The sequence below is a fragment of the Hyperolius riggenbachi genome, chromosome 5 (assembly GCF_040937935.1).
Source record: "Hyperolius riggenbachi isolate aHypRig1 chromosome 5, aHypRig1.pri, whole genome shotgun sequence".
Classification (NCBI taxonomy): Eukaryota; Metazoa; Chordata; class Amphibia; order Anura; family Hyperoliidae; genus Hyperolius; species Hyperolius riggenbachi.
In genome coordinates, this window is record NC_090650.1 from 58,794,696 (window position 1) to 58,938,874 (window position 144,179).

Genomic DNA, 144,179 nt, shown 5'->3' on the forward strand with positions numbered 1-144,179 from the left:
TATGCGGAAGTGATGTCATTGGTCATTTCCTGCATGGGAAGTGTCCCATGCAGGTACTGTGCGTCCTCTCTCTCTCTTCGGTTTCCAGTGATCTGAGGTCTGTGAGTAATGGAGAGCCCACTGACACCAATGAAATGCCCTAACGGGCACTAAGATGAACATAGGGGGTAAAGGGGGTGCTGGGGACACACTCTCACTACCTACATTGGGGGGGGGGGGGGGGGCATCTTACACTGGCCACCTCTGGCTTCCTATACTGGAGGGACACCTCTGTCCTAATATTGTGGCACAACTGGCTACATAATACTGTGGGGCACATCTGGTTAGTATTATTAGTATTAATAGTGTTGGTTGGGGGGCAATTTCAGTGTTTGCCATGGACGCTATAATGGCCAAATACACCCCTGGGCAAACCTATTGACAATATTCTGCATGATTGATTTAGTTTCCAACTGTTTTTGGCAGTGTTTCAGAGTTATATGTACTTTCAACTACTCAAGTGCTCATTTCTTACTGGAAGGCAAACTGTTCTTAACAAAGGCTAATGCCCAACTAAACCCAAAACTGAACAAAGCAAGTTCTGAAAGCAATCATACTGCGTAAGTTGTCAGTATTACTTTTGGCATTTACGGTAACTTTTTAAGTTCAAAATCCTTTGTGCAGCTATGCTTGCCTGCAGCGGTGCACTCATTATATGCTTAATGAGCTCTTCACCCTGTTGCTTCCTGTGAACTACAAAGTACTGCCTGCTCATGTGGACACATGGATTCTACTGTAATGCGGAAAAGCTGGGAAGTATAGTCTGGCATCTGTTCTTCTTTCTACTTTGGTTTTCACATGGACACACCTGAGTGAAACAGACACTTAGCAGCCCAGAAAGGAAAAGAGGAACGAAGCAGGTTGTTGGCACATAGCACTCATTGCCGAAACTAGGCGCCGCTATAGTGCGCGGGCGCGTAAGGATAATTCGGGGGTACGGCCGGCCCGAGATTTCATCTCCCTCCAAGTTTCGACAACTTGGAGGGGGATAGTTTTTAACTCCGCCGGGGATTTGAGTGGCAGCGGGGTGAGCAATCATTTGGCTTACCCTGGGCTCAGCTCACCAGTGGCATAGTAATATGTACGCAATAGGAAGGCTATAGGGTACCTCCAAGAACATTTGGCCCATAAAAAAAAGGAAAGGTAATTTGTTGACAGCTTTGCCTCCATACACTTACTCACCTTACCATCTTCATGGTTTCAGAATTTGCCTTGTTCAGTTCTGGGTTTAATTAGACTTTAAAGGACAAATGAAGCAAGAAGAATATGTAGGCTGCCATATGTATTTCCTTTTAAAGTGGACCTGATCTGTGTCTAATCACTAGTTTAGTGATTTAGTCTAGCTTTCCCTGTGTCACATGACTGCCTAAGGCAGATAAACCCATTTGAAAGGACAGGCTGTAAACAATATGTCTGCTTCCATGAATCAGGAAGTAGAAACTGTGCAGACTGGTATCAGCTGCAACAAAGAAGTATTTTTTTGTTACAGGTTATTATGCTGTTGTGTATCTTTTAGAGCAGAGAGGTACTTTTAGCCACAGCCCCTGAACAAGCATGCAGCAATCAGCAGTTTCTGACATTATTGTCAGATCTGACAACATTAGCTGCATGATTTTTTTCTGGTGTGATTCAGTAGTGTCTGAATAGACCAGCAGGGCTGAAAGGAAACTGGTATTGTTTAAAAGAAAAATATGGCAGCCTCCATATACCTCTAAAAAACAATTCTAAAAACAACCACAGGCAAGCCGGTAACAAGGCATCTGACACGAAATTCCATCTAGGTACATTTCTGTAATATACCACCCCTAGCCAAGGTCGGATTTCAGGAAAGGCCACAAGGCCCAGGCCTCGGTTGGATGCTGGCCAAGGGGTGGCTTGGCATGGAAAAGGGTTGCCGATTGCTGAATATGGAAGAAAAGCCTACAAATGGAAAAGGGAGGTTGCAAATGTGGTGCAACATATGGAAGAGGACACCTCTGCCTCAGGGAGCTGTACAGTAAAGCGAGGGTAAGCTGTACATGGATGTTACCCACAGAATAAGGGGCTACACATGGAATGGTAGAGTGGGGCTACCAGGCCCGGACTTGCATCACAGGAGCCTATAGGCACAGATGTCCTGGCACCCTACACTTCACCCTCCAGAAACCCACAAACCCCCACTGAACCGCAATGCAAGTGTGTTGGTTGACCCAGCTGTGACTTCTCCCTTACCAGTCATAGGTAGCTACAGGTGTCCCTTAGCATTAAGTAGCCAGCTAGTGGTGCCCCGAATGAAGGGAGATCTTGTCAGTGGAATGCCGAGAGCCAAGTGACCAAATTCTAATTTAAGCTCTGCTCAGGACTCTGCATAGGGAATGAGCGAGGTGCTAGGGGAGGGGAGTAAGCCACCCCTCCATCAGGCGCCTCTAGGCACATGCCTCCAGTGCCTTATGGTAAATCCGACCCTTGCGGCTACACATGGATAGCGAGCAACAAGAACGGCCTTGCCCTTAAAATATGGTGGCGGAAGCAGAAGCGCAACAAATGAATTACCGGCAACCAAACACCTTACAGCGAAGTCTCCGGCAACCCCTCCCAACAGCTTTATAAAGCGCAAAATCTGCTCCCATCACTTTCTTGATAAGCGCAGAAGGTCCTGACTCGCTGCTGTATATATTATGCCGCTCCCTTCCTCTTGAATACATCAGTGTCTAGACTTCCTCCAGGAGCAGGCTGAGTTTATCTGAATCTTTCATGTTTGTCCTCGTCATTAAAACAAGTCAGTATCTCCAGCAGCTCATGCATATTTGTCAGCGCCTGACGATCATCAGGCTCAACCTGCCCGTGACAGGCACTGGGTACCAACACATATTCCACATTCTCCACAGCAATTATCATTTTCATCACATAGGTTAAAAAGATTGAGAGTATTCTGCCATGTGTGAACCAGATCTAAATCACATCACAGAAACCTTACATCTCCCTCGGAATGGATTTCTGTCATAAACATTTTTACCGCGTCTAATGTCTGTCAAGCCCGTGAACAAATAATTATTTTTTTTTCTCCCCCTTCTCTTCCACAAAGAGAATACAAAGTCAAATAATCTTCAAACTTTAGTAATTCAGGCTGAAATATATTTCACAATACAATGCCTTTCAATGTTGTTTGATAAGAACCTTGGCGCTGAAGCTAGAACAAAGATTATGATCTTTTACCCTTTTTTTTTTTGTTTATCTGTTAATGTGCTGAATTCTAATGAGGATGAGTTATTTCTGAATATTAAATTCAATTGTTTATGTATTTCATCAGCTAGAAAAGAGAGTTGTTGCCTGGGTGTGCTTTCTTCAAGATGGGTGGTTGTGTCTTACCGTAAAAGAGGTCTGTGCGAGAGGTCATGCTCCCAGAATCCTCTGCCGTGTTCCAAAACTATGTAATGCTTTGTGGGTAGAGCTGTTTTTATGTTTGCAATTTATTTGATTTAAAGGGAACCCGAAGGGAGAGGGAAAAATTGCAATGATGTATACTCAGAGTATTTTAATAGGCACGCTACACAACTACTGGATAGGACCTTTTTCTGGTTCATGCACAACAGATACAATGCATTTCCTATTCTACCAAACCCCATCCCCAGGCCACCGCCAGCATGGACAAAAGGTAGGCTAGGTTCATGGATTCATAAGATTGATATTAAATTCTGACCCTACCATCCGTGGTTCCTCAGCAGAAATTAATAATTTAACATCATTACCGCCTATCTCAACTTTTACTATTGTTGCCTGTAGTGGCACATTTAATTTAATGTGTGTAAGAATCTTATATCTCCTTATAGTTGAGGCGAGAAGAAGTAAGGTGAAATATTTCGTAAGATTAGCTATTTGAATGAACCCCATTGTTTCACAGAACAAATCTGTCAGTTTACAGGTGCCCATAAATCAGATGATGTATGGGCAGATCGACCACAAGACAGATCTCTCTCTGATCAAGTTGATCGGAGAGCGATCTGTTGCCTGCTCATTCTAAAAAACACACGATTGGTTCGCACGATGGCTAGGGGCCATCTCTCACTGGCCGGGGCCACAAGGCCAATATGCAATACCTGGAGGGGAGTACAGGTGGGCCTGGACCTCTCACACCCAGGCTCTGGACCTCTCACATCCAGAAAACCCACCAACACTGCCTCCATACTGAATGCTAAATTCAACACACACAAGCAATAGAACACAGCAGTACATGCATCCAGCTACATTTAAGTGGTCAGCAGGTGCTCGTCAGCCAATCAGGATGCATTGTCATACACCCTTTACCTGCCATACCACATCTAGCAGCCATTAGCTGGATTAGCTGGATGCATGTACTGCTGTGTTCTATTGCTTGTGTGTGTTGAATTTAGCATTCAGTATGGAGGCAGTGTTGGTGGGTTTTCTGGATGTGAGAGGTCAAGAGCCTGGGTGTGAGAGGTCCAGGCCCACCTGCACTCCCCTCCAGGTATTGCATATTGGCCTTGGGGCCCTGGCCAGTGAGAGAGGTCCGGGGCCCCTAGCCATCGTGCGAACCAATCGTGTGTTTTTGAACGTTTTCTTTCAGCTCTAGGACATGGCGGACAGGTGAGCGGTTAGGGAGGGACCCCTGTGGGAGGGATGCCTGCACGGGGCGGTCCTGCTAGCGACGCAATCTTGCGATGGCGTCCAACTGAAGCCTCCCACCTGAATGCTAATGGCTGGTAGATGTCGTATGGCAGGTAAAGGGTGTATTACAGTGCATCCTGATTGGCTGACGAGCACCTGCTGACCACTTAAATGTAGCTGGATGCATGTACTGCTGTGTTCTATTGCTTGTGTGTGTTGAAGCCTGCTCATTCTCATCAGGCTGATTTCTTATCAATTTCAAGCTGAAATCGTTCCAGAATCAGCCTTGTGACACCGCATCCAATGCCTTGCTGGCCTGACAGTGCTCTGCTAATGTTAAATGTGCCCCCCGGTGCCCTATACTTTACCTGTCCGTGTCCACCGCTGGCTCCGGGCTGCCCTGCAAACCACATACACACGCCCCACTTGCATACATATATAATCGGCGCCGGGAGACCTGGGCGCAGGATACAGCCGGTATGGCTTATCTTGCTACTGCACAAGTTCCCGGCAACGTTAAGTACTATTCCCCCTCTGGGTTCATGGATTGTGGAGAATAATGCAATTCGGCTTCCAGCTATAGATTTAGGCCGAATTACAGTGTTTTAAAAGTAACTTCAGCTCCGTCTTCTGATGGCGGCGAAGTTACTCCCTGTGCGCTGCTATAGCCGTAATTCCTATTACGGCCTATGGTGGCGCCAGCTCCGCCTAAATCGTCTGCGCTGAAAATAACTGCTCCGCCCCACATGGCTGCTGGCATATACTTAGGGGCATGTGTGACATTGTAGACACGTTCAAGTCTCTCTGGCAACCACGTGTGGCGCATGTATACGGATTGCGGGGGAGCGCGGAGCTCGCAGCAGATGCGGACAGCTAAAGTATAGTGCACCGGGGGGGAGGGTGTGTGTTTGTCATTTGTCAGAATATCGCTCGCCATTACTGGCGCGCACCCAATCGACCACGGTGGTCCGCCATCTTGCAGCATGTCCAACATGCTTGGCCCAAAAAATTGGTTTCATCGTTGATCGGGCATGCGCTTGGCGGCACAGATTTTCATCCTATTCTATAACCAGATCGTCGAACAGCCGCCAAGTTGCTAGATGAATGGGTTCCTCAACAGTTTCTACTTGTAGAGGACAGAGGTAAGCCAAGCATGATTTGGGGGAGTGAGATATTTTATAAAGACCTGAAATAATACATTTAATGGGATGCAAGTGAGTCTAATTTTCTGATGACTGTGAATGTTTACTGATTATTGTGTGACTGGTAAATTCCTGCCGTCCTACAAATTAATATTGTGATTAAGGTATATCAGCTTCTCGGTGATGTGCATTAGGTAAAATGAGATATGGTCTATAATTGAATGAAGGCAGAACGGTACCAGCACTGAAGGTGACTACAAATCACTTGCACAGGCAAGCAAAGAGAAGCTGATATTAAAGGACAACTAAAGCAAGATATATATGGAGGCTGACATATGTATTTCTTTTTAAACAATACCAGTTGCCTGGCAGTCCTGCTGATCGTTCTGGTATAGGTAGTGTCTGAATCCAGAGCCGGGACAAGGTCCTCCAGCACCCAAGGCTGAGAAACCAAAGTGCGCCCCTCCATCCCTCCCACCCCAGCAATAACACAATGATTGCTATTAGACTAAGAGGCGCCCCAGGGCCCCTAACACCTTAATCTCTTAGTTATCTGGCTTGCAGTCACTGCCATGTATTCCCTTTTCTTATTTCTCTCTGCTTCAAACACAATAGGGGAATGATAGCTGAACGAGTTGTGCGCCCCTTCCTACACTGCGCCCTGAGGCTAGAGCCTCTCTTGCCTCTGCTTCAGCACGGCCCTGTCTGAATCACAGACCTGAAACAAGCATGCAGCTAATCTTGTCAGCTTTGTGTCAGAAACATCTGATATGCATGCTTGTTCAGGGTCTATGATTACAAGTATTAGATGCAGAGGATCAGCAGGACAGCCAGGCAACATGCATTGTTTAAAAGGAAATACCTAGGTCAGTCTCCATATCACTCTAACTTTGGCTTTCCTTTAAACTGGAAATAGAACCTTAGGGAACTATTGGAGGTCGATTATCAGTCTAAAGGTGCCCATACATAATACAATCTTGATGGAATAATCTTATCACTTCTATGTAATATGAGGGATTATCTAACATATCCAGTCAAAGTATAGTCACTCAGTTTATTTTTCTACTACATAGATATGGACTCCTGAAACATAAAGCTTCTCCTCAGGGTGCATTTATCAGAGGTCATCTCCCTCAACAATTCAATGCAAAGAAAAAGATCCTCACTCAAGGGATATGCTAAACCTGCTCACTGCCTCCCTTTGCTGCATATGGAGCAGAAGGAGAAGTTGGGCGAGGTCAGGTGATGTCACTGTGCTGGGGAAGCAACTCACACTTTTCTGGTAGCATCATACTTTTTATACAGATCCTTGTCTCATGTGAATGACGTTTACAAAGATTATTTCTTCAGAATGACTGCATTAAATATAGGATTGAGTATAGTGCGAGTCATGGCATAACTCCCAATTCATCTTTACTAACAACAAAGTACTTGGTTAGGTGAATTAGGGCTTAGTGAACCTTCAGACTAAAAATCTACTTAGCAGCACTGAAAATGCTTGGTGTTTCTTTAACAGCTTCACAGCATCAGAACGTTGTTTTTCTTACCCAAGCCTCATTTTTAGCTGCACAGAAGCTAAGCTCCGCCCCATCAAAGAAATCTGCTTGGTCATTTTTTCCCTGATGCTGTGCAAAGCATGATAGGATTTCTTCTGATGTTGTTCTCGTTCTGCTGTTTTGGCGCATTTTTTATTTTTTTTATTTTGAATTTGAGATTTAAAGCCTAGCGCGTGGAGCTGGCAGGGGTGATCAGGACACAGGACAGTTGGAACTGTGTCTCATGCTCCGTCACCTCCTTTCAACTAAAAAGATGGCTGCCCCCATGAAATCACAAACATTTTCCTGTTCTTTTAAAACAGGGTGGGTAAGAGATTATATTACCGATCGATTTTAATTAACATAACTAATGTAACTTAAAGAAAACCTGAACTGAAAATTAAAAGTCAAAATAAACATAAACAAGTCATACTTACCTCCCATGTAGTCTACTCCTCAATCTCTTTCTCCTCTCCTGTTGTCCTTGTCCTTGTCCACTGTGATCAAGGGAATTCTCCATCCTCCATTTTGAAAATGGCCATTACCCCATAACAGCTTTCTGGTCAGCACACTGTTAAACTGTAACATCGCCCACTTGAGCAATAGGGAAACATGAACATTACCGGGCACATCAGTTGTCCACTCAGCTATAACTGACAGCAACTGATATATAACTGACAGCAACTGATATATTTCAGTTCTGACAAAATGTTGTCAGAACTGGAAGGGATCATTGTCAGAAGAAAATGGTGAGCTTCTGAGAGGAACTGATGGCAAGGTAACTATTTAATGTTAATTTGAAGTTACCTCATGTGTTTATTTTAAATAATTGTACTCAGTACAGGTTCCCTTTAATGACGGTATGTTTGTTTAGGCTGAAGTTCCTCTTTAACCAGTTCATTACTAAGGGTTTTTTCCCCTTATGGACCAGAGCAATTTTCACATTTCAACGCTCCTCCCATTTATTTACCAATAACTTTATCTTTATGAAATAATCTTATCTTGTTTTTCACCACCAATTAGGCTTTCTTTGGGTGGTATGTTATGCGCAGAATTATTTTATTGTAAATGCATTTTAAAGGGGAATAATAAGAAAAAAAATATTTTAAACATTCATTATTTCTCAGGTATTCAGCCAGTTATAGTTTTAAAACAAAACGTGCTACTCTGGATAAAACACACACATTATATTTGCCCATTATTCCTGATTATTACAATGTTTAACATATGTCCATAGTACAATGTATGGCGACAATATTTTAATTGGAAATAAAGGTGTATTTTTTTCCATTCTGCGTCCGTCGCTAATTACAATCCCTTTTTTGCGAAAATAATGGTAATATACCCTCATTGTAAGGCTTGGTGGTGTATTCTCCACAGTCAGCATGCAACGCATGAGCTGACGTGGAGGAGGTACACACACTAGCACAAGGAAACAGGCTATCCCTAGTCAGGGCCGGCCCTAGACTTTTTGCCGCCTGAGGCAAACTTCGGAAAAATCGCTGCCCCCCCAAGCCGTGGGTGGGGGGCCGTCGAGCTGGAGGGGGCAGCGGGCAGGAAGGGGGTATTTGGCACAGTGGTGGGGAGGGGGTTCAGACCCCCTCCCTCGCCTGGGTCCCCCTATCTGCGCTCCCCCTCCAGCTTTTAGTCGCTACTGGTAAGAGGCAGCTGGCAGGGATGACTCACCTCTTCCGCGTTCCAGCATGCGTTTTACTGTCATCACTTCCTGCAATGCCGTCCACTTACAATACAGTGGGCGGCATTGCAGGAAGTGACGACAATAGAACGCACGCTGGAACGCGGAAGAGGTAAGTCGTCCCCGCCCGCTGCCTCTTACCAGTAGTGGCTAAAAGCTGGAGGGGGAGCGCAGATAGGGAGACCGAGGCGAGGGAGGGGAGGTCAAACCCGCCTCCCCACCACTGTGCCCAATACCCCCTTCCTGCCCGCTGCCCCTTCCAGCTCGGTGGCCCCCACCCGGACCGGTTGCCGCCCCCCAGAAGTGCCGCCTGAGGCAATTGTTTCACCCCGCCTCATGGGTGGACCGGCCCTGTCCCTAGTATATTGGAGGGGAGGACTGACTCCAACAGGAGATTGTGGCGCACAGAGCCGGTGCAGATCTGACAGCCACAAACAATGCTTTCGCTATAACGTCTCAGCGCAAAGTAGCGCTGAGCGCACAAACCAGAACTGAGGAGATCAGGACAGGTAAACAGAATGAACGCTTGCTAAACTAGCCACTACTTAGTGACAGCAAGCGTCCACAATAACACAGACTGGAATGAGGCAGCCAATGCGTTGCGGCGATGGCGTGCCTCACAAAGACAGGACAGGATAGTCAGGAAAAAGCAGGATCAAGATAGATGAACGTAACACAGACAAATATACAATAAGTATGTTTTCCTAGCGTATTACAATTACAGCTATCAATGAAACTATTTGTAACGTCTGACTAACATATGTATATATCGGCAATGAACCGATATATGACATAAGCAGGAACGCTGACTAGGACTGGAGTAATACAGGGAACAGGACTCAGAAGGATTCGCTATCTCTTCGCAGAGATGAACGCAATCCACAAACGGTAACAGAACAGGATTCAGAAGGATTCGTTATCTCTTTGCAGAGATGAACGCAATCCACAAACAGAACCAGGAGCAGGGTAACTACCTCAGCACGGGTGGTCACGGTACGCGCAACCTACCAAAACGTGCTGGAAAGCTGACTAACTGCACACAGGATATAAACAGTTCGTGTACGTATACATCAGCGACACTGATGTATCAACGCAACACAAATACAAGGAAAATAATAAACGTGCTGGTATGCATATATATTGGCAATGAACCAATATATGATGCAAAGACCAGCAAAGTATCTTTAGAACAAGAAACACGATCGAGGGCTGAAGCGACAGCAAGACGGGCTTAAACTGAAGCTATGAAAACCCAAGGAAACCCTGCAGGAAGCAGATCTTTATACTGAGGTCATCCAATGGGAGCAGACATGCAGATTCCCACACAGGTGAATGATAATCAGTCACAAGCTGACAGCAGGGAAAGGCAGACAAAGCTATGCAGCTTGCATGGAAATAGATCAGAACTGCCTGAGCTGCAGCACTACTGCTTCCAGCAATACCTGCTGCAGCAGCGATCATTACAGTACCCCCGCCCTTAAAAGCGGATTCCAGACGCTTTCCAAAACTGAAATTCCCAACAAAACAGTCTGACTGATAATTCATGATGACCGGGACAGCCCGGCAAGACCGAATTCCAGAATCAGTCCCCACAAGACTGGACCCATCAGAACCAGAACCTATAGAACCATGTCCATCAGTACTACAAGCCCCAGTGTGACACCCATCAGAACCATGATTTCCAGAAGAAAGCCCTCCGAAACTCCCTGAGCGATACCCACCGCCTTCCAGGAACCGTTCAGAAACGCCAAAGCCTTTGCAATGCCCACCGGTACTGTCTTTACCAACACAAAACCCACTGTTGAACCAGTCCAAGGCACCAGGACAAGTTTTCTCAGAGACCTCCCAGAACACCTTGAAGCTCCAAAGAGATCCCCATAGGTCAGAATGCCCCTTAGGCTCACATGGAGAACTATCAAGAACCCCTATGGAACCTAGGGCAATTCCCGAGTCAGGGCCACAAGGACAAACATCAATATCAGGGCTTTCAGGGACCAGAACCATCTCTGGGCATGCAGGCAGACTGGCAACATCAGAACATGTTCCCACTAAGGAAGCATCAGAGCACGCTAACACCTTAGACACACTTGGGCATTCTGGCACACAAAGAACATCTGGGCACACTGGCACAAGAGAAACCTCTGGGCACGTCAAGGAACTGTGAGCCTCAGGGTCAGCCAAGACGGGACCAAAACCAGGACCGGCCAAAAAAAAATCATCATGACTAGACTTCACAACTACTGGATTTTTACACGAGAATGCAGGATCAGACTTAGATGTCGCTGATTCCAGCAAAGTCAGTAACAAATCAGATTCAGGGGCACTAACAAGACAGGACAAATCTTCTGATGTATGCACTGAACCAGATAGGGACTCCACAACTATCTCTGGACTGGACAGAGACTCATTTAATACACTGGATTGGAGCTCATGAGGCGCTGCAGAGCAAGTCAGTATTGCAGCAGCCCCCACTGGACTAGGCAAAACTGAGGAATTCCCTGGACAGGAAGGGGACTCTGGAACCTCTGCCACAGCGGCCAGAGAACCAGAATCTTTCAGGATACAAGGCAGGGTTTCAGGAATGCTTATTAAATCAGACTGAAATTCTGAGACTTCTGTTATTTTGACCAGAGAATCAGAATTATCCATGTTACAGGGCAAGACTTCTGAAACATGCAGAGGACAGGGCTGGAGTTCCTCGGCTGTTACAACACTGGAGAGGGACTCAACAACATTGGTTAAATCAGACTGTGTACAGGGCAAGGTATCTGACACACTTGCTGACGAGGACAATATTTCAATGGCTTCTGCTTTTCTGGGCAGAAATTCATCAAGTTTTATTAGAGCAGACTGTAATTCCAAAACAGCTGCTAGACAAGTGAATATTACTGCAACACCAACTGAGGTAAGCAGTGCCTCAGACTCCTCTGCTAGAGGGTTTAAAGTATCCAAAGTACTGGGTGAAGCATAAGACTCTGCGACCACAGCTTCACTGGACAGGATCACTGAACAGTCCATATTGCAGGGCAAAACCATGGAAGCACCTGCTGGACAGCATAATGATTCTGTGACCTGAGTTTCATTGGAGAGATCTACTGCACAATTCATGGTACAGGGCAAATTTATTGGAAAATTTTCTGAACAAGGTAATAATTTTGCGATTTCAGGTTCACATAGCAGATGCTCTGAGCTATTCACGAAACTAGAGCGAGGTGTAGAAACAGGAAGATCAAGACACAATGTTTGCGCATCTGAATCACCATTCATTTGTAAAATTGGAAAATTCAGATGCTGGGGTTCTGAGGTTTCTAGACAGGATTGCTGGGACTCGGAAACTGATGTAGTGCATCTATTGGCATCTGCTGGATCAGACAGGAGTTGAACTTTATTAACACAGGTAATTTCTGCAGAAATGTTTGCAGAAGCAGGCAAGATTTTTCTGGTGTTTGTTTCACTGAACAAAGAGTCATGAGTACTGGCTAGGCTGGACTCGGAAGTCAGCAGGACCTCTGGATTCTCTGCTGAGAAATTTGCGCAGGGCAAGGTTAAGAATGTATCAGTGGCTTCTGTTTTACTGGTAAGTAACACTGAGTTATCCATGGTACAGGGTGGAATTGCAGGAACTTCAATTTCACACAAAAAGAGCTCCGAATCACCTGCTGAATCAGCCAAAGGTGCTGAAGCAGGCGGGTCAGAACGCCAAATTTGCGAATTCGGAGTCACATAAAAATCATCCAAAATCAGTTCCCACACATCAATCAATGGAGCCACAAAGTCATACCCACACACACCAGTTTTTATTAGGTTATAGGCAGACTTAATGCATGCATTCAATACTAATTCACTTTTTGCACTGTAAAATTGACAAAATGAACTTGAATCATTCTTCCATTCATTGACCAGAGCTTCCATCTCTCCTTTCTCAAATGGAGGATTCCAAGCATACTTAACAGGCAGATCATGGTTTGCAGATATGATTGTAGCAGGGACATATATTGGGTTAATTAGCAGGTGATTGGCAAATTCCTTATTCCTAAGAATCTCCAATACCTGTAGCAAGTGCTGAACTGTAGTGTATGCAAACTTTCCTTGCTTCACAAATAAGTTGATTTGTTCAATACTCTGTAATATCTCCTCATAATCATACTCAGATAATTCTTTTAAACAAAAATCTTTATTTTCCCTAGCCAGGGAGGAAAGTTCATTAGTAGTTTCATAAGTCCATTTAACTCCCCTGAAAGACAATTGCATTTCATTATCTGTTAATGGCAGAATCTCATTATAGGTCTCAGTCGCTAAGGATAATGACTCTGCAGATCGGACACGTTTCTTAAAACGTTTGCGTTTTGCCTTAGACCCTGCTATTTTTGGTGATTTATTCAAGGCTGCAGGAAAATTATCAGTAACACTTTCTGCTTGCTGAACATTTTTGCAAGCAATTGAAGGAGAAGCTGATTGGCCTGCTGCCAGGAGTTCATTAAGAGGAAAAGGCAATGGATCTATGCGCAACCAGTTATGGATCACAAACGCTAGAAATTCCAGCGGTCTCTCTTTCAAATCGGAATGATTGAGAACATCAAATGCCCACTGGAATAATTCCCCTTTAAACAAAATATAACTTAGTTGGAGTGCCCAGGTTGAAACAGGAGTCGCTTGGAGATCGGGATTGGCCAGGAACCTGGCACATTCAGAGAAAAATTCATTTTGTGTTTCAGAGTTAAGTTCTTCAAATTTCTTAAAGGAACAGGAACCATAATTAACAGTGTCATACTTTCTGGGAATCCCCCCCACAATGGGGATTGGTAATGGGGTTTTCATAATGTAAGGCTTGGTGGTGTATTCTCCACAGTCAGCATGCAACGCATGAGCTGACGTGGAGGAGGTACACACACTAGCACAAGGAAACAGGCTATCCCTAGTATATTGGAGGGGAGGACTGACTCCAACAGAAGATTGTGGCGCACAGAGCCGGTGCAGATCTGACAGCCACAAACAATGCTTTCGCTATAACGTCTCAGCGCAAAGTAGCGCTGAGCGCACAAACCAGAACTGAGGAGATCAGGACAGGTAAACAGAATGAACGCTTGCTAAACTAGCCACTACTTAGTGACAGCAAGCGTCCACAATAACACAGACTGGAATGAGGCAGCCAATGCGTTGCGGCGATGGCGTGCCTCACAAAGACAGGACAGGATAGTCAGGAAAAAGCAGGATCAAGATAGATGAACGTAACACAGACAAATATACAAGAAGTATGTTTTCCTAGCGTATTACAATTACAGCTATCAATGAAACTATTTGTAACGTCTGACTAACATATGTATATATCGGCAATGAACCGATATATGACATAAGCAGGAACGCTGACTAGGACTGGAGTAATACAGGGAACAGGACTCAGAAGGATTCGCTATCTCTTCGCACAGATGAACGCAATCCACAAACGGTAACAGAACAGGATTCAGAAGGATTCGTTATCTCTTCGCAGAGATGAACGCAATCCACAAACGGTAACAGAACAGGATTCAGAAGGATTCGTTATCTCTTCGCAGAGATGAACGCAATCCACAAACAGAACCAGGAGCAGGGTAACTACCTCAGCACGGGTGGTCACGGTACGCGCAACCTACCAAAACGTGCTGGAAAGCTGACTAACTGCACACAGGATATAAACAGTTCGTGTACGTATACATCAGCGACACTGATGTATCAACGTAACACAAATACAAGGAAAATAATAAACGTGCTGGTATGCATATATATTGGCAATGAACCAATATATGATGCAAAGACCAGCAAAGTATCTTTAGAACAAGAAACACGATCGAGGGCTGAAGCGACAGCAAGATGGGCTTAAACTGAAGCTATGAAAACCCAAGGAAACCCTGCAGGAAGCAGATCTTTATACTGAGGTCATCCAATGGGAGCAGACATGCAGATTCCCACACAGGTGAATGATAATCAGTCACAAGCTGACAGCAGGGAAAGGCAGACAAAGCTATGCAGCTTGCATGGAAATAGATCAGAACTGCCTGAGCTGCAGCACTACTGCTTCCAGCAATACCTGCTGCAGCAGCGATCATTACACTCATGACATACATATTAAAAAAGTGTATTTATGTATTTATTTTTTAAATTCCACTTTTTTAATTTTTAATAAAAAAAAAGTGTCTTATTTTGTTAACTATGGGAAAGGAGATAAGGGGTTAATTTTAACAGCGCTGTACAGAGTATATTGTTTTGTCACCAACTGTCCCTACCCAATTCCCTACCATAGTCCTATGTGTATGTATGGATTGTGTAGTGTATGTGTTGCAGTCTAGCCAATTAACCTATCCGTATGTTTTTGGTATGTGGGAGGAAACCAGAGTGCCCGGAGGAAACCAGAGTGCCCGAAGGAAACCCATGCAGACACGGGGAGAACATACAAACTCCTTGCAGGTGTTGACCTGGCTGGGATTCAAACCGGGGACCCAGCGCTGCAGAGAGCGCTAACCACTACGCCACCGTGCAGCCCACTTATAGATCTGAAGCAGATTCAACCATCAGATAGATTTCTGTCAGATGCTTGTCAAGTCGAATCTGTCTGATGTGTGCCACACACTAGGAACAGATTTCCAATAGATTTCAGAATGAAATCTATTGGTAATCTATTGGAAATCGATCCAAATGCATTATTGGACCATTAGATCCAATGCAACTCTATGGGCAATCGGATTAATCATCCTATCAGATAGATCAAATCCATCAAAATCGGCCGCAAATCGATCAATAGATTTGATGGAATCAATTTCTGATCGATCAATTTCATGGAATCGATCGATCGCTGAAATCAACCAGTGTATGGGCTCTTTTACTGCCAGCATACTGCAGTGGGGTTACAATGATGATGTCATCAGGATAGCCAAAACTATATTAACCACTTGAGGACCGCCCCCAGCCGATGGGCGGCGGCAAAGTCCGGGCCCAAACGACCGCAATACGCCCATCGGCGGGGGCGGCTGCGGGAGTGGCTATGCGGCGATCGCGTCATTCGTGACGCGATCAGCCGCCGGGGACTCGCTCCGCCCACCGCTCGTAGTAACCCGCCGGCCGTTCGGAAGCGCCGGAGGGTTACTAGCACCCGGATCGCCGCTGCACATATGTATAATAGGCTTTGTAATGTATACAAAGCCTATTATACTGGCTGCCTCCTGCCCTGGTGGTCCCAGTGTCCGAGGGACCACCAGGGCAGGCTGCAGCCACCCTAGTCTGCACCCAAGCACACTGATTTCCCCCCCCCTGCCCCCTGATCGCCCACAGCACCCCTCAGACCCCCCCCTGCCCACCCCCCAGACCACTGTTTGCACCCAGTCACCCCCCTAATCACCCATCAATCACTCCCTGTCACTATCTATCAACGCTATTTTTTTTTTTATCCCCCCCCCTGCCCAGGTCATTTTGCGACATTTGGTTTCAAGACTACTCCTCACGGTTTAGGGCCCCTAAAATGCCAGGGCAGTATAGGAACCCCACAAATGACCCCATTTTAGAAAGAAGACACCCCAAGGTATTCCGTTAGGAGTATGGTGAGTTCATAGAAGATTTTATTTTTTGTCACAAGTTAGCGGAAAATGACACTTTGTGAAAAAAAACAATTAAAATCAATTTCTGCTAACTTGTGACAAAAAAAAAAAAAATCTTCTATGAACTCACCATCCTCCTAACGGAATACCTTGGGGTGTCTTCTTTCTAAAATGGGGTCATTTGTGGGGTTCCTATACTGTCCTGGCATTTTAGGGGCCCTAAACCGTGAGGAGTAGTCTTGAAACGAAATTTCTCAAAATGACCTGTGAAATCCTAAAGGTACTCATTGAACTTTGGGCCCCTTAGCTCAGTTAGGGTGCAAAAACGTGCCACACATGTGGTATCGCCGTACTCAGGAGAAGTAGTATAATGTGTTTTGGGGTGTATTTTTCCACATACCCATGCTGAGTGGGAGAAATATCTCTATAAATAGACAATTGTGTGTAAAAAAAATAAAACAATTGTCATTTATGGAGATATTTCTCCCACCCAGCATGGGTATATGTAAAAATACACCCCAAAACACATTATAATACTTCTCCTGAGTACGGCAATACCACATGTGTGGCACTTTTTTGCAGCCTAACTGCGCTAAGGGGCCAAAAGTCCAATGAGCATCTTTAGGCTTTACAGGGGTGCTTACAATTAGGCACCCCCCAAAATGCCAGGACAGTGAACACACCCCACAAATGACCCCATTTTGGAAAGTAGACACTTCAAGGTATTCAGAGAGGAGCATAGTGAGTCCGTGGCAGATTTCATTTTTTTTTTTGTCGCAAGTTAGAAGAAATGGAAACCTTTTTTTTTGTCAGAAAGTGTCATTTTCCGCTAACTTGTGACAAAAAATAAAATCTTCTATGAACTCACCATGCCTCTCACTGAATACTTTGGGATGTCTTCTTTCCAAAATGGGGTCATTTGGGGGGTTTTTGTACTATCCTGGAATTTTAGCCCCTCATGAAACCTGACAGGTGCGCAGAAAAGTCAGAGATGCTTGAAAATGGGAAAATTCACTTTTGGCACCATAGTTTGTAAACGCTATAACTTTTACCCAATCCAATAAATATACACTGAATGGTTTTTTTTAATCAAAGACATGTAGCAGAATAACTTTCGCGCTCAAATGTATAGGAAATTTTACTTTATTTGAAAAATGTCAGCACAGCAAGTTAAAAAAGTCATTTTTTTGCCAAAATTCATGTCTTTTTTGATGAATATAATAAAAACTAAAACTCGCAGCAGCAATCAAATAGCAGAAAAAGAAAGCTGTATTAGTGACAAGAAAAGGAGGTAAAATTCCTTTAGGTGGTAGGTTGTATGACCGAGCAATAAACCGTGAAAGCTGCAGTGGTCTGAATGGAGAAAAAGGCTCTGGTCCTTAAAGGGACTCCGAGCTCAGAAAAAAAAGGAAAGTTGTACTCACCAGGGGCTTTTTCCAGCCCAGTGCTGGTCGGGAGGTCCCACGCCGGCGTCCTGGCTCCTCTCCTTCTCCCCGCTCCGGAATGGCTGGCAGGCCGCAGCCCGGGCGACACTCTCCCGAGTGTCGGGCTGCTTCTTCCGCATATGACGCGGATTACGTCACACGCCGGCCGCCTCGCGTCATCACGGCGGCCGGCGTGAAAGTACTGGGCATGCGCGCTTTGTTTGCGCATGCGCAGTACTTTCACGCCGGCCGCCGTGATGACGCGAGGCGGCCGGCGTGTGACGTAATCCGCGTCATATGCGGAAGAAGCAGCCCGACACTCGGGAGAGTGTCGCCCGGGCTGCGGCCTGCCAGCCATTCCGGAGCGGGGAGAAGGAGAGGAGCCAGGACGCCGGCGTGGGACCTCCCGACCAGCACTGGGCTGGAAAAAGCCCCTGGTGAGTACAACTTTCCTTTTTTTTCTGAGCTCGGAGTCCCTTTAAGGGGCGAAAAGACTGTGGTCCTTAAGTGGTTAAGGAGGATTTTTTAGGAGTTACACTTTAAATTCCAAAGAAAAATATTATACAAGTACTAGTTCCCCAGTTTTGTATTTTAATCAGAAGATAATGCTAACAGGGGTCTAGCCAGAATTATAGCAGCCCCCCTTAGGCACAGCAGTCAATCCTCCGTCTATGTCACGTGCCTAGCGCTCTCTTGCCAGCCCGCATTTTATCCTTATCGCTAGCGCTTTTTAATATATAATTCATTCATACAGCCTTTTGATTGAACATTGACCAGATGAGTGAAAAATGTAATTAAAAAGTTTGATCGGGCTGCTATAATTTATTTTAGATGGATTTCGAGTTTCCATTTTAACATTAAAAAGGATAGAAAATGGCAAGAGAAATCTCATTACAAGTGTTTTTGTATATTTTAATCAATATTCGTTAGTGCTCGCACTACATTCCCTGGCCCCAAGTTAATTATAGCTAAGTGAGCCTTCTTTGTGTAGTCTGGATCTATGGGCTCCTGCTTAAATTATCCAGCTGAAGATTAGATTTTCCACAGGACAAATATTCATGAGAATTTCATGGATAGCTCGCTGGAAGTCACCTGTATTCAGAAAGGCAGTTTTAAAACTCCTCAGGCTTAAAGGAAACTCTGCTTTAAAAGATGCAACAGTATAATAACCTTTAAAGAAAAACATTTCTTTGTTACAGCTGATACAAATCCTGCAATAAATGTGCAGTGTATCTACTTCCTTCTTTCATGGAAGCAGACTTATTGTTAATGTTCAGCATTTACAAATTAGCTGCTCTGCCGTGGCAGAGGAGATTCCTGAGCCGACACAGCTGAGAGATAAAATTACAGTGGTGATTAGGCACAGATGAGTGGAAATTAGACATGCTAAACTCTCTAAATACATACAGGGTGCATTTCCCTATGCTTTCCTTTTCTCCTGTGCAACAGTTCAAGTCCATTTTAAAGTAACAAACATACCACTGTTACTTCTATACCATTGGTGATTACTCATGGTCCTTTTTTTTATTTATGTATTTTTTTTATTATAATCTTCTAAACATTAAAAGAAGCCTTTCTTGAATTTCATATGTGTTTTGGAAGTAGAGATAATAAACTGCATTTTTTTTTCTGACGTGATACAAGTTTGGTTGTTATTTTAATGCAGATTGAAATCACAATCAAATGCACTTGATGGTGATTTGGATTGGTTACGTTTTATTCTGCAATATAAACTGCAACTATATTTGCATCAAGTTAGATAAAAATAGCATCTCACTGGTCATCACAAGTTCAGCACCACGGACAACACCTGTCGTACAATCTAATCTGGCAGCTGTCCTGTGCCCTCGCCGCAGCTCCGCTCCCAGCCGGTGGCCCGGGGGCTCCTTCCGGTGCAGATGTCGACCTTGCCAGGTTGGTATCTACTACACCTGCACAAGAACCGCTCGCAGTTGCGCTGACGTCACCTGGAGTGTACTGCGCAGGCACAGTAGGCTGGAGGAAGCCCACGGGTAAGTAGATTTTTTTTATATATATAGTACCTTGGACATTCCCTTTAAAGAGAACCTGAGATTAAATAAACAAAGAAATTCATACATACCTGGTGCTTCCTCCAGCCCCCTTGGGCCTGATCGCTCTCTCCACATCCTGGATCTTCCGTAAGGACTCCAGGTAACTTCGGGAATCAGGGCTTACCGGGCATGTCGCCGGGACTGTCCTGCACCTGTGCATTGCTGCACAGGCACTCTCCTGGCCGTGGTAGCGAGACAGAGGTGTGCGCACAGACGCAATGCACATGCGCCGATTGGCCCCAAGTGGCTTAAGTTAATGGGAGCCCTTATGGAAGATCCAGGAGTTGAAGGGTGGCGCAGAGGGAGCGATCAGGCTCAAGGGGGCTGGAGGAAGCCCCAGGTATGTACAAGATTTTTTTTTTGTTTCATCTCAGGTACACTTTAAAGGAATCCTGGGATAAACAAAGTGTATAGATTTACACTTACCTGGGCCATCCTTTCAGCCTCCTGTAGTTGTAGTATCTGCTTGGTCGCCATCCTCCTGCAGCCCAGTCACGTTCCTCTGAAAATTTGTGGTCCCAGAAATATGCGCCTCTGAACTCGCTCCTGTGGCCTGGAGCATTCTGCACAAGCGCAGTCTTGGCAAACTGCGCATGCACAGCGCAATTCAGGGCACGCACAGCTGGTACTGCACATTGTGCAGTGGAGTGTAACTGGGCCAGTCAGGCTACACTGTGGGAGAACGAGGGTGCTCAGGTGAACTAAATGGCGATTAAGCAGACGAACCACAGGGGGCTGAAGGAAGCCCCAGGTAAGTATAAATATATACACTAAGTGCATCTCATGTACACAATAATAAAGTACATATTTATGTAAAGCAAACCTATGAGATTTCTTATTTAAGTGCCTCGTTGCGCCAACCGTTTTGGCGCCAGTGCGGTGTACCTGATTTGGGTACAAATTAGTAAAAAAAATAAAAAATAGCCGTGCCTGAATTACATGTCCCCCCCTCCCCAAGCTGCTGCAACTCGAATGGGGATAGTAATCACTGTGGGCCCAGAGTTTGTGCAGGAGCAGGGTGAGCCGTTTTATGGCTTCAGCCTGTGCCAAAATGGCCTGCGCTGATAATGAGATGCTCTATACCATAGTTACACTCGCGATCCTTAAGTACCACGGGTTGTGCTAATTGCGCATTGTGCGGTATACTGCTGGCGGTAGTAATGGTAATATTTCTGTGCCCTGTCTGCACACAGCAATATTACCAATGCTTGGTCCAGCATGGTGGCGTAGTGGATAGACTTGCAGCGCTAGGCCCCTGGTTTAATTTCCAGCCAGGGCATTACAGTGGGAAGCGAAAGTTTGGGCAACCTTGTTAATCATCATGATTTTCCTGTATAAATCGTTGGTTGTTATGATAAAAAAATGTCAGTTAAATATATCATAAAGGAGACACACACAGTGATATTTGAGAAGTGAAATTAAGTTTATTGTATTTACGGAAAGTGTGCAATAATGGTTTAAATAAAATTAGGCAGGTGCATAAATGTGGGTACTGTCTGTTTCCACAGTTAGGAACATATTGAGGAAATGGAAGACCACAGGCTCAGTTCAAGTTAAGGCTCGAAGTGGCAGACCGAGAAAAATCTCGGATAGACAGAAGCTACGAATAGTGAGAACAGTCAGAGTCAACCTACAGACCAGCACAAAAGACCTACAACATCATCTTACTGCAGATGGAGTCACTGTGCATCGTTTAACCATTCGGCCCACTTTACACAAGGTGATGCTGTATGCGAGAGTAACGCAGAGGAAGCCTTTTCTTCGCCCAGAGTTCAAACAGAGCCGCTTGAGGTATGCTAAAGCACATTTGGACAAGCCAGCTTCATTTTGGAATAAGGTGCTGAGGACTGATGAAACTAAAATTTAGTTATTTGGGCATAACAAGGGGCGTTATGCATGGAGGAAAAAGAACACAGTATATCAAGAAAAACACCTGCTATTTGCAGAAAAATATGGTGGTGGTTCCATCATGCTGTGGGGCTGTGTGGCTGTGTGGCCAGTGCAGGGACTGGGAATGTCAAAGTTGAGGGATGCATGGATTCCACTCAGTATCAGCAGATTCTGGAGACCAATGTCCAGGAATCAGTAACAAAGCTGAAGCTGTGCCAGGGCTGGATCTTTTAACAAGACTACGACTCTAAACACTGCTCAAAATCCACTAAGGTATTCATGCAGAGGAACAAGTACAACATTCTGGAATGGCCATCTCAGTCCCCAGACCTGAATATAATTGAAAATCTGTTGTGTGAGTTAAAGAGAGCTGTCCATGCTCGGAAGCCATCAAGCTGAATGAACTATAGATGTTTTGTAAAGAGGAATGGTCCAAAATACCTTCAACCAGAATCCAGACTTTCAATGGAACCTATAGGAAGAGTTTAGAGGCTTTAATTTCTGCAATAGGGGAATCTACTAAATATTGATTTCATTTCTTTTTTGTGGTGCCCAAATTTATGCACCTGCCTAATTTTGTTTAAACAAATTATTGCACACTTTCTGTAAATCCAATAAACTTCATTTTACTTCTCAACTATCACTGTGTGTGTCTCCTATATGATATATTTAACTGACATTTTTTATTGTAACAACTAACGATTTATACAGGAAAATCATGATGATTAACAAAGTTGCCCAAACTTTCGCATGCCACTGTATCTGCACGGAGTTTGTATGTTCTCCCCGTGTCTGCGTGGGTTTCCTTCAGGCCCTCTGGTTACCTCCCACATCCCAAAAACATACAGATCATTTAATTGGCTGCCCCCCCAAATGGCCCTAGACTACTAAACATACACTACATCAGTGCTGTCCAACTTCACGGGCATGGAGGGCCGTTTTTTTTTCAGAGCACATGGTGGAGGGCCGGCAATCCGACACAATCTAACCCACCCCCCTCCTCGGGGAAAAAAAAAATTGGCAGCAGATTCTCAACAAAATGCACTCAGATTGGCTGCAGATTTACTAACAAAATACATTGATTGGCTGCAGATTTACCCACAAAATACATTGATTGGCTGCACATTTACCCACAGAATACATTGATTGGCTGCAGATTTACCCACAAAATACATTCAGATTGGCTGCAGATTTACCCACAAAATACATTCAGATTGGCTGCAGATTTACCCACAAAATACATTCAGATTGGCTGTAGATTTACCCACAAAATACATTCAGATTGGCTGCAGATTTACCCACAAAATACATTCAGATTTGCTGCAGATTTACCCACAAAATACATTTAGATTGGCTGCAGATTTACCCACAAAATACATTCAAATTGACTGCAGATGTACCCACAAAATACATTCAGATTTGCTGCAGATGTACCCACAAAATACACTCAGATTGGCTGCTGATGTACCCACAAAATACACTCAGATTGGCTGCTGATGTACCCACAAAATACACTCAGATTGTCTGCAGATTTACCCACAAAATGCACTCAGATGTGCCCACAAAATGCACTGATTGGCCGCAGTTGTGCCCACAAAATGCACTCAGATTGGCCGCAGAGCTAAAATATTTACACACCCCTGCCCCCCTCGTTGCCCCCCGTGCTGCCGCCTGTTTTTAAAAACCTTTCCCCCATGCTGCGGCATATAAATATGTACAACCTCCCCCCCCCCCCTTTGTCCCCTGTGCTACTGCCTCTAATTCACCTCCGATCGGCAGCGGCGGGCAGGAGCTCGGAGACGGTCAGACCGGCGCATAGCAGCCACGCAGTGAATTTGAATGGAGGACATGACATCATCGGCCACGCCCAGCACTTAAAGTCCTCCGTGCGGCTGCCATGCGCTGGTGTGGCTGGTTCCTATCTTCTGCCGCCGCCGATCTGAGGGGTGTTAGAGGCGGCAGCACGGGGGACAAAGAGGGGGGGGGGGGGGAGGCTGTAAATATTTATAGGCTGCAGCATGGGGGAAAGGGTTTAAAAAAAAAAAAAAGTTGCGCTGCTACAGCATGGAGCAGGTGGCAGGGGCCGTAGCAGGAGGCCTGGAGGGCTGGATGCGGCCCGCGGGGGCCGCCAGTTGGACAGCACTGCACTACATGATACAGACATAGACATATGACTATGATAGGGACTAGATTGTGAGCTCATCTGAGGGACAGTTAGTGACAAGACATAATGCTCTGTACAGCGCTGCAGAAGATGTCACCGCTATATAAATACTAAATAATAATCGTACATCAACATCTTTGCTTGTTGTGTTAAAATTCTCACCTGCAGTTGGAGACGCAGAATAAAGATGGAATCTGATTGGCTGCTTCTGCTGCACAAGAAGTTCTTTCCCTAGACCAGTTTATGCTGGTGATATAGTTTGTATTTTGTGATAACATTGTGCTGTCCTGGCTAATTTGTAAGTTTTATAGTTTTTGCTAAAACACAAGGAGAAGAAAGGACGCGCTATCTCCGGAGAGCAACTGCAGCATCTAAAATAGCACTCGATAAATAAGTAAAATAAATGAACAGATGGACTTAACGGGTGTAATATAAAACATGTGTACTTTTAGGTCTCTGTTAAATTTAGTGATTAAATGCAGGACTTGATTCTGCTTATTTAATGTAATAAGATTAGGAAAAAAGGTGTACATTTTATTGAGATTGCATGAAGCTTATATTTTAAAAGTTTTAAGGTACTTTTAAGTAACTGGGGCTCGAAGTAACTTAAAAGGAGGCTCTGACCTATAATGCACTGTACTTGTAGCATTGATTTTGCTTCTCTTCTGAAATACAAGCTGGCATAGACAGCCCTTCTGCAATTCACATCATATGCGCTGCGCAGCAGTACGATGCGCTTGCGTACTGCTGCATGCATTCTGCCCGCAAGTGCAGAATTGACCCATTCACCGTAATGAATGGGATCAGCAGTGCAGCAGGTAGCGGCACAGATGCCATGTGATTGTATGCATTGTGCTCCGATCACATGGCCATCTGTGCTACAGAGAGGTGAACGAGGCCTGAGATGCTATTTCCACTCCGAGTTGGGGGCCACATGTAATTTGTGCACTGGCGATTGCCGGTGGCCGAATTACCTAGTTCTTGGGCTCTGCCAATCGCCAGTGCCCAAATTAGTCACTGAGTGCCGCTATAGCCATACTTCTCCTTATGCTGGGTACACATGATACGTTTTTCCACTCGATTTTCCACCCAATCGATTTTTCCGCTCGATTCTCTAATCCTCCGCTGGTTTTTCTTATCTTTTTCCATTCACTTCTATGAGAAATCGAGTGCAGAATCGATCGGAAGGAATATTGGACATGTCGGAAATTATTTATCGAATCCATCTATCAAGATAAAAAAACCTTATGGTGTGTAGCCAGCATTACAGCCTATGGCAGTGTCCAGATGATCAGTGCAGCACTGCGCTGAAATTAGCTGATCCCCCAGTAGCAGCCCTACTCCTGCACTCAGTGTTTCTGGACGTCATAAGGATTTTAACAAAGGTTTGATAAAGGGTTGATAAAGAGTCAGTTCAAGAGCCTTTTTCCATTGCTAACTGCGATCGCAATTGCTGCAATGTGATTGTGATTTGCACCTAGTCAATAAACGTTGAGCGGAACGCACTTTTGTACTGTCTGGGATGTTTCCTGGAGAGCGAATGTGTTTCCCATATAGCCTATGGTGGAAACACATGTGCTGCGGGCTCCAACTGGACTACAAAGGGACCATCAGAGAGGACAATACACCAGTGATGCTCATCACAACCTAGTGATCATGGAAAAGCATTGATTCACGAGCATTTTTTTTCAATATCCCCCGCCGTGATCCGATTCCGGATCACGGATTTGGCCATGGTTACTAGTACAAAAAAAAATATCCATGATTAAAACACCCGAATTTAAAGGTCAATAGCAAAGCCCCCTTACATGCTATATATAGGGCTGCTCAAATCCAGAACCGAGAGATACCTGGATAGTTGCTATCTGGATATCTCCAAGTAAACCTGTGCGGGCTAGGCGGGGGGAGGGGTCAATCTTACCTGTCTGACTTCTTCTTTGTCCGTCCCTCAGCGCCTCCCACTGTGCGCTCCACGCGCGTCAGGTGATTACAAACACTTCCTCCTTCAACCCGGAAGGAGGAAGTGTTTGTAATCACGTGACAGCCGCTTGGACCGCATCGTGGGAGGCGCTGAGGGGCGGACAAAGAAGAAGTCAGACAGGTAAGATTGAACTATCCGGATGTCTCCAGGTTCCGGATTTGAGCAGCCCTGGCTATAAACACCAAATTTGCAGGATATGTTAAGTAGAACAGTGGGAACAAGGGGAACATTTAAAAAAAAAAAAAAGACCTTATACTTTGAGAAAAATCGATTTTAAAGGTTCAAAGGAAATTTCAAAGGAAAAAGGTATACATGTAAATACATTAACGGTCATTACCGCATTTAAATGTATACTGTTTTCCTTTGAACCTTTAAAATCGATTATCTCAAAAACTAGAAGGTCTTTCTGGAATTCTTTCCCTTGTTCTCGCTGTTCTACTTAACATATCCTGCAAATTTGGAGTTTATAGCATGTAAGGGGGGCTTTGCTATTGACTTCTAAAGTTGGCGGGTTTTGGCGTAATTTAATCACCAATACTTTTTCATTGTAAACTTTAAATTCAATTGTCTCAAAAACGATAAGGTCTTTTAAGGTTTTTTTTAAGCTGTAGCCACTGATCACCTTTATAACCCATGACATTTTGGTGATTGTAGCATGTATGGGGGCTTTGCTGTAAACGTTAAAGGAAAATCTGGATCACACCGTGATCTCAGATTTTATAGGCAATCACAGCAAAAATCTGAGTTGAATCAGTAAGTCCATTTCAAATCCGGATCAAAATCACGACTTATCCGATTTTGATTCAGCCACGGCGCCTACACTACACTGTCTGCTGCTGATGGCCTTTAGTCCAGCTCAAGTTGGAACATAGCCATACTGTTTATATTGGGGCTGTACCTGAAAAATGGTGTCAAATAAGGGAGGTACATTGCATTATTGATCAGGACCTTTATATTAAACGGATCATATTTGTCATTAAAGTACACCACATAAAGGTAGCTGAGCTCAGTCACAGTAATTTAAATGAAACTCCAGATACAAATGTTATTGCTTATTTCAAGTGTGGGTCTTTTCATTGCCTAATGGCTGTGCAGCATGCCACACGACCCACTTAGGCCTCTTTTCCACGGACAGTTGAACTGTGTGCTCAGCAAGCAGTTGCCAGGCAGCAGCGAGCAGTTACCAGGAAGCGGCAAGCAGTTCTGAGAGTTTGAGAGGCATTTCACTGCATATGGACTGCCCGTGGAAAAGAGGCCTTACTGACTAAAATAAGGACAAGAGGCTTGAATCATTACGCCGCACTGCTAAACTTTTAGCAGCACAAGTTAAAATGTCAGTGTGCACTCAACGTGCGGTAGTGCTGCCTAGCGTGCACTGGTAATTTACACGCCCTTCTTTTAAATAACGGCTGCTCCATTAATCCCGCCCTCAGCCCCGTCAGGTCCTGTAGCTTTTTAGGACGTAATGCACTTTGATTGGCCCAATAGGCTGCCTGTCAAGGCAGCTTTGAGGAGTAGAACGCTTGTATTTTGAACAATGCTTATTATATTTCTGCTGAAAACTATGAAAATTTTGTTTGCCATGTAGGGTGAGAATTGAGGACTGATTGAGTTCCAATCATCTTCTTCCTTTTTTAGTTTTCTCAAGAATTGTTGGCAAAAATTAGCTAGTATTAAGACTTTTTCTCTTTTAACTTTTTATTTGCCTCTGATTTATTGTTATAAATAATGCTACTATATGTGGGTAAACCAAGGCTACAAGACATTCTGTGTTACTATTGAAGATAGAAAATTACTCATCCAATCGTGACCCATTCTTGACTTATACCGGTTAAGCTGATGTGAATAAGTGGCAATCTCTTGGTGATCTGAAAAGACAGACCTTGTAAAGTCTCCTTTCAGGTTAGCAAAAACTCGGTATACAGAGGCGCCAGAGTAGAGTAAAACGTTTTAAAAACTGCTTAAAAGCAGAGGGGGATGTTAGGGTGGACTTACCTCCCTCTTACAAAAAAAGAAAACTCACTCGAGTCTCCATAAAACAGAATTGACCAATAATTTATTCAACTCCACAAATGCGACGCGTTTCGCGGGTGTGACCCCGCTTCCTCAGGCAAAAATGGGAGCACAACTCAGTGGGTCAAGCAATAGGTTTGAGCGCCTCAAGGGGGCTTAAAGGGAATGTCCATGCTAGATAAAATGATCTAAGACAGTTAAAATATAAAAGTTGGCTAGTTGAGCTAAGCCAACTTTTATGTTTTAGTTATACCTTTATATAATATTATATTTCTCTGCTGTCATTATTTTACACCAGTCTCTGTGTAAACAACACTTGTTCGATTCCACTTTAACAAAGAGGTGTTTATTTTAAGTGTCCATACCACTCCCGATAGCTTGCTAATGTCACTCGAACAATACAAAGTGAACTTGAAATGTATTGCTCCATACCGCAAAACTGACAACTCTAACATCGCTAAAATCTTCTCCCCATCACGTCCTGGGCGGCAATTATTTCAAACATTGTGACAAATAAAGCAGTGGCATTGACAACACTTGGCCCCGTGAATACAGTGACAACTTAATGGAATTTGATGCATCATTAAGTACACACAAACTCGCTTCTCATTGTCTTTGAACGGGGTCAGCATTGTCCATCTAACGCCTGCGTGCTCGGCGATAATTACAGGGCTCGGCGTTAAGAAAGTCGAGCGCTCCACGCTCTACGCAGCTGTGATAAAAGCCTTATCACAAACTTGTTGCCCACACGGGTTCCGACAATGAAATATTTGTTCTCCTCCTATGTAAATGTGCGCGTTTATGAACTGCAATGAATCCCTTGGCTGCCAACTGGCATTTATAATTCATAAATTATTCCTCTATTTAATGCCTTTGTAATTCATTGTGATGGTTGTGAAATGTGAGGGATGTCGGGTTGCATAATGACAACTGGCTGTTATTCAGTGGCAGCAGCTGGTGCTGTGTTGGAATAATTGGTGGTTGGTATAGAGTTGTCTTCAGCTAAGATGGATAATGACGTTTTATGGGTCTTTGGCCTTCAACTGACCAAACTTCTCCACTGCTTTTTATGTGTGTTTTGCATCTGTAAAAAAAATGACAACCGTTATTTAGAATAACAGCTAAAGTTAGAGGGCAAACCTTAAAACTGGATTCCGGGCAGCGATCCAAGCACATAAACAATTAATTGTCCTTACATAAATAGTTTAAAGAAACTCATGTCACAAATGGTCATTGGAAAAGGTATGAATCTCCGCGCATAAACTGTGACATTTTCTCTGGCAGGCAGAACTGCTGAACTTCTGTACTGAAAAGTTAAAGAAGAACTCTGTGCAATTTACTTAGGTTCCTTATGGTTACATCTATAGCATAGTAAAATACAGGTCCTTCTAAAAAAATTAGCATATTGCATAAAGTTCATTATTTTCTGTAATGTACTGATAAAATATTAGACTTTCATATATTTTAGATTCATTACACACAACTGAAGTAGTTCAAGCCTTTTATTGTTTTAATATTGATGATTTTGGCATACAGCTCATGAAAACCCAAAATTCCTATCTCAAAAAATTAGCATATTTTATCCGACAACTAAAAGAAAAGTGTTTTTAAAACAAAAAAAGTCAACCTTCAAATAATTATGTTCAGTTATGCACTCAATACCTGGTCGGGAATCCTTTTGCAGAAATGACTGCTTCAATGCGGCGTGGCATGGAGGCAATCAGCCTGTGGCACTGCTCAGGTGTTATGGAGGCCCAGGATGCTTCGATAGCAGCCTTAAGCTTATCCAGAGTGTTGGGTCTTGCGTCTCTCCACTTTCTCTTCACAATATCCCACAGATTGTCTATGGGGTTCAGGTCAGCAGAGTTGGCAGGCCAATTAGGCACAGTAATACCATGGTCAGTAAACCATTTACCAGTGGTTTTGGCACTGTGAGCAGGTGCCAGGTCATGCTGAAAAATAAAATCTTCATCTCCATAAAGCTTTTCAGCAGATGGAAGCATGAAGTGCTCCAAAATCTCCTGATAGCTAGCTGCATTGACCCTGCCCTTGATAAAACACAGTGGACCAACACCAGCATCTGACATGGCACCCCAGACCATCACTGATTGTGGGTACTTGACACTGGACTTCAGGCATTTTGGCATTTCCCTCTCCCCAGTGTTCTTCCAGACTCAGGCACCATGATTTCCGAATGACATGCAAAGTTGCTTTCATCCGGAAAAAGTACTTTGGACCACTGAGCAACAGTCCAGTGCTGCTTCTCTGTAGCCCAAGTCAGGCGCTTCTGCCGCTGTTTCTGGTTCAAAAGTGGCTTGACCTGGGGAATGCGGCACATGTAGCCCATTTCCTGCACATGCCTGTACACGGTGGCTCTGGATGTTTCTACTCCAGACTCAGTCCACTGCTTCCGCAGGTCCCCCAAGGTCTGGAATCGGTCCTTCACCACAATCTTCTCGTGCAGCGTTTTCTGCCACACTTTTTCCTTCCCACAGCCTTCCCACTGAGGTGCCTTGATACAGCACTCTGGGAACAGACTATTCGTTCAGAATTTTCTTTCTGTGTCTTACCCTCTTGCTTGAGGGTGTCAATGATGGCCTTCTGGACAGCAGTCAGGTCGGCAGTCTTACCCATGATTGCGGTTTTGAGTAATGAACCAGGCTGGGTGTTTTTAAAAGCCTCAGGAATCTTTTGCAGGTGTTTAGATTTAATTAGTTGATTCAGATGATTAGGTTAATAGCTTGTTTAGAGAACCTTTTCATGATGTGCTAATTTTCTGAGATAGGAATTTTGGGTTTTCATGAGCTGTATGCCAAAATCATCAATATTAAAACAATAAAAGGCTTGAACTACTTCAGTTGTGTGTAATGAATCTAAAATATATGAAAGTCTAATGTTTATCAGTACATTACAGAAAATAATGAACTTTATGCAATATGCTAACTTTTTGAGAAGGACCTGTAGATCTATTTAAAAAACTGCAATCATCACCAGATTGCCTCACATCCACTTTCCCATTGAATCCTGGTGCTGCATGCTTTATAGCCAGAAGAACTGACAGGATGACTGATGCTGAGTTTGCAGAGAGTGTTCCTGCAGGCAGAGGTTGTGAGATGTAGAAATATAAAGCATAAATGTGAAAATGGTGCAGGTTAATTTGGGCATGCCGTAAACCCCCCAAAAATTGGTTAAGGGCACATATTATAGTGGTAGGAGAATATTGGAAAATTCACAGATATTCTACTGCTTAATTGATATAGTGAAATCTTGGTAATGTTTGCCAAAATTTCACTATGACCTAACCTCTCCCTACTCTCACACAGAACCCTCCTCTAATCTTCAACTAATAGCCCCTCTGGACAACTAATAGCCCCCTTCACACTCACACAACTAAATAACCCCCCTGGACAACTAATAACCCCCACAACACTAAATGACCCCCTCGGAAAACTAATAACACCCCCCCACACACACACACAACTAATACCCCTCTGGACAACTAATAACCTACCCCCCCCTTCCCCCCACTGGGCCTCCCACTATGCAAATTGTGGCTACTAATAGCCGATGTTTCATGCCCGCTATTGGTAGCCACAGCTCACTTAGCGGGTGGCACCAGCACCCGCTATTCAGTGGGAGCCTTTTTTGTTGTGCTTCAGAAATAAAAAGGATTAAAATCTGATGCAGTTCAAATCATTTGGGCATACCTTTAAGATGCCTATGTACAGTACAATTTCCCAAACGATTGACTGTCCGATTAGATAGTTGTGATCAATTGGAAACGATTATGAGGGCCCTCCAAGGGAGGAGAAAATGATAAGCAATCTGATCAGATCAAAATAATCGCTTATGATCATACATCATAGTTTGGCACTATTAAAGTGAACCTCCAGACTAAAAATCTAATCAGCGGCACTGAAAAGGCTTGGTGTTTCTTTAACAGTTTCACAGCATCAGAACTTTGTTTTTCTTTCCCAAGCCTCATTTTTAGCTGCAAAGAAGAAATCTGCCCTGGTATTTTCCCCTGATGCTGTGCAAAGCATGATGGGATTTTTGAGGATGTTGTACTCCTGCTGCTGCTGTTTTGGTGGAATTTTTTTTTTTTTTTTAATTTGAGATTTGAAGCCTAGCGTGCAGTTGGAACTGTGTCTCATGCTCCCTGTCACCTCCTTTCAACCAAAAAGATGGCTGCCCCCATGAAATCACAAACATTTGCCTGTTCTTTTAAAACAGGGTGGGTAAGAGATTATATTACCTATATATTTAATTAACAATTAATGTAACTTAATGATTGTATGTTTGTTTAGGCTTAAAGGGAATCGGAGACGAAGACACGTGAAAAATGAAAAAAGATTTTATACATACCTGGGGCTTCCTCTAGCCCCATCAGCATGGATCGCTCCCACGTCGCTGTCCTCCGCTGCCTCTATCGGTACCAAGTCCCGTCACTACCGCCAGACGCGGGCAGTTGGACGCATCCACATGTGCTCCCTCCATCTCGCCGGCGCCTGCTTTACGCATCCGATTTATGCCATTTTCATGTTCGATCGAGTATGCAAAAGCTGTGGGGGAGTTGCTGGATGGGTGGGGTTAACTACATGGGCGTTTGTAGTTTAGGAATTTCTTTTGTTGTATTCTTTGTATTGTTCTACGGGTGAGTAGTTTTTGGGGGCAGACTATGGCTGTGTCTAAACAATGTGGTACATTCACGTGGTATGTGTTACGCGGCAGGTACCGCGCTGTTGTTGCACGCTATTTTGTGCGCACGTTGTGGCTATTTTGTGCGCGCTAACACGAAGTTTACTGCTACTACTTGGGGTAAACTTCACCTGCGCCACAAATAGGGCGCCGTGATTGCAAAAACGGGGTGTAAGAGGCCGCGAGACGCATACCACGGTTTAGTGAATCGAGCCCAATGACACCAAAATTGTCCCACATCCACTATAGGAAACTGTGGAAAGCAATCATTGCCAGGTGTCCTGGGCTTTTGTTGTTGTGTGACTTGCTAACTACCAATCGTACAGTGGATTTCCACATCCCCAGGTCATTATACCCAATTTTTGTTGCTGAAAACAGGATGCGAACAAGATGCATTGCCTTGAATTCCTTCATTCCTCTGTCCCGCGTTACAGGCTGACATGAAAGTGCAATGGACGCTGTCAGAGGTGAAAGGACATTGTCGAAAAGAAAAAGTCATTATCAAACATCACATGACAACTGTCACCGAACTTCAATGCTGCATGATACTTGGGGGTCACCCACTGCCATTCCTTGCACTAGGGGTCACCCACATACGCATTTTTTGGTCCAGACCACAGTGTCCGAGGTCCCAAAATGGTCCCAAAATGACTGATTGAAACATTCCACATCCTTTGGCATAAATAGGTACACAAACAACACTTCAATAATGGTCTGCCTGCAGGTTTCCAACCTCTTGTGGCCAATACATTGCAAGTAATGTCATGTGGAGACTGAAAATGGTCCTGCGGTCTGTTTTCCGCATTTGTGGGTGCACACTTGTATGCACGCATACGTGTTCGTGTTCTCCCCAATGCATCATTTTGGCCGCGATAAACCACTGTGCTTACCGCATGAAAAAGAAGGCACGATGTGTTTCCGCATGCAAAATTTTTCACTCGCTACAAATGCCAAACGCAACGTCGGCACTTTGGTACTGCATACTGCTTTGCAAATCAGGCCCATTATCTGTACTAGTGTCAGTGTAGGACAGCTGCAAGGCACTGCTTTACATTTTCTCTCACAACACAAACACGCACTCCACAAGCCAGCTCAGCTCTGCACGGCAAAATCCCCACAGCTCCCATCCCCCTCAGCACTTCCACGCCCCTCTGCCCATGTCAATGTCAATCAAGTCATGATCTCAATGTGGGAACACCACCTCTATCGTACAGTGTTCGATCGAAATTGATAAAAACGAGAATCGATACCCTACAGATCGATTCAAATATCCCGCACGGTACGATCGAGTGATCGACCCGCATCAGTTTGGAATCGATCGAAAAGAACACTGCACGGTAACAGATTTTGTACCGATTCGATTACTTAATCGGATCGATCAGTCGATCTGCTGGTGTATGGTTAGCTTTACTCTTTTTCACTCTTCCAATATACATTTTTTTTTATTTGTTGCTGACTGTCTCAATAGGAGAGATTTTCCCATTTTCCTTCTGCACTGGAAGTGATGGAAATTCTCACAGATGAGAATCAAACTCCAAAAGACTGCCCCATATGCAATTCACTTTATTTCTTAAAGAAACTGTAACAAAAAAAAAAATGTTCCCCTGGGGGGTACTCCCCTCAGGTGGGGGAAACCTCCGGATCTGATCGAGGCTTCCCCCCATCCTCCTGTGCCCACAGCGGTCTCGCTGTGCCCCTCCGAACAGCGGGGATGTAAATATTTACCTTCCCGGCTCCAGCGCAGACGCAGTCCCGGCTCTCCGCTCGGAGATAGGCGGAGATAGTCCATCGCTGTCGGTCCGCTCTATTGCGCAGGCGCAAGTCTCCTGCTCCTGCGTAGTAGAGCGGACCCGATAGAGATCGGCTATTTCTGCCCATTTCTGAGCGGAAAGCTGCAACAGCGCCCCCGCTGGAGCCAGAAAAGGTAAATATTGTACAGCCTGACAAATTGTCGGCTGTGTATTCTGTGGGCTGCAGCGAGACTGCTGTGAGACACAGGAGGACAGCCTGTGGATCCTTTCGAGGCTTTTCCCTCCCGAGGCGACTACCCCCAATGGAACTTTTTTTTTTTTGTTACACAGTCTAAGTTTTTTCCTGGAAAAACGTTTTAATCTTCTGTATGAAATAATTTTTCAGCAATATGCAATTGAAAAAGTACTAAAAAATGGTGATTGAAAAAGTACTGTCAAAATTTTAAATATTTTTTTGCTTGTTAGTGGCTTAAAAATCATTGTATTGATGATAAGCTGAGAAACTATCACCTAGAAGAAAATTTAAGAGAAAAAATGACTTGCGTATGGCCTACAGGCTCCTTCCTCCACTATTCAAAACTACAATCTTGTTTTATTTTCCGAAATTGGACTTCTCTTCCCCACCATTGTGTATCTACACCCCTCTGGACCTCACTTCACAACCAGGGGCGTATATGCACATATGTTTGCATTTAGAAGTGGCGGCTCGTGCACTTGCGATCCCCTGTGGCAGAGTACCGATTGGTGTAATTCACAAAATGAAAGTAAAAACAAACACAATATTTCCCTTTTGGCCACTGATGGGGGAAACTTTTGTGTTTGATAAGAAAGTTAGAAACAAAAAATAAATGCAAGCTATTTTGTTACACGTAAAATCACTTTTTATCCTCTTCCATGCTTTAACAGTTCAGTCATTGTTCAAGTGTTTGCTAGTGTATCATTATATTTCTTTATTCTTAACTCTTAAAAAAAAAAATCAGTTCCCAAGTGCTGAAGTTGGGCCAGAACAAGAAGCCTGCAAATTGATTAGCAGTAATAATGGATTTGCTATGCCAGGCACGGCCTAGCTCCGCTGTGCTGATAGAGTCAGTGGAGTGGAGCAGACAGTGCTTACCAGAGCCGCAGCGAATGCAGACCGAGTTCCGTGCTCCTCTGTGATTGGATTCTCTTTCTAATAATCATCATTACATATCCCAATAGTTTCACTCATTACAAATGTTGTAGGAGAGTGTAAAATTATGATGCGTCATTATAAAACATTTATAGTTATTCGGCAATGCTGTACTGTTAATTGCATCTCTGTTTATTGCTTCCAGCTCTGCTGACAAGATGTTTTTGGTTTTTGGTGACCCCAGTGGCTCTTTCCTTTACTAGGAGTTTAGCCATACTCACCAGAGGTCTAAATAGGAATAACAATTGTAATTTATAAATAATGCATCCTGATGGCAGCATTTGTAACCCCATGCTTGTCAGTGATTAACACCTGGTACTAGGGTTTGGCAAATCTTCCCTTTAAATACTGACACACTTAAGTTATACAGCTTCTGGAGCTAATTACATATAATCAGTGCCTAAACTGCACCTAACTACCCACAAGACCTGTATAATTCACATGTGTCTGCATTTAAAGGGATGAGTAGCCAATGATTTATGGGCCATGTCAGTGCTCAGATGTGCCTCCATTGGATGGGTGCCTCTCCACTGCATGTGCTAAGTCCTAGTAAGTGCCTAGCCGATGCATGGGAACAGCTGACATGTGAATGTACCACTTGCAGCAGCTTGTGTAAAAGAACCCTTAAAGTGGTATGGAACTCAAAATTGCCTTTTTGCTTTAAATCATTAAAAGACAACTGTAGTGAGAGGTACATGGAGGCTGCCATATTTATTTCCTTTTAAGTAATACAAGTTTCCTGGCAGGCAGAGCCAGGACAAGGTCCGCCAGCACCTAAGGCTGAGACACCAAAGTGCGCCCCTCCATCCCTCCCAACCCAGCCGTCACACTGATTGCTATTAGACTAAGAGGTGCCCAAGGACCCCCAACCACCCAACACCTTAATCTCTAGTTATCTGGCTGGTAACTGGAATTATATATAAGGAAATAAATATTGCAGCCTCCATATTCTTCTCACTAAAGTTGTCCTTTAGGGCTTGTTTCCACTGTAGCGGTGCGGAATCGCCTGGATTCCACCGCAGAAGAAATCACATGCGGCTGCGTTTCCGCATGCGGATTTAGCCGCGATTTCGCATGCGATTTCGCATGGCAGGAGCCAGGCGATTTTAACCATGTCACTGCCTGAGTAAAGCTCCATAGCAAAGCATGCGAAATCGCACGCGAAATCGCGGGGAAATCCGCATGACAAAGCCGCATGCGATTTCCCTATTAAATACATTAGCGGCGATTCGCATGCATTCCACTCGCAGGCGAATTCGTTGACTCTTTTGTGCGTTTTTTTACCGCTGAAAAAAACGCACCTCAACAACGCTACAGTGGAAACAGGCCCATCCACTTACATTACATGTGCGAATCCGTATGCGTTGGACGCATGCGGATTCGCGATAGTGGGAACGAGCCCTCAAACAGAGCATACAACTAAAAAAAAAAAAAAAAAAAAAAACACAAATAAAAAATGAAGAGACTAGTAAAATGTCCCAGGAAGGCAGAGTTACACATCGCTGAAGTTAATGGATAACATTGCGGGTGGCTGGACAAATTAAATTAACAGATTGTCTTGTAATACAAAATAAAATATCCTGATTTAAAAATAAACTGATGAGATAAACAATTGTATCTATACTCCTATTCCGAAAATGAGTTTTTTTTTTTTAAATTAACTCTTTCACAGGAGCCAAGGAAAACGGAGAGAAATCCACCTTGTGTGTGTCTTTCACAGAGAACAGCCTGTCTAATGCTTCATACACACTTGAGATAAAAGTCTTTGGAAAAGGAAAGATCACAGACCAATTATACCCCCTTCCATGTAGTATGAGAGCCATACTCTACACAGTCTATTCTAAGGAGCTGCTCTCCCCATCAGATAAAATCTTTGCAGGATGCTGCACACAAAGATGCCCGTACACACTCAAAAGATCATTATCTGCAAAAGATCTCTTCCTGCAATAGATCCATTTCTGCAAAATGCATTCATAGTCTATGATATCTGCAGATCACCATACACACCTTGTTTAACAGACAATTATCTGCAGATCACCATACACACCTTGTTTAACAGACAATTATCTGCAGATCATCTGCAGATCAGATCCACCAGGATGGATTTTCAGATCTGCAGATGATTGCCAGATATGCAGATGAAGTCTGTTAAACAAGGTGTGTATGATGATCTGCAGATCTCATAGACTATGAATGCATTTTGCAGGAACGGATATTTTGCAGGAACAGATCTTTTGCAGATAATGATCTTGTGAATGTGTACGGGCATCTTTGTGTGCAGCATCTTGCAAAGATTTTATCTGATGGGGAGTGCAGCTCCATAGAATAGACTGTGTAGAGTATGGCTCTCATACTACATGGAATGGGGTAAAATTGGTGTGTGATCTTGCCTTTTCCTTTAACAGTGTGTATGAAGCATAATTCTCCCATTCTCCCTTATCACAAGTAATTAGCAAGTGTAATTAGAGCTGTCAGCTGTCTCTGCAGAGTTCTGTGCTAAAATGTAAACACAGGAAGTTAACCCTTTCTGTGCTCCCTGGAAACCAGTAAGTAACCACTTTGCAAGATCGGTTACTTCCTGGTTATCCTTTAGACCAGAGAGGAAGTTTAGGTTTAGGTCCATTTTAAATCTGATAGTTTTACTTTCTGTTTAATGTCTGAAAAAGTAGGGTTTGTCTGGGCTGAATGACAAAGTCTTTCACACAGACTGAGGCAGTTCTAAGCCAAAAACTATGAATTACTGACCGATTTTTTATTTGTTCCCTGTACTCTGGGTTACGTTATAGTCCGACAAGGTCGCAACCAGAGACAAATGGTTACTTGCATATCTGAATAAATGTTTACCCTTTCTGGCAGAAAAAAAAAAAAAAGAGCACAGGCTAGTTATTTGTATGCTGGGAACTGTACATACACATGTGTATCTCACATGTCAACTCAGGTACCAGTTTGTGCATGGTTTACTCTCAAATACTCCTGAAAATAATGTGATCATTTTGGAATACCAAACTCAATCTTATAAATTAGCTTCCGAGTGAAGTAGAAGTTGGAGTTGGAGTTTTAACCCTTCTAGTATCTTGAATACCAGTGATATTTTGCCCCAACCACCCAGTTGATAATGTCTGGCTCTGGATTTTGAATAGTTTATTGATTGAAAAAGTAATTGGTGAACAGTGGCTTGAGTGGACAATGTAGTACCATGGATCACTACTACCTGATCAGTTTTCGATTGGGAAATGATTGCTTTGCTGAATAGCACCATGCCGGTGCTATTCACAAAGCAATCAATCATTTCCCAATCGAAAACTAGACTAGAGGGAAACAGTCCATGAAGTCACAGGGGGGCTTCAGAGCTATGGGGGGCTTCAACTACTAAACTGAAGAAAAATGGCTGGGTCTCTACCTGGATTTTATGCAAAAATGCTTAGATTTTATTATACCATAGCAAAAATACACACGACGTTTCGGCCTTCGGCTTCAACTACTAACCATCCCTTCCTTCGATACTGGGGTCTAGACTTAGATTAGGTGGTTTGTGTGCCTTGTATACTTGTATGGGTGTCAAGATCATGATGGCCACACTTGTTTTAAGACCCCTGTAAGATAAGGCCCTAGGTTGTGAAGGGCACCAATTGAAGGCAAATGAAGAGGTGTGACAATTGGTGGGGGATGAACAAAGTTTTGCTGGGGGACCCCATAATTTATAGTTATGCCACTGTCTGTGTACAGTTATTTTTAGTAAGACTATCTGCAGTAGGAACGGAATTTGGATCTTTAGCCACCTTTAATGCTTATTGATTGCCATCTTCAATTGGCTGTACTTTGTCAAGAGACACTTGTATTATTCGCATCAAAGTGTTCCAATCCGCCAATATCAGAATGTATTTCTAATCAGCCTTGGAACAGAAATGTAGTAAAGTGATTCATTGGAGCCCTATAAAAAAACCCCAAGCTAAATGTGTTCATCACCTCAATTAGCACGTAGTAATATGTATGAGCCAAAATGATTTCATGCATCAATGTCTTCTGTGCAATTTAATCAGTTTTTGTAATTTACTTAATTTTATGCATCAAACTGATTGCATCAAAAGAAGACACAGTTTCCTACCAAACTCTGTGTGATGTGCAGAAACCGCCGTCAACAACGACAGCATCAAAAACAATTTTAAAAGTTTGCGTTAGACAAGCTAGACAACTTTAATTGGTATTTTCATCATGTGCAAGAATATCCATATATGGCCAGGAGTGAACAGTGATCATTCAGAATCTTTGGTAAGGCAGAAGACCTGACCTTATTGAATTAAAGATAAGCATACACTGGCCGGTAATAGCCTGATAGGCCAAACGATTGACTGCTCCCCAACCACCGTGTTTACCCGAAAATAAGAGTGTCATATTAATTTCTGCACCAAAAGCTTTGCTAGGGCTTATTTTAAGGGGATGTCTTATATTTCTATGAACACACAAGTTCCTGTGCAGTGTGTCGTCCTGCCTTCCCCACTGCCTCTGTGTCACCCTACTACATTTAGCGTCCTGCGTCTCCCTCTGTGCTTGTGTCCTCCTCTATTCATTCCTCCTGTGTCTCATATCCTCCGCTGTGTCTTGCCATGTCCCCCATGTCCTCCTGGGGTCCCCCTGCATCCTCCTCTTACCACCAGCTCCATGCCGTGCTGTCTCGTGTCCTCAGATATCCCCCTGCATCCTCTTCTTCCCCCCAGCTCCATGCCGCTGTGTTCCCAAATTTCGGGGAAGAAGTACGGCGACTTGAGTTTCTGGGCTCCAGTAATTATACAAGTTGCAATAATTTTTCCCCTTACTGCCGCAGCTGCTAAAGCTTTCTTTTGGGGTAGGGCTTATATTTCAAGCATGCTCGAAATTCTTGCTAGGGCTTACCTTCGGGGGATGTCAATTTCAGGAAAAGAGGGAAGATATCACCCTAGAAGTAGTAACTGATGAACGACCTTGCCACACTTGCTGCTCTTGAGCATAATTCAGAAGAAATCTGATAGCAATTTGGTTTAACTGCTTCTTTGCCATTTGATGTACCGTGTATATGCACGGATAAGCCCTTATGCGCACATGCTGACCCCCCCACCCACCCACACTATTGACCGAAAAAATAGGCCAAAAACTATGACCCATCTAATGGTCAACCTCCAAATGTGCTGCCGATCCCTCATGCAGAGTGCAGATTTGTATGTGGGTCTGACTGAAGCAGAGTGCACATACAAGCATGATTCTGCGTGACAGCAGTGAGTCTGGAACTCTAGTGGCCACTAGGGATGATCAATGATATGCAAATACCTCCAAATTTATGCACATTTCTATGCAAATATAGTCAGTTTGAAAATTAACCAATCAATGTAAACCCAGGTTTAGATTGATTGGTCAATTTTCAAGCTGCATATATTTGCAAAAAAATGTGCATCATTTGTATCATTGATCAACCCTAGAGGCTAGTTTGAAACTACTAGAGGAAGCAAGCCAGATCGAGGACAGGCAGCTATACATGCTAAAGCATGCCTTGTTGGTGCACTCTGCATACAGGGGACTCACCCACATCACCAGCATATATTCCACATGGATAGGCAAACCTGCCCACTTTACGCCCAACATTTGGGTGTCAAAAAGCTGGCCTATCAGCAGTGATACGGTACATCTCAATACAGTTAGAGGCACTGGATCAGCAGGCTGCCAGGCAACTGGTATTGCTTAAAAGAAAATAAATATGGCAGCCTTCATATCCCTGTCGCTTCAGTTGTCCTTTAAGAACAACTGTTTTTTCTTTTCGAATGGAAGGGGAAGAGACTGTAACCGTGGAGTTGGTAAGGGAGGATAGGGGAGATTGGCTTCTCAATGAGCTCCACTGCAAGTAAACTGTAAAAGGGCTGCTCAGGTTGCATTCCTGCCATTTCGTTCTTGTGGTTTGGCCCTCCCTAAGAAACCTAGCATTATGAAGATGTAGTAGAGTGGATGACCCACCATGCATCACTTCACGCCACCTCCTCATTTTTCTCTAATGTATATAAAAGGTATGTAGGCAGTGTGTAGGAAGCAGGGGCATAGCAATCGCCATTGCATCTGCTATGGTGCCCGGGAGAATAGGGTGCCAAGGCGGTACCGAATGTATTTACCATTACTTTTCTTGTGTTCCTCCACCCTCTGACTTTGTTTTGCTATGGGGCCCCATGATCTCTAGCTACGCGACTGGTAGAAAGCATTGAGCAGGCTTTCTTTTCTTCCTCCTATTCCGTGTGCATGAAATACAGGTGTGAGGAAAAATGAGTGCGGGTACCAGAAATGCCATTGTGAATGTGGGCACCTAATGAAAAAGAAAAAATATTTACAGTGGTAATGACAATACTAAAACATTGGTAAATGTTACCGATATTTTACTACAACTAAACCTACCCTACTCTCACATAGAACCCTCCCCCCTCTGATGCTTAATCTTAAAACTCCCCTTGATGCCTAACCCTTCATCCCCCCCTTCCTACTGCCTAACACTAAAACCTCTTTTCCTGATGCCTAACCCTAAAACCCCCCTTTCTTACACCTAACCCTAAAACCCTTCTTCCTGCTACCTAACCCTAAAGCCCTCCCTTCTTGATGCATAAGCCTAAAACCACCCTTTCCTGATGCCTAACCCTAAAACCCCCCTATCTGCTACCTAACCTTAAAAGTGGATCAGAGATGAAAAACAAACTATGACAATTAACTTAAAAAACGTATCTAAAGTTTAGCTTCAGATAGCTTCAACATTTTCATATTTATTTATTCCTGTGATACAATGACAGCGGCCATGTTTTGTTTGTCACATTACACACAGGCAAGCTGCAACTGCATCTCCAGCCCTCAGCTCACTCCCCTCTCCTGCTCCCTCCTCCCCTCTGCCTCTGAAATCTCCTCCTCCTCCTGCCCAGTCTGAGCTTATGGGAGCCCTTGCTACATGGAGTGCCAAGGCTGGTTTAGTTTAGAAGGGCATTAGAGTATTAAAACAAACAAAAAAAGTATTTGGCTTGAGGAATGCCCTATAACAGTTTTGGCAAACCTATGGCATGCGTGCTCCAAAGGCGGCACGCGGAGCCGTCTCTGTGGGCACGTGTGCGGTGTCCGCCATCACTAATCCCACAACCCCCGCCGCCGAGAACTCAGTGATGGGTTGTTCGTGAAGAGCCGGCTCTAAGAGCCGATTCTCTTCAGGGAACAAGAGGAGCCGATGCCGGAAGAGCCGAAGCTGTGCTGCCACCCCCTCCCCGCTCTGCTCACAACCTCTCAGACGTCAGCACGTCCTGTCAGCGCGGGACTTTCAGCTGGCTGGTAATAATGGAGCTGTGCGCCACCGCCAGGAGAGGGGACTTTTCTCAGGTGAGTAAATTCTTTTTTTTGCATGTGAAATGTTCTCCATTGCATTATTTACTGCTGACATGTGCCCACATTTCGTTATTTACTACTCACATGTTGTCCACATTGCGTTATTTACTGCTGACATGTGTCCATATTGCATTATGTTCTGCTGACATGTGTCCATATTGCATTATGTTCTGCTGACATGTGTCCATATTGCATTATGTTCTGCTGACATGTGTCCATATTGCATTATGTTCTGCTGACATGTGTCCATATTGCATTATGTTCTGCTGACATGTGTCCATATTGCATTATGTTCTGCTGACATGTGTCCATATTGCATTATGTTCTGCTGACATGTGTCCATATTGCATTATGTTCTGCTGACATGTGTCCATATTGCATTATTTTCTGCTGACGTGTCCACATAGCATATTTATTGCTGAAATGTGCCCACGTTGCGTTATTTACTACTGACATGTTGTCCACATGGCGTTATTTACTGCTGACATGTTGTTCACATTGTGTTATTTACTGCTGAAATACTGCCCACATTGCATTTATTTTCTGGTGTCTGGGGTAACTGTTGCTGCATTTATTATTTAATGGTCATGGTTGTCTATATTTGCTGCTTTGGGGTTACGGTATACTAATAAATAGCATCACACAGTTTCTGCACACCCATGATGCGAATCCTCGTTTCACCAAATCATGGCGGAAACACTGCTTTCTTATGCCTCGCTGTTACATCATTACGTTAGCTCCACCCATACAATGTCATGGCCATGCCCATTTTTCGGCGCAACCCCCCACCACCATTGGCACTCAGTGATAAATAAGTCGATTTTGGGTCACAGTTTGGGCACTCGGCCTCTGAAAGGTTCGCCATCACTGCCCTATAAACTATATGTAAGGAACACAATTATTCAATGAGTAAAAAAGTTTCTCGTATCCACTTTAAACCCCTAACTGCCCTCCCCCCACAACCCTACCCCTGCCACAAAGAATGTAAATACAAAAACGATACATTTCAAAAACAATACATTTCAAAATGATACATTTCAAACCAATAATTTCGGTTGGACGGGCCAGCCCCCACTATTTAATCGGGCGCCCAAATTTCTGCTTTTGGTGCCCAATAGCTGATATTTGCCCAAATTGTCTATTAGCCGAAGGTGCCCAAATTTCCTGCTTCCCCCAATCCCCCATACACTCGGTAGAAGGTGAAGACAAGATATATGCACTGATGTCCAACTCTTAATTTCCTCTTAGGGGAAAAGAGTAGGAACAGAGGAATAGAATGGTTCCCCACAGGCCAAGCTTGCAAAGGGGGATTGCAGACATACAGAAAGAGAGGTACTATCCTCTAGCAAAGTCTGCAAGCTTGAATCAAGTTAGGAGGGGGAGAACGTACTTCACTCTCCCCACCAAAACTGTTCTTAAGCCTTGTAGACATCCTGCCTGGATGGTTCTCCACCAAGCTGGCAGGTCAAGGCAGTCTCTATCGAAAATCTAGCATGTGTACAGCAGTCTTCAACCCCCCACAGTGCCTTGGACATCCACTGCAGTGCTGGGCCGAAATTACGCATGAGCGTAATTACGCATCGTAATTGAATGTAAATTTACGCGTAAGCGCTACGCGTAACTTACGGTCTTACGCGTAATTATTTACGCGTAAGCAGTTAAGTGGTATTGTAATTACGCTGTCTACCGTAATTGCTAGGTATGCGTAATTTTACTAAGACTTATGCGTAATTTTACGCGTAATTACTAACGTCAAAACTCCCCTTTTCTAAGAGTAGCCAATCAGTCAACATCCTAAGCAACCAATAGTATCTTCTCCCGCCCTTCAGTACAAGCGTACGTTTTGACGCATACGAATGATGTGTACGCAATAGCTGTCAAATTGACGACTCTTGCGTACACATTGTCCGTATGCGTCAAAAAGTACACATTAATGGGTATTACGGCACTACGCGTAACATCGTAGTGTAAGCGCCTACATTACGGTATCCTTACGCGTAACTGCGTAAGTTAACACGTAATTACAGTGATGAACCGTAGATAATTTCCTACGCCGTAACCGTAATTGCGTAATGCGTAATAGCGTAAAATTACACGTAATGATCCGTAAGCGTATATTTTTCCATTACGACCAGCACTGATCCACTGGCCTGAGGGATCGACTTTGCTGAGCACTGACCAAGATCATTGTTCTTCCCACTCATCCTACCCACTCTGTGCTGCTTTGTCAAGCGCAGCTCTGTCAACCTTCTGCCCTTGTGCGTAGTAACAGAACAAATCTGTTCATCCTCGGCACTGCATTGTCACTAGAGGGATGGAGTACCGATCCCTGTGATGGTCCTTGGACATGTGTATGAGGCTTTAGACTATGATAGGGACATGGTTAGGATGAGATTGTGAGCTCCTTTGATGACAGTCAGTCACATAACTACATACCTCCCAACTTTTTGAGATAAGAAAGAGATAAACTTAAAAGAGAACCTGTACTGAGTAAAAATATTTAAAACAAACACATGAGGTAACTTCAAATGAACATTACATAGTTACCTTGCCATCAGTTCCTCTCAGAAGCTCACCATTTTCTTCTGACAATGATCCCTTCCAGTTCTGACAATATTTTGTCAGATCTGAAATATATCAGTTGCTGTCAGCAAAATATCAGTTGCTGTCAGTTATAGCTGAGAGGAAAACTGATGTACCCGGTAATGTCCATGTTTTCCTATGGCTCAAGTGGGCGATGTTACAGTTTAACTGTGTGCTGACTAGAAAGCTGTTATGGGTACTGGCCATTTTCAAAATGGAGGACGGAAAATTCCCTTGATCACAGTGGACAAACAGGACGTGGGACAGGAGAAAGACACTAAGGGGTAGACTACATGTAAGGTAAGTATGACTTGTGTATGCTTATTTTGACTTTTAATTTTCAGTTCAGGTTTTCTTTAAGGTGGCCATACACTTATAGATTTGCAGCAGATTCGACCATCAGATTTCTGTCAGATGCATGTCAAGTCGAATCTGACAGGAATCTGATGTGTGCCACACACTAGGAACAGATTTTCAATAGATTTCAGAATCTAAATGCATTATTGGACCATTAGATCCAATGCAAATCTATGGGTCATCGATCTGCTGCCATAGAGTTTCCATCCTGTTAGATAGATCAAATCGATCGAAATCTACCGCAAATCTATCGATAGATTTGATAGAATAGATTTCTGACCGATCAATTTCATAGAATTGATTGATGATTCAATCGCTGAAATCGACCAGTGAATGGGCCCCTTTAAGCCACGCCTCTTCCACACCCCTAATCATGCCCCCCGCACACCCCTTATCACCCATACTATAAAGAAAAATATGTTTGATAATTCAAACCACACTGGTCCTTTCTATCCTGGTTTATTTTTTTTGGTTTATTTTTCTTCATCGTAACATTTGAAAATAAGAAATATGGCAATTCAAAAATGTGTTTAGGTCAATTAAACACATTTTCAGTAGAAAAGTACACATATTTACATAGATCTGTACATGAGTCCTTAAAGAGAGGGACAAACAAGGGAGAAAGAGGGACAGAGAGATTTGGTTCCCAAAGAGAGCTGTCCCTCGAAAAGAGAAACAGTTGGGAGCTATAAGCTATATACCCTGTAAAGTGCTGTGGAAGAGGTCAGTATTACATAAATACACAGTAATAATATTACCACCAGTATCATCATAATAATCAACATTGTGTCTATTGAAACAAAAGATCACAGTGCTGTGCAATAAATAACATGGGTACAGATATACAAACTGTGGCACGGAAGAAGAAGAAGAAGAGGACCCTTATTGCCAAGGTAAGGTTACCGTCCAAATCTTTTTTACCCTGCAAATCATGTGTCATAAGTTTTTATGATGCTTTCAGGTTATACTTTAACTGGAAAACTAAAAATGTTAGTTACTATGACAACCTGTGCAAGTGAAGCCTTGCACTCTGAATTGCAGAACAGTTAGCAATGACATTTTTAATTCAGAACGAAGGCAATGCATGCCATCGTCGTTCTGCTCTTACGCAACATAAAAGTAAACGTTCAGAATGTCATGAATGGCAAGTGAATAGCAATCTCTGTGGTATTTTTCAAGGTTATTTGGCACGCTAGTCTCTGCATTCGCCACTGGGTTTATTTCAAAAGCTAGAGACGTATTATTCGAAGTGATTCAGAACACAGAATCCTACTGAAAAACAAAATAAAATACAGGTAGTCCACGACTTACGAACGCCCGACTTATGGCTGACCCGCCGATCCGAACTGCATGGATTCTCTGTTTCCATGGGAACAAGTCAAAAAATGTTTTTTCAAATTGGACTTGTAGTTTTTGAGAAAATCGATTTAAAAAAAAAAATGACTTTTAAACTTGTATAAACAGGTACAAAGGGCAGAGGTGACACAGAGGGGGACACTGGAGGTACAGAGGAGGTACAACGGACAGAGATGGCACAATGTTCCTACTTAAGAACAGATTCAGGTTAAGAACGAACCAACAGTCCCTATCTCGTTCGTTAACCGGGGACTACCTGTTTATAAAAAAGGAAACATGGCAGAACAGCTAGCACTAGTTGTTTCTCCTAACCGAGTGTCTGCTGAGGGTTGACGGTATGTGTTTGTAATGCTACCACCAAAAAAATCCTACAATATGAAAGTGATTTTGCATCTGTTGGAATTGTAAAGAGCTGTTGCCCCACAGATGAGCTTATCTAATTATCAGAAGCACTGAACAATGCATGTGATGAAGGACAGACTGGCACAGGGACTGGAAATGAAATGTTTTCTTTCCTTACAAAACTTGCAGAACTCATCAGCTGCCAATCAAGTTGAAGGTTAGGAAAACAAGGTAACTAATTATAGCAGGAGAAAAAAAATATATATACAGAAGAAAAAAAAAAAAGAAAGAAATGGGTAAATTCTCGTCCTTTATGGTAACAGTGCCATAGGCATTTCCCCTGAAGACTTGATCAGAAGCAGCTCTCTCCAGTGAAGGCCACAGGGGTGACATATACACAACGGGCTAGTAGGGATTTTAGCAGAATTGAAATTTCGACATTTTCAAACGGAAATCGAAGTTCTGAGGAAATACCGCATTACGGTTCGCAACTCAGTAATTTTTACCCAATCACAGAACTCAGGAGCATTGGATCAAACAGAGAATGCAGAGTTAACTGGATAGTATTTGGCCAATCAGAGAACTCAAAAAATAACCCCCCCCCCCCCCAAAAAAAAACCTCGAAAATCTGAAAATGGAAATCCGTGGAATCAGCATTGGCAGAAATTGGATTTTCCTCGGAATCGGAAATCAGCATTTGTGACCATCCCTACGAGTCAGTGCCTTATCTGCAGATCCATGATCCTCGGTGCAAGTTTTACACCGCACCCCCAGCATTATGTGTGTAATAATCACATGATAAGGGGGTTGATACACAACCAGGCCTGGATTTACCTTACAGGAGCCTATAGGCACAGATGTTCTTTCACCTTAGACTTCGCCCTCCATGAACCTACAAACCCCCACGAACTGCACTGCAAGTGTGCTGGCTAACCTAGCCGTCACCGCTCTCCTACTCAGGACTCTACATTTGGAAGGACAGAGGCACTTGGGGACTTATGATAAATCTGGCCCTGTGCACAACATTGCAGTAATACTGATATGCACAGACAGCCGTATGGCAGTATTACCATCATTTCCGCGAGTTACACTATCAGTGCGATTCTCAGTACTAAGAAGTGTGACCACTGCTACTGTAACGTGCATTACTAACAACCGTTACAGTTAGTAATGCCTGTTACCAGGGCAATGGTCGCGCTATTTGAGTACCTCGGGTCGCACTAATAGTGTAACTCGTGATACTTGCTGCTGGAAATAAGGGTAATTCTGCTGTGCGCTGTCTGTGCTTACTATTGCATTTATACTACTAACATTTATTACTGCAATGTATAAATGTTAGTAGTACTGCTCAGGCGCAGAACGCTCCAGGCAACGACAGCGTGGCGGGAGCCTCGAAGTCCGCAAACAGCCAGGCCGCAGATGCGCAGTTGGCCCCGGTCCAGAGGACTTTCCGGGGCCTATTGCGGATGAACTGGGAGTTGGAAGGGGATGGCGTGGGATCGATCAGGCTGGAGGGGGCTGGATGAAGCCCCAGGTATATATATTTAGTCTTTAAAAAAGTCCCTTTAATCTTTAAAAGTCCCTTTAAAGTGGATCCGAAATAAAACTTTTACTCATTGCATAATTGTGTTCCTTACATATAGTTTAGGGTATTCCTCAAGCCAAATACTACTTTTGTTTTGTTTTAAATACTCCAATTCCCTATAAACTAAACAAGCCTCGCCCACAGCTTTTCACAGTGCCTTGGCAATGTAGCAAGGGCTTATGGGAGCTCAGTCTGGGCAGGAGGAGGAGGAGGTTACTAGCCAGAGATTTCAGAGGCAGAGAGGAGGGGACTGAATTTACACACAGGCAAGCTGATAGCATCTCCATCCTTCAGCCTGTGACAATGTAACAAACAGAACATGGCTGCCCTCAGTTTATCACAGGAATAAATAATCATAAATTATCATATTCTGTTGAAGCGGTTTGCAGCTAGATTTTGTTGTGTAAACTTTAGATAAGATATATAGACAAGTTACTTGTTATAGTTAGCTGATTTCCTGCTAATCAATTCAATCAAATCAATGGGATCTATCCGAAAAATGGATAAAGTGCATTGATCTGATTGAATCTGAACAATCGATCAGCCGCAGGATTGTATTGTTAATGGCCACCTATTGAATTTCAACCTGCTGGTGATCTTGCAGATGAGAAGAAAATCATTTCTACAACCCCCAAATCGGAAAATTCACAAATAAAACTAGTAGGGAAATATTTCAGTTGGAAAAACTTCTTGAATCATTATTTTTTGCATATGATAAGACAAATCCCAGCTCCGCACATCAGGCCTGTAGAGAAAACGATTGCGCTGGGAGGCTTCGGCCTGTCAGAACATGAACCGATTGAATTCTTCCAGGGGTGTCAGAAGTTGGTGCATGTTATCAGTGTGTTCTCAGAGACAGATTCTTTCCTTCCCGCTCTGCACATAGATAATAGTGGCATGTGTGTCACATGCCAAGGAGAAAGAACTCCTCAGACAGTCTAATGCAATCCTCAGTGGATTTATACAATGCAGCAAACATCCTGCTTCAGGCAATGACTTGAACAACAGGAAACGTATTTTAGGCAACAGAATGACATCCTTTTAAGAGGTAGCTGCTGATGATTCTAAAGCGTGTGATGAGTAATGTTTCTGTGACTCAACATTTAACGGCTTCATCCGATATATTCTGAACACATTGGTGGGAAGTATTGTAACCACTAATGTACAATAACGTCAAATTTAATTGTATATTTCCTCAATAGGGAATAATTTATTGCATCATCTGTAATATCCTTGTGATATTAATCATTTTTGTCATTGGCATGAGTAAAAATAACATTACAAGATTAGATCTGCTGCTGTGGTTTGTATTGCTCTATGTTTAGGAGTTAGAGCTGCTGCAAACCGCCCCCCCCCCCCAGGTTCCCCCTAACTTTATTGTGCTCCCAAGGCCCCCTGCATAGTTTTTGATAGTGGGGTGACTAACCTGTCGAGCTAACACTCTCCTCCATGATCCATCAGTCCACGAACTCCTGCCTTCATCCTCTCAGGAGGTGCTTCTTCTCCATGACCCAGCTGATGGCAGGTCATTACATAACATACCGCAGGGGGTCACAGAGACTGATCCCTGCACTCCTTGAAATGAAGGGAATGGATTTTTCCTCAGCAATAGGGGAGTTTTAGGCCTGTGAGGGCAAAGTTCTCTCACTTATGCTTTTTGTAATGTGCTAAGCATTTATTAGACAGTTGTATTATTCACCATGACGTTTATGTCATGTATTATGTCTGTATTATGTAGCCATGTTTTTTTCTTAGGACAGGAGACAATGGGCATCGTCGTTTAAGCACTGGCCATTCAAATAAATGGACAGTGCCTGTACAATCGTTTGCCGTTGTTTACATTTAGTGCATATGCAATCCCAATTTTCTTCATTGTTTGAGGAGATCCTGAGAGCTACATGCAGTTTTCAGGAATACTAATACTGCCCCCCTTCTGGGGTTCAAAAATGGCGTAAGCCGGGAAGGGACGTCAGAAGCCACTGACAACGCTCAAATGCATTTTTGCGCCCTTGCATTTGAGCGAGATACTGCTGGACTCCCATCTGCACCAGGCCTTACTTTGTACAGTGCCATAAAAGATGATGGTGCTTTATAAAGTAATATTGCTAATAATAATAATAATAATAATAATAATAATAACCATAATAATATATCATAAGCAAAAAAAATAAATAAAAAAAGGAAGAAAAACAACGAAAAAAAAACCCACAACTCTTTTTTGAGCTTTACTCAGCTGGTCAAGAGAAAAAATGCTTATCTATTCTTTCAAAGAGGGATTATTCTTGACAACCGTTCTATATCTATTTATATCTAAATTCATCTGGATTTGGGGGACGAGAATTTCAGCGTGTCATGTTGGTAGTAGAACAAATACGCTTTGATTAAAATTAGGGAAACTATTTCAGAAACAAAGACATTTTGGACTGAATTGTAATCTGTGCTGTGGACTCTTCCAAGCAATCACTGCACAGAAGCGATCACAAAGGGACAAAGAAAGAAAATAATATACAACATCAATAGTATATTTGAGTCACTGATAAAATAAGACCATTTTATATGCTCACTTTAGTTTCCTCGGTTTCATTTTTAGGCAAATTTTACCCTAAAGCTGCCCCTTCGAGACTTTAGGGACTTTTGCAGCTGAATATAATATATGACGCTTAGAAATAAATTTTTAAGAGGAAGACAAATGACACCTTCGATCTCTCTCTCACTATAGGCTTCCTTTAATGTATGTAGATCGTTTCCCAGTTTTTTTACCTTTGTTTTCTCCCCTCTATATAAAGGTGAATATTTGAGATAAAAGTCAAAACAAGTCAGACAAAGTTGGATTGAACGGAGCTCCTATATTGTTGATCACAGCAGCATATACTGACCTAAATAGACATCAAGTGTTATCAAGTATTTTATGACACAGGTGATGAAGAATAATGAGGATTATTTTAGACAAGAGGTAGCAACCAGAGGTGAGTCTAGGTATTTGCAAGATCCATAAGTCAATAAGATAGATACTTCTAGTATGTATAAGTAGAGGGAAGCCTATGGATCCTACAAAGGCTCCCCATGTCCTCCTACCGACCACAGATCCAGTGCTGAGACTCTCAGAAGATCGCAGCTGTGCTCCTGTACAAGAACAAGCATGAACACACTGGCGCAGGTGGTAATGAGCTGCCACTTGGACTTGGTTGAAAAAGCAGAGCCCGTTCAGCTCCGTGCTACTGCAAGGCCAAAGTCGTCTGCACCTGTGCAGTGAGCCAAGCTCTGTGGGCTTCCAGGGGCCAGGGGGTACCTCTGAATTATCCAAAGGCTTGCCTCTATCTAGGCAAGTATCCATTTGCGGTATTTTTTCCCTTCAGGTACACTAAACCTTGTACGCATGCTAGAGGCGGTCAGTCGGGCCACCTCTGCTAAGAATCTAGTGTGGCGAGAGCTCTGGAGTGCCAGGTCATTTTGGCAGAGCACAGGCCAAACCCATTGTTCTCCTCCTTACCGCTCTAACTACATTGTGCACTGCACTATCATCCCCTGGCCCTCTCCATAGCAGCAGTACACGTTTCTCACCTGCAGGCTAGCAATGTGTCTTTACAGAACACAGCCCTGAATCTGATCCCTGCAGGTGCTAGTAATTGTAAGTGTGTGTACCTTTACATCAAAACTAGTCTCAAGGAAATAAAATGCAGGTCAGGCCACAGGAGGAAAGATAGATGGAAAGCAATACTGTTCAAGTTCAAGATACACTGTAATGTAAATGTAATGATGCCTGAATACTAGGCCAATACCAGGAGTCCTCAGGGGGTTCAGTCACCAGAAATCTATTTTGTAAAATGACTGCCATGTTGCAATCGGTGCAATCTTAAACTTGTTTTTTTTTTCTTTTTTGCTGACTTCAGCCAGTTTAATATCACAGCTGCAGTTCATTTTTGAATATCGCAGTGCATCAGTCTGTTAATTTAGCTGGCCTGGAGGGTAAACCAGGGCAGGTTCTAAATTTTAAAAGTGCCTTGTTTATTAGCGCAGCACATACTAACTTATAGTGATATAGTAGGTGTATTGTAGGTCTGCAAGACATCTTGACAACAGACAAGCAATATTTCAGGCCTGCTCTGCCTCTCGTTGCTTCGCTCTTCGGACAGCATCATAACCTGTAGAGAGAGGATCTGTGTTTCCGAAATGAAATACTTCCATGAGTGTTAACTTTTTGTTTTATTGCCTGCCGGTGGACACTTTGGTATTGCTGAAGGTTGGAGACTTCAAAGCTGGCTTGTGGGCAGATGTTTTTTTTCTTCCTCGCTTTTCTTTCTCGTTTTCGGAAGACATAAAATAAAAAATGTTCCCAATAACGCTTAAAGTGTGTAAAGTCGGCTTGTTCTTGTCCCGCGCCGCATGTCAGACCCTGTTACACGCAGCGGGATATGGCGATGTATGAAGTAAGGTCTCCAGGTGGTTGATTAGGTTCATGATTTGCTGTCCAAAATTCCTCTGGTGCTGATTGACCTTTGCCGGCCTGAAACGCTCTTGTCAAAACCAATTCAATTAAAGATCATTTTCTGCGGTAGAGATAAGAACACTGGATCTAAAGAATAATTAATCTTCAAACGGAGACGACTGTTCCTAATTAAAACGGAGATACTTATCTAAGGTAGTAAACTGGGTGGATTATACAACAGATTAGATTGTGTTTAGATGCCTAAACATGGACCCTGCAAGAAAGGGGAGAGGTTATGTGACCTTCATTTGATCACTGATGAGGTCTATTATAGATATTATTATTGTTGTTATTATTATTCTGTATTGAGCACATAGTCACTTCCATTAAAGTGACTGATGGGTTTTAATGTTTGATTGACCAATAGATTAAATTATTTTAGCATCAAAAAACAAACAGATAAGCTAATTGGCTTGCCCTTAATTGGCCTTAAGGGGCCCATACACTTACACGATTTCCCGTCGATATACAGCAGATTCGATCACTGATCAAATCTGCTGAGAAATCGTTGCGCAAACGCTGACCGAACGATTGTTTTCCATCCGAAATCGATTGTTCCCATCGATCTGTCTGCGCGGAAGATTTCACTCGATCGCCGGAGAGTCGGGAGTGAGTCAATAGCGGCGTTCGAATGTCCGACGACCGACGCTAACGGCAACACATTACCTGATCCGCCGGGGCGTGTCCCCACTGTCCCTTCTCCGCGCTGGGCTCCGGCTGGCTTCACTTACTTCCTGTCCCGACAGGAAATTTAAACAGTAGAGCGCCCTCTACTGTTTAAACTGCCCCTGACAGGAAGTGAAGTGAAGCTGGAGCCCAGAGCGGAGAAGAGACAGCGGAGACCGGGGGACTTGCCCCAGCCGGATCAGGTAATGTATGCGGGGGGGGGGGGGGGGGTTGCGGCGGCAGTGGCAGCTCCACAGATTGTGAATCGGTTTCATAGTGAAATCGATTCAAGATCTGTTTGCAGTGTAGGCAGCCAATAGATCCCCCTTTGATCAGATTCGATCACAGAGGGATCTATCTGCTGTTAGATCTGGTGGCAATCGACCAGTATATGGCAGCCTTTAGATTGTGGTGGATGTATGACTGTGGTTGTGAGCCCCTCTGAGGGACAAGACTATATATTCCGTCAAGTAATAATAATAATAATAATAATAATAATAATAATAATAATAATTTTGCAGGTTGGATTGATGCAAACCAATCAATATTTTCCAGATAAGGAAAAATTGGTAGATCGAACAGGGCGGTGGGGTAGGGATCACCATAGCAGCTGCTATGGGGCCCACAGCTAAGGGTGGGGGGCGGAAGAGAGGGAGGATACCATGTGAGTGTCCAGTGACAATGAAGGGTCTGCAGAGGGACTCTTGAATAGAGATGGTCAATGAGATGCAAATGAGTTCTACTTGCATTCAAATTTTATGTAAATTATATGCAGCTTGAAATTGGACCAATCATTATACCTTCCTGTCAGTTGTGATTGGTCTATGTTCAAGCTACATACAATTTACATGAAATTTGAATGCAAGTAAAACCTATTAGCATCTCATTGACCATCTCTACTCATGGAGACCTGCAGCAGGGCCGTGAGGTGCAGTACAGGTATCCAGATGTCAACGCCTTCTCTCTCTCCTATGCAGATTAGCATGAGCGGAGTGCAGGAGAGAAGTGATCTCCAGGCTCCACCGGTGATCTATCATCTCCCGACACCTCTCATCCAGTCCATTTTATTTTTTTTTGGAGGGGGGCCCCAACCAAAATTTTTCTAAGGGGCCCCATGATTTCTAGCTACGTCCCTGGAACAGGATGTACAATTTCCATACATTTTACAAGAATCGAGTGCATTTCAGTTGCATTGATAGTTTCTGAACATGCACATCCTCAGCTTGGGGGAGGGGAGAAGAGAGTTGGATCCTCCTCCTCCATTGTGGCTCAATTTCTGAACAGTTTGATTGACAGCATAGATCTATCTGATATCAATTCCAGTGTGCAGAGCGCTGATCAATAATCTATCCATCGACAAACTGTATTGTCATCACACGGTCTGAAACTTGTGCCTGTGCAGTTCCTATTCATGCGCTGTTGTTTAGATGAGCTTCATGATTTTCACATTTGACTGGAGGATTCCGTGAAATATGAAGATGACCGGGGACGAGGGGGGCGTTTATGTATGCCAACAGTGAGCTGGATGCAGGGTGAGCTGATGATGGCTAACCCTGCTGCCGCTCAAATCTCCAGCGGTGTAAAATACTATTCCCCCTCCGAGTCGTCGTAACTTGGATGGAGATGTAATTTGGGGACCAGTGATCGCTGGAACTCTGAATTGCACCCCGTGCAGTGCCCAGGCAGAAGTGAGGGAGGCTCCAGCCTCAGGGCGCAGTGTAGCAGGGGGCGCGCAACTCACTCAGCTATCATTCCCCTATTGTGTTTGAAGCAGAGCGAAATAAGAACAGGCGATACATGGCAGTGACTGCAAACCAGATAACTAGCGATTAAGGTGTTGGAGGGGTTGGAGGCCCTAGGGCGCCTCTTAGTCTAATAGCAATCAGTGTGTGATGGCTGGGGTGGGGGATCCCCCACCCCAGCCATCACACACTGATTGCTATTGCTACAAGGTTTTTAAGCACTTTGGTGCTTAAAAACCTTGTCCTTGTTCTGGCCCTGCGCAGTATAATATTACTTCTATAGGGCAGCTAGTTTTGGAGCTTAGCGCTGAGGGCTGTGTGCTGAAACCATCTGCTTCAATGGGGGGACCCGGAGGTTAATGAGCAGCAGCAGTACACTTCTACAGTTAATCTAGCTCACCATGGGCTTTGGTCATTTTTTGGCCACAGTTCAGAAGTACTTTAAAGTGATATTGTCAGCCACAAAATAAAATTCCATTTACCCACTGCTCTGTGTTTATTATTAAGACTACATGCAATGTGCATTGCAAGCATTCCAATATAATCATAAATGTGTCCGCTGTAATCAATCTTATCTCAGTCAGCCTGGCTTTTTTTCTGGTACATTGCCGAGGAGTGGAAGCTTGTTATCTCCCCTCCCACATCTTGCTCCTCATTGACTGGCTAAGGGCAGTTCAGTGAGACACGAGGCTGAGAAGAACTACACCACACCCCTATGCAGAAGCTGCTGAAATACAATCTATGCTCACCGCTCACATGTATTTATAAAGCAAGCGAGATATGACAGTGCAGTTTCTACGAGAAAGAAAAGAGTAAGGGAGGAAATGGCTTTAGTCAGACAGCAAAGATGGGAAATTCCTGGAACAGTTCTCTTTATTTACTATAAAATAGTCACTAAAATCAAAATGTGGGCACTACAATACATATGTTAACCACTTAAGGACCACAGCCTTTTCGCCCCTTAAGGACCAGAGCCTTTTTCTCCATTCAGACCACTGCAGCTTTCACGGTTTATTGCTCGCTCATACAACCTACCACCTAAATGAATTTTGGCTCCTTTTCTTGTCACTAATAAAGCTTTCTTTTGGTGCTATTTGATTGCTCCTGCGATTTTTACTTTTTATTATATTCATCAAAAAAGACATGAATTTTGGCAAAAAAAATGATTTTTTTAACTTTCTGTGCTGACATTTTTCAAATAAAGTAAAATTTCTGTATACATGCAGCACGAAAAATGTGGACAAACATGTTTTTGATAAAAAAAAACCCATTCAGTGTATATTTATTGGATTGGGTAAAAGTTATAGCGTTTACAAACTATGGTGCCAAAAGTGAATTTTCCCATTTTCTAGCATCTCTGACTTTTCCGCCCACCTGTCATGTTTCATGAGGTGCTAAAATTCCAGGATAGTATAAATACCCCCCAAATTACCCCATTTTGGAAAGAAGACATCCCAAAGTATTCACTGAGAGGCATGGTGAGTTCATAGAAGATTGTATTTTTTGTCACGGCAATATCTCTGTAAATGGACAATTGTGTGTAAAAAAAGCAAAAGATTGTCATTTACAGAGATATTTCTCCCACCCAGCATGGGTATGTGTACAAATACACCCCAAAACACATTATACTACTTCTCCTGAGTACGGCGATACCACATGTGTGGCACTTTTTTGCACCCTAACTGCTCTAAGAGGCCCAAAGTCCAATGAGTACCTTTAGGATTTCACAGGTCATTTTGAGAAATTTCATTTCAAGACTACTCCTCATGGTTTAGGGCCCCTAAAATGCCAGGACAGTATAGGAACCCCACAAATGACCCCATTTTAGAAAGAAGACACCCCAAGGTATTCCGTTAGTAGTACGGTGAGTTCATAGAAGATTTTATTTTTTGTCACAAGTTAGCGGAAAATGACACTTTGTGAAAAAATCTAATAAAAAGCAATTTCCGCTAACTTGTGACAAAAAATAAAATCTTCTATGAACTCACCGTACTCCTAACGGAATACCTTGGGGTGTCTAATTTCTATAATGGGGTCATTTGTGGGGTTCCTATACTGTCCTGGCATTTTAGGGGCCCTAAACCGTGAGGAGTAGTCTTGAAATGAAATTTCTCAAAATGACCTGTGAAATCCTAAAGGTACTCATTGGACGTTGGGCCCCTTAGCGCAGTTAGGGTGCAAAAAAGTGCCACACATGTGGTATCGCCGTACTCAGGAGAAGTAGTATAATGTGTTTTGGGGTGTATTTTTACACATACCCATGCTGGGTGGGAGAAATATCTCTGTAAATGACAATCTTTTGATTTTTTTTTACACACAATTGTCCATTTACAGAGATATTTCTCCCACCCAGCATGGGTATGTGTAAAAATACACCCCAAAACACATTATACTACTTCTCCTGAGTACGGCAATACCACATGTGTGGCACTTTTGTGCACCCTAACTGCGCTAAGGGGCCCAAAGTCCAATGAGCATCTTAAGGCTTTACAGGGATGCTTACAATTTAGCACCCCCCACTTGCCAGGACAGTTAAACCCCACAAATGACCCAATTTTGGAAAGAATACACGCTAAGGTATTCCATGAGGGCCATGGTGAGTTCATAGAAAATTTTATTTTTTGTCACAAGTTAGCGGAAAATGACATTTTGTGGGAAAAACAATTTCTGCTAACTTGTGACAAAAAATAAAATATTCTATGAACTCACCATGCACCTAACGGAATACTTTGGGGTGTCCTCTTTCCAAAATGGCATCATTTGTGGGGTCTATCCTGGCATTTTAGGGTCTCTGCAATCATTACATGTATGGCCAGTATTAGGAGTTTCTGCTATACGCCTTATATTGGGCATAAGGGTAATGCACTCTGGGCTGAAAGGAAAAATGAACGTCAAACAATCAATCAATCAATGCGGATGAAAAAATATCTGCCAAAAAAATTTGAAAAAAATAAAGAGGGGAAGGCGTCTGCCAGGACATAGGAGCTGCCGCCCCAAAAATCCAAACCCACCAGCTCGTATGCCCTGGCAAACCTGATTTATCCATTCACACCGATCGATGTGGATGAACAAATCATTGCCAGAGTTCTTTTTTGATACAAAGTGTTTGCCAAAGCATATGAAACCCCAACACCACTCCTCGGCCCATATGGCTCGGCAAACGTATCTTTTTGACTGCAGAGGAGAAATCTCGTCCTGCAGCGCTGCATGCACCGACTTGTGTGTAAGCTGACAGACGCGCAATGTTCTGTCAGGATGCACCATCAGTGCTGCAGCTGATTGGTCGGTCTGGATAGAAAAAAGAGAGAAGAAAAAAGACAAAACAATACAAAAAGGAGGGGAAGGCGTCTGCCAGGACATAGGAGATGCCACCCCAAAAATCCAAACCCACCAGCTCGTATGCCCTAGCAAACCTGATTTATCCATTCACACCGATCGATGTGAATGAACAAATCATTGCCAGAGTTCTTTTTTGATACAAAGTGTTTGCCAAAGCATATGAAACCCCATTATTAGGCGCACAGATAGGGTAATCTGTCGAAGAAACCGCGAATGCCGTACAGTCTGTTGCCTCCCGGGTGCTCGGGTTCGGCATGTAGCGGAAAGAATTGACAGATTACTGGGTGGGGCTGGGGAAGACCCGGCTGTCATGGTACACATTGGCACCAATGACAAAGTTAGTGGGAGATGGAAGGTCCTCAAAAATGATTTTCAGGTACTTGGAGATAAACTTAAAGCAAGGACCTCCAAGGTGGTGTTTTCTGAAATACTGCCAGTGCCACGTGCTACATCTGAGAGACAGAGGGAGCTTAGGGAGTTAAATAAGTGGCTGAGAAATTGGTGTAGGAAGGAAGGGTTTGGGTTCCTGGAGAACTGGGCAGACTTTGCAGTCGGCTACAGGTTCTACAGCAGGGATGGGCTGCACCTTAATGGGGAGGGTGCAGCTGCATTGGGGGAGAAGATGGCTAAACGGTTGGAGGAGATTTTAAACTAGGATCTGGGGGGAGGCGGGAGGATAAAGTCTCAATACATAGACAAGATGAGGTAAAAAGACAGTGGGAACCTATCATTATGGAGGGTGGAGAGGGGGGTGGGGACAGTGTAAAGATTAAGGAGGTTGGTAAAAATTCAAGTAGCCAATTTCATGTAAACAAAATTGGTAAATGTGGTGATAAAAATATAAAGTGCATGGTAACCAATGCTCGGAGCCTTGCAAATAAAATAGACGAACTAGAGTTCATTCTGAATGACAAAGGCTATGACATTGTGGGAATAACCGAGACATGGATGGATGAAAGCCATGACTGGATAGCTAATTTAAAAGGATACAATGTGTTTAGGAGGGATAGAACAGGGAAAAAAGGTGGAGGGGTTTGTCTCTTTGTTAAGAATTCTCTTACAGCTGTCCTCAACAATGAGATGAAGGAAGATTGCGAAGATGTGGAGTCCGTTTGGGTAAATATTCATGGTGGAAATAAAAGTTGCCAATTGCTTATTGGGGTATGCTACAGGCCACCTCTTATTAATGAAGCTGCAGAACTGCGATTACTACAGCAGATTGAAAAAGCTGCAGGTAAAAATGAGGTCATAATTATGGGCGACTTCAACTTTCCAGACATTGACTGGAGTATTGAGGCTACCCATTCTGGTAAAAGCAGCAGATTTCTGGCAGCACTACAGGACAATTACTTGACTCAAATGGTAACTGAACCAACTAGGGGGAATGCGTTACTGGATCTGATCATTTAGAATAGACCAGATAATGTATCAAATGTGCAGGTTCAAGAACATTTGGGAAATAGTGATCACAACATGATAACGTTTGAGCTGGTGACTGATAGGCCACGGGGCAGCGGGACCACTAAAACTGTGAACTTTAGAAAAGCAAAGTTCACTCAAATTAGGCAGGCACTAAGTTTGGTGAACTGGGATAATGTACTACAAGGGGAAGACACTGAAGGGAAATGGCAAGCTTTTAAACTTATACTCAATCAATACTGTAGTATGTATATCCCATATGGAAACAAAATGTCTAGGAATAAAAAAAGGCCTCTATGGATGAATAGAAAGGTTAAAGATAAAATGAAGAGGAAAAAGAATGCCTATAAGGTCTTAAAACAGGAGGGGACAGAGGCTGCACTAAGCAATTATAAGGAGTGCAATAAAAATTGTAAAAAAGAAATTAGGCAGGCAAAGATTGAAGCTGAAAAACAAATCGCTAAGGATATCAAATCTAACCCAAAAAAGTTTTACAAGTACATTAACTCTAAAAAAAGAAAGGTTGACTGTATAGGACTCCTAAAGGATGAGGATGGGAACTCAATGGTGGATGACCAAGGTAAGGCAGAGTTATTAAATGCTTTCTTTGCTTCTGTCTTCACAAAAGAAACAGCACTGTTGCAAACTACAGAGGCGGAAGAGTCTCAATCTTCTAACTGTAATATTAAATACTTAACGCAGGAAGAAGTGAAGGCAAGACTAAATAAATTAAAAATAGACAAGGCACCTGGCCCGGATGGCATGCATCCTCGGGTCCTAAGGGAATTAAGTTCAGTTATAGATAAACCCCTTTATCTTATCTTTTGTGACTCTCTTGCAACTGGCAGAGTCCCAGTGGATTGGCGTACAGCCCACGTTTTCCCATTATTTAAGAAGGGCAAAAAATCTGATCCAGGAAATTATAGACCTGTAAGTTTAACATCAGTTGTATGCAAACTATTTGAGGGGTTACTAAGAGATACTATACATGACTTCATAGTAGAAAATAATCTTATTTCTCAGCATCAACATGGGTTTACTAAAGACAGGTCCTGTTTGACTAACATGCTCAGCTTTTATGAGGTAGTGAATGCTAATATGGATATTGGGAATGCTGTAGATGTGATATACTTGGACTTTGCAAAGGCCTTCGACACTGTTCCCCACAAAAGTCTGGTGCAAAAGTTGAGGATGCAAGGACTGGGGAAGAGTCTGTGTTCATGGATAGGGAACTGGCTAATGGACAGAAAACAAAGAGTTGTGGTCAATGGATCGTACTCAAAATGGGAGACTGTTAGCAGTGGGGTCCCACAGGGGTCTGTTCTGGGTCCAGTGCTCTTCAATTTATTTATTAATGACCTAGTAGATGCAGTAGTGAGCAATGTTGCTATTTTTGCAGATGATACAAAATTGTGCAGAATCATTAACTCTCAGGAAGATAGTGTCATATTGCAACAGGATCTGGATAGGATGGCTATATGGGCACATACATGGCAGATGAAATTCAATGTTGACAAATGTAAGGTCATGCATTTTGGACGTACTAATGGTCTAGCACCATACAAAATAAATGGGATACAGTTGGGGACATCAAACTTGGAGAAGGACTTAGGAGTACTCATTGACAACAAGTTAAATAATCGTACTCAATGCCAAGCAGCTGCAGCTAAAGCTAACAAAATTTTGGGATGCATTAAAAGGGAAATAAAAACTCGAGATGCTAGCATAATATTGCCCCTGTTTAACTCTCTAGTAAGGCCACATCTGGAATATGGAATTCAGTTCTGGGCACCACATTACAAAAAAGATATTGCAGTTTTAGAGCAGGTGCAGAGACGAGCAACAAAATTGATGCGTGGGATGGAAGGTCTCACTTATCGAGAAAGGTTAGATAAACTGGGTTTATTTAGTCTAAAGAAAAGACGCCTTAGAGGGGATCTAATTAACATGTATAAATACATCAGAGGGCAATATAATACCTTGGCGGATGAGCTTTTTGTCCCTAGGCCTTCTCAAAGGACTAGAGGACATGATCTGCGCATGGAGGAAAAACGTTTTAGCCATTTATTTAGGAAAGGGTTCTTTACAGTAAGAGTGATTAAGATGTGGAATGCATTGCCACAGGAAGTCGTTATGGCAAACTCTATACCTGCATTTAAAGGGGGCTTAGATGCTTTCCTTGCATTGAAAGACATCCATGGCTACAATTACTAGGTAATGCCTAATGATGTTGATCCAGGGATTTTATCTGATTGCCATCTGGAGTCGGGAAGGAATTTTTCCCTTTAGGGGCTAATTGGACCATGCCTTGTAAGGGTTTTTTCGCCTTCCTCTGGATCAACAGGGATATGTGAGGGAGCAGGCTGGTGTTGTACTTTATACTGGTTGAACCCGATGGACGTATGTCTTTTTTCAACCAAAATAACTATGTAACTATGTAACTATGTAACACCACTCCTCGGCCCATATGCCTCGGCAAACGTATCTTTTTGACTGCGGAGGAGAAATCTCGTCCTGCAGCACTGCATGCACCGACTTGTGTGTAAGCTGACAGACGCGCAATGTTCTGTCAGGATGCACCATCAGTGCTGCAGCTGGTTAGTCGTTCGCTCCGTCCACCTGGATGGTTATTAGATGGAAAAAGAGAAAAAAAAATACAAAAAAAACCAAAAAACAAGCAAGCAGCAAAGCAATTACTTCATTAACATTAATAAACTTTGAACTTTTTTAATAAAAAACTTAACATTGCAAACCAAACATTAACTTCTTTGCTTACCTTTTTTTTTTTTTTTTAACTTACCTCCCGAGGACAAACCTCTCCTCCCCCATGGAACAATGTGCGAAGTGCAAATCGCACAGAGTTGTGGCGAAGTACATTACGCAATTTGTCCCAAGTGAAAGGAGAGGTTTCTGGCAGCCCTGTGTATTAGGGTCTCTGGAAACCCGATGTTTGGTTTCACACTGCATATTGACATATCCGGTAGGTCGAGCCCGCCGCACCGTATCGTCCAAAACAGACCTTCAGGCAATACCACAAGAGTAGCATTCGGCCTAGTAATGAACTGCGTCGCCATAGACCAACATGACTTCCGGGCCGATCGATATTGCCACAGAAGCCACGCAGTAACGTAGGCATGCACTAGCGTTAAGTTAAGCACTTCCGGCGTAGGGGGGGACCGCAAAGTGTGACTTTTGCTAGGCATTTTGCCCTAACGCATCGCAGCAGTGTGAAATAGCACTGAGAGACCCTTGTGTGCCTACCGCTGTGTGTGGAGTTCCCTACTCTCTAATAGTGTACCTGCTCGTGGTACCTCTCAAAACACTCCCCTAGGCATAGGCCAGGCTGGTCAGGACAGGTGGGACAATAAACAGTGGTGTCACGCCTTATTCCAGCCCTGCTGCAGACACGACAGCGTTTTCTTCGGATTCGTTGACCTGGGGTACTCGGAATTGGATAGGCGTAATGCCTTCCATGCAGCCGGCTAGTTGCATCTTGGGGTTGGGCCACGGCACCTCCTGGATACAGGAGTTCCATCACGATCTGTTTATTAAATTGAATAAACGATCCAGTTCTCCCAGCCTTACTGTAGAGAACAAAGCTGTTGTAAATTGCCAATTGAATGAGGTAAAAAGACACTTTTTTATACCAGCGTCTTGTTTTTCGGGCAACTAAATAGGGCGCTAACCTCTGGTCATTGAAATCCACCCCTCCCATGTTAGTATTATACTCATGGACGACAAGGGGTTTTTCAATGACCTGAGTTCGCCGTTGAATTTCAACTGTCGTGTCTGCGTGAATGGTGGACAGGAAGTAAACCTCCCTTTTGTCCTTCCATTTCACCGCGAGCAGGTCGTCAGCACACAAGGCGGCCCTCTGCCCCCGTTCAAGTCTGGTGGTAATGAGCCGTTGGGGAAAGCCCCGGCGACTAGGCCGCACGGTGCCACAGCATCGGATTTTTTCGATTTTTAAGTGCTGAAAGAGGTCCACACTTGTGTAATAATTGTCCACAAAAAGATGGTACCCTTTCTGGAACAAGGGTGACACCAAGTCCCACACAACCTTTCCACTGCTCCCCAGGTAGTCAGGGCATCCGACCGGCTCCAATTTTGAGTCTTTTCCCTCATAGACCCTAAAATAAGATGTATAGCCTGTGGCCCTTTCACAGAGCTTATAAAGTTTCACCCCATACCGGGCGCGCTTGCTTGGGATGTACTGTTTGATGCGAAGGCGCCCGGTAAAGCGTATGAGGGACTCGTCTACGCATATGTCCTGGTCAGGGGTATAAGCATCTGCAAATCTGGATGACAGGTGGTCTATTAGGGGTCGAATTTTGTGGAGCCGGTCAAAAGCAGAGTGGTCACTTCGATGACAGGTTTCGTTGTTATTGAAGTGCAGGAAGCGCAGGATGTTCTCAAATCATGTCCTGGACATGGCAGCAGAGTACAGGGGAACATGATATGCTGGGTCCGTAGACCAATAAGACCGCAACACATTCTGCTTTACTAGTCCCGTGTGAAGGAGAAGGCCCAAAAAAAATTTCATTTCGGAAACTTGGACTGGTTTCCACCGAAAAGGCTGGGCAAGGAACTTTTCCGGATTGGCGGTTATATATTGTGTGGCCTTACGGTTGGTCTCTGCCACAATTAAGTCTAAGAGATCCTGGGTGAAGAACAGATAGAAAAAGTCTAGGGCCGATCCTAGATTATCTGTCTCCACCTGGACTCCAGACTGGGCGGTGAAAGGGGGAAGTACGGGTGCGGCGGAATCAGGGGATTGCCAATTTGGGTTTGCCAGCACCTCTGGTAAACTAGGGGTAGTACGGGCCCGTCTTCTTGGTGGCTGCGACTGGGATCTTACTGCACGTGCCACCAAACCAGTTTCAACTTCCATGCTGGTGCTCGCCACTTCACCAGGGTCTACGGAAGTACTGGTGCTAGGTCCAGGAGATGTTGTGCTGCTGGTGCCTGCCCCACCATGAAATCTCAGACCAGCACGAACACCACTCTGCTGCCCTTGAGGCCGATCCTGCGCCACCTGCGGTCCAACAACATGGGGTGTGGTACGCCTGGCTTTAGCCGGGACCTCAACCTCGTCATCACTATCGGTCAGTGAGCCACTGCTCAATTCAGGTTCAAACTCTGACCCGGAAGATTCGTCGAATGAGGCGTCCCAATCATCCTCATCCGACTGGGCCATGTACCTGAGAACCTCATCATCGGAATACCCCTTTCTTGCCATGGTGGTCTGCTAAATTTAGGGGGTATTCCTCTGAGACTACCCAGAAAAAAAGAGCACCTACCTAGCAAAAGGGAGTATTTGAGAGGTAGAAAGCTGTGGTCACTGAGTTTTGATAAAAAAATAAATCAAAACTGAGGTTTACAGTGCCACAGCTATTGTACAGTGTTTTTTGCAGTGATCAGAAAAAAAATTCTGTCACTGCGGTGGGGCGGGCTGAACGCAAGTGCAGGCGAACGATCAGGCCTGATCGGGCAAACACTGCGTTTTTTTGTGTGGATCCTAGTGACCCTAATAGATCTGACTGCGATCAGTAATGATCACTTACAGATACTATATAGTACCAATGTTGATTAGCGACAGTGATGACGCTAATTAGTGACTGTGGTGCAGTGGGCTGAGCACTAACTGACACAAAGGGGCCTAGCTAACTGGCCTAACTGCTAACACTAGTGATACTAAAAAAGTGACAGTTTTCACTGATCACTGTTTTTAGATCACTAGGATAGTGACAGGGGGGTGGTGGCGAGTGGGGAATCAGAGGCAATCAGAAACAATCACAGGACAATCAAAGGCAATCACAGGGCAATCGCAGGCCAATCACAGGGCACTCAATTCACGGGACAATCGAAGCCAATCACGGGACAATCAAAGCCAATCACAGGGCAATCAAACCAATCACGGCACAATCAAAGCCAATCACAGGCCAATCAAAGCCAATCACAGGGCAATCAAACCAATCACTGCACAATCAAAGCCGATCACAGGCCAATCACAGCCAATCACAGGCCAATCAAACCAATCACGGCACAATCAAAGCCGATCACGGGACAATCAAAGCCAATCACAGGCCAATCACAGGGCAATCACGGGACAATCAAAGCCAATCACGGGACAATCAAATACAATTGCAGCACAATCAAACTGAATGTCAGCACAATGAAATACAATTACAGCACAATCAACTACAATGCACTAGGAAGGTGATTGGGGGGGGGGGGTTCTGAGGGCGATCTAAGGGTTATGGGGGGTTGATTAGGTGCCCGCACGGGGCAGATTGGGTCCTGATCTGATGGGTGGCAGACACAGGGGGTGACCGATGGGAGATCAGTGAGTGATTACAGGGGAGAATAGATGTAAACAATGCACTGGGAAGGTTATCAGGAGGGGGGGTCTGAGGGCAATCTGAGGGTCTGGGTGGGTGATCAGGTGCCCCCAAGGGACAGTTTAGGGTCTGCGCTGATAGGTGGTGGTGACAAGGGGTGATAAACAGGTGATAGATGGGTGATAGACAGGTGATCAGTGGGTAAGGCAGCTATATAGCTGTATACAGCATACAGGGGGGTGGTCTGGGAGGGGGGTCTGGGGGATCTGAGGGTAGGGGGGGGGGTGATCAGGGGACCCTAGGGGGCAGTTAGGGACCTAACCTAGGGGATAGCGTCCCTAGATAGTGACAGGGAGTGATTGATGGGTTCTTAGGTGGGTGGTGGGGTGGTCAGGGGGGGTTCTGAGGGCTGGGGTGGGCGATCGGGTGGTCTGTGTGGGGCAAAGTGTGTGCTTTTCTACTTATCGGTAGGCTGCCTGTCCTCTCTGATGGTCGCACGACGAGTGACCATCAGCGGAGGAGGCAGCCAGTATAATACACTTTGTTACAATAACAAAGTGTATTATACTCTCCTGATTGGCCGGATCGCCGCATTTGAAACCCGCCGGCGCTGCTAATTGGCTGGCGGGTTTCCGTGCAGGGTGGGCGGAGCCTATTGCCGGCGGCGATCGCGTTATTGATGACGCGATCGCCGCACAGCCACCGCTGATGCCGCCCCCGCCGATGGGCATATTGCGGTCGTTTGGGCCCGGACTTTGCCGCCGCCCATCGGCTGGGGGCGGTCCTCAAGTGGTTAAGAAGTAATTATCTACTTAGGCGTTTGGGATAGTATTGCTGTCCCTGCTGGTTTAAAGTGAACCCGGGGTGAAAGTGGTATGGAGGCTGCCATATTTATTTCCTCTTAAAGGGAACCTTAAAGCGGAATATAACCCTGCATTTCAACTTTGCTCTAAAACATTATTTACAGTATATTATATGCAACCAGCATGTTTTTTTTTACTAGACCAGCATTGGAAGGGTTACACAGAGCTTTCAAGTTCCTGGACAGAACTGCAGACGCATCCGAAGCTGACATAGATACATTTTGTTTACATAAATGTATCTTAGTGTGGCATGTGACTCATCTCTCTGACTGAGAAGGAGCTGGAGGACAGCCAAAGAGTGTGTAACATTTATCACTTGTTACATTCTATTTAGTTAAATGTATCTAAATGAACTTCTGCATATCTCTCCACGGAACTTTAAACCTCTGTGTTTAACCCTTCCAATACTGGTCTAGTAAAAAAAAAATGCTGGTTGCATATAATATGCTGTAAATAATGTTTTAGAGCAAAGTTGAAATGCAGGGTTATATTCCGCTTTAAGGCTGAGAAAAGAAATGACTTTTACTCACCCGAGGCTTCCCTCAGCCTCCTGCAGCTGAACGGTGCCCTCGCCGTGTCCCTCCGATACACCTGGAATCGCCGGCGGCCACTTCCGGTTTGGCCATCACCCGCCAACAGACTGGAAACACGGCTGATTATCCGCGTCCCCAACCGCAATAGCGCCCTCTATAATGCTATTGCGGGCGGGGGACGCGGTTAATCAGCCGCGTTCCCAGCCTGTCGGCCGGCGACGGCCAAACCGGAAGTGGCCGCCGGCGATTCCAGGTGTATCGGAGGGACACAGCGAGGGCACCGTTCAGCTGCAGGAGGCTGAGGGGAGCCTCGGGTGAGTAAACGTCATTTTTTTTTCTCAGACTTAAGTATCCCTTTAAGCAATACCAGTTGCCTGTCTATCCTGCTGATCCTCAGCCTCAAATACTTTCAGTCATAAAACTTGAACAAAAATGCTACAGATCAGGTGTTTCTGACAACATTTCAAAACTGACAATATTAGCTGCATGCTTGTTTCTGGTGTAATTCAGACACAAATACAGCCAAATAGATCAGCAGGGCTTCCAGGCAACTGGTATTGTTTTAGGCTGGTTTCACAGTGGGACGTTACAGGCGCACGTTAGAGCAGCCTGTAACGCAGCCCACCGCACAGTAATGAAAAATCAATGGAGCTGTTCACAGTGCGGACGTTGCGTTACATTGTAACGCTGCGTCACAAGACAACGTACTGCATGCAGTACTTTGGACGCGGCTGAGCCGCGTTAGACTGCTTGCACATGCTCAGTAATGTTGGGGAGGAGCGGAGAGCGGCCAGGCACATGGCTAATTAATATGCACTGCACGTTATGACGTGCAGTGTTTACTTCCTGGAGCAGCCGCTCTGTGCGGCGATTGGCCGGCGGGACCACGTGATGCCGCATGCGCACAAGAGTGCGCATCATGGCATCACTGATGCCAGAGTGAGCTGCACAACGCGGCTCACTCTGACGTCCAGATCCAGCACCACCAGGCGTTGAGTTAGGGGGACGTTATGCGACCTTAACGCCCCCTCTAACGCAACGTCCTGGTGTGAAATTAGCCTAAAAGGAAATAAAATATGGCAGCCTCCATATCACTCTCACCACGGGTTCACTTTAAAAGTAATTTGACATTAGTTAATCTAGGAACATCAAGAAATAGCTCTTCAAATCCGGGCCTACTCATATCTAGGAAAACCCTTGTGTTTGAAGTAGAGCTTTATGTGCTTATGTGACTGGAGTTAACCAACGTCGCATACAGTAGAATGTTGCACTGGTAATAGTTAAAGCAGCAATTTTCTTACACTAGACCTGATCTCGGGATAATAACTGACCGGTTTCAGTGTAAGAATTGTGTGCTGTGGAGATGCCTCTTTTCTGTTACATAATGAAGGTGTTCTTTCTCTTTCCTCCCTTAAATCCATCACCAGACATCAAAAGATGTACTTTTCTGTCCACTTTATCTGAGTAATTGCATTTTTTCATCCTTAGATAAATCTAATGGACGTTTTTGCATAATTTGTGATGCAGAGAGGTGATGGAAATCGTATAACCTTAATAATGACAGCATTGGTTTTAGACGCTCTTCTGTCTATTACACCTCACGAATTCACAAAGGATGTGGAAATGAGAGAAAATGAGTGGAGTATTACATATCCTTTTAACATTTTGGTATAGATATTTTTCTTATGTGCTTTTGATGTGTTGGCTTAGAAACAGTTGCAATGGGGGAATCATCCGAGTTTTTTCTTTTTAAACAGTACCTGCTCTCAAAACAAGCCTCTTGTTCACAGAGGCGTAACTTGAAATCACTGGGCCCCCCTGAAAAAATGTGGATGGGGTCCCCTGCCCCCCTGTGAAACTTTGGATGAGGCCCCCACCCTTGCTTTCAGCACAGGTAACCTGAGGACCAAGGTTATTCAATTGGCTAGTGCACACTTTAATGTTTTTTCCCCATGCAGATAAAACCGGACAGCAGTGAAGCACTGCACGCATCTTCTCTATCAATTACATTAGCTTCTGTGATAAAACGTGCGTGTTTTCACACACAGACACATATGGTGTGCAGAAAACGCAAACAGAGAGGAGTGTGCTCCCAGCCTCATCTTATTACACTCACTCTGTCCACGACTGATGGAGCAGAACTGGCTCTGCAAACTTCTCCAGCATCACTACAGCCCAGAGAATTTGGGGAGGGGTAGAGAGGTTGGGGGCTGGGCATTGTACATAAGAACCTGCTGCACACTGAATAGGGGACTGTCTACAAATCTTTGTATGGTTCATTATCAGTTGCTGCGCTAATGCCGCCATAATAGCAATTGTGCAGAGAGCAGAAAGCTTTTTCTCTCTGTGCCTTTAGTTGTCAGTCTATCAGGACAGGGAAAGAAACGTTTCCCCCTACGGGACCCCCTGCTGCTACATCACTTGCTGGGTCTATTGTTACACCCCTGCTTGTACAGTTATGTTATGTAGTGCATATAAAAAAAAAATCCATCGATTTATCTAAAGTCTATCTTTAGAGACTCTTGATTGAGGGCCCTTTCACACTTAAGGGAAAACCTACATTGCGGTGCCCTAATCTGCCGCATGGTGTTCAGGGCCATTTCCAGCCCAGTGGGGCCCCGGGGCAAAAGTAACTTGGGGCCCCCCAACCACTGCTTGAACCCCCTTAGGTAGTCTTCAACCTAGTATAGATAGCCAGACATGTCTCCATGATTAGGTAGCAACCCCCCCAGTATAGATAGCCAGATATGTACTCCATGATTAGACAACCCCCCAGTATAGATAGCCAGATGGTCTCCCGTGGCAGGTAGATGTGCCCTCGCCCCATGATTAGGTAGTCTCTCTCCCCCCCCCCCCCCATATACAGAGCAGGGAAGAGCAAAGAAACAACTCACCTGTCAGCGTCGCCATGAACTTCAGCAAATCTTCTCCATGTCACACAGTCACAGCGTGTCCTCTCTGATTCCTCCAGCAGGCAGCAGAGAGGAGATGCTAAACTGTGCAAAGTGGAGAAGACTTGCTGAACCTCCCTAGTGAACTGATTGGTGAGTTACTGTATATACTCGCATATAAGCCGACCCGTGTATAAGATGAGATACCCACTTTTCCCTTAGAATCTAGGAAAAAGTGATTGACTTGCGTATAAGCCTCCTCCCCAGTTAACCACTAAAGGACCACGGGGTTAAACTCCCCTATTTGCCAGGCCATTTTATGCAAAACAGGCCACTGCAGCTTTAAGGCCTTGCTGCAGGGCTGCACAACTCAGCACACAAGTGATCTCCTCCCCCTTTTCTGCCCACCAACAGAGATTTCTGTTAGTGGGCTGTGGTTGCTCCCAAGAGGTTTGTTTATTTTTTAATATATATTTTTTTTCAATAATTTTTTTTTTGTATGAATTATTTCCCCAGCCCACCAGCCAATCAGCGCAATCAGTTGTCATAGGCTTCAGCCTATGACAGCGGATCGCTTCCTTGTCACCCAGGGGGGACAGCCGTGTCACATGGCTGTCCCCAGTACAGTGCTGCCGTAGATCGCAGCACTGTACAGTGTGTAGATGGCGGTTTCACCATCTAACAGTCTCCTATCAGCGATCGTCGCTGGGAGACTGATGACATTCAATTAGAGATGCGTGCGATCTCCTGCAGATCCCAGCCCCAGGACTTTACACCGATCTGCGTTAGGCAGTACTGGGGCTGCTGCCACGGTCACGCCCATCGGGGTGACGCGGTCGTAAAGAGGTTAAGCCCCCTCCACCGTAGCCAGATGTGCCTCAAGGATCATACAGCTGCAGGATATATGCACTGTAGCTTTGTGGGCAGCACGGTGGCACAGTGGTTAGCACTCTCGCCTTCCAGTACTGGGTCTCCGGTTCAAATACCAGCCATGGCACTATCTGTACAGAGTTTTTATGTTCTCCCCGTGTCTGCAGTGGTTTCCTCTGTGCATTCAGGTTTCCTCCCACATCCCAAAAGTGTACAGATAAGTTAATTGGCTTCCCTCTAAATTGGCCCTAGACTACAATACATACACTACACATACATAGACATATGACTATGGTAGGGATTAGATTGTGAGCCCCTCTGAGAGACAGTTAAGTGACAAGACATTATACTCTGTACAGCGCTGTGGAAGATGTTAGCACTAAACATACTAATATTATAATAATAATAATAATAATAATAATAATAATAATGATAATGATATTAACAATAATAATAATAATAATAATAATAATAATAATAATAATAATAATAATAATAATAACACAAATATTATAAATGCTAAAGTTTGGATGTTTGTTACTCAATCACGCAACAATGGTTGAACGGATTTGAATGAAATTTGGCGCACACATAGTACATTACCTGGAATAACATATAGGATATATTTTTTATCCCCATAAAGAAAAAGTGAGCAGAGACAAATACAAATTTCACTGGGAAAATGTAAACGGCAGCCATTCTTACATGGTTAATGGCAGGGTTCTCAATCTTTGCACAGTTGTTCACTGGGTGACTGGGATTAACCACTTCAGGACCACAGTGCTAAACCCCCCTAAATACCAGGCCATTTTTTACTAAAAGGGCAACTGCAGCTTTAAGGGCTCGCTGCAGGGCCGCACAACACAGCACATAAGTGATCCCCCCTTTTTCTCCTCATCAACAGAGCTTTCTATTGGTGGGGTCTGATCGCCCCCCAGATGTTTGTTTATTTATAAATATTTATTGTATTTATTTTTTATGAAACTTTTTTTTTTAACATACACCCTCCCTTCCTCCCCTGGCCAGCCTATCACAGCGATCGGCTGTGATAGGCTTCAGCTTCAGCCTATCACTGCTATGTCCCACAGAAGGACAGCGGTGTCACACGCCTGTCCCCAGTACAGCACTGCTGCGGATCGCAGCGCTGTACTAAGTGAAAAGATGGCGGTTTCACCGTCTAACAGTCTCCGGAGCCGCTGGGAGACTGAAGGCGGAGTGGAGCTCCACCTTCTGAGCAGGAGATGCGCGCGATCTCCTGCACAAGCCAGCTCCAGGACCTGACTCCAATTGGCGTTAGGCGGTCCTGAGGCTGCCGCCGCGGTCATGCCCATTGGCGTGAGGCGGTCTTAGGGTAGTAAATATTCAGAAAAGGGGTGGAGCCTACAAAAGCCAATCAAAATTCACCTATTTTCAAGGGGAATATTTAATTGCTGCCATTCTTGCACTGTTAATGGCACAAGCCTCAAACCTGGTACAGTTGGTCATTGGGTGACTGGGGTTCAAATTCAGAAAAGGGGGTGAAGCCACAAACAGCCAATCAGATTTGTTTCATTTCAATGCAAATTATTGATGCCAAAGACCGCAAAGCTCACAAACTAGGTCACTGAGTAATTGTGTGTTAGGGTTAGAAAAAGTTGGCGCAGCCAACACCAGCCAAATACATAACCGGGCAATGCCGGGCCATCAGCTAGTAATAATAATTATAAAAAACATTTCTGCAATGTAAGAAATAATGCACATTCTTTTGTAAAAAATGGAGTGTGAATTTAGTCCATTAAGCTGATCAACTTAGGCTACTCGTCGGCATTTCCAATAAACAATAATTGAGGAAAATACTCAATACACAGGATGGGAAACTAATGTATCTCCTATCCATGTCTGGGTCAAATTCAGTTTCCCTAGAAGAAAAATTTGGAGAGTACGCTAACTGCACTTGATCTCAAAACAAAGCAGAAAGTCATTCGTTTCTCATGTATTTTTCACTTATTTTATTGTGCAGAAAAAAGTGCTTTCCACAGTTCTGAGATGTACATGAAAGAAAAACGCTGACTCTAACATATTACTCTGACACATGTGAGATTTCTCGCTCCGACTCCGCCGCAAAACTTGCTTACTGCTCAGAACCAGCCAGGTATGTGATGTTATCTGAGGGTAGTCTGAAAATATTGGCATTGGGGAAAAGTAATCTCCTCTATTGTCAATCTGTTTCTTAAACAAAGCAAAAATAAGCTTAAAGCCGCCAAATAAAAAAAAGTATGTCAAAAATCCGTGTGGCATTTAGAGTAAATCTTCTGATTACTATATCACCGAAATCTCGCAGGGATCACCACAAATCCCAAAGGTCAACACAGCGAGAGGATTAAGAGCAGATTAAAGCGGGAGAAATTGGCAATTATAAAGGACGCACGGCTCATCCATTCATCAAAGGGGGCTTAGCAAAATCTTAATATGATTCTTGCATGATTCCAGACACATTTCTCACAGCTCCCATCATGTTAAAATAAAGGACAAAAGATAACAAGAAGGTTAAATAATGCAGGAAAATTTCACTGACCAATGTAATAATAATGAATGCCATTTTTGGTACATGGCGTTCTCATTTTAAACATGTAAAGTTGAAACGAATTTGAAATAACACAATGCGCTAGATGTTGCTTGAATCAGGATTTCATGATGCTGGCACTGATGGAGGAATGTACAGTAATTTAATGGATACAATTGCTTAGGTTTTTTTTTTTTTTTACAATACTACTTTATAAGTGTTTTAGTCAGTGTTTGCTCCTGGTGAAATTTTTCTTCACCCCGACTTACCTGTATATCCTCGAATATAAGTGGACCTCGTGTATAAGTCAACTCCAATATTTGACCCACTTAAAGAGGCACTATGGCAAAATTTTTTCTTTTTAGTCACTTTAACATAAATATGTGTAGGTGGAGCAGTGTTAATGACATGTATTGTGGCTGATCAAAAGCATTTTTTACACTGCCACTATCCATTCTTAGCTTTAGCGTCACGTCGGAAGATTTACCTTACTGACGCGACTCAGGCTAATCCATTGTGCAGTAGGAGGTATCTGCTTCTACTGCTTGAGCTGCCGTTGCTGTCCACCCTTATGGCTAGCTCAGCTAGGATCATTCCATCTAACTGCACTATTGTGCAGTTACTGAGGTCACTTCATCCGCTGTAAAGTGCAGGACGCAGCCGCCGTACAGCGCAGACCCAAACGCTATAGCTTTGATGCTGCCACTGCCTTCAAAAGCTGAAGTCTGGTTACCATAGAAACGGACAACAATAGGTGTCCGTTTTATTGCCAGCTTCAGGGGACGCAGCTGTACGGATTTATGTTTAGATGCTGCCTGTCAAGGACCCCTGTAGTGAAGCTGGCACAATGAAGACTTATACTTGTATTGACTCAAGTATAAGTCTACCCAGCAAAGTTAGTGGTTGCATTTGGGGACCAGGAGGTGTTAATGACTACACTGCACACAGTTCTTCCAGTTAACCCCTCCAGTTCCTTAAGTGCAGCCAATAACTCCTCCAGGCCCCTAAGTGCTGCAAGTATTCACCCCCTTCATGTAGCCCAGTATTCTCTCCCCCCCCCTTTTTGTTGTTAATTGTTTAAGTGTTGTGGCCAGGACTTTCAGACCTGTTTTTTCTTGGCATTTCCTTTTTTAAGAAAGTGTCACTTACCACTGGGTATATTGCTGCAATTTAAAGAGGGAATCAGTGATGATCTCCGGATCAAATTCAGATGAACACTGCGCCCCACGCTGCGTTCCAAGCCGCGTCACATGACTACTACACTTCCTCCTTCAACCCATAAGGAGGAAGTGTTTGTAGTCACATGACTGCGGCTTGGAACGCAGCATAGGAGGTGCCGTGGGACGGGTTAGGGCCCGTTAAGACTGCACGCGTTTCCAGCCGCGTTTTGGAAATGCGTGCAGGAGGCAGACACGCACGACATCAGACAGTGCATAGAGTGCACTGTCTGATGTTCACACTGCATGCGTTCCGGACCTGTGCGGTCCGGGAACGCATGCTGCACGCAGATTTTGTCAAAACGCGCGGCTGTCTCATTCAATTTTCAGTGATGGGATCAGCCACGCAACGCACATGAACGCGGATGGCGTGCGTTCGTACGCGTTGCAGTCCACACGCATTCTGCACGCATGGCCATCCGCATTTGTGATCTGAACGGGCCCTAAAAGAAGAAGGCTGATAGGTAAGTTTAATCCCTCCTGCACACACCCGCTCAGCTGCACTAATTAGGAGGATGACATCCGAATTAAGCTCATTCGGATTTCATCCAGAGCTCATCCTTAGTGGGAATAGGGGGAGGGAGACACCGAGAGCCCGCTATGGTGCAGTACGTACTGGTAGTTAGATGTAGGTGTATGAATGTAGAGTAATACTCACAAGTCTGGGTTACCTTCCAGGTAACCACTGTATAGGCAGGTGGGGAGATCAAGCCTGTCCCCACTCAGGACTAAGAAGTCGCTCTCTGTAGATCGGAAAAAGGGGCCAATTCCCCTCCACCAGGGGTGGACACGTATTGTAGACAATGTTACAGAGGCGCCAGAAGTATAAAAAAGAATAAAATGTTTAAAAAACAGGGAGGCCGTTGGTGGACTTACCTCCCCGATGCAGACACAAGGAAATATCGGACTTTTTACCGAAAAAGGTTTTTTATTAACATACTCCAATTAAATTGCAACGCGTTTCGCGGGCTATACCCACTTCATCAGGCTATAGGTAGGAGCAATAAAACACTTGTGAACAGTTTCAGTCAGCTTAGCGCCTCTGTTAGTGTGAATGTCAGTAAGAGTACACACATTCAGTGTGCTCAGTTTTGCTCGTGACTCACGTATAAATCCAAGCCTAAACTTTTATTTAGTGAGTCAGACCTACATTTCTAGACTTGTAATTGAGTATATACAGTACATTGCTAAATTTATCATAGGTGGTGACATCTTTACTACTGGCAAGGTGCACCACTGTGGGATGTTTGCGGTAATTATTGATTTATAAAGCGTCACCATACTCCATGGCACTGTGCAAAGTTAGAAACAAAATATGGGGTACTAAATAATACAGACAATGGTATACATCATTATACAGAATTGGTACAAAATACAGAATTGGTAATTATAGTAACAAAATGAATATGAAGAAAAGTGGAACAAAATCCAAGACACAGAAGGGTGAGAGAGCCCTGCCCATGCAAGCTTTCAATCAAAAGGAATGGGGGGGGGGGGGGGGACAAGAGGTGGGGTAGTATGCAATATGCATACCTAGAAGAAGCAGTTGCCCTTATTCAATTCAATTATCCTCCTACGAGTTAATTTTTCATCTTCTGTTTAAAATAACTTTTTAGCACTCCGCATTTGAAAAAGTATTAACAACATAAGTAGAAAAGTAATTTAAAAATTATTCTGAGTATTTACTTGCTTTGCCGAGGGCTTAACCACTTGAGGACCTAGGGCTTTCTACCCCTTAAGGACCGGCCACTTTTTTTCATTCAGACCACTGCAGCTTTCACGGTTTATTGCTCGCTCATACAACCTACCACCTAAATGAATTTTGGCTCCTTTTCTTGTCACTAATAAAGCTTTCTTTTGGTGCTATTTGATTGCTCCTGCGATTTTTACTTTTTATTATATTCAGCAAAAAAGACATGAATTTTGGCAAAAAAATGATTGTTTTAACTTTCTGTGCTGACATTTTTCAAATAAAGTAAAATTTCTGTATACATGCAGCGCGAAAAATGTGGACAAACATGTTTTTGATTGAAAAATCCCCATTCAGTGTATATTTATTGGTTTGGGTAAAAGTTATAGCGTTTACAAACTATGGTGCAAAAAGTGAATTTTCCCATTTTCAAGCATCTATGACTTTTCTGACCCCCTGTCATGTTTCATGAGGGGCTAGAATTCCAGGATAGTATAAATACCCCCCAAATTACCCCATTTTGGAAAGAAGACATCCCAAAGTATTCACTGAGAGGCATAGTGAGTTCATAGAAGATATTATTTTTTTGTCACAAGTAAGCGGAAAATGACACTTTGTGAGAAAAAAAAAAAAAAAAAAAGTTTCCATTTCTTCTAACTTGCGACAAAAAAAAAATGAAATCTGCCACGGACTCACCATGCCCCTCTCTGAATACCTTGAAGGGTCTACTTTCCAAAATGGGGTCATTTGTGGGGTGTGTTTACTGTCCTGACATTTTGGGGGGTGCTAAATTGTAAGCACCCCTGTAAAGCCTAAAGGTGCTCATTGGACTTTGGACCCCTTAGCGCAGTTAGGCTGCAAAAAAGTGCCACACATGTGGTATTGCCGTACTCAGGAGAAGTAGTATAATGTGTTTTGGGGTGTATTTTTACACATACCCATGCTGGGTGGGAGAAATATCTCTGTAAATGACAATTTGTTAATTTTTTTTACACACAATTGTCCATTTACAGAGATCTTTCTCCCACTCAGCATGGGTATGTGTAAAAATACACCACAAAACACATTATACTACTTCTCCTGAGTACGGCGATACCGCATGTGTGGCACTTTTTTGCACCCTAACTGCGCTAAAGGGCCCAAAGTCCAATGAGTACCTTTAGGATTTCACAGGTCATTTTGAGAAATTTCGTTTCAAGACTACTCCTCACGGTTTAGGGCCCCTAAAATGCCAGGGCAGTATAGGAACCCCACAAATGACCCCATTTTAGAAAGAAGACACCCGAAGGTATTCCGTTAGGAGTATGGTGAGTTCATAGAAGATTTTATTTTTTGTCAAAAGTTAGCGGAAAATGACACTTTGTGAAAAAACACAATTAAAATCAATTTCCGCTAACTTGTGACAAAAAATAAAATCTTCTATGAACTCGCCATACTACTAACGGAATACCTTGGGGTGTCTTCTTTCTAAAATGGGGTCATTTGTGGGGTTCCTATACTGCCCTGGCATTTTAGGGGCCCTAAACCGTGAGGAGTGGTCTTGAAACGAAATTTCTCAAAATGACCTGTGAAATCCTAAAGGTACTCATTGGACTTTGGGCCCTTTAGCGCAGTTAGGGTGCAAAAAAGTGCCACACATGTGGTATCGCCATACTCGGGAGAAGTAGTACAATGTGTTTTGTGGTGTATTTTTACACATACCCATGCTGGGGGGGAGAAATACCTCTGTAAATGGACAATTGTGTGTAAAAAAATCAAAAGATTGTCATTTACAGAAGTATTTCTCCCACCCAGCATGGGTATGTGTAAAAATACACCCCAAAACACATTATACTACTTCTCCCGAGTACGGCGATACCACATGTGTGGCACTTTTTTGCACCCTAACTGCACTAAGGGGCCCAAAGTCCAATGAGTACCTTTAGGATTTCACAGGTCATTTTTGTTTCAAGACTACTCCTCACGGTTTAGGGCCCCTAAAATGCCAGGGCAGTATAGGAACCCCACTAATGACCCCATTTTAGAAAGAAGACACCCCAAGGTATTCCGTTAGGAGTATGGTGAGTTCATAGAAGTTTTTATTTTTTTGTCACAAGTTAGCGGAAATTGATTTTAATTGTTTTTTTTTCACAAAGTGTCATTTTCCGCTAACTTGTGACAAAAAATAAAATCTTCTATGAACTCACCATACTCCGTACGGAATACCTTTGGGTGTCTTCTTTCTAGAATGGGGTCATTTGTGGGGTTCCTATACTAACCTGGCATTTTAGGGGCCCTAAACCGTGAGGAGTAGTCTTGAAACCAAATGTCGCAAAATGACCTGCGAAATCCTAAAGGTACTCATTGGACTTTGGGCCCCTTAGCGTACTTAGGGTGTAAAAAAAAGTGCCACACGTGGTACCGCCGTACTCAGGAGAAGTAGTATAATGCGTTTTGGGGTGTATTTTTACACATACCCATGCTAAGTGGGAGAAATATCTCTGTAAATGACAATTGTTTGATTTTTTTACACACAATTGTCCATTTACATAGAAATTTCTCCCACCCAGCATGGGTATGTGTAAAAATACACCCCAAAACACATTATACTACTTTTCCTGAGTACGGCGGTACCACATGTGTGACACTTTTTTGCAGCCTAGGTGCGCTAAGGGGCCCAACGTCCTATTCACAGGTCATTTTGAGGCATTTGTTTTCTAGACTACTCCTCGCGGTTTAGGGCCCCTAAAATGCAAGGGCAGTATAGGAACCCCACAAGTGACCCCATTTTAGAAAGAAGACACCCCAAGGTATTCCGTTAGGTGTATGGCGAGTTCATAGAAGATTTTATTTTTTGTCACAAGTTAGTGAAAAATGACACTTTGTGAAAAAAACCCAATAAAAATCAATTTCCGCTAACTTTTGACAAAAAATAAAATCTTCCATGAACTCGTCATACACCTAACAGAATACCTTGGGGTGTCTTTTTTTCTAAAATGGGGTCACTTGTGGGGTTCCTATACCGCCCTGGCATTTTACAGGCCCAAAACCGTGAGTAGTCTGGAAACCAAATGTCTCAAAATGACTGTTCAGGGGTATAAGCATCTGCAAATTTTGATGACAGGTGGTCTATGAGGGGGCGAATTTTGTGGAACCGGTCATAAGCAGGGTGGCCTTTTAGATGACAGGTTGTATTGGGCCTGATCTGATGGATAGGAGTGCTAGGGGGGTGACAGGAGGTGATTGATGGGTGTCTCAGGGGGTGGTTAGAGGGGAAAATAGATGCAATCAATGCACTGGGGAGGTGATCGGAAGGGGGTCTGAGGGGGATCTGAGGGTTTGGCCGAGTGATCAGGAGCCCACACGGGGCAAATTAGGGCCTGATCTGATGGGTAGGTGTGCTAGGGGGTGACAGGAGGTGATTGATGGGTGTCTCAAGGTGTGATTAGAGGGGGGAATAGATGCAAGCAATGCACTGGCGAGGTGATCAGGGCTGGGGTCTGAGGGCATTCTGAGGGTGTGGGCGGGTGATTGAGTGCCCTAGGGGCAGATAGGGGTCTAATCTGATAGGTAGCAGTGACAGGGGGTGATTGATGGGTAATTAGTGGGTGTTTAGGGTAGAGAACAGATGTAAACACTGCACTTGGGAGGTGATCGGACATCGGATCTGCGGGCGATCTATTGGTGTGGGTGGGTGATCAGATTGCCCGCAAGGGGCAGGTTAGGGGCTGATTGATGGGTGGCAGTGACAGCGGGTGATTGATGGGCGGCAGTGACAGGGGGTGATTGATGGGTGGCAGTGACAGGGGGTGATTGATGGGTGATTGATAGGTGATTGACAGGTAATCAGTGGGTTATTACAGGGGAGAACAGATGTAAATATTGCACTGGCGAATTGATAAGGGGGGGTCTGAGGGCAATCTGAGCGTGTAGGCAGGCGATTGGGTGCCCGCAAGGGGCAGATTAGGGTCTGATCTGATGGGTAACAGTGACAGGTGGTGATAGGGGGTGATTGATGGGTAATTAGTGGGTGTTTAGAGGAGAGAATAGATGGAAACACTGCGCTTGGGTGGTGATCTGATGTCGGATCTGCGGGCGATCTATTGGTGTGGGTGGGTGATCAGTTTGCCCGCAAGGGGCAGGTTAGGGGCTGATTGTTGGGTGGCAGTGACAGGGGGTGATTGATGGGTGATAGGTGATTGGCAGGTGATTGACAGGTGATCAGTGGGTTATTACAGGGAAGGCCAGATGTAATTAATGCACTGGCGAATTTATAAGGGGGGGGTCTGAGGGCAATCTGAGCGTGTGGGCGGGTGATTGGGTGCCCGCAAGGGGCAGATTAGGGTCTGATCTGATAGGTAACAGTGACGGTTGGTGATAGGGGGTGATTGATGGGTGATTGATGGGTAATTAGTGGGTGTTTAGAGAAGATAACAGATGTAAACAATACATTTGGGAGGTAATCTGACGGCGGGTTTGCGAGCGATCTAATGGTGTGGGTGGGTGATCAGATTGCCCGCAAGGGGCAGGTTAGGGGCTGATTGATGGGTGGCAGTGACAGGGGGTGACAGGGGGTGATTGATGGGTGATAGGTGATTGGCAGGTGATTGACAGGTGATCAGTGGGTTATTACAGGGAAGAACAGATGTAATTAATGCACTGGTGAATTGATAAGGGGGGGTCAGAGGGCAATCTGAGCGTGTGGGCGGGTGATTGGGTGCCCGCAAGGGGCAGATTAGGGTCTGATCTGATAGGTAAAAGTGACAGGTGGTGATAGGGGGTGATTGATGGGTGATTGATGGGTAATTAGTGGGTGTTTAGAGGAGAGAATAGATGTAAACAATGGATTTGGGAGGTGATCTGATGTCGGATCTGCGGGCGATCTATTGGTGTGGGGGGGTGATCAGATTGCCCGCAAGGGGCAGGTTAGGGGCTGATTGATGGGTGGCAGTGACAGGGGGTGATTGACGGGTGATTGACAGGTGATGGACAGGTGATGGACAGGTGATTGACAGGTGATCAGGGGGGATAGATGCATACAGTACATGGGGGGGGGGGGGTATGGGGGGGGGGTCTGGGGAGAATCTGAGGGGTGGGGGGGTGATCAGGAGGGTGCGGGGGGCAGGGGGGGGATAAAAAAAAAATAGCGTTGACAGATAGTGACAGGGAGGGATTGATGGGTGATTAGGGGGGTGATTGGGTGCAAACAGGGGTCTGGGGGGTGGGCAGGGGGGGGTCTGATGGGTGCTGTGGGCGATCTGGGGCAGGGGGGGGAAATCAGTGTGCTTGGTGCAGACTAGGGTGGCTGCAGCCTGCCCTGGTGGTCCCTCGGACATTGGGACCACCAGGGCAGGAGGCAGCCTGTATAATACACTTTGTAAACATTACAAAGTGTATTATACACTTTGTATGCGGCGATCGTCGGGTTAACATCCCGCCGGCGCTTCCGTATGGCCGGCGGGATGTTGCGGCGGGTGAGCGGCGCCAGGCGGAGGTGGAGGATCGCGTCACGGATGACGCGATCGCTCCGCCCATGCCCATACAAGGACCGCCGCCAATTGTCAATACGGCGGTCCTTGCGGCGTCCACTTCCCGGGCGCCAATTGTATATACGGCGGTCGGGAGGTGGTTAAAAAGGCATTTTGATATAGTAATCGCCTTGGAGAAAACGTACAAGAAAAAGGGAATTGCATATGGGCCACTATGTTTTAGGTTATCTAGTAGGAGTGCAACTTGGCAAGAGGTCAAAAGGGGTACTGGCCTAAGGTAGAGTGTATGCTTGACAGAAAAAGTGAGTTTTGAGGGCAGGTTTAAAGATATCAAAGGTTGGAGAGTGATGGATGTGTTGTGGGGATTCCAGAGGAGGGGTGAAGCACGTGCAAAATCTTGTAAACGAGAATGCGAGGAGGTGATTCTAGAAGAGGACAAAAGAACACCATGTGCAGATCTGAAATTGTGGTTGGGTTGGTATCTGGAAACTAGTGAGGAGATGTATAAAGGAGAGAGATTGTGGAGAGCTTTGTAAGTTAGGGTTAAGAGTTTGAACTGAATCCCCTGGTTCATTGGTAGCCAATGAAGGGCTTGACAGAGAGGAGCAGCAGAGGAAGAGCGAGAAGAAAGATGAGACAAGCAGCTGAGTTCAGTACAGATTGGAGCGGTGCCACTCTGTTAGTTGATAGTCTACAAATTAGCATGTTACAATAGTCCAAATAAGATATTATAAGAGCATGTATTAACATTTTAGTTGTGTCATGAGTGAGAAAAAGTTGGATGCAAGTTACATTTTTGAGTTGAAGATGACAGGGGCTGGTTAGGGAGTGAAAGTGAGGAATAAAAATAAAAAAAATAAAAAAAAAATAAAAAAAAAAGGGAGAGGAGTCAAATATTAACCCCAAGCACTGTGCTTTGGGAACTGAAGTTATAGGGACGCTATTAACATTTATTGTTATACCAGATAGAGAGGTGGATAGAGATGGTGGAAAAATGATTAGTTCTGTTTTACTCATATTAAAGCGAGAGGTCATGAAAGAGGATACAACAGACAGGCAGGAACACGTGTGAGGAGGGAGTTAAGGTCTGGGGCCGAGAGGTGCAGTTGTGTAACGTCTGCATATAAGTGGTATTGAAACCCAAATGAGTTAAGTTTCCATGCATATACATGGATAAAGGAGGGGGCCAAGGACAGTGTCTTAAGGTACCTCCACAGATAAATGTTGGGGAGATGAGATCTGATCTGACCTTACTGAGAGATAGGAAGATATTCAGGAGAGTGTGGCAAAGTGTGGGTGTCTGTGCACCCTCTGGAGAAAAAACACAGGAGACAGGGACGGGAGCCCAATAGTGTAATATGTAAAACCAATGGTGGATATAGGAAATGGAAAAAAAAACTACTCACAAAGGTGGGTTGCAGTGGGGCAACCGACCACAGGAAGCAGGTGGAGACAACAAACCCGACTCCACTCGGGGTGACCCCTAGGGATCTGGATGCGGTCGCTCTCCTTGGAAAAAGAAGGGAGACAGATTCCTACCGTGGGAACCCACGTATGTTCTGTCCCAACCCCTCAGACCATAAGGTATGGGGGTATATAATGCACAAATTGAGTAATAGAGGCGCACTGGTGATTTATAAAAGCTCCCTATGCTGACTGTTTCATTGTAGTTTGGCACTGTTATTTGGCCTGAGGAAGCGGGCTCAGACCCGTGAAACGCGTTGCCTGTGCTATTAATAAAATCCTTGTCTCAAAGATTTTCGTTATTTGAGGTAAGCCACCTCAAAATATTTTGTCAATTTTAAACTGCTTTTAAGTGCTTTTATAAATCACCAGGGCGCCTCCTTCACTCAATTTGTGCATATTCAGGAGAGAGCTAGGCCTATATACCTATAGATGAAAGTATCTGTAAGAGTCGGTGTGGTCAACAATATCAGAGAAGGGGGCTGAGAAGGGAGTTAAAAGTGCTGAACAAGTGCTATGAATTAGGGGATTGGGAGGATATGAGAGAAAAAAAATTGACCGTTTTAAAAGAGAGAGCATTTCTGAAGTTGTGTAATGCTTTTTTGTATAAAATGACGTCCTCATTTGTGTTGGTTTTTCTCCAACGCCGTATAGGCACTCTAGAGTACCTTATCAATTGTTTAGTAGCTCAGTGACATGATGAGGGAGGATATTGGTAAGAGATGCAAAGGCATCCATGACTTGTGTAACTAAGCTTTGATCCTAAATTTACAACAAAATAAGATGGGGGGGGGGGGGGGGGGGGGGTTAAGGGTGGACTTACCTCCCCAGGACAAACACAACGAATGTATATGATCAAAAGTTTAAATTCTTACTCCAAAAATATGCAACGTGTTTCACGGGTCTCAAGCCCGCTTCCTCAGGCAAAAATACAACAGGAGTTACTCCTGTTGTACTTTTGATCATATAGAATCGTTGTGTTTGTCCTGGGGAGGTAAGTCCACCCTTACCCCCCATCTTATTTTGTTTTAAATGTATGATATTTTATCCTGTTGGCGCCTCTGTTACTTTTGTACGCTATTGTGATCCACCTGGTGGATGGGTGTGCACACCCTTGTTATCTTCTACAGAGAGCGACTTCTTAACCTGAGTGGGGACAGGTCTAATATCCCTTCATGTGCATATAGTGGTTGCCTGAACTTTGGCAACCCGCACTTGTGAGTATATTTCAATTTGCTGCTACAATTCATCCACCATCATCAATAATACACTATTTGGGGCTCTCAATTTAGTTTTTCTTGTTTTCCATATCAAGCTTTGATCCAATTGGGCAAGCCAATCCATAATGACTGCATAACACATGATTTTTGTATGGCAGTTTTAAAACTAACTGCTACATCTAGCAAAAACGATTACATGCGATAATTAACTACTAGACGACCACTCCACACCAATTGGCGTGGACGCGGCGGAAGCTCCAGGACCACTCAACGCCAACGCTTTTTCTATAGCCTATATTGTTTCATTCCACTTTTGCTACCTTTTTATAGCCTATATGGAAAACAGAAGGAATACATAAACATGACAAAAACTAATAAGAGTAATACACATCATAATTGTAATAATAATTACAATGACAATAGTTATACAAATGACTGAAGGGATATCTTACTTAGTCATTAACACTGTGTCAGTAAAACAATTTATCCAAACTTGGGAGGTAACAGTCGTTAATTGTCTGAGTTCGAAGCAATTCACAGACTGATATTAACAATGTAACAATGTCCCTGGAGCCACCGCAATGTATAAACCAGCTCTTATCGCTATTCATTCATTAGATCAGAGTCAGTTCTCAGGGAAAACAATCACTTATTCTATGTTATGATTTTATATTTCTAGAATGTATTGTATTCTGACTTCCTGTACTATAAAGTCTCTTAGCAGAGCTGAGTCACATAGGAATATACAGGCGTTCAGAAGGCAATGTGATTGGGGTCTCTGGGCGGAACTCAATGGGAATAAATAGGAAGACCAAGACTCTGTGATAAAATTAACCTGTGCCAAGGTCACCAACCACAATCACTGTGTGATCACAGAGCAGAGCTGTAGGAATGAATGGGGGCCTAGAGAAGCTCTGTGTTGAGATCAACCTGCCCAAATATTAACAGCGCTACACATCTGAGAAAGATGCTCTAGTCTAAAAGACCACTTATGAAAATTGTAAAATTTAAAATACATGTAAACAGTAAACACATACAAATAAGAAGTAAATTTATTCCACAGTAAAACGAGCCATAAATTACTTTTCTCCTATGTTGCTGTCACTTACAGTAAGTAGTAGAAATCTGAGAGAACTGAAAGGTTTTGGACTAGCCCATCTCTTCATGCGGGATTCTCAGGGTTTTCTTTATTATAAAAAGGACTTAGTAAATGACAGTTCCTACTGTCAAAAAAGAGTGCAGTGAGCAGTTAGGCTGGCTAGCATCTTTATAAAGACACTCCTTGAAAAGGATTTATACAAACAATAAAAGGTCATGCTGAGAATCCCCCATGAAGAGATGGACTACACCAAAATCTGTTGGTTTTGTCAGATTTCTACTGCCTAATGTAAGTGACAGCAACATAGGAGAAAAGTAATTTATGGCTCATTTTATTCTGGAAGAAACATATTCCTTATTTTTATGTTTTTCTCAAGTATTTTATATAGTGGTCCTTTAATGGTAATGGAACTTGGAGACATCAGAGGAAAGGCCTGTGCAGCGTATCAGAGTGAGCCGCAGCAACCAGCATGCTTTATAACCCACCTACCACCATCACATTTTGCTTGGAAAAGAACTACTTTGTATAGCTTACTTTTGATATGAGAAGGTTTTAAAGGCCTCCATTACCAACTAATGGCCATTAACCACCCTGGCGTTCTATTAACATCGCCAGGGTGGCAGCGCAGCACTATTTATTTATTTTTTTAAATCATGTAGCTAGCCTAGCGCTAGCTACATGATTCCCCCCTCCCTGCGGCATCCCTCCCTACCCTTCGATTGCCGCCGGCGCATTAGCCCATCCGGAAATCCCGTTTTGAACGGGATTTCCAGGAGGGCTTCCCCCATCGCCATGGCGACTGTCGTGATGATGTCAGCGACGTCGTGACGTCATCCGGAATCCCGATCCACCCCGCAGTGCTGCCTGGCACTGATTGGCCAGGCTGCCCACGGGGCATGCGGGGGGGCTCATTTCGCGTCGGGTAGCGGCGGATCGGCAGCGATCGTATCTCCCACGCAGCTAGCAAAGTGCTAGCTGCACGACTTAAAAAAAAAAAATTAGGAAAATCGGCCCAGCGGGGCCTGAGCGGCGCCCTCCGGCGGTAATGGACGAGCTGAGCTCGTCCATACCGCTAAGGAGGTTAAACTGAGCACACTGAGTAATGTGTGCACTATTAGTGACATTCCCATTTGCACCAATTTACCCAGTAGTGACACTTGATAAAGGAAATGCCAAGAAAACACAGGTCAGGAAGTCCTGGCCACAACAATTAACAGGGAAAGGGCAGTGGAGAGATACTGTACTACAGTGCTCACTAAGGAGGGGAAATGGATAATGGCAGCGCTTGGGGCCTGGAGGAGTTACTGGCTGTACTTATGGGCCAGGAGGGGTTAATGGCTGTAATACATTATGCAGTGCAGTCATTAACCCCTACCGGTCCCCAAGTGCAGCCATTCATTTTGCTGGGTAGACTTATACTTGAGTCAATAAAAGAAAATCCAGCTTATGGCCCAGTTTTAGAAGCGATCCGCCAGCTGCATCCACCTGTGAAAATGCTTGGCTAATGTATTTCAATGGGATGGTGCACAGTGCACACCAGCGGTTTGAGGTTTTTAGCAAACCGCATACGTGGCTCTTGCTGCACACTTGCGGTTTGCAGAAGCGTTTCTGCCTCAAAGTATAGGAAAAACGCAAACCGCTTTGGAAAACGCTAGATCAGAGCGGGTTTCCAGGCGTTTTTGTTACAGAAGCTGTTCAGTAACAGCTTTTACTGTAACAATATTATTAACCTGCTACACAAAAACACTCCCAAAAATGCTAGGCATGTTTAGAAAACGTCTCTAAACATGCCTAGAATCGTTCTGAAATCAGCTCCAAAAACTGCTAGCGTTTTGACAATCTGCTAGCGGTTTTGGTGTGCACTGGGCCTAATGCCGGGCATACACGGCACATTTATGCACCGGTATCGAGCCAGCGGCTCAATGCTGGCGCGTCACTGCTCGTCCGCGCGGATCGATCCCCGCTCGACCCTGCGGGCTTCCCTTCTCAGCTGATCGATTTCCCGCTATTGTCTGCCCGTGGGGAATGTATCCGGCAGGTCATCGGACCTGTCGGATATTATCAATCGAGCCATCAGCGGCTCGATTGATAAGCCTGCGGTCGAGCCATGTATGCCTAGCATAAGAGTCAAATTTTGTGGTCGACTTATATACAAGGTTGACTTCTATTCAAGGATATACAGTACATCAAAGCCCCTCACCAAAAGTAATAATGTCTACTGTTTAGCCACTTGTGTCATTGTAGGTTAATGTTGTTGCCCCAATATTTTAAATAACTGAATAATAAAGTAATATTATAGTGCATAGATAGCCACAAAGCTTCCCCAGGGGTGCACATATATATAATGAAACAGTTTCAAACATTCAAACAGGTAAGTAGTACATCAAAGACCCCCCTCCCAAAGTAATAAAGTCTACTGATTAGTCACTTGTGCCATAGTACATTATGGTTATTGCCTCAATACTTTAAAATAACCCAATAAAGTTATATTTTAGTGCGTTTCAGGGACTTTTCCAATACTGAATCAGTTTATGGATCATCAATCCCCCAAGTGCTTTCAATTGTGTTTTTGTTCCTACCACTGCAAACATTGCTCTAGCTATTGCTATGTCTCTGACCTCAGTTCTGAGCAGAGAATTCTAACATGCTACTTCCAACAAACCTGGGAAGATACATTTTACCAATCAAAAGTCACTATTGATTGATTAGCCAGCTCCTACCTAAATGATCAAGCCAATGGATGCGATTGGCTAGATTTCTTTCCCTTTCTCAGGTTAGAGATTTACAGAGGACAACATTTTTTTTTCTTTTACTCAGCAAAAGCCTATATCTAGGCCAAGAGACAAAAAGGCACTTTGCCACTAACTGTGTCTACGTTCTGTTACTGCACTCCCTCTGTAGCATTGACCTATCAGAAGTCACTGCTACTGACTGAGTGCGGTAATTGGCCCCAATGACAGAGCAGTGGTCCCACCCATGAGACTATTGGCTCCAGTTAAGAAAGGGAGCAGTAGACGGCCGTGGATTGGTGTGCCGGGGCAGCATCCCCGTCCCAGCGGTAGATGGCTTCCCAAAGCCTGCGGCTTCTTCCTGCTGGAGTGGCGTACACATGGCATCATGTATGAACACAGGGGGACAAATTAGAAAAGTGGGGCAGAGGAAACAGGAGGACAAATGAGGACTGGTGGCAGCAGACACTGCAATATATAGGTATTTGTGGAGGGACACCTGGACCAGATCAGAATATGGTAAAATAGGCAAAAATATAGAGTGTAGATATAGAGATGTTGCGAACATAGAATGTTATGTTCGCAAATGGAAACTCCCGCAAGATGTTCGAACAGGTGAACCGCAATAAGCTTCAATGTGCAGGCGAATTTCAAAACTTACAAAGACTGTTTCTGGCCACAAAAGTGATGAAAAAGTGTTTTCATGGGGTCTAACACCTGGACTGTGGCATGTCAGAGGGGGATCCATGTTAAAAGTCTCACCAAAAATTATGGAGTTGACGCAAAGTCACGTTTTAAACCTTAATGGGCAGAAATCACATTATGCACAGCTCTGGGTGTCAGTGGGATGTGGAGTGTCTCACACAGAGAGATACAATAGTACTATCAGAATACAGTGAAATAATAATGCACTGGAGTGATACTGTGCCTGCAAGTTAATGTAGCAACAGCAGTAGTGTGCAAACAGCTCTGGGTGTCAATGGACTGTGGAGTGTCACACACACAAATAAAAAAAAAAAAAAAACACAGAAGACAGATATACTAGCCCTCAAAAGGGCCATTTCAGGTGCTTTCTGTGAGAATCCGCTCAGCTGCCTGCGCAGGCAGGCAGCCTTTTGACCATTGTTTAGGTTTGCTTGCTGCAGGACTCTGGAAAGGAGACCTTCTGTCAGTTGTGCAGCTTGTGTTGCTGAGGGATTTGCATACATTAGTCATGCAAATCCCTTACCTGCCTTCTTTTGATGACTGGCACTATAAAAGCATTCTGCTCCCAGAATGCTTTGCTGGACATTTCCCTTCCATGGTCTGTTCCTGATGGACACTGCTGGAGTGTCAGCCATTGCTATCTAGTATAGTTAATTCCTGGGGGTTGCTTTAGGCTCCCCTTCTAGTCCAGTCAGGTTGTATTATCTGTTTTGCCTGTTCCGTCTGTCTTGTGTTTGGATCGTACAAGCCCTAGCGTTAGCGGCTGTGGATCCTTCTGATTGAGTCTGGAGTGTAGGTTGGAACAGCGGTTGTTTCTGCCTACCTCATCTGTTCTGTCTGCCCTGTGTTGAGATCGCACTCGCCCTAGCGCTAGTGCTGGGGATACTTCTGTTCTGTCTTCTGGGATTGCGCTAGCCACTTTTCGCTAGCGCTAGGGGTTCTTCTGTTCTGCTACTCTGTCTCCTGGGATCGCGCTAGCTACTTTTCGCTAGCGCTGGGGATCCTTCTGTCGCTTGTCCCTGTTTGCGTGTGTCTGTCTTGTCTGCTGCGCTTGCTGGAGGCTCGGTGAGGTAACCGTTAAGCAAGCGCTCGCGTCCTTTGTTTCATGTTTGTCTGTTAATGGTTAGTTAGGCGTGCTTGTCTCTATTGTGCTTATCACGTGGAGACCGCGCATAACCGCGTGCACTGTTGCGAATGAGTGCGGTGTTCGCGGTTAGCTAGCGTTTATTATTTTCCGTATCTCCTTATTGTATTATTTGCTGTGCCTTTGCTACTCTCGTGCTCCGCCTTGCTGTAACCTTGTGTCACGTCTGGCGATTGCACCTCTCGCGATCGCGTTCCTGCTTCTCATCTGCTGTGGTGTGTGCACAGTCGCGGGTTGGCGACTAATTTTATGCACACACACAATCTGTCTCTGTGCTCACTCTCAATCGCTTCTCTTGCGATTGCGTTTCTTCCCTTCGTACAATTCCTGTCTGGCGTGTGTGGTAGGGCAGAGGAGCTGTTCCTCTGCACTCCACAGCTCCACCTGCCGACAGGAATTTCCCTCTGCAGGTGCATAGCACCTAGCCTGGGTGTCCTCAATTATACGCTTGTGGAGGAAATCCGCCGCGTCAGCGCACGTCTGGTGCGCTGACCACGGAGACGATTCCGCAATCGTTACACTTTCACAGCTAGTGAGGAACAAGAACACAGGCCTAGCTAATGTTTCCCTACCTATCTGTAGCAAGTCTGACCCCGCTCTTACTATCAGTCAGCAGCCAGCAGAGAATTAATACAATATGGCCGCCGCAACTTCTTTTTGATAGGGGGGTCCAGGAGGGGGTGCTAGCTGATTGGCTGCCATGTGTCTGCTGACTGCGAGGTAAGGGGTCAAAGTTTAGCTCAATGATAATGTATGTCAGGCGAATTGAACACACCAAATGTTCGCTTGCGAACAGCTGATATTGGCAAAATACTGTTCGGCAGCAAACTGTTCGGGCCATCTCGATAGATAGATAGATAGATAGATAGATAGATAGATAGATAGATAGATAGGAGACAGACATATGTAGTCAGCTAGATATTTGACCACATCCTTTCTAATGCTGTAAGATTCGATTTACTAGACTGTTTAGTCTACAGTATACAGCGCGCATGTTCAGTATACATAATAAAATGTACGGTATTCTGCCTGAAACCCAAACATGCTAAAGCCTTGTTAATTTTAATGAGCCACCTGTACAGCATTGAAGAGATCCTGGCTTACCATCTCCAGTAAACAGTATAACATTGCAGCCCTTTCCATAGGCTGAGATCGGATAACTGTTAATACCATCCAGGAAATAATGCAAATATATTCAGGTCAAAAAGGCAATTCATTTTATCTGAGTTCAGAATAATCCTCAGCAGCTAATTTAATTCTTCAAATCCTCCATTGGGTTGCTGGGTAGGACTGCAGCTTCTTGTTACATAGCAGAGGATCATCAGGTCGGCGGAGAGGATCATTGGGAGACCCCTGCCTCCACTTGACCTCCTGCATAACACGAGACTGCGTGCTAGGGCGCTGAAGATCGCAAGTTACCATTGGGCAGGAGACTTTGAGCCATCCCCACTAAGACCACCAGACACAAGAACTCCTCCTTCCCTGCGGCTGTCAGCCTCCTGAACTCCCTTAACATTCTCCCACCCTTTATCTGTGACTGTGCCTTACCACCGGCACAGTAGCGGACTGAAATTAAATACGCTTTTTAAAGCAACCTGCCATCACTCCTAACTGACTGGACTTTGTCCCTGCACCCTGGCCAGACTCCAGCAGCGCACTGGAAAAATGCATATGGCCGCTGAATGTATACTTCTGAATGTATATCGTGTACATACATTTCCCCTTTCTTGAGTGCAATATGTTCTTGAGTACGATGTTTTTTACTGCCATGTCCTTATTGTATTGTAATGCTCTTCTCTGCTTTCTGCCTATGCACCTCTTGGAGCTATGTATTGTGCCAAACCCAATTCCGAGCACGACCCAGTCATGCTTGGCGAAATAAAACTATTCTGATTCTGATTCTGATCTGTCCTGCTGAAATTCCCATTATGACTCTAAGTTAGGAGGGATGCCAGTCCTGAACATTTAAGTTACATTTCTTGGAACAAGGGCACTTTTTATGGTTCTCTCAGGGTTCTAATTTATACATTAGAGTTTTTATGCTTTGTGCCTACATGGATAGCTAATTAACACCAGTGTGCCCTGTTCCCTATTTAAAGTGAACTTGAGGTGAGATGGATATGGAGGCTGCCATATTTGTTTCCTTTTAAACAATACCAGCTACCTGGCAGTCTTGCTGATCTATTTGGCTGCAGTAGTGTCGCAATAACACTAGAAACAAGTATGCAGCTAATCTTGTCAGTTCTGATAATGTCAGAATCACCTGATCTGCTGCATGTTTGTTCAGGGTCTATGGCTAAAAGTATTAGGGTGCATACATACATCAGACTATAGTCTTTGGAAAATGAAAGATCACAGACCAATCTTACCACCCTTCATGTAGTATGAGAGCCATACTCTACACAGTCTCTTCTATGGAGCTGAACTCCACATCAGAAAAAAATCTTGGCAAGATGCTGCACACACAGATGCTGTACAGACACAAACGATCAGTATCTGCAAAAGATCTGTTCCTGCCAAAAATACATTCCTGCAAATTGCAATGATAGTCTATGAGATCTGCAGATCATTATACACACATGATTAAACTGACATTCATCTGCAGATCTGAAAATCCATCCTGGTGGATCTGATCTGCAGATGAATGTCAGTTAAATCATGTGTGTATAATGATCTGCAGATCTCATAGACTATCATTGCAATTTGCAGGAATGGATTTTTGGCAGGAACAGATCTTTTGCAGATACTGATCTTTTGTGTCTGTGCAGCATCTTGCAAAGGTTTTTTTCTGATGTGGAGTTCAGCTCCATAGAATAGACTGTGTAGAGTATGGCTCTCATACTACATGGAAGGGGGTAAAATTGGTCTGTGATCTTTCATTTTCCAAAGACTATAGTCTGTGTGTATGCACCTTTAGAGGCAGAGGATCAGCAGGATAGTCAGGCAACTGGTATTGCTTAAAAGGAACTAAATATGGCAGCCTCCATATCCCTCTCACCTCTCTAAAATGCTCCCACTGCTTCTGAAGTACTCCCTCCCTCTTTTCACTTTTTGTAAAGGCCCATTTCCACTATGCCCAAATGCAGGCCAAATCTGCAGCGTTTCCCTGCATGCAAGCTGCACAGGGAAATACTGCCTATTTCATCTCCTGCCATCCAGATCGCACTGCGGTACAAATCTGGAGGGCAGGCTGCAGAATCAGGCATGCTCAGATGTACCAAAATTCGGTTCGGGTACATTCGAATTCGGGTCCGCATGACATTCGGATTCGAATTCGCCTTCGACTGCGAAATTCGGTTCGGTTGTCGGTTTCAAAATTCGGTAAAAAATTTGTGTTCGGAAATTCGGATGCGTTTTTTTTTTTTAAAGGGAAATCACATTGAAATAGGTGTAATTTAAAAAACAAAACAAAAAAGTGACATATGGCATTGACAGCAGGCAATGTATTGTGTGGACCCACAAATCTCATTCAATGTCAGGCCTACACTGCTTTACAACATCAGGCAGTGTATCCCTCAACTCCCTCACTCCCTCCTCCCGGAGGGAGGAGGGTCTCACCTTCCAGGGGCGTGTAGAATTTCAAAAGCCAGCTTATATACCTTGACCAAGAATTGAACCCAGGTCTTGGCCAGGAATTGAACCCAGGTTTGAGTGCTTGGTAGATAGCTCTCTTAACCGCTATACCGCCACCAACACTACATGCTGAAGGCAGCCTAGCATGTACCATTATGATATATCCTAGAGAAAAATGAGCTTGCTTAAAGATTTGTAGGCTTTGAAAAGCCAGCTTACACATACCTTGGCCAGGAATTGAACCCAGGTCTGAGTGCATGGTAGCTAGCTCTCTTAACCGCTATACCACCACCAACACTACATGCTGAAGCCAGCCTAGCATGTACCATTGTGATATAGAAAAATTAGCTTTCTTTCTCTCTCTCTCTCTCTCTAAGACTTGATGGTTTTAAGCTGAAAATTCACTTCAATGGCATCAACGGATACCAGCAGAATTTCACAGGCAATTTCAGAATTCTGCCGGATTGAAAAAGCAATTCCGTTCCAACCAAACAGAGTGGAATGACCAATTTCCGCCCAAAATTACGGAAAATACAATTCCACGGAAAGCGGTGACCATCCCTACTAGAGAGAGAGAGAGAGAGAGAGAGAGAGAGAGAGAGAGAGAGAGAGAGATATGAATCTACATGGCTATCTGGGGTTCTCTTCGGACAACTGTTGAACACAAAAGGCAAGGCCATGCCTGGGTGGGGTTGAACCACCAACCTTTTAGTTAACAGCCAAACACACTAACCAATTGTGCCACAGAGACTGTGTTCTATTCCTGGCCAATGTGAGTTGGCTTTTGACATACTACACATCCTATGGCAAGCTCATTTTTCTCTAGGATATATCATAATGGTACATGCTAGGCTGGTTTCAGAATGTAGTGTTGGTGGTGGTATATCGGTTAAGAAAGCTATCTACCACGCACGCAGAGCTGAGTTCAATTCCTGGCCAAGGTATGTAAGCTGGCTTTTGAAAGCCTACAAATCTTTAAGCAAGCTCATTTTTCTCTAGTATATATCATAATGGTACATGCTAGGCTGCCTTCAGCATGTAGTGTTGGTGGTGGTATAGCGGTTAAGAGAGCTATCTACCAAGCACTCAGACCTGGGTTCAATTCCTGGCCAAGACCTGGGTTCAATTCCTGGCCAAGGTATATAAGCTGGCTTTTGAAATTGTACAAGTCCCTGACAGATGAGACCCTCCTCCCTTCGGGAGGAGGGGGTGAGGGGGTATAAATACAGCAGGAGCGACGTGTGGCACAGTCACACAAGTGCGTGGCTCTGCAAGATGGCCGTCGCCTTATATAGAGGAGGGGAGGGCCAGGTTCCCCTCCTCTGATTGGTTGCCAGGTCCTCGGCTGGAGGACCTTTTATTGGCCTAATGACGTCATCCCCGAATCCGAATTTTAACCCATTCGGCCATCCGGCCGAATTGGAGTGCGCACATTCGGGAAAATTCACATTCGGATTCGGATCGTTTTGAAATATTCGGGTTCGGGTTCGCATTCAGGAAACCTTAAAAAAAAAAAAATTGCCCGAATTTTCGGGTAAAATTCGCATTCGGGGTCTATCTGAGCATCCCTGCTGCAGATTTCTGCAGCATGCAGCCAGGCTGCAGAACTGGAGCCACAGCCCAGGGGTGCCTCTAGCCATTTTGTCACTCCAGGCGAGAAAACCTGTGGTGCCCCCTCTACTCCCGTGGCGCCCCTTCCCCTTTGGTGCCCCTCCATGAAAATAATCGTAATGCGGCAGAATTTCACCAGAAAATAAATTTATCGCGGCAGCATTTCACCAGAAAACTATCGTAATGTGACATGTTTTCACCAGTAAATAAACGTATTGCGGCAGTGTATCACCAGAAAATAAATGTAATGCGACATACACATATTGCGGCACTGTTTTACCAGAAAATACACACTGTACATACACACACTATACAAACACGCATGCACGCACGCACGCACGCACACACTTTACATACATGCATGACGTGACATCAAGAGGGGCACTCACTGTGAGGGTCTCTGCAAAGTGCAAGAAAGTGCAGTGCAGCGTAGCCGGCAGTGGCACTCAAAATGCTTCGTCCCTGGTGCATCACAGTCACATGCTACCTGCATGCACGTATGACAGGCGGGGGGCTGAGTCAGAGGCGGCGCCGCACGTAGGAAACAAAGTACTCGTGCGGCTGCTTGCTCTGAGAGGAGAGGGGGCGGTCCGGTAGGTGGCACAGCTGCCTGCCACAAAGGCGGCCAGCATAATGGAAAAAAAAAAAAATTAAAAATCGCTCTGAAAATCACTTCACAAAATTGCATTCCCAAATTACTAGTGATTGCTATTGCGATTTTGCTTTGCACTAGCCCAGAGAGAGGAGGAGAGGAGTGAGACTGAGAATGGCCGGAGATGGAGCAGAGAGCTTATCTGTATTGCAGTCCCACATCAGACAGGCTACTTGCCTGTAATAGGACTCCTGTCCCTGCCAGTCTCACACAAGTCAGAAAGCAGCCCTCCTGGAGTCTAGGGACTGTCAAAAACGTTTCAACCTGTTTAACACCGTATCCACACATGCAGTCATTATAACAATGGGGAGAGACCAGCCAGGTTTTTCCTATGGACCCTCCAGGCAAGCTCTGCTTCATGCTGTGTATATTTACTAGCTTGCCCACCCTCTAATTGCTCTGTAATTGTGCTTTTATCAGCTAGCCTAGTGCTTCACATTGTTATACATAAACAAACCTGAAAACACCAGGCACTGGACCAGCCCTAAATCACTTTTCCCTTTGATCTCCCTGCAGCCCACAGACACTTCCTTTTCATCTCCCCAGAGCGTACCACCTGGCGAGAGTTAAAGTACCATTGATGGTATGCGTACCATGGGTTGAAAAGCACTGCTCTAGGCAAACATTTAGGGCTCGTTTCCACTAGTGCGGCGTGCGTCTCGTAGACGCACGCCGGCACTGAGCGGGTGGGCGGGATCGCAGGCGATTCCCATCAGCCGTGCCATGCACGGCTATGGGAATCGCAGCCTCCGCCGCGAATTCTGTGGGGGTTTCCGGCCGAATCGCTACTGCAAGCGATTCGGCCGGCGGCGCCGTTGTCCCCTATGGCAGAGTTTCCCCGCGCGATTTGCCTGCGGGGAAACTCTGCGGATTCGCGGCCGTTTCCGCGAGAGTGGAAATGGGCCCTTAGAGTTGCCTGGTGATTCAGACGCCCCTGCCACAGCCAAAATGGAAACGGCCACGATTCCCAGTGGAAATAAGCACTAAGGCCCTATTCACACTTACAAAACGCCAGCGATTTTTGCAGGAGTGATTTTTCCGCGATTTCACTTGGAAAAAAAAAAATCACTGAACACTGCAGCGATTTTGCCACGATTGCCTTTAGCGCTTCTATAGCTCTGCAACGCGATCGCCGGGAAATCGCCTGAAAATGGTGAAGGCGACGTGTTTTGTGTTTTTGCCCGTTTTTGGGCGATTTGTGCAAATCGCCCAAGTAAGAACGGGGCCATAGGGTTTCATTATGGTAGCCCTTTTAAAAAGCGCTAGCGTTTGAACGTTTTGCCGAAATCGCGGCAAAACGCTCTAGTGTGAATGGGCCCTAAAGGCTTGTTCACACTACAAGAGCTTTTCTAAGCGCTTTGTGATTTTAAAAGCTCTTGCTAATGTTATCCTATGTGAGTGTTCTCACTGGAGAGATGTGATTTTGTAAAAATCCCCCCACAGCATTGCTTTAGCAAGATTTTTTCAAAATCACTAGTGCTTAGAAAGCTCTTGTAGTGTGAACGGGCCCTTCAGCAGGAGACAGCACCTCTTACACCTGTGGTTACGCTCTCTACCACCAGGGGGCCTTGACTACACACAACAGACAAATGAAACAGATTTTTTAAAAATGTTCATCTTCCGCCATGTCAGTTTTAAAATGATCAGAAACTTTTCTCTTTGTTTACTGCAATGTTGCAACGGTATCAATCAAAACATTTTGTACACCCAGCACTGAGTTTAACCACTTAAGGATGACGCTAATTGAAATCTACGCCCTGTTTTGATGCTGATCTGGCTATCAGGGTGTAGAGTTCAATACACCGACGCCATGCGTTCGTAGCGCCTGACGATCTCGCCACTTTATCCGCGCAATCGGCAACTTTGCGGCTTTTGGCCACTCTGGTTTTAACTCAGTGCTAGAAAGCTTCACATCCTCATGACAAACATATAGCAAATTATCAGTAGCCTCAGGCTCTGATTTTAACTTTACCTTCACATGCTAGTTGTACCACAAGTCTCAGAATAATAATAAGCAGTCAGTTCCCACATGAAAATTACAAATGAACACATTTCACCAGTTCCTGGGCAACTTCTTCCAACTTGGTTTGCACTGTAACTGTGGCGGTGCACTAATTTTCACTAAATAGGAACTATTAATGGGAAAAACACACTATTTACTGCAGAGACCTTGCGGGAAGGATCACACCAACCTCTGCAACCCATCTGACCAGCTACACCACTTAGGTTACTAGTGAGCGCTGGTGCACACCAAGAGCGCTTCTGAGCACTTTTAAAAACCACCATCGCTTTGAAAAGCGATTGGCTAATGTATTGGGATGGGATGGAGCACACCAGAGCGATGAGCTTTTTTCCCCAAACGCAAAACGTGGGTTTGCTGATTTCTGAGGCTATTCAGCCTCAATGTTAAGTATAGGAAAGTGGACAATAGCTAGATCAGAGCGATTTTCGAAGCGTTTTTGTTACAGAAGCTGTTCAGTTACAACTGTGCTATAACAAAAAATAAACACTACACCAAAACGCTCCAAAAATTGCTAGGCGTGATTAGAAAACCATTAGGCATATGCCTAAAATTGCCTAGGAAAATCACTTTAAAAAGCACCAAGCGTTTGCGATTACACTAAAGCTTTTTGGTGTGCACTAGCCCTGATAGTCATAGACAGTACATAATTTGTTATACTTTCAGCACACACGCTATATAGAACTTACCTGTTCCAGGCGCAGTTCCTCTGGGCGACAGCGTGCAGTTCAGGTGGGAAGGAAGCAAGCACTCCTCTCCAGGCCTCCTTTTTCCCACACCTTTACCTTAGAGTGCAAGATGACTCCTTCTTGCAGTTTGACCTCCATGTATCAGACACTTTGGCTATCATTCATAAAAGTGTTGTCGGTAAAGTAAATCTATGTGGGAAAACACAGCTGGCGGTATTTTAGACTTCTGGCTGCTCATTCATAAAAATGTATACAGTTGCGATAGCAGTGCGGAGATTCCCCGAACTAGGCAGGCGGTAGGCTTGCGGAAGCACAGGAAGCTGCCGAGTTGATACATTTCTCCGTGTTCTGCTCTACTGCAGCTGCCTGGGAGGTCTGTGTCTCCAGTCACTTAACATTGTTATCGCCACATCTAAGGGAGCGGTACTTCCCGACCTCACACCGCTTGCGGTAATCTTTATGAATTAACATTTTGTTACATTTTTTTGCAATAATCACCGCACAAGGCGGTGATTTATCGATGTGCTCGGTAATGTCAGCTTTTCATGCGGAATGAGCCTTTATGAATGCAGAATTTGCTAAGTGTTCGGTAAAGTCAGCTGTTTTGAGCATTTCCACATGCGGAAATGCTTTATGAATGATAGCCTTTGGAGGGCTCAGACCCCACTCAAAGCGAACACAAAGTTACTCTTGCTTTTGGTAATCCAGCTTCCTGTGGTGGCCACTGGCCTTTGAAAACAATCTGTATCTGTTGCTTTGGCTTCCAGACTTTTGGACAACGCCCACTTATCCGATGCAGTCTTGTTACCCTTGGCAACAACACTTCCAATCTGCTTCTTTGGCTCTTCCAAACTCTTGGACAACACCCTCTTATCCAGTGCAGGTTGGTTACCCTTGGCAATGGCAATAATCCAGTCCCAGACCAGCATTGGACCCCAGAGATCCTCTTCAGCTAGAGCAGGTGCACTACTAGAAACAGGCTGTAGAAATGTATTGATCTGCTGCTGCTTCCATGCTGGCTAGCCTCTCTCTCTTTCACAGAGTAATTTGCAAACACATGGGACTGTCTGGAAACGACCTCCTGGTCTACCACACCTGTGTGCACTTGCTGCAATCCTGGCTGCAAGCTTCTCAAAGAAACATTTCCCTGTGCTTTTAGCTGATTCTCATAATCTGAGAATATACTCAAATCAATTCATCGCTGTCTGCACACCATCTTTCTTGGCTAGCAACTGTTCATTTATTTTTGCAACCTGTTTCAGGATTATGAAGTCCCTCAACTTGCGAAACTTCCTAGAGGAGCAACAAGAAAAAAAAAAAAGTCCTTCAGAGCTGGTGCACATCAAGAGTGCTTCTGAGCCCTTTGTAAAATCGCCAGCGTTTCGAAAAGTGCTTGGCTAATGTGTTAGTATGGGCTTGTTCACACCAGAGCAATGTGATTTTTACGCAAACGCGGGTCCTGCAGCATTTTGGAGGTGATTACACCTCAATGGGCTCTATTCACAAAGCATTACCACATTCAGTATTAATGCTGAAAATAGCTGATTTTACTGATCAACTCCCCAAGTTAAAATTCACTAAACCTGTCTCCGCACAGAAAATCACAGTTCCCCACTAGTGAGGTAAATTACTGACTTGTGTGGTAATTACCTCGGGAAATTTCAAGAAATGTCAATTCACAATGATTTTCGCATGTCATTTACCGGCCAAAAGTGTTTTTGTTTGTTTTTCTCCAGCTCACAGCAGCCGATAACTGGCTCTACCCATGCTGTCTTTACCCATGCTGTCTCTGTGCTGTAGATTTGACACACAGCCTTTAGGGAGAGCCAGGCAGCCAATGGGGAGAGCCACTCAGCCTGCTTCTCACTGTGATTGGATGTAACAGGGATGCCGGTGGATCTTTCAGTGTATCAAAGCAGAAGAAGCAGACAATTCTGTGTGTGTGTATATATATATATATATATATATATATATACACAGACACACAGGGTGATTTCAGTCTTTTATTTACATTAGTTTTGGACCTGAATATCTTCAGGTCCACTTTACAAAATTAGCCCCGACCCCACCGCGTGACGTCACTACACCCCTGCCGCCGCACACTGATTTGCCGCCGGGTCCCCGGAAGAATAGAGGGGACTTGGGGATCCCAGCGGCTGAAAAACTTGAAAAAAAGGTTACTGGGGAGAAACTTGGGACTTGAGAAACAAAGCAGGAGCCAGATTCTTCACAGCCCGACCTGAGCACGGGCTTACCGCTGTGCACATAAAAATCACAGCCCGTGCTCAGGTCGGGCTTACCGCCAGGGAGGTTAAGGGAATGCAAAAGAAATCACACTGACAAACAAAGGTACGGTAATTTCTTCTGTAGCTACTGAGGAATGCATGCTGATTTCCTGGCTCAGAGGTTTGAAATATGAAATAATAGCAACTTCTATAATGGTATGTATAAAATCTGTGATACTAAATCTTCTATAACCGTGATATGAGTTGACACTCTGCAATAATTGTCACACCTCTAAGATCTAGCCCAGTGATGGCTAACCTTTCAGAGGCTGAGTGCCCAAACTGCGACCTAACATCGACTTATTTATCACTGAGTGCCAAAGGGGGGGGGGTGTTTGCGCCGAAAATGGGCATGGCCATGACATTGTATGGGCGGAGCTAACGTAATGATGTAACATCGAGGCATAAGAAAGCAGTGTTTCCGCCATGATGTGGTGAAACGAGGATTCGCATCATGGGTGTGCAGAAACTGTGTGATGCTATTTATTAGTATACCCGCCGTCACCCCAAAGCAGCAAATATAGCCAACTATGACCATTAAATAATAAATGCAGCAACAGTTACCCCAGACACCAGAAAATAAACGCACTGTGGGCAACATTTCATCAGAAAATAACGCAATGTTGGTAACATTTCAGCAGAAAATAAACGCAGTGGGCAGCATTTCAGCAGAAAATAACGCAATGTGGGCAACATATCACCAGAAAATAAATGCAGTGGGCTACATTTCAGCAGAAAATAAAGCAATGTGGGCCACATTCCAGCAGAAAATAAACGCAGTGGGCAACATTTCAACAGAAAATAAAGCAATGTGGGCCACATTCCAGCAGAAAATAAAAGCAGTGGGCAGCATTTCAGCAGAAAATAACGCAATGTGGGCAACATTCCAGCAGAAAATAAACGCAGTGGGCTACATTTCAGCTGAAAATAAAGCAATGTGGGCCACATTCCAGCAGAAAATAAACGCAGTGGGCAACATTTCAACAGAAAATAAAGCAATGTGGGCCACATTCCAGCAGAAAATAAAAGCAGTGGGCAGCATTTCAGCAGAAAATAACGCAATGTGGGCAACATATCACCAGAAAATAAATGCAGTGGGCTACATTTCAGCAGAAAATAAAGCAATGTGGGCCACATTCCAGCAGAAAATAAACGCAGTGGGCTACATTTCAGCTGAAAATAAAGCAATGTGGGCCACATTCCAGCAGAAAATAAACGCAGTGAGCAACATTTCAGCAGAAAATAAAGGCAGTGGGCCACATTTCAGCAGAAAATAAAGGCAGTGGGCCAAATTTCAGCAGAGAATAAACACAGTGGGCCACATTTCATTAGAAAATAACGCAATGTGGGCAACATTTCAGCACAAAATAAACGCAGTGGGACACATTTCAGCAGAAAATAAACCCAGTGGGCACGTTTCAGCAGAAAATAAATGCAGTGGGCCACATTTCAGCAGAAAATAAACACAGTAGGCCACATTTTAGCAGAAAATAAACACAGTGGGCAACATTTCACCAGAAAATAAACGCAGTGGGCAACATTTCACCAGAAAATAACGCAATGTGGGCCACATTTCACCAGAAAATAAACGCAGTTGGCCACATTTCACCAGAAAATAAACGCAGTGGGCCACATTTCACCAGAAAATAAACGCAGTGGGCAACATTTCACGTGCAAAAAAAGGAATGTACTCACCTAACAGAAGTCTCCTCTGCCGGTCGGCCTCTGGCGCGCAGCTTCCCAGACGATCCTCCTGCATATCTCCCGCGCTGACAGGCAGAGAGCAGGGCTACGGTAAGATGGCGCCTGAAGCCCTGTACTGGAGACACAAATAGTCTCCATTACAGGGCTTCGGACACCATCTTCCCGTAGCCCTGCTCTGCCTCCCGGGAGACTGCAGGCTGGAGCGGGGCTGTGGGCTATGAACTGGCGCGGTGTCTAGTAGACGCTGCAGCCGGATCATGCCAGCAGATTCGGCTACGCGTGCCGGGTCTGGAACGCGTGCCATAGGTTTGCCAACGTTGATCTAGCCTCTATACCATACATGCATGATTTTTTTTCTGAATTTTTTTTTTAGTCAAAAAACAAATGTTCATATTTTTCTCCCTGAAATTCCCCAACACATTTAATCAAATATTTATAAAACAATTAGGAAATATTGATAGTTTCTTTAAATTCTTCTATGCAGTCGATCATTTTTATTAAACCTCATCAGTACATGGCAGGAATTGATATGGCTCAATGGGATAAGGCTTGGACCAGAACAACCCAAGAATACCCAAGCAGCTTGGGGTGACCCAAAACTACTATGAAAGTAAAGGGGACCAAAAGAGACTGAAAAGCCCTCCTACTAAAAAAGCAATGTTTAGTGTGGTTTGCCTTCTTAAAACAGTAGGTATTTGCAATAATTCAGCTCTAAAGAGACTCTGAGGCGAGTCTAAATTCACTTTTTTAACATGTAGCCATGTTAACCACTTTCCCCCCGCCCGTACGAATTTCTCCGTCCCTTTTTCCATCCTTTAACCCCCAGGGACGGAGAAATCCGTACTTTCCGCGTTCCCGCCGCTGTCTGCGCTCCCGCTCGTAAACACGCCGCCCGCCGCTAGTAAACACGCCGCCGCCCGCTCGCCAGGAGATCAATGAACGGGAAAATCCATTCCCATTCGTTGATCTAAGCCCCGCAATGATCCGCTGCTCTCCGATGAGCAGAGCAATCATTGTGATCTTACCCAGCCTCCAAGTACTTCCTCCAAGCTTCCGGAAGGACGCTTGGAGGTCGCATTAAAACAAAAAGTTACTGTGGCCATCTTGTGGCTAAATAGTAAAACTACACCCTACACATTTTTCACATACAAATAAATTACTTTTACACAAAAAATTAACTCATTACCTCCCACACTCCCAATTTTTTTTTTTTGTAATTAAAAAAAAATAAAAAAATGTACAATAAAAAAAAATACATAAATAGTTACCTTAGGGACTGAACTTTTTAAATATTTATGTCAGGAGGGTACAACACTGTTACTTTATAAACTATGGGCTTGTAATTAGGGATGGACGCAAAACTGAAAAAAATGAACCTTTATTTCCAAATAAAATATTGGCGCCAAACATTGTGATAGGGACATAATTTAAACGGTTTTATAACCGGGACAAAAGGGCAAATACATTTCATGGGTTTTAATTACAGTAGCATGCATTAATTAAAAACTATAATGGCCGAAAACTGAAAAATTATTAATTTTTTCCCAGATTTTTCCTATTTTCCCATTAAAACACATTTAGAATAAAATAATTCTTGGCATAATGTCCCACCTAAAGAAAGCCTAATTAGTGGTGGAAAAAAGAAGATATAGATCGTTTAATTGTGATAAGTAATGATAAAGTTATAGACGAATGAAAGGAAGGAGCGCTGAAAGGTGAAAATTGCTCTGGTGGTCAGGGGGTAAACCCCCTCAGTAGTGAAGTGGTTAAGAACTATAAGCCCTGCTAAACCGCCACTATCCCGCGGCAAAACGAAGGGTTTATACCACCCAAATCTCCCCAGCAAAATCCACCACTTTCTTGGTCGTGGATTTTGCTGCTCATGGAGGCAGAACTTTCAGCTGTAGCTCTGCCTCCATGCGCGTCAATCTGCCGGTTTGATTGAGAGGGGCGGGGAGAGGCGGCGATCAGCCAAGAGGCAGAGCTACAGCCAAAAGCTCTGCCTCTATGAGGAAGCGCTCCCTGGACACAGCAGAGGGAATTTGGGGGGTATAAACCCCTCGTTTTACCGCGGGATAGCGGTGGTTTAGCAGGGCTTACAGTTCTTAATATGGCTACACGTTAAAAAAGTGAATTTAGACTTGCTTCAGAGTCTCTTTAAAGTGAATGGGAACCACATTTAAAAAAATTAGACAGATACTTACCCAAGGAGAGGGAAGGCTCTGGGTCCTATAGAGCCTTCTGGTTCCTCTCCTGGTCCTCTCGTTCCAGTGCTGGCTCGCCCGCTAGCAGTATTTGACTAAATAAGTCAAATACTGCTTTACCCGGCCAAAGGAGACTTCAGAAGTCTTCAGGGAGCCCGATTGCTCCTGAAGAAGGGCTGCCCTATAATGCGCCTGCGCAAGCACGCTCTCTTGCAAGCTCACGCCTGTGCAGTATGGAGCCGCACCTCTTCGGAAGGACATGGCTCCCGAAGACTTCTAAATACCCTTTCAGCGGGGGATTGAAACGGGGGGAGCCAGTACAGGATTGAGAGCACCGAGAGAGGAGCCGGAAGGCTCTACATGACCCAGAGCCTTCCCTCTCCTTAGGTAAGTATTTGCTTCATTTTTTAAAAAATGCGGTTCACTTTGCATTCACTTTAAGTGTGTAACTGTGGTTACCCACAATGCACCACTGCTGAATATGCAAATGATCTATTTATGCCCCTGATGCTAGGCTTACATCATGTATGGTCACCTTTAAAACATTTTTTAGCAGTGGTGCTGTAATAGGCAGGGTGTGTGGTGATAACATATTTATGCTTCTTTATAAAGCTTTTACCAAAGTGACATATTTACTTAACAAACATTCACAGCATTCCATTTAAATCTTTTTAAATGCCTGGTGAGCTAGTGCAAAACTCCTAAGACGGTTTTCAAGATGGAGAGAGAACAATAAATTACGGCTTTTCTAAATATGTCCCTTGGCTTGTTTTTGCCATATTGATTCTAAATCGTGTAATTTAGTTGAAACTGGAAGGTTGTAAGCACCTGATTCCATAATTCACTTTAAACAAACTTAATGAGTCTGTTAGTTCGGGCTTTTTGTAGATTGCGTGATATATGGCAGATCAATGAGTCATCAAGTGCTTATGTTGTCTTGTCATTGTTTAATTTTCCTGCAATCTGAAGCTTTAGAAGCAGTCAATGTCTAATGCAGGGGTGCCCAATAGGTCGATCGCGATCTACCGGTAGATCGCGACCGCCTGTTTAGTAGATCGCGGCCGCTTGGCCGCGTCCTGTCAAATCTGAAGCCGCTCAGTGCAGCTGTCAGATTTTGCTGCCTAAGCAGCTTCACGGAGAAAATGGGAGAGGCGTGGCTAAAGGGGAGGCGTGGCTGAGGGGGGAGAGGAGCGAATGAGTAGAAAGGTCTCCTCCCCTCCAGAGTCCAGGCTGTGTGACTCATCATACAGCGTCTTCTCTGCTCCAGGCAGCAAGTACCAGTAAGTTAATTTTCTTAATAAATCGGCCTCTATTTGCACATGAAGATCATTTATATGCCACAGTTCGGCCACATGAACCCAGCTGTTGCTGCTCCATCTCCCCTGCCACTTTATATGTAAAACATAAAGACATAGTAACTGTTAGCAGTTCTCTGGGCACGCACACAGCACTGTAGAGATCTGTGTATTCTGTGCAGAGTATGTTCTTTTTCCCAGCCGAATCTGACTCGTACAGACATCAGTGACACATGAGTGAAAAGTGTGTTCTGATCTGTTTTTTTTTATCTTCTTGGAGTGGAGACAGCAGAAACTTTTGGCATGCAGGAGCGTAGCTGACTGGGCTGCTGAGAGGAGCAAATGAAGAGACAGGTCTCCTCCCCTCCAGACTGCTAGGCAAGTGAGAACACTGGACAAATAGCTTCAGGAGGATTTCTGAAGCTATTTGCAATGTTTGAAGGGAGAAAGATTGAACTGCTGGGATAGGGAGAGGGGGTTCAGGACATGTAGGGGAGAAGGCTCCTGCAGTTACTATTTGCTAGGCTTTATTTTTTTTTTGGGGGGGGGGGGAGTTAGGGGGTATCTGCAAGTATCTCCTCCAAGTCCATCGAAGCACTTCAAACTCAGCTTGCCGGGCAGAGCTAGGCAGGTTCCCACTATGGCTTACTATCCAGCAGAGGGCACTCTCATACTGGGCGCATATACAGAGCAGCAACCCCAGCACTTACCACCATAAAGCCTCACTGAGCCAGGGGGGCGAGGCCATACCACGCGCTCTCAAGCAAAGCATCAGCAGCCAGCCCAGCCAAGGCCACCAACACAGGCTGACAAAAGCCCAAATAAAACAGACTATAGAAAGCTGCAAGGAACGATACATAGAGGAATGGAGATGTGACATAAAGAATTCCAAGAAACTCGCTGTCTACCAATCACTACAGAGGGAGTACACAATGGCTCCATATCTGGAGAGGCTACACCTCCACAAAGACAGACAGGTATTGAGTTTGTACCGTCTGAGTGCCCACAGCCTGGAGATAGAGACAGGGCGGCACAGACAGACATGGAAGCCCCGGGAGGAGAGACTGTGCAGACAATGCGACCAGGAGGTCTTGGAGGACGAGGCCCACTTCCTGCTACACTGCAGCAAATATGCACCTGTGAGGACCGCCCACTTCCAGAGACTCTCCGCCCACATCCAGGATTTTACCTCCACAGATGAGGAGAGGAAACTCTACATCCTACTGGGGGAGGAGGAAACAACCGTGCAAATAGCTGCCCGATATGTCACAGCCTGCCACCAACTGAGAGGAACATGATACCACATGGACTGTATTTCCCCCCCCCCAATACCCCCTATGGACTGTATATCCCAGTCCCCCATGCTGTCCCTTACATCATCCACACACCTATGGACTATATACCCCAACTCCCTATATCCTTCCCTTATTCCCACAACCCCCCCCCCCCCCCCCCCATGTTAATGTTTTGTTTTGCTTTGGCAATGCTAAATGTATTTGGTCCCGCCAATAAAGCTTTTTTTGGATTTGGATTTGGATTGGGTAACAAAAATCCTTATGTATGCTGGGGGGGGGGGGGGGGTGTCAGGTAGATCTCCTAGACTCGTCAGGTTAAACAGTAGCTCGCAAGCCGAAAAAGTGTGGGCACCCCTGGTCTAATGTGTAAAACGTTTTTATTTATTTATTTATTTATTTTTTATATGCATGTGGGATTATGAAATTCTGAAAGTACACTTTTTGTTATTTAACCCTTTGACATCCATGATGTGCCATGACCTTCAATATGAACTCAGGAGCTCTGAAATCAAGCGTTGGGATGTGCTACCGACTCTCTTCCTCTATCTGCAGAAGTCATCTGGAGGGCTGAAGAAGCTTCTGATCACTTCTATAATTAACATAATCAAGTAGTTCCCTGCTACCATCCCCCCAGCTGCAATTTTTATTGATCCTACCCTGAGCACTGCCAGGACACTGAGCTTCCTATATCCCCCTCTAGACCACCGATGCAGGGCTGTTCTAGAAGGTAAGTATCCATTAAGGGCAATTGTTTTCCTTTTAGCAGGGCTGGTCTTTGTGCCGCATGAAGCTGTCAGGACCCCCACCCCCCCTAAAGCCAGACAGGAAAGGAGAGACACATCGGGCTATGCACTGCAGGTGCTGGCACTACGCCAGGGGCGAACAATAGACCCTGCAAGGGATGCAGCTGCAGGGGGCCCAGAAGCCTAAGGGGGGAGAAGTTTGTTTTCCCTGTCCTGAGAGACTGACAACTAAGGGCACAGAGAGAAACAACTTTCTGCTTTCTGTACAATTGTTCTAATGACTGCATCTGTTCAGCCACAAGGAATCATACAACGTTTTGCAGACAGCGATTTGTACACAGTCCCTATTTAATGTGCAGCAGGGTCTTTAACACAGTGCCCTGTCCCAACCTCTCTACCCCCTTCCTAAGTGCTGTGTACTGTAGTGATGTTGGAGGAGTCTGCAGAGCCAGTTCTGCCCCCACCCAATCCACCCCTTTCCCAAGAGCCAGTTCTGCTCCATCAGAAATGGACAGAGTGAGTGTAATATGCAGAGGCTGGGAGCACACTCGTCTGTCAGTTTTTTGTAGGCGTTTTCTGCACACCGTGTTTGTCTATATGTGGGAAAACATCCACGTTTTATCACAGAAGCTAATGTTTATCTGCATGGGGAAAACACATTCAAGTGTGAAATAGCCATTTGAATAACATTGGTTCTCAGTTTAACTGTGCAGAAAGCGAGGGGGGCCCAACCAAAGGTTTGCAGGGGGGCCCAGTGATTTCTAGTTACACCCCTGCACTATGCTTACCTCCCTCTGCTTCCTCCAATACAGCTTCTCCTCCCCACTGGCCTGCAGAATCCCGACACTGATTCCCATGATCCCAGGAATGTGCTGCACCGGCGTTGCAATTACTCACCGGGTCTCGACAGATAAACGATGATAACTAGCCACGTGTGAAGTCCTGCTTCCTCTCTGACTACAGCCCCTCCTCATGTGACCCAGCAGCATGTAACAGGTCACATGATGCACTGCTATAGACATGGATACAGGATGCTGGATGGGCGGATGGAGATTCCATCGCTGAACTGCTGAGAGCAGGTGAGTGAAGTGGCGCTGCACATCAAGGGAGGGGGAAACTCAGAGAATGAGGAGGGGGACATTTGGGGAAGTGAGCTGCCTCTTCCTGCCCTCTAATTGTTGCCGCGCATGCATGAAAAAGGGGCACCGTGAAAAAAGAGCCTGGTTGGATAACGAAATGGCATCTCTAGATAACGAAATCTGATAAAGATAAACATCGTTGTCAAACTTGGTTAACAATAAATACCGTTGTTAAAACAGACGGGAAATAATAACGAAAAAATATTAACATTAAAATTGTTAATTCAACAATACAGCTTAACCCAACCCTACTCTCACACAGAACCCTCCCCTGGTGGTGCCTAAAACTAACCACCCCCCGGTGGTGCCTAACCATAATATCCCCGGTGGTGCCTAAACCTAATCACCCCCCTGGTGGTGTCTAACCCTAACCCCTACCCCCTACCCACCCAGTGTTGCCTAAAACTAACTGCCGCCTGGGTGGTGCCTAACCCTAACCACTCCCCCTGGCGTTGCCTAACCCTAACCTCCCTCAGCATGAAACACCCTTTTCCACATAGAAACAATAATAACTTTGATAACATAAAAACTTTACATACAAACGAAATAATACGATAAAAACTCTAACGTTGCAAGCTTCTAAACTGATAACTGCTTCAAAAACTTTAATCAATTTTGGTTCCTGGACGTAGAAACTACGTCCAGGAACCATGCGTGCTCCTGCACGCTCCCGCGGCCGATCGCGCGCCCGCGGTTCGTTAGCCAGGCAATCAGTGAATCGGGCTACGGTGCCCGATCACTGATTCCTCACCCCCGCTGAAAAAGCGACAGCTTCTCTCGGAAGCTGCGCCTTTTCTGGCTGTTACCTCCCCCATGCGTCGCTCTAAGTGTATGTTACGCTTAGAGTGACGTCATGTAAACAAACTCATGGCCGCCATCTTGTGGCCAAAAAGTAATACTACAAGTAAAAGTAAAAAAAAAAAAAAAATTAACACACATTTACATTATAAACCTATTGTTTACATCCCACCATCCCAAAAATACCCAAATAAAATGTTTAATATAAAAAAAACCCATTACAATAAAAAAAAATGTAAATATTTACCTAAGGGTCTAAACTTTTAAAATATCAATGTAAAGATGATATATTTCTATATTTTTTTTTATTTTAAACTTGTAAATAGTGATAGATGCAAAACGGAAAAAATGCACCTTTATTTCCAAATAAAATATTGTCGCCATACATTGTGATAGGGACATAATTTTAACGGTGTAATAACCGGGACATATGGGCAAATACAATACGTGAGTTTTAATTATGGAGGCATGTATTATTTTAAGACTATAATGGCTGAAAACTGAGAAATAGTGATTTTTTTCCATTTTTTTCTTATTCTTCCTGTTAAAATGCATTTACAGTAAAGTGGCTCTTAGCAAAATGTACCCCCCAAAGAAAGCCTAATTGGTGGCGAAAAAACAAGATATAGATCAGTTCATTGTGATAAGTAGTGATAAAGTTATAGGCTAATGAATGGGAGGTGAGCATTTCTCAAGTGAAAACGACGGAACGCAAATGGGTTAATGTTCTAATGTTTTTAACGATAGGCCGCAATAGCAGCATAGGGGGTGCTATTGTGGCTGGGAACGCGAAGAATCACTTGCGTTAACATGCCTGTCGGCCGGTGACAGCAAAACCGGAAGTCGCGGGTCCAGGAGCATCGGAGCGGGGCTGCGAGGGCACCGATCGGCTGCAGGGGGCTGAGGGAAGCCCCGGGTGAGTTAAACTCATTTTTACCTGTTGACTTAAGTATCCCTTTAAAGTCTATGGCGGTGCCCTTTTCATCCACCGTTGCCGCCCTTAAGCATGTGATTCACGTTGCTTCATGAAAGAACCACCTCTACCCTTCAGGTACACTTTCAAAAAGTGAAACAGCCAGCGGATCAAATTCTGCTGTTTTTAACTAACAGTAATATGGAGTATCATTCAGAAAGCTGATCACAGTTTCTGGTAGAGTTCAGCTTTTAAGGTTTTCCACTTAGATGATAACTTTCCAGACACAATTATTTCTGCAAAGCAGACCTTATTATTACACAAAACAAGAAAAAAAGAAGTTGTTTATCTTCTCAACTACTGGAGCCTGAATTTGTATTCCGGCATCAGCAGCAAGTGTAAATAATAAATAGTTATTAGGTTTTGATTCTGTTTGAATGCCACATGCGATGTGAACAATTACATAAGGGAGAGAACGTGATGGAAGTTTGCCAGTTAATCAGAAATTTACCAGATGGTTACACAATAGCGGCACACATGTTTATTGAGCCCACTTTTGCTTACAGAGAGATATTTTTTAATTGGCCTCTTATGAGTAAAAGGCAACTTTACTTATTTATATTTTATGTTTTTTTGGTTTAAAGAAAAGAATACCATCGGGGAGATAGATTAATTGTACAGCGAAATATGTCCACCACATTGAGAGCAGATTATATGGCTCAGCGTGCAGCATTTTATTTTAATCAGAATCTGAAATAATCAACACATTTTGAACATATCATAAACTCAATATCTGGCATTGTGACGGATAGAAAACTAAAATGGACCTCTTGTGCCAAAATGGAAGTATTTATGGTTTTACATTTTAAAGTAATCATTACCGCTACCACCATGACTATCGAGATCATCCTTCCCAATATCATCATCATAATCACTAATACTACTACTACTGGTACCATCATCACCACCACATCATTATCATCATATTATTATCCTCACTTCAGGCATCAGCATTATCATCATCATCACTCCCACCACCATCATTATGTCCATCAACAACACAATCACCACCAGCGTCATTATCACCACTATCTTCTCAATCACCACCACACCACCCATCATCTTCAGAATAACCAACAACTACTATAATCACATCACTACCACCCATGGGGCTGGATTCACTAAAGCGTGCTAACAATTAGCACGACAGTGATAAGCCGCTTTGCACGTGATATCATGTGCCAAGTATCATTATCATGTGCAAAGTATCATTATCATGTGCTAAGTATCATTATCACAAAAGTCACTGCAGATCACGTGAACGTAATGTAGATCATGAATTATTACTGTATACAGTACATTACGCGACGCACATTAAACTTTGTGCGTGCCGTATTACATTACCGCACATGTTAATGTAAGCACCATTGCTGATTTCATTACCAAACTCTATCTTTTGATCGTGCGAAGCAACATAGTTTTCAATGGCATTCCGCACTTAGCACGGGAAGCGTAACGCTGTTCGCGCAATAAAACTTAACACGCGAATGGTGGAAACTGATAACTGAGTTATCACGCTTAAGTGAATTGAGCCCCTTACCATCAAAATCACTGCCATCATCATCATCACCACCACCATTATCATTCCCAATCGCCATAACCAATAATCACCATCATCCCTATCACAATCACTACCATCTATAATCACCACAATCACCACTATAACCATATGGGGTGATCACCATCATCATCCTCACCACCACAACATAGTCATCATCTAAACCATCACCATTCATCATCACGATCACCGTCATCTATTTTCTATAAATTACTTTATTGCCAGGTCCGGTGCTACCAATGAGGCAAATGGGTCAATTGCTCCAGGGCCCTTGAGAGCTGCTGGGCCCCCCACACCACTGAACCCCTCCCCCAGGTCTCTCCCCAACTGCTCCCCGAGGTCCCTGCACAATTTGTGTAAGGATTACAACTCACCTGTCCTGCACACTGCTCCACCTGTGCTTCTTGTCTTCATCTTGCTGCCTGCATCTTCTTCAGACCCGTTGCATGTTATTGTGTAATAACTTGCGCCGGGTCACTGAGATGATGCAGGCAGTGAGATAAAGACAGGAAGTACGGATGGAGCAGTGTGCAGGACAGGTGAGTAGTATTCCTTACAAAAATCGTGCAGGGGCCCCTAAAGAGCAGTTGGGGGGAGGAGGTCCAGCAGTATGAGGGGTCCTGGCAGTGCACCAGGGGTGATTTGCTGGAGGGGGGGCAGTTTACAATTGCCCTGAGTTTGATTCGGGTTTGAACTGGCCCTGTTCATTGCCGTATGCTGTTTCTGGCCCATAGTTACAGAGCATGTTATTGATTTTGCTATTTTGATTCAATAAGTCTAACATGATCACCGATTGTTAAACCAAAGTAAAATAGACAGCATGCTCGGCGACTAGAATCAGGCCATTGTATTTTAATTTACTTTAGTAACCTTTAACACCGTGCTTTAATAGCCAGGTAGCGGCGTGAATAACAATTTGTGCAGTGACCTGCGAGGTGAGGAGAGAAGTGTCTCGTCTCGTCACTGGCAGCCCTTTGATAAATGAAGGATGAGATATTTTAAGCAGAGACTTCTCAGAGAATAATTATATGGAGAGGCTTGTTGCTCGCTATCACAGAGGAAAGGGATGTTATCTAACGAGAATTGTGCTTGTGATTTTTTTTCCCCCAGTTTATTTCTGCAAGTAATACAATCGTTCCTAAGCTAGTTGTAAATAAAACCATAATGAAAGGCAAACAAAGACAAGGGGTGGGTGGGGGCGAGAAAACAATAAAATAACCTATTTTTGCCATTTTTATATTTAATAATTTTGTGTTCAAACAGTACACAAAATCACCAGACACAGGGGCGTTGCTAGCCCCAAAGATCAGTGGCACGTGCCCTGGATCTATTCTCTGGTGTCCTGGATGTCCCCCAAGCAGAGTAAGCTGTGGTGCCTCAATGGTGGGCATACTGGGTGCTGCGGTGCCATGCTGGGTGCTATGATGCCTTTATGGGGGCATGCAGGGAGCTGTGGTTGTTCTATGAGGGCATGCTTGGAGTTGTGGTGCCTGAAAGGGAGGCCCATGGGAGCATGGGAGGGGGCCACTAGAAGGTCAGGGAGTACTATGGGGCACCTTCCAGATAACTTGGCAGCAGGCCAGTGCCCTGCCCAGCAGAAAGCCAGACCAGCCAGCACAGAAGCCAGGTAATTGCCTAGTTATGTTTAAGTGACACAGCCTATTTATGTGATATGCTGCATTTGTGTTTGTTTTATTGAAGAGAGGGCTTCAGCCAAAATTTTGCTTGGAAGGCCTACTTAGACTGCTGTTAAGTTCATATACATTTGGCTCCACCCTTGACCACACCCAAATTCTGTAGTGTGGCCACACCCATCTTCTGGCGGGAGTGCCCAAAAGTGCCCTCGATCTCTTAGGATGCTAGCAACACCCCTGACCAGAAAGCTTGGAGAGAAATACCAGGCTTTAGTGATGCTGGACTAAATGAATGAAAAACCCTCTACCAGAGTTACAACAAATCCAGTATTACCTTGTAATGCAAAGGGTCAATATTTCAGGACAAAGTCAAGGCAGTCAAGCTTTATTCAATAGACAGAGGGCAATGCAGATAACTTATGGAATGGACTAACCCTGTCTTAGAGAAATATGTCCTATAAAGGGAACCTGGGGTGAGAAGGATATGGAGGCTGCCATATTTACTTCCTTTTAAACAATGCAAGTTGCCTGGCTGCCCCCCCCCCTGTGCCATTAACATGAATGCAGATCAGGTGCTCTGATGCAAGTCTGACTAGATTTGCCTCATGCTTGTTTCGGGTATGTGATTCAGACACTACTGATGCCAGAATGAACAGCAGAACTGCCAGGCAACTGGTATTGTTTAAAAGGAAATATACCGTTATATGGCAGCCCACATATCCCTCTCACCTCAGGTTCCCTTTAAGATAGATCTACTTCATGCCTAGGAAAAGCCCAACCCATCAGCTGGTATATGCAGTCAATATACTGTTGTTTGAGGATAAAGATAGCTACCACATAGCTTTAAAGTTATCCTTGTACTTGGCTCAATAAACTAATTTGCGCAGATGCTATATAACTGGCTCCCTAATCCTTGGGCCATGTGGTGAAATGATAGCAGTTTGGCACTGACAGAAGGAGCACGAACAGATCTCGGCTTTGGGGTAGCGCCAAGTGCCTGGCACAGGGTCTGAACTTTTATTGGTGCTGGCAATGAATGATTCCCTAACATGGCATTCCATTCCCAACAATAACAGGAACAGATGCAAGGAGAACTCTACATAGGGCTCTCTTGGCTTGGGTCAACAGCTATGCCTGGTATGTTTACTTGCTGGGTACATAAGGTCTCTTACCATTCATGTTAACTGCACAGTGCATAGATAGTAACAGGTTAGTCACTCTCTTGGCAACGCCCATCAAGTCAGAGTGGTGAAGGATGGAGACCTCGTACATAAATACATACAGTACTCCAATTTAAATGCAGTTGAATTGCAGAGGTTGTAACACCACGCGTGTCAAGCATGGCAGAGAACCACGACATGTCGAGTCTCCATGGGAGGGGGGCTGTCTAGTGCCGGTACTGAGCTCCAACAAGCGCCCAGCCGGTGCAGGAGAGCAACTAAGGCCTCAATTCACGGAGTTTTATCAAACACTTTATCAAACGTTTGATAAACGTTTGATAAATTACCTCATGGGTAAAATCTAATTTTGAATTCACTAAGGTGTTATATATTTATCGAATGTTTTACCGATAAAACGTTCAACAAATATATAACACCTTAGTGAGATTTTACCCATGAGGTAAATTATCAAACGTTTGATAAAGTGTTTGACAAACGTTTGATAATGCTCCGTGAATTAAGGCCTAAGAGGTGGTGAACTAACTGCATGTCAGCTGCCTGTGTGAAATGCATCTTATAGAAGTGGAGGCCCCTGGATCTTCATACCAGCAGTCGTCAGATGTGTTCAGTGGCTGACTGCAGGCTCTCTGGTGGCTTGCCACTAGAAAGACATTGGGGTGGGGTGCCCCTTGCCCATTCCATTGGTAATGCTGCATCACCTGATGCAGAGAACCCAGTGTCATGTGATTAGTGCCTTCTGTGTCTATCACTTTATGCAGGGCAAATTTTGGCCCTTATTGAATGGATCAAAGACTGCATGAAGAAGGACTTCAGATGTCAGCAAAGAAATGAAAAGCTGCCTTCACGGCTAATGGTATACATAAACCCCTACTAAGAATCGTGTTTACCGACATGTCAGATTAAAGCGACCACTACTGTCATTAGTAAACCTAAAAACCTGTATTACATGAATTATTATTATATATTTATTTATCCAGTGCCAACAAATCTGAAAAAGCTTTACAGAGTACACAGTCATGTCTATAAAGCCTGGTACACACCATCAATTTTGATCAGTGATTGGCCAATTTTACACCCTCCATGTAGTATGGGGGTCTAGAGATTTTGAATACTATGAACAGATTGTGCAGGTAAGCTCTCATACTACCTGGAGGTGGTAAGATTGGTCTGGGATTGGTCAATCAAGATGGGATATTTGTACCAGGCTTTAGTGTTTCTAAGAGTTGCTCACAAACTAACCCCTACCATAGTTATAGTTTAATGTCCTTATCAAAGTCTAAAGCCTTCTACACACACATGAGGAATTTCTCCAGCAAGGGGTTGTTACTCGATCCCGAACAATGCAGGGCCAACATTGTACAGATGCATTGCTGGTGTCTAGGCTAGTGACATGTTATGTTGCTATGTGGTGGGCAGGAGGACCTAAATAGCAGAGCAGGAGTGAGGTCATATGGTGGGCAAGGTGAGTAGACAGAAGTCACCTTGCCCACCATATGAGGTTTCAGAGGGGCACTGTACACACACTGGATTCACATCGGCCTAGTTTCATCCAGAGTGCGTACAGGGCTTTAAAGCAAAGCTGTGAGTTTAATGGAGGCTAAATGTTAGATACTTACCTCGGTAGAGGGAGGACTCTGGATCCTCCAAAGTCCTCCTGCAGACCACTACTTCTTGGTGGAACCATCTAAAAGCTCAGAGCTGTGCTCCAGTGACCAGTACATGAACAAGTGTGGTTGCACTGTGCAGACGCGGGATGGCTCATGCTTATGCAGTAGTAGCTTGGCTCCTTGCAGCTGCGCAGGCATGAGCTGTCTGCACTTGCACAATGCAAGAGTGCTCCATCGAAAAGGCTGTTGTCAATGAATTTCAGGGGTTTCCAGCACTGGAATGGCGGGATGGAGAGGGACAGTAAGAGACTTCCCTCTATTGTGGTAAGTATCTAAATGTTGCCGTTTTCCCCCCTACAGGTACACTTTCAGAACCACTTAATGTATCTGTATGTCTTTAGGATGAAACAGTGCTCGGAGGACACCCACATAATCATAGGAAGAGTATAGAAACTCCATACAGACATGGAACCAGGGACCGCAGTGCTGCAATGCAAGAGTGCTACACACTATGCCACCATGCTGCCCGTACACTTACTAGTTTATATAGATGTACTTATCAATAGTATTAGTCAGTGCTCAGATGTGTCTTTAGATGAATAATCCATTTGTCACGTCATTTCTGAAAATGACTAATTAATAGGGATGATCAATAATAATAATAATAATAATAATAATAATAATAAGAAGAAGAAGAAGCTGTTATGGGGTAATGGCAATTTCAAAATGAAGGATAGAGAATTCTAATGGTCACAGTGGGCAAACAGGAATCAGGAGAGGAGAAAGAAATTGATGAGTAGACTACACTGGAGGTAAGTATGATGTGTGTATGTTTCTTTTTTCTTTAATTATAATTTTCAGTTCAGGTTAGCTTTAAAGGGGAACTGAAGTAAGAGGTATACGGAGGCTGCCATATTTATTTCCTTTTAATCAATACCAGTTGCCTGGCAGCCCTGCTGGTCTATTTCTCTGCAGTAGTATCTGAATAATACCAGAAACAAGCATGCAGCTAGTCTTGTCAGATCTGACTTTAAAGTATGAAACACCTGATCTGCTGCATGCTTGTTCAGGGGCTATGGCTAATAGTATTACAGTATTTGCCTACATATATCTCACAAAGTTTTGGTTTAATAGTATTACAGGCAGAATATCAGCAGGGCTGCCAGGCAACTGGTATTGCATAAAAGGAAATAAACATGGCAGCTTCCATATACCTCTCTCTTCAGTTCCCATTTAATGCTGAATTATTGGAAATACCTCCTGTTTTAAGAAAGCAAAATATCCCCCCCCCCCCAAAACAAAAACAAAAAATAAAAAAATAAAAATAAAATATATATAAGAATACTTGTGGGGTTATCTTAGGTTGACGTAAACATGCATCCAGTACAATAGAGCTTTTAAGTACACCGTAAACTGCTTAAGCAATCCCCATAAAAAAGGATAACCTCACAACTATTCTTATAGGTTTTTATGTTTTATTATGAAGAATAAAAGTGATGGTGTCCTGCCAACCAGAACGCTGATATAGTGTTCTCCTTAGCTATGTAATAACGCAATGGCCAAATATGGTAATATTTCACTGAAGAATTAATAGACTCAGCGTGACAGTTGATAACAATGAATAATAACTGCAAAAAAAAAAAAAGCAAGTGATAACAGAAAGCAGCAGCTTAGCATTAGGGTACAATCAAGGGATCACACAAATTTAAAACACATGATGCTGAATGTCTTTTGATCCTGAATTCAGGGGTGTCAAACTCAATCACATAATGGGCCAAAATCTAAAACATAGTCTAAGTTGCGGGCCAAGTTGTTTAGTAAGATTTAACATTTATTGAACAGTCTCACACTTAGGGCCTGATTTACTATTCTGTGCTAGCCCAGTTAGCACGCCCAAAGGCTTTGGGCATGCTAACTAGGGTGCTAAGTAGTTGCGCGCAAAAAAGTTCTGCGCGTGGGACTTTGAGCATGAGCGCTAGTTAGCGCAACAAAGTCACTTTAGGCGTGAAGAGGGGCTTTTCACAAGCGTGCTAACAGTTAGCACCGCTTTGTGAATCAAGCCCTAAGTGTCATAACTATAGTGACCATGGGAGGGCCAGCTCCTCCCCCTTCTGCTGAGTAGCGCAGTGGAGCAGTTTAATAATGACCTGCCCCAGTGCTGCTTCAGCAAAAACGGATAAATATGAAATATAGGCTAAGGCAAGATGCTAGTCTTCAATTCCCCATAGTTTTGGTAAGCTGAAAAAGTAGCTAGATGTGCCCCCAGCGTAAGGCTCCCTGCACACTGCAAATCCGATTTGCGATTCAGATTTTCCCTGGATGCTATAAAAATAAGAAGAAAAGCTCGTGCACAGCATGCAGTACCGATTAAAAATAACAAATCGGAATCTCATGTAAAATTGTGTCAAAATTGCAAATCGGAAACGCATGTAGTATGCAAGAGGCCTTAAATAGTTTCCCTTCCCCAGTATAGATAGCTAGATGTGCCCCCAGTATTATGCAGCACCCCTCCCCAATATAGATAGTCAGATATGCCCCCAGTATAAGACAGCCACCCTCCCCAGTATAGATAGCCCGATATGCCCCAGTATAAGGCAGCTGCCCTCCCCAGTATAGATAGTCAGATATGCCCCGATATAAGACAGCCCTCCTACCCAATGTAGATAGCCAGATTTTCCCCCAGTATAAGGCAACTCCCCTCCCCAGGAGAGATAGCCAGATATGCCCGCAGTACTAGGCAACCCCCTTTTCCAGCATAGATAGATAGCCAGATAGGCCCCAGTATTAGGTAGCCCCATTCCACGGTAGAGATAGCCAGATGAGCATCCAGTATTAGGTAGCCCCCCTCCCCAGTATAGATATTCAGATATGACCCCAGTATTAGGTAGCCCCCCTCCCCAGCATAGATAGCCAGATGTGCCCCCAGTATTAGGTAGCCTCCCCCATATGCAAAGTCATGAGAATCCAGTGTGGCAGATCATCTTGGCCGAGCACATTGTTCCACTCCTTACCCCACGCTCCGGAAGCCACTTCTTGTCCCTCTTACCCCTTTATAGCAACAGAATGTGTTGCTGCTCTGTGGCCTGAAAAGTCAAGTTAAGTCTTGTTTCCTATGGTAGTTGGCTTTATATTTCCTTACTAACCCAAGAGCAACCAAACCAAGTAGAGTAAGAACAGCCCACAAGGCTGGGCAAGGTAGTCAAGGACATCCAAAGGAGGTGATCCAAAGGAGCTTTGTAAATAGACACACAGGCAACATGATCTGGGCATTATTTACATTAACATATGTGTCGTGTTTTGATTTGTGCGTTTGGTGGATGTGTGAATAAAACCTTATACACTTCAAATACCTAGCTTCTCATGTGTTCCAGCCTGTAAAATTAACTGTTCTAGAAAGCCGGCTCATTTTTTGAGCACCTCTCCTCGCGGACGTGACAGAGGAGAAGATTGCTTCCCATATATTACATACGTTAATACACACAGAAATTGTTCCTACAGAAATAAGTCAATTTAATTCCCATTTATCTCAGTGCAGTTTCTTCTGTGACCTCATGCATAAATTTGTAATTATCTGCACATTACTCTGTGGACTTGAACGAGAGTACAATACACAACAGGGAACAGGTTATACGGCCGTCCTTCACTGATCTGCGGCACTCAATGGATTATTTTCCATTAGGCAGTCACAGAGAAAGAACCAGAGAAGTTTTACTTTTCAGTAGAACTTCTTTTTAATTAAGTGCCAAACATTTAACTTTTGTTCTTATTCATCACGTGGAAACAATGCAAAACTATAGGTTACAAACGACAGCTCCCTAAATGCCACTTAAAGTAGAGCTAAAGTCAAATAAAGATAGCAGTTCAGTGAGTGCTTATATACAGTATCTCACAAAAGTGATTACACCTCTCACATTTCTGTAAATAGTTTATTATATCTTTTCATGGGGAAACGCTGAAGACACGCCACCTTGATATAATGTAATGTAGTAAGCGTACAGCTTGTATAACACTGTGCATTTGGTATTCTATCAAAAGAATTCACACACCATTAATACAGCAGGAGACGTTGTCAGCGCTTCCAGACAGAGGTTGTACTCGAATTAGCTACCTACAAATATGTGCAGAGCTCCACAATATGAACAAAATTACAGAACTTGCATTCAAAACAGGTAGAGGAAAGGAGGGCGTTAGCTTCAGTATATATGTGCACAAATTATCCCCTACTAGACTTCCCCACGATGATGATAGGCCCTCACGGGGAATACCTACTGCTAGTCTAACTTTAAAAACATAATTTTTTCCTAGTGCTGCTAATCATAAATGGTATACACATTTCTTCAAACAGACATCAAACAAAAGACAACGCTCTAGGCTGCAACTGAAATGAAAGCCAACAGAGGCAGGCAGAGCCCCACAGGGGCTAAATATATGCCCTTGTAACAAACGTTGGAGAGGCAGCCGCGATGAACAGCGCTACCACCGCAGCTGCCTCCAGCTCTCTGTTTAGCAATGTATCCATGCCTCAGGCGTCTAGCACGCCGAGGACGGGTCTGTCAGTTGCACATAGGGTTGCTTTGTCGCGTGCGCGCGTGCACAGACAGGACCTTTATGCTGGGAGGAGGCGTGTCAGATGACCAGCCGGTCAGCTGACGTCAGAGGAGACGGTCGCACAATCCTAGTCTGGGATGTGAGGCAGTGGTGCTCAAATACCCCTTTTTAAAATTCGAGTTTGGTTGAATTCGAATAGTAAATTATTCGAGGTCAGTCGAATATTCGAGTCGAATAATTTTTACTATTCGATTCGACCTCGGACTTCGAGCTCACTATTCGAGTCGGTATTCGAGCTCATTATTCGAGCTGACTATTCGAATTGGCCTTAAATAGCTTCCAACACTTGTTTTGAGGGTGAATGATGCAAGAAACATCTTTTTTTCCAAGTAACAACAGCAAGTGATTATGTGGGGATGTTCCTTTAAAAAAAAAAGGTGAAAAGAGAAGTTGTGTCCAGAATTTTGTTCAGTACTGTATATACTTCTTCTTCTTCTTCTTCTTCTTCTTCTTTATCTTCTATCTTCTTCTTCTTCTATATCTTCTTCTTCTATATCTTCTTCTTCTATATCTTCTATATCTTCTTCTTCTTCTATATTGTCTTCTTCTTCTTCATCTTCTTCATCTTCTTCATCATCATCTTCTTCATCATCATCTTCTTCTTCTTCTTCTTCATCTTCTTCTTCTTCATCTTCTTCATCTTCTTCTTCTTCATCTTCTTCATCTTCTTCTGCATCTTCTTCATCTTCTTCATCTTCTTCTTCTTCATCTTCTTCATCTTCTTCTTCTTCTTCTTCTTCTTCATCATCTTCTTTTTCTTCTCCTTCTTCTTCTTCTTCTTCATCTTCTTCTTCTTCATCTTCTTCATCTTCTTCTTCATTTTCTTCTTCTTCATCTTCTTCTTCTTCTCCTTCTTCTTCTTCATCTTCTTCTTCTTCATCTTCTTCATCTTCTTCTATATCGTCTTCTTCTTCACTTATTTCTCTTTTCAATTTTTTTTTTACAGAAATGCAGCTATTTTTGAGCGTAACAAATAGCTGGTGGCGCACGAATGTTGGAAGCGCCATTGTATGTGCTCCCTGGCAGTGGAAACACACAGACAGCAGGAGGTAAATTCAGCAGCAGGAGGAGGAGGATGAGTGTGTGGCAGCAGGCAGTCAATGAGGCAGGCAGCGTGACATAATAGCCCTGGTACCTAGCGGTGATACCAGGGCTGTAAATAAACACAACAGGAGGTCCCAGACAGCGGTCGTGCAGCCCACATCGTGTCCAATACACAACTGGGACAACACAGTTTTCAACCCGGGCACCTCAGAAAAATTAAACCTTTTTTTTTTTTTAATGGTTTTTTGGTTTTGTTTGTACAACCAATTACACAGATATATAGCTATTGTTTGATGTAATAGCTGGTGGCAGAGTGGCAGCAGAATGTAATTCTGTGTACCCTGGCAGTGGGAAACACAGACCGACAGCAGCAGTAGCAGGAGGAATGGAGGAGTAATGTGAGCAGCTATTGTTTGACGTAATAGCTGGTGGCAGTGTGGCAGCAGAAGGTAATTCTGTGTACCCTGGCAGTGGGAAACACAGACAGACAGCAGCAGCAGGAGGAACGGAGGAGTAGTGTGAGTGTGGCAGCAGGCAGGCAGCGTGACATAATAGCCCTGGTACCTAGCGGTGATACCAGGGCTGTAAATAAACACAACAGGAGGTCCCAGACAGCGGTCGTGCAGCCCACATCGTGTCCAATACACAACTGGGACAACACAGTTTTCAACCCGGGCACCTCAGAAAAATTAAACCTTTTTTTTTTTTTCAATGATTTTTTGGTTTTGTTTGTACAACCAATTACACAGATATATAGCTATTGTTTGACATAATAGCTGGTGGCAGAGTGGCAGCAGAATGTAATTCTGTGTACCCTGGCAGTGGGAAACACAGACCGACAGCAGCAGTAGCAGGAGGAATGGAGGAGTAATGTGAGCAGCTATTGTTTGACGTAATAGCTGGTGGCAGTGTGGCAGCAGAAGGTAATTCTGTGTACCTTGGCAGTGGGAAACACAGACAGACAGCAGCAGCAGGAGGAATGGAGGAGTAGTGTGAGTGTGGCAGCAGGCAGGCAGCGTGACATAATAGCCCTGGTACCTAGCGGTGATAACAGGGCTGTAAATAAACACAACAGGAGGTCCCAGACAGCGGTCGTGCAGCCCACATCGTGTCCAATACACAACTGGGACAACACAGTTTTCAACCCGGGCACCTCAGAAAAATTAAACCTTTTTTTTTTTTAATGGTTTTTTGGTTTTGTTTGTACAACCAATTACACAGATATATAGCTATTGTTTGACGTAATAGCTGGTGGCAGAGTGGCAGCAGAATGTAATTCTGTGTACCCTGGCAGTGGGAAACACAGACCGACAGCAGCAGCAGGAGGAATGGAGGAGTAATGTGAGCAGCTATTGTTTGACGTAATAGCTGGTGGCAGAGTGGCAGCAGAAGGTAATTCTGTGTACCCTGGCAGTGGGAAACACAGACAGACAGCTGCAGCAGGAGGAATGGAGGAGTAGTGTGAGTGTGGCAGCAGGCAGGCAGCGTGACATAATAGCCCTTGTACCTAGCGGTGATACCAGGGCTGTAAATAAACACAACAGGAGGTCCCAGACAGCGGTCGTGCAGCCCACATCGTGTCCAATACACAACTGGGACAACACAGTTTTCAACCCGGGCACCTCAGAAAAATTAAACCTTTTTTTTTTTTTAATGGTTTTTTGGTTTTGTTTGTACAACCAATTACACAGATATATAGCTATTGTTTGACGTAATAGCTGGTGGCAGAGTGGCAGCAGAATGTAATTCTGTGTACCCTGGCAGTGGGAAACACAGACCGACAGCAGCAGCAGCAGGAGGAATGGAGGAGTAATGTGAGCAGCTATTGTTTGACATAATAGCTGGTGGCAGAGTGGCAGCAGAAGGTAATTCTGTGTACCCTGGCAGTGGGAAACACAGACAGACAGCAGCAGCAGGAGGAATGGAGGAGTAGTGTGAGTGTGGCAGCAGGCAGGCAGCGTGACACAATAGCCCTGGTACCTAGCGGTGATAACAGGGCTGTAAATAAACACAACAGGAGGTCCCAGACAGCGGTCGTGCAGCCCACATCGTGTCCAATACACAACTGGGACAACACAGTTTTCAACCCGGGCACCTCAGAAAAATTAAACCTTTTTTTTTTTTTTAATGGTTTTTTGGTTTTGTTTGTACAACCAATTACACAGATATATAGCTATTGTTTGACGTAATAGCTGGTGGCAGAGTGGCAGCAGAATGTAATTCTGTGTACCCTGGCAGTGGGAAACACAGACAGACAGCAGAAGGGCAGTACACAGCAGCCCACTGTAGGTGTAAAATGTGTGGCTGCAGGCGACGTAATAGTCAAACTGAACCAGGCTGGCTTAGTGAACAGGAGCCAGGAGGTGGTAAAGGGTGGTAAGGCACATTAACGATGGTTCTTAGCCAGTTCATGTCCCCCTCTCGCCGACAACAGGGGCCAGGAACTCGCCTTCCACCCACGCCTGGTTCATCTTGAGAAACGTCAGTCTGTCCACAGACTTGTGAGACAGACGTGAGCGTTTCTCGGTGACCACGCCACCAGCTGCACTGAAGCAGCGCTCGGACAGCACGCTGGAAGGGGGGCAGGACAGCACTTCCAGGGCGTACTGCGCCAGCTCGCTCCAGATCTCCAGGCGCTTGACCCAATACTCCATGGGATCAACAGGGGCATCGCTGTCAAGCCCGCTGTAGGGCCCCATGTAGTCAGCCACCATGCGGGTCAGGCGCTGGCTGTGACCGGAGGAGGATGCTGCTGCATCATGCACCTCCTCTCTAGTCACTGCTGCCGGAGCCTCTACAGTCCTGTAGAGCTCGTGGCTGAGAGACAGCAGGTCTGTGGGGCGCTTGCTGCTGGATGCAGGCACCTGCTGCTGCCTCTGTGCTGGCTGCTGGACAGTGGGGGTGGAAGGCTGGGGGAAGGCTTCCTCCAAGCGCTCAACAAGGGCCTGCTGCAAGCTCCTTATTTGTTGCACTGGGTCTCCTCCTGCAGGCGGCAGGAACTGGCTCAACTTCCCCTTGAGGCGTGGGTCCAACATCATGCTGATCCAGATGTCCTCCCTCTGCTTCATCTGGATCACCCTGGGGTCCTTGTGCAGGCACGCCAGCATGTGCGCTGCCATTGGGAAGAGGCGGGCCACGTGTGCTGGCACATCGACGGCAGTGCTGTCCTCCTCATCCTCCTCCTCTGCCGCCTCATCCTCTCTCCACCCCCGCACCAACTCAGCTGCGCTGTGCTGATCCCCCTCATCAGCGGCAAGGTTAGGGACCTCCACCAAGTCCTCCTCCTCCTCCCCCTCAGAGGTGGACTGTGCAGCTGCTTGCCGCTCCTGCTGGTCCAAAGCTGCCGCTCCCTGTTCCAGCAAAGCATCGAGGGCCCTGTTCAGCAGACAAACCAGGGGCACCCACTCGCAGACCATAGCATGGTCCCTGCTCACCATGTTAGTGGCCTGCAGAAAGGGAGCCAGCACTAAGCACACCTGCTGCATGTGCCTCCAGTCATCATCGGGGACGATGGACGGGATGTTGCTGGTCTTGTCCCTTCTCCGAGCGGCGGAAACAGTGGCCAGGGCAAGGTACTGGTTGACAGCGTGCTTCTGTTCAACCAGACGCTCCAACATCGCCAGGGTGGAGTTCCAGCGAGTCGGAACGTCAAGGATCAGCCGATGCCGTGGCAGCTCCAGCCCCTTTTGCACGTCTTCCAGGCTCGCACAGGCTGCAGCCGAGCGCCGGAAGTGACGCACAACGTTCCTTGCCGTTTCCAGCAGTTCGCCCATCCCCTGGTAGGTTGGCAAGAACTTTTGCACCACCAGGTTCAGCACGTGGGCAAGACAGGGGATGTGGGTCAGGTTTCCCCTGTCTATTGCGCAACCAGATTGGCCCCATTGTCGGCCACCACCTCTCCGACTCTGAGGCCTCTGGGGGTCAGCCAAATCCTCTCCTGCTCCTGGAGTTTGGCCAACACATGGGTTGCCATCAGCTTGGTCTTCCCAAGGCTGACCAAGTGCAGCAGCGCTTGGCAGTGGCGGGCCTTCACGCTGCTGCTGAGGCGGGGGGTTTGGCCAGGTGTGCCGGAGGATGGCAGAGGATCGGAGGAACCTGCTGCAGTTCCCCTGACCCTGCGGGGGGGCATCACCCACTGTGTTGCTGCTGCTGTGCCCGCTGCTGCTCTCCCATCCTCACCCCCTTCCACCAAGCTGACCCAGTGGACAGTGAAAGACAGGTAGCGGCCTGTCCCGAAGCGGCTGCTCCAGGAGTCCATGGTGACGTGGACCCTTTCACCAACCGCGTGCTCCAGCCCTCGCTCCACATTGGCCATCACAAAGCGGTGCAGTGCAGGAATGACCTTGCGGGCGAAGAAGTGTCTGCTGGGGAGCTGCCAGTCTGGGGCTGCACAAGCAAGCAGCGCACGCATGTCGCTCCCCTCCTGCACAAGTGTGTACGGCAGGAGTTGGGAGCACATGGCCCGTGCCAGCAAGCCGTTCAGCTGCCGCACGCGACGGCTGCTGGGAGGCAGAGCCCTAACCACCCCCTGGAAGGACTCGCTCAAAAGGCTCTGGCGTGGCCTTTTGCTGGCACGGGAATCAGCAGACACAGCAGAGGAGGCCACTGAGGACTGGCTGCCAGAACAGGCCTCAGTGTCGGCGGCAGGAGTTGCAGAGGGGGGAGGAGCAGTGCGTTTCCGCACTCCTGCTGGTGCTGCTGGAGGAGCAGGAGGGCGGGTGGCTGCTGTTGCTGCTGCTGCTGCTGCTGAAGGCTGTGCAGTGATGGGTGTGGTGCCACTGCCAGCACCAGATGCCTTCAGCCTCTGGAACTCCTCATGCTGGTGGAAATGTTTCGCAGCAAGGTGGTTGATGAGCGAGCTGGTGCTGAACTTTAAGGGGTCTGCACCTCTGCTCAACTTCCACTGACAGTGGTTGCAAGTGGTGTACTTGCTGTACACTGTGGGCATGGTGAAAAAACGCCAGATTGGTGACAAAAACGACCCCCTACGGCATGGAACCGCTGCTGCCTGTCTCCCTGTGGTGGTTGGGGGGGGGGGGGGGGGGGGCTTGGGTGCGGCTGGTGGTGGTACTGGCAGATGCTGCTGCTGCTGCTGCTGAGCCTGAGACACCAGCAGGCTGTGGGACCTGCCTACTGCTGCCAATGCTTGCAATGATGCGCCTCCTTGCAAGGCCCACAAGCGCATCCTCCTCCTCCTCCTCAGAGCTGCTGAGGACGACATCCCCTGGAGGTGGTGGCACCCAGTCTCTGTCTGTCACCGTGTCATCATCAGCCTCCCCCTCCTGAAACATGTCCTGCTGGGATGATGACTCCCCAAACTCCTCTCCTGATGCATGGATGGGCTGCTTGACTGTCGCCACAGTCTTGCTGTCCAATCCCTCATCCCCCAAAGTGCCCATCAGCATCTCCTCCTCCAAATCGCCAACAACAGCAGACAATTGACGCATCATGCCTGGGGTCAAAAGAGTGCTGAGTGACAGGTCGGCGACTGACGGTGAACTGGCCTCCTCCCCAGGCCCTGCTGGGCGGCTGCTGCGAACAGGGGTAGTGGTGGTGGTGGTGAGGGTGGAGGCCTCGGATGCAGAGCTGATGGCGGGCTGCTCATCCTCCGTCATCAGTTGCACCACAGTGTCTGCATCCTTTTCCTCAATGGGACGTTTCCGACCCGGCTGGAGGAAAATCGGAGCAGGTGCTACACGCTGCTGCTGCTGCTGTGTCTCTGCAGCGTGAGTTGCAGATGCTCCTGCTGGGCGGTGCCCAAGGCGTCCATGGCCAGTGGCTATGGGAGGAATGTTAGCCACTGACGCTGCTGCTGCGGAACTGTGCATGGTGGCGCGGCCGCGCCCGCGGCTTGCCACAATGCTGCTCCCTCTCCTCCTGATTCCCTTGCTGCCCTTCCCCTTGCCCAAACCGCGCTGGCTGCCACTTCCAGACATCTTCGATGTTTTGGGCGTAAACACAAAAGTTTTTGAAAAGGGCGGGTGAAAAGTGGGGTACTTTAATGGAGTGGGTTGGTGGGTGAGGTGACTGAGTGAGTGTCCCGACTCCCTAGTGCAGTAAGTAAGTAGTAACAGTCAGGAAGTACAACTAGCAGTTACAATAATCAGTAGTAATCACAAGGAAATAGAGTGTGTGTACACTACAGACAGTGAGTGCACGCACGCGCAAACACGCGCAGGAGCTGGCCTATGAACAGAGAGTGAGTGAGTGTCCCTAGTACAGTAAGTAAGTAGTAACAGTCAGGAAGTACAACTAGAAGTTACAATAATCAGTAGTAATCACAAGGAAATAGAGTGTGTGTACACTACAGACAGTGAGTGCACGCACGCGCACACACGTGCAGGAGCTAGCCTATGAACAGTGACTGAGTGAGTGTCCCTACTACAGTAAGTAAGTAGTAACTGTCAGGAAGTAGAATTTACAATAATCAATCAGTAATCAGAAGGAAATAGAGTGTGTGTACAGTACACAGACAGTGAGTGCACACACACACGCAGGAGCTAGTAGCCTATGAACAGTGACAGTGAGTGTCCTAGTACAGTTACAGTATATAACTATTCAGAAGGAAATAGAGTGTGTGTACAGTACACAGACAGTGAGTGCACGCACACGCAGGAGCTAGCCTATGAACAGTGACAGTCAGTGAGTGTCCTAGTACAGTTACAGTATATAACTATTCAGAAGGAAATAGAGTGTGTGTACAGTACACAGACAGTGAGTGAGTGCACGCACACGCAGGAGCTAGCCTATGAACAGTGACAGTCAGTGAGTGTCCTAGTACAGTTACAGTATATAACTATTCAGAAGGAAATAGAGTGTGTGTACAGTACACAGACAGTGAGTGCACGCACACGCAGGAGCTAGCCTATGAACAGTGACAGTCAGTGAGTGTCCTAGTACAGTTACAGTATATAACTATTCAGAAGGAAATAGAGTGTGTGTACAGTACACAGACAGTGAGTGAGTGCACGCACACGCAGGAGCTAGCCTATGAACAGTGACAGTCAGTGAGTGTCCTAGTACAGTTACAGTATATAACTATTCAGAAGGAAATAGAGTGTGTGTACAGTACACAGACAGTGAGTGCACACACACACGCAGGAGCTAGTAGCCTATGAACAGTGACAGTCAGTGAGTGTCCTAGTACAGTTACAGTATATAACTATTCAGAAGGAAATAGAGTGTGTGTACAGTACACAGACAGTGAGTGCACACACACACGCAGGAGCTAGTAGCCTATGAACAGTGACAGTGAGTGTCCTAGTACAGTTACAGTATATAACTATTCAGAAGGAAATAGAGTGTGTGTACACAGACAGTGAGTGCAAGCACACGCAGGAGCTGGCCTATGAACAGTGACAGTCAGTGAGTGTCCTAGTACAGTTACAGTATATAACTATTCAGAAGGAAATAGAGTGTGTGTACAGTACACAGACAGTGAGTGCACACACACACGCAGGAGCTAGTAGCCTATGAACAGTGACAGTGAGTGTCCTAGTACAGTTACAGTATATAACTATTCAGAAGGAAATAGAGTGTGTGTACACAGACAGTGAGTGCAAGCACACGCAGGAGCTAGCCTATGAACAGTGACAGTCAGTGAGTGTCCTAGTACAGTTACAGTATATAACTATTCAGAAGGAAATAGAGTGTGTGTACAGTACACAGACAGTGAGTGCACACACACACGCAGGAGGTAGTAGCCTATGAACAGTGACAGTGAGTGTCCTAGTACAGTTACAGTATATAACTATTCAGAAGGAAATAGAGTGTGTGTACACAGACAGTGAGTGCAAGCACACGCAGGAGCTAGCCTATGAACAGTGACAGTCAGTGAGTGTCCTAGTACAGTTACAGTATATAACTACAATACAAAATACAATCACTAAGTAGTAAAGGACAGCAGAAATACTGTCTAATACTATCTAATACTGTCTAATACTGTCTAAATACTAATGAGAAATAAACTAACAGAGGACAGGAGGACAGCTGCCCACACAGGCAAGGCCCTGAGGCCTAAAGCTGTAAGCCTGCAGCAGCTGTCTGAGTCTCTCTCTATGTAACACAAAAGCTACTAACTAAAATACAATGCCTATCTAACTAACAACAATATAGGTGTGTATAGGAGGTGTATGTGAGCAAAAACGCTAGGTAAATGACCACAATAGGGCTCTTGCTAAGCCAAAGCACAAAGGAGCAACTCTCTCTCTATGCAAGTCTCAGGCAAGGACGGAGAAACGGAACATGGCGGCCGCTATTTATAGGGTAGGGGCTGGCCAGGGTCCCCCTCTGTGATTGGCTGCCGTCAGAGGGCCTGGGAGCCCTCTGATTGGCTCTAAGGACATCAATCTGGGCTATGACGCTATTCGAGCTCGGTATTCGAGCTCGAATAGCGCCGTTTGCTCGAATAGCTCGAATAGTGAATGGGCTATTCGCGTTTACTCGAATAGCCCATTCGAATAGCTGCAGCTATTCGGAGCTCGAATACCGAGCTCGAATAGCTGGAAAAGAGCTCGAATATTCGAGCTACTCGAATATTCGAGCTCTGCTGAGCACCACTGGTGTGAGGTCTCGACACCCAGGAATTAGTCTAGAGAATAACACAGTAATAGCACAGTGTTCCTAAGCTTGAGTGTGTGGTCCTTGGTCACAACACCCTGGAACTGGTCTAAATGATAACACAGCAATGACACAGTATCCCTAAGCTTGGGTGTGAGGTCCGTGGTCACAACACCCTGGAACTGGTCTAAAGTATAACACAGCAATGACACAGTATCCCTAAGCTTGGGTGTGAGGTCCGTGGTCACAACACCCTGGAACTGGTCTAAAGTATAACACCGCAATGACACAGTATCCCTAAGCTTGGGTGTGAGGTCCATGGTCACAACACCCTGGAACTGGTCTAAAGTATAACACAGCAATGACACAGTATCCCTCAGCTTAGGTGTGAGGTCCGTGGTCACAACACCCTGGAACTGGTCTAAAGTATAACACAGCAATGACACAGTATCCCTAAGCTTGGGTGTGAGGTCCGTGGTCACAACACCCTGGAACTGGTCTAACATATAACACAAACGTAATCTGGCTAAGTGTGAATTCCCAGGTCCTCTTGGTTCTAACACACTGTGGGATCTGACTGGTCTGAGTGCTCACACGTTAGTATTCGCAACGGCAGACAACCAGCAACTGACAAGCAAGATCTATATATACTTGCAGTGCTGTGCAGCCCCGCCCGAGCCACTCAGCCAATCCAGAGTCCAGCTGGGATCAGCTGATCGGCCTGATCAGCTGATTCCCCTTCTGCTGGTATAAATGTCCTGTCGCCTGGCGCGCGCATGCGTAGCTATCCATCTGTGTGCACTAGAAGGTCCAGCCAAGCCAGACGTGTGTCGCTGCACGGAAACCGCCAGTCTGAATGCGGAGATAGCCGCCCCGTCACTAGACCACGCGACGGCATCTCTGCTGTTCATTACACAATGTGGCCAAGACCATCCAGTGGTTTAATAGGACAGGTTCAATGTCCAATTCAGAAGCTATCTTTTGCAAATAGCGGTATGAGTGCTGGCAGTATCAAAGGTGGGAGAAGGGGTGGAGGTGTGTGGGGGGGGGGGGGGGCTTAAGCCCTTCAGTGCCTTGTCCATAAGTAGCACACTTTATCTGTCTTACCTGATGATTACTCTCTCATTATTGGTCTTTCTCTAAAACTATCTCTTCTTTTATGTCTAAAGGTGCCAACACCTGTGATATATGCCGCCCATCAGGGATCGGGACCAGCTAGTACAGACACGTGTCAGCTGTGTACCTGGCAACGCCTTTCTTTTGCTATGCAAAGAGGTGGGGGGACGATGGAGTGGCACATGCATGATGTCATACGGTGGGCGGAGGATAAGCGTCATCAAAATAGTTGGCCACATTTCAGGTGTGTAGGTCTCTCTTAGGCCCTTTTCCAGTGGCGTAGCTACAAACCTCTGGGCCCCGATGCGGAATCTGGATGTGGGCCCCCCCCCCACGGCAACAACAGCCCCCCTCCCCCGGCAACACACGACGCACACACATATCCGAATCCCTATAGCCAGCTATAGGTCCCCCCAGTATAGGTAGCCAGGCATAGGTACGCCAGTATAGTTGCCCCCGGTATAGGTTAGCCAGGTAGGTGCCTCCAGCATAGGTAGCCAGTATAGTTGCCCCCAGTATAGGTTAGATAGGCAGGCGCCGCCAGTACAGGTTAGCTAGGTGGGTGCCTCTAATATAGGTAGCCAGAATAGTTGCCCCCAGCATAGGTTAGATAGGTAGGTGCCCCCAGTATAGGTTAGTTAGGTAGGTGCCTCCAATATAGGTAGCCAGTATAGTTGCCACCTGTATAGGCTAGCTAGGTGCCCCGAATACAGGTTAGACAATTAAGTGCCCCCAGGTTAGATAGGTAGGTGCCCCCCAGTATAGGTTAGATTAGGTAGCTGCCCCCCAGTATAGGTTAGATGAGGTAGGTGCCCCCCAGGATAGGTTAGGTAGCTGCCCCCCAGGATAGATTAGGTAGCTTTCCCCCAGGATAGGTTAGGTAGGTAGCTGGCCCCCCAGGATAGGTTAGGTAGGTAGCTGGCCCCCCCAGGATAGGTTAGGTAGGTAGCTGGCCCCCCAGGGTAGGTTAAGTAGGTAGCTGCCCCCCCAGGATAGGTTAGGTAGCTGCCCCCCAGGATAGGTTAGGTAGCTGCCCCCCCAGGATAGCTTAGGTAGGTAGCTGCCCCCCAGGATAGATTAGGTAGGTAGCTGGCCCCCCAGGATGGGTTAGGTAGGTAGCTGGCCCCCCAGGATAGGTTAGGTAGGTAGCTGGCCCCCCAGGATAGGTTAGGTAGGTAGCTGGCCCCCCAGGATAGGTTAGGTAGGTAGCTGGCCCCCCAGGATAGGTTAGGTAGGTAGCTGGCCCCCAGGATAGGTTAGAGTAGGTAGCTGCCCCCCCGGATAGGTTAGGTAGGTAGCTGCCCCCCCGGATAGGTTAGGTAGGTAGCTGGCCCCCCAGGATAGGTTAGGTAGGTAGCTGGCCCCCCAGGATAGGTTAGGTAGGTAGCTGGCCCCCAAGGATAGGTTAGGTAGGTAGCTGGCCCCCCAGGATAGGTTAGGTAGGTAGCTGGCCCCCCAGGATAGGTTAGGTAGGTAGCTGGCCCCCCAGGATAGGTTAGGTAGGTAGCTGGCCCCCCAGGATAGGTTAGGTAGGTAGCTGGCCCCCAGGATAGGTTAGAGTAGGTAGCTGCCCCCCCAGATAGGTTAGAGTAGGTAGCTGCCCCCCAGGATAGGTTAGGTAGGTAGCTGGCCCCCCAGGATAGGTTAGGTAGGTAGCTGGCCCCCCAGGATAGGTTAGGTAGGTAGCTGGCCCCCCAGGATAGGTTAGGTAGGTAGCTGGCCCCCCAGGATAGGTTAGGTAGGTAGCTGGCCCCCCAGGATAGGTTAGGTAGGTAGCTGGCCCCCCAGGATAGGTTAGAGTAGGTAGCTGCCCACCCGGATAGGCACGGAAGCGCTGTAGGCGGAACTCACCTCCGTCCCTGCGCCGCTGGTCTCCTCCCGCTCTGTATAGATGTTGTTACACACTGCTTCCTGTTTAGCCGGAAGCAGTGTGTAACAGCAGATCTATGCAGAGCGGGAGGAGACCAGCGGCGCTTGGAACGCAGGCAGGTGAGTTCTGCCTACAGCGCTTCCGTGCGCTGCGCACTCTGCATCTGAGGGGGAGGGGGGGGCCCGGGGAGAGGTCGGACTGCCCTCCCCACGGCTGCAGCTCCCCCCTCCCAATAACGCACGCACGCAGGGATCCCATCTCCGAGTCCAAACGGACATGGGCCCCCCGGGCCCCTCCCCCGCCTCTTCAGGAGCCGGGCCCGGTCGCCGAGGCGACCGTTGCGACCACAGGCCCTACGCCCCTGCCCTTTTCATATTACCAAACGCAGATGGCCGTGCGATCGAAACGTAACGCTTATGAATGCACACCATCTGCGTTTGTATGCGTTGCGTGGCAGATACCCATTCACTGTAGTGAATGGGTCAGCCGCTCATTTCGTGAAAAAATGCGTGCAGCATGTGTTCGCGGACTGCACTGGTCTGGAACGCATGCAGTGTGAACATTATTATTATTATTATTTAGTATTTATATAGCGCCGACATATTACACAGCGCTGTACAGTATATATATATATATTGTCTGAACATCAGACAGTTCAGTCTATGCACTTCTGATGTCATGCGTGTCTGCCTCCTGCACGTGTTGCCGAAATCTGGACGGCAACACGTGCAATGTTAACGGGGCCTTAGGAAAGTATTTCCTTATTTACATGAGCTACGGCTCCTTTAATTACTTCAGCCCTCAGTCGTGTTTCACTTTATGCATCCAAGCAATTTTCAGCTCCCATTCATTCGCCTATAACTTTATCACTACTTATCACAATGAACTGATCTATATCTTGTTTTTTTCCGTCACTAACTAAGCTTTCTTTGGGTGGTACATTTTGCTAAGAGCTACTTTATTGTAAATGCATTTTAACAGTAAGAATAAGAAAAAAACTGAAAAAATTCATTATTTTTAAATTTTCGGCCATTATAGTTTTAAAATAATACATGCCTCCATAATAAAAACCCACATATTGTATTTGCCTAATAGTCCCGGGTATTACACCGTTTAAATTATGTCCCTATCATTATGTATGGCGACAATATTTTATTTGGAAATAAAAGTGCATTTTTTCCGTTTTACATCCATCATTATTTACAAGCTTATAATTAAAAAAAATAGAAATATTTAATTTTTACATGGACATTTAAAAAGTTTAGACCCTTAGGTAAATATTTACGTTTTTTTTTTTTATTGTAATCGTTTTTTTTTTTTTTTTTTAATTAAACATTTTATTTGGGTACTTTTGGGAGGATGGGGTGTAAATAGTAATTTGTTAATGTAAATATGTGTTTATTTCTTTTAAATGTAGATGTAGTTTTACTATTTGGCCACAAAATGGCAACAATGAGTTTGTTTACATTACGTAAAAATTTACGCTTAGAGGGACGTAGGAGGCAGAAAGAGCGAGGCTTTCTGTAACGAACCGCGAGCCGGGAGCGCACATGCACGGGTGCAATCGGCTGTGGGAGCGCGCGGGAACGCACATGCGGCCTTTTGGATGTATAACATCCTCTGCATATACGCTAGTACACACGCTGCTTCCTGCTAAACAGGAAGTATAGTGTGTATAAGCATCTATGCAGAGGAGAAGACCAGCAGCAAGTGAGCGGCGATTGGAACCAGAAAGGTGAGTTACTGACTATTTACAGCGCTTCCCTGCGCTAACTCTGCAGTCGGAAGAGGGAGCATGGAAGGCGGCCCAGGGAGAGGAAGGGAGGGAGAGGTCAGGCTGCCCTCCCCGCGGCTGACTCCCCCCTCCATTATGGGGGGGCACCTACCTACCTAACCTATACTTGGGGGCAGCTACCTATCTAACCTATACTGGGGGCAGCTACCAATCTAACCTATACTGGGGGGCAGCTACCTATCTAACCTATACTGGGGGGCATCTACCTATTTAACCTATACTGGGGGGCAGCTACCAATGTAACCTATACTGGGGGCCAGCTACATATCTAACCTATACTGGGGGGCAGCTACCAATCTAACCTATACTGGGGGCCAGCTACATATCTAACCTATACTGGAGGCCAGCTACCTATCTAACCTATACTGGTGGGCAGCTACCTATGTAATCTATACTGGGGGCACCTACCTATCTTACCTGTACTGGGGGAACCTACCTACCTAGCTAGCCTATACTGGTGGCAACTATACTGGCTACCTATATTGGAGGCACCTACCTAACCTATACTGGGGGCACCTACCTATCTAACCTATGCTGGGGGCAACTATTCTGGCTACCTACATTAGCCCACTGCCTTACTGTTACACAGTTACATTACAGATGTCATGGCCACACCCATTACTTGCTGCGGCGCGCTTCGTTTTTTTTTGGGGGGGGGGGGGGGGGGGTTGGTAAATTATCTGCACCGGATGTCAAATACCCTAGCTACGCCACTGCTTCTCGGCAGGTTGAGAACCACCTACATGATTAAAACAGACACATTTTCAACATTGATAAACAACAGAAAAATAATTAAATGGCTGCTGGGAAATAATGAAGTCAATTTTTTTTGTAATCAAAAGATTACTCTTTTTTGCCAGTCGTAAGTAGCACTAAACAGTAAGGAAGGCTGTATGAGGTTCATGCACTGTTTGGCAGTCATCTTATAAAGTTTTTTGTGCGATAAATGAATCACTGTTATTTGTAAACACAGAATTGCTGTGGTGGGACAGCAGGATCCATCCAATCATTAATCTCCGGGACCCCTTGCGATTATGTTCTGTTGCAGAGATGGACTTGTTTTTATTCATATGGCGTGAAGTAAATTAATTTATTGATCACAGCTTTGAGCAGCAGTCATTATTGCTGGGACAAAATATTAATGGTCGGGTTATTACAATATAGAGCGGAAGCGGAGGGAGCAGCTTGCTTCGTGTTTATACAACAGCGGCGAACTTTCCGCAGCAGAATAATTAATTGCTTTTAATCTGGTGAGAACAATGATGCCAAAGTACACAAAGCCGTAACAGATGAGGTGGAGATGAAAATCTATGGAAATGTTTAATGTCCTTCTCAAAACAGGGTCAATTTTTTCTGCAAGGAAATTATTAAAAAGTAAATAAATAAAAAATACATGTCTTCCTGTTGGAGATGGCAGAATGTGTTAGATCAAGGCTACAGTATATTAAAAAAATACACACAGGAAAGTAACATTTGTTTTGAACAATGTTTCCTAGTCAAGGACAAATATAATACATTCTGCTGAACTTTTTAAGGATAAACTTTACTTACATACAGTTATTCTTTTGTCCTTCTGCCCCAGGGTTTTCCTTAAAGGATACCGTGAAGTGACATGTGACATGGTGAGATAGACATGTGTATGTACAGTGCCAAGCACACAAATAACTATGCTGTGTTCCTTTTTTCTTTCTCTGCCTGAAAGAGTTAAATATCAGGTATGTAAGTGGCTGACTCAGTCCTGACTCAGACAGGAAGTGACTACAGTGTGACCCTCACTGATAAGAAATTTTCCTTTTTATCTCTTTCTTGCTCTCAGAAGCCAGTTTCTGCTAGGAAAATGTTTTATAGTTGGAATTTCTTACAGTGACAGTGAGGCTTCAGAACGAGAAGTGGACCGGGCAGAGCACCGGTGGCTTGCTGAGAAAGAAACGGAAAGAGAGGAGAGAGAAGCCGCACGCAGACATGACCTTGAAATGGCCACAATGCAAGCGCAAGGCCAAAATCCCTCGCCAAGTGCTCTGGAGTCCCAGCCCACAGCAGGCCCGTTTGGGACTCCCAAGTTTAAGTTCCCTGAAATGGAGAAGGGAACTGACCCGGACACTTACTTGCAATCCTTTGAAAAAACTTGTCGTTAGCATCATCTGCCCCATAAGCAGTGGGCGAGATTTCTGACACCCAACTTGCGGGACAAAGTGCTTGAGGCGTTTGAGGACTTACCCGCTGAAAAGGACAAAGACTATAATGCAATAAAAGCTGCAATTATCATTAAGTACCAGCTGACCCCAGAGGTATATCGCAAAAAGTTTAGGGCCCTGCAGAAAGGCCCCACAGACACTTATGCAGACATGGCCTGCTCACTGTGTTCAGGCAGTGGTCACGAGGCCTCAACAAAGACTCTCACCAAGGTCTGGAGGACCTCATCGTACAGGACCAGTTACTGCACTGTTGTCCACCAGAGGTCTGGCAGTTTGTCTTGGAGCAGAAGCCTGGATCCACCAAAGCTGCCGCAGACCTCGCAGACACTTTTGTGGCCACCCGTGTACCGGACAGCCGCAAACCTCCATCCCAGAGCTGGAAAGGGGGGAGACCTATGCAACCTAGGCCAGAAGCTGCACCTGCTACTCATTCGCCTGATGCAACATATGTTCCAAAGTGTTACCACTGTGGACAGCGAGGACATCTCAAGTCTGCCTGCCCCGAGGTGAGGATGCAGTCTCCAGAGCCTAGCCCAGAAGCGGCTAGCCCATCTTCTACTGCACATGCCTACCTTGTCATTGGAGAAGCAAATCCTCGACTTTCTGGAAATCATCAAGTCGGGGAAGTAAACGACCAGATCGCTGTTGTTTTCCGCGACACAGGCGCAGAGCTTACATTGGTTCGCTCTCATCTCTCCGAACGTGGATCAAAGAATTCCTGACAAACAGAACGCAACATGTGAAGCTCGGCAACCACCACTCCAGCGTTCGAACCACCAATACAGGGGCTCCACAAGGCTGTGTTCTGTCACCTCTACTGTTCTCCGTCTACACCAATAACTGCATCTCATCTGCTGAGCTCTGGCCACTCGCGCTCCCTGTCACCTGTCTGTGGCTGTGACTGCAGCCAGTCGCACAGAGGACAAAGAAGCAGCGCATGCTCTGGCCACTCGCGCTCCCTGTCACCTGTATGTGGCTCTGACTGCAGCCAGTCGCACAGAGGACAAAGAAGCAGCGCATGCTCTGGCCACTCGCGCTCCCTGCCACCTGTCTGTGGCTGTGACTACAGCCAGTCACACAGAGGACAAAGAAGCAGCGCATGCTCTGGCCACTCACGCTCCCTGTCACCTGTCTGTGGCTGTGACTGCAGCCAGTCGCACAGAGGACAAAGAAGCAGCGCATGCTCTGGCCACTCGCTCTCCCTGTCACCTGTCTGTGGCTCTGACTGCAGCCAGTCGCACAGAGGACAAAGAAGCAGCGCATGCTCTGGCCACTCGCTCTCCCTGTCACCTGTTTGTGGCTCTGACTGCAGCCAGTCGCACAGAGGACAAAGAAGCAGCGCATGCTCTGACCACTCGCGCTCCCTGTCACCTGTATGTGGCTCTGACTGCAGCCAGTTGCACTGAGGACAAAGAAGCAGCGCATGCTCTGGCCACTCGCGCTCCCTGCCACCTGTCTGTGGCTCTGACTGCAGCCAGTCGCACAGAGGACCAAGAAGCAGCGCATGCTCTGGCCACTCACGCTCCCTGTCACCTGTATGTGGCTCTGACTGCAGCCAGTCGCACAGAGGACAAAGAAGCAGCGCATGCTCTGGCCACTTGCTCTCCCTGTAATTTTCTGCTCCTGCCCAGATGTGCACAGCAACCAAGGCCGGTACAGTGTTATGCATTCTTGACGAGTACCGATCATACATCAGCGTAATTTCTCAAGTATGCATTCCCAGAACACTATCGGGTGCTGTGCACATTCGAGCAGGAGCGCAAATTTCCATCGTGAGAGGACAGAGCATCCACTGATTCTTTGTTCAATGAGGGGCACAGCAGCACAACTCAAATGAGCCCATTCAAACCAGTGATCGCTAGTCAGAATGTTGGACAGAATGTTTTTTGGTGGTGGTGGTGGTGGCGGGGGGGGGGGGGGGGGGGGGTGGGGCGCTTGGTGACAGCAGGCCTAGGGCACTGGTAAGTACAAATCCGGCCCTGCTGCTGACTCTGTGCGAGTCATCAAATTTGCAGACGACACCACCATCATCGGCCTAATTGGAAGCAACGGGGAGCAGGAGTACCGCAGCGAAGTCGAGAGAATATGTGACTGGTGCAAAGACAACAACCTAGTCCTCAACGCAGCAAAGACTGTTGAACTAGTCGTTGATTTCAGGAGGAACCCCCCAGCCCCTCCCTCCAGTCCTCATTGGAGGCACGGAAGTCTCTACGCTGACATCTGTTCGGTTCCTTGGCACGACTCTCTCAAACAACCAGAAATGGGGGCAAAACACCACCAGAATTCAGAAGAAATCCCAGCAGAGGCTGTTCTTCCTGCGCCAACTGAAAAGATTTGGCATGCCCAGGGAGCTGCTGACCAGCTTCTATACCACCACCATAGAATCCATCCTCTGCTCCTCAGTCATTGTCTGGTACGCTGGTGCATCAGCCAGCGACAAACGCAAACTACAGAGAGTCATAATGGACGCGGAGAAGATTGGATTTTCTCTTCCACCTCTTGGCTTGGCTGAGTTGCCGACCTTTAAGCCGGACACATTCAGCTGCACTTGTGCAGTATGTCCAATCCACCTTCCTTGTGATTGCACCCCCCTGGCCGTTGCATTCCCCACATGCATGCTCTCATCCACAACGCAATACTACTTCCTGTAACTAGCCCATGTAGGCAAGGCTTCACCCTACCTATAAAGTGGAAGGTAGCAGACACTGTAATTGATGCCAAGACATTGAAGCAATGTGCAGTATAAACTCTGATCTTTTATGATAGGCCAGACTTTCTATAAAAACACCACTGCAATGTGTTATCCTCCGCTCTGCTCACCAGTGATTGGCTTCTGTGGACCACATGATCTGTAAAAAATACCGATAGTAGGTGGGACTTCTATACAACACTCAAGCCCTGTTCACAGTGGTCAGTTGCGTTGCACCATAATTCTGCATGTCAGCTCACTGCCCATACAATTCTATGGGCCTGTTCACAGTAAAGGATTGTGTTATTCTAACTCGCTACATGCAGGCTTTGTATTAAAGTCTATGTCCAGTCTCCATTGCAGTTCTCACTCATTATGACGTGTGAGTTTTGCAACTGACCACTGTGAACCTAACCTCAGGCTATTAACTATCTACTAGTACATTCAGTGGCGTAGCTAAGGAGCTGTGGGCCCCGATGCAAGTTTGACATTGGGGCCCCCCAAGCACTCTATACATAACAATTGATACGATGCACCGAAACCTGCCAATGGCAACTACAGTGTCAGAGGTGCAAGAAGGGAATGGGAAGCAGTTTGTTAATGATTACCACTATTCAAAGCATCTATAGAAGTGATTATTATGAGCACAGGACCAATAGAGAGCTAATACTGTAGTTGAGGGAGGGCCTCTTGGGGCCCCTCTGGCCCAAGGGCTCCGATGCGGTCGCAACCTCTGCACCCCCCCTATTGCTACGCCCCTGAGTACATTTTAGATTGTAAGCTCACAAGGGCAGGGCTCTCAGCCTGTTGTGTCTTGGCGTTTGCTCCACAGTTTGTTCATCGTGTTACATTTGCCACTTCAATGAATATGTCTACCAATTCAGTATGATGTACCAGTGTCTATGCTTTGTGTATACCATTGTCTCTGTATGTCTATCTACCACATGTTTAATTCTTACTCTGCACAACGCCAGGGAATATGTTGGCACCTAATAAATAAATAAATACATGAAAAATAATACATAATTTTATGTTGCAGTGATATTCAATGGTACAGATATGATGTGGCATTACAGGTGTGGCTATCACATCATTTTTAACTGCACAAGCAGCAAGTTTTGGATGCAGACTGACAGAACACATTCTTAACCATCTACTGGAATAGGTCCCTAGGAGTTAATTAAGTCATAATGTTTACAGCTGAAATAGATTAAAGGGCGCTGCAATGGTTTGAAAACTGCTTACTAATTATGGTTGCCTTAACAGCAAGGGGCTTTATTGCTCCCACCTACTTGTCCAGGGGTCGGGAGAGAAATCCCATCACTAAGACACAACTCTAGTCTAAATGTTTTGAATTAAAGTAACACTAAAGTGGAAAAAACAACAACTTATGATATAATGAATTGTATGTGTAGTACAGATACAGTAGTTAATAGAACATTAGAAGCAAAGAAAAGAGTCTCATCTTTTAATTGTTAGTTATATAGCCTTTTTTCCATAGCACTGCATCATTTTGTCATATTTGAAGTTTAAAAACTACATTCTGCACTTTAAACTATGAAACGGAGCAGAGC